The sequence below is a fragment of the Triturus cristatus genome, chromosome 6 (assembly GCF_964204655.1).
Source record: "Triturus cristatus chromosome 6, aTriCri1.1, whole genome shotgun sequence".
Taxonomy (NCBI): domain Eukaryota; kingdom Metazoa; phylum Chordata; class Amphibia; order Caudata; family Salamandridae; genus Triturus; species Triturus cristatus.
The window spans coordinates 1,160,034,195-1,160,178,373 of record NC_140589.1 but is presented as its reverse complement, the minus strand read 5'-3'; positions in this window follow the sequence as shown (position 1 = coordinate 1,160,178,373).

The window sequence follows — 144,179 nt, the reverse complement described above, 5'->3', positions numbered from 1 at the left end:
TGCAAAAGTGTGTGCTTCTTTGAAGTGGCCTGATGCTTTGCCGATTGTGTTGATGAACCTGAGATCATCATGGGCAGAGCAATCAGATTGCCATCAGTTCCTGCAAACGCACTTGTGAACATTACTTTTTTTTTTTTTTTTTTGTCCTCATTCACCTCAGTAAAAGAGAAAGATGTCCATTTTTTCTGCCCTTATCGTTTGTTTTGGTTACTGGCCTCTTAACGGGCATACTCCAATAAACACCGACCTTTCTGCGGCTGTATCTCATACCCGGTATTATACCGGTACTGCAAGAAAACAAACGTTACCGGCCCTAAAGCAGTGCAGGAGTGTTAGCCGGTGTAATCATTGGACGTGAAATCATACTAATATCGTAAAATATAGCCTCAACCAATACTTCATTCACCCTCCAACCAGACAGTTAATAGATTCCAGAAGGCCTTCTTTTTTGACATTTTCCCAGAGAGATCCATTCGAGACATATATGTTAGGGATTCCAACCAATCCGAATGCTGTGGGTTTATATTGCTTACCCATTTACGACAGATTTCCCTTCTGGCCAATAATACAGCATAAAACAGCAGATCTCTAGAAGTACCTGTTATCTCATCATCCACTCCAAAAATAACCAGAGAGAGGCTTACCTTTATTGGCCGACCCAAAATGCCTGTCATGGTTGTTTCTACTTTGTTCCAGAACTCTCTAATTTCTGGACATAAGAGGAACATATGGACATCGGCTGCCTTTTCCAACCCACATTTAGCACAACTGGATTGGGTTCCTTTCCCCATCTTGGAAAGTTTCTCTGGTGATATATAAGCCCTATGAAGTGAAAAGAGATGGTTTCTTCTTAAAAAGGCGGGTTTAACTGTGTTATAAAGAGTGCGCATAGATACTTGCCAAATATTCTGTAACTGGTTGCCAGGCAAGTATTTTCCCCACAGCTTCTCCGCCAAAGTGAATTCTCCATCCATGCTGTCTTGAAGGTGCCAGTACCAAAGAGATATTTCTTTACTTCCCGGTGGCTTACTTATCAGTTGATCTTCCAGGGTGTAATTAGTACCCAATGTCGATGTCTTGCTTTGCGCCCAACATTTTAATTGTAGATACTTAAATTTTGAGAGGGAGCCCATCATCAATCCATTTAAGTCATACCAAGATAATAATTGTCCATCTCTAAACAGGTCCCCCCAGATGTTTAATTTGGCTTCTCTGATTGATAGTGCCAATTTATCATTAAGACACTCAGGGGTCCCTGGGGAATCCCAGATCGGGGCAAAATAAGAATAATAGTCCATTTTCAACGAGCGTCGTATATGATACCACATTGATGCCATTGAGTGCAGTACCTTCAATTTAACTTTTTTGAAGAATTTAGGATCTCCAAATTTAAAAAGAAAGTCATCAGGTTTAATTTTTTGCTCTTTTAGCATAGCTGTAAACATTGAACCTATTACAGATCTATCGGAGGTCTTCAGCAGCACTCTGGAGTTTTTTAATTGGAAGGCCCACGCATATAGTTGAATGTCGGGTAAAGTTAAACCCCCCTTCTCCCTTCTTCTACGTAGCTTCTTCCAAGAAATCCTAATCCCTTTATTAGCCCAAATAAAGGAGTTAATTGCTTGCTGGATACTGTGTATAGTAGCATTGTTAAAATGTAACGGTAATGAGTTAAATATGAAAGTAATTTTTGGCAGGATACACATTTTTACCAGGTTGACTCTCCCTAAAATAGTTAATGGGAGATATATCCAGTTTTTCATTAATTGTGCAATCTCTTTGGACACTCTTCTTAAGTTTGTTTCAGCAATTTGATTAATATCCTGGACTATTCTAAGACCAAGATACCGTATCTCCTTTTTAACTAATGGATTAGAGCTAACCTGGTTCCATATCATAGCTTCGGTCTTAAGTTCGTTTACAGAGTACCCCGATATTGTTCCAAAGTCTGTCGCTATACGCATAATAATAGGCAGGGCGGCGTCGAAATTAGATGAGTATATCATGAGGTCATCAGCATAAAGGGCGACTTTTTTAACCCAATTACCCTGACAAAATGGTGGAATGTCGGCTGAATGTCTAATTCTAAAGGCCAAGGGTTCCATATATAAATTAAATAGCAGAGGAGAGAGGGGGCATCCCTGTCTTGTACCTCTGAAGATCTTGAAGGCAGAAGATAATCTGCCGTTAACTAATACTCTTGCCATCGGATCTTTATATATGTGTTTTATAGCCTGACAGAAATTATCACCCAGATTATAACTTTTTAATACAGAGAACAGGTAAGACCATCGAACCTTATCGAATGCCTTAGAGGCATCCAAAGTTGTTATAGCTAACGGTGTATTAAGGCAAGTTGCAAAATCGATAGCCCCAACAAGCTCATAAGAAAGCTCGTGTAGATATCTTCCTTTCACAAAACCTCTCTGGTCTTCATGGATGATATATCCTGCAATTTTGGCTAGTCTGTCAGCTAACATTTTAGTAAAAAGTTTATAATCTGAATTTAAGAGTGATATCGGCCTATAAGACTCACAAAATACAGGGTTTTTACCCGGTTTCAAAATAAGGGTAATCGTCGCCTCATTCCATGATTTTGGTAATTGTGTTCCTTGTTCTAGTATCTCATTTATCACTAATGTTAGGAGTGGGGATATCTCGTCGACTAAGATCTTATACAACTCTGTTGGAATGCCATCTGGCCCTGCCGCCTTGCCTCCTTTACTGGAATGAATTACTTTAATTACTTCTTCCTTATTAACTACTTGATTTAAAATATTCTGTTGACTAATATCTATAGGACTAATAGATTCCTTGAGCCAATCCTCTACCTCAGTTCCTACCAGATCCTCCTTTTCTTCTGTGTATAGATCACTAAAGAAGTCTTTAAAAGTCTCTCTTATCTCCGTTTCCCTGTTAAGTATGGCTCCAGACCGTTCTTCTTTGATCTCCTTAATCCTATTCCTGCTCCGATCTGACTTGACTTTCCAAGCTAAAAGTTTTCCCGCCCCCTCACCATACTCAAAGTGTGCCAACTTACTGGTCTCCCACCTTTTTTTAACTCTTAACTGGAGAATCTCTAATAGTTGATTTTTCTTAGATAGTAGCTGCTTCCCCAGCTCCTCTTGTTCTTCTAATTCAGATCCACTAATGTGTAGCTCTATGTTTTTCATCTCTTCCTCTAGTTGCGATATTTCACTTCTGTATTTTTTATTTGTATGGATCAGTATACTAGAGATTTTACCCCTTAAAAAGGCCTTTAGACTATCCCACACTATTCCATTTGAAGCCGAGCCTATATTAATCTCTATGAATTCTCTTACGTCAGCTTTGAGCTTTTCCATTACTTCGGTATCCATTAATATAGTTCTATCCAATGTCCATCTAATCTCTTCACGCTCACTGCTATTTTTTAGAGTTAAAAATACTGCCGAGTGGTCTGATAAATGAGCCGCCTTATAATTGATGTCTAAGATATCTTCTCTGAGACCCCAATCCACAAGAAAGTAGTCAATCCTTGACCTACTGCCATATTTTTTATTATGAAATGATATTCCCTGTTGAAACCCTGCTCTTTCTCTCCAAAGATCACATATTGTGTGTTGAGTCATCAAATTTTTTAATAATGTACGTGAATTTGGGGTTGGAATGGTTCTAGTTTTACTTGATTTATCCAGTTTTAAATCTAGCACCACATTGAAATCCCCTCCCATAATGATCGGACCACTAAAATCTAAGAGGTTAGAGAATAGGTTCGTCAAAGGTTCACAATCATCATAATTTGGTCCATAATAGCCTACTAGCGTCAATGATCTGTCGTCGATTTTAGCTTCTGCAATAATCCATCTACCCCCTTTATCTGTTTTTGTACGTGTTACCCAGACTTTTGCCTGTTTTTTTACTATTATGGCCACCCCCCTGGTATTCCCGCTTTGATCCGTGCAAAAAACTTGTTGTACCCATCTTAATTTTCCAAAGATGTCTAAACACTCTTTTTTCAATAGATGCGTTTCTTGTAGGATCAATATTTGTGCGGGGGAGTCTTTTAGATATTGGAGTAGCTTAGCCCTTCGATCCTTCACCCGTAACCCATTTATATTCCAGGATAATATCTGTATGGACATATCTTTGATAATTTAATGCTAAATATAAGCACTAATACTGAGGTGTCTGAGGATTTTATTTTTATATTTTTACCCATATGCTCCCCACCCTGTAACCCCATTCCCTCCCCCACCCTCCCCTGGAGAACCCACCCCTGCTTCTTCCTCTTGGACATGATGTTGGTCCAAGTTAGATTTTGCTCCATTGGCCTCCCAGTCTCGCCAAGTCTCATTAAATCTCATTAAGTGTATGAAAATGCCTAAATTTTAGCAAAGGGAGAGAAAGAAAGAAAGAAGAGGAAATCGCCTCCTATATGTGTACCTATAGTGTATAGTGTATATTCAATATAAATGCCTAAAGAACCCACCTCTTCTTTCTTCCTCCCTTCTCCTCACTTCTCAGTTTCCTCCCTTACTCCCTCCGTCTCCATTCCCCCCCTTAATACTTCCTAACAAGTCCTCAGCCTCTCTTATGCTCCTAACCATATACATTTTGTTATTAAACATAACTCGTAGAGAGGCTGGGAATTTGAGCTGTACAGTTGCCCCCACTTTTTTAAAGTCATCCATGCACCTCCCAAGTTCCCATTGTCTATCTAGTGTGGCTCGTGCTAAATCCGATCGGATTTCAAAAGAAAAATCGGGACCCCTTAGGGTTTTGAGTTTTAGCGCGGCTATCAATATGTTTTCCTTAAGAGCATACGTATGGAAGTTTATCAAGATCTTCCTTGCCTTTGTTCTCCCCGGGGCTCTTTTAAAGGGGTCCCTATGTATTCTTTGAATGTCTTTGGCAATCTCCATCTCGCTCTCCTCCACCTCAACCGCTGCTTTTATGAGAGCGACTACATAAGTTTTTAGGTCCTCCCTCTCCTTTCCTTCTGGAACGTTAAGTAACCTCAGATTGTTTTTTCTTGAGTTATTCTCCAACTGTTCAACCTTCTCCAAAAGCCCCTGTTCCTCTTTACGCAATGCTTGGAGTTCTATTTTATTGTTGACGAGGTCCTTTTTTAACTCTTCTTCTGTGCTCTCCAGGATCTCGGTCCTGTCTGCTAATGTATCTAGTTTTTTCTCCAGAGATTCACAAAACCCGCGAATCTCACGCTGGTTTGCCTCTGACTTTGCAAATCCGCTCCTTATTTCCACCGATAAGCTCCCCATCATTGTCTCTAGCGGGTTAACCAGAGGCATGCATGGCTGAGTAACCGAATCTCTACTGCTAGAAGCTGTGTTGATCGCTGAATCTATGTCTGAGCTTGTAATGTGCACAATGTTGGTATCTTGCCCGTTTTCAACATTAACAATAACATGACCCCCATCGCTTATATTCGGGCTGTCAATAGCGTTAATCACCTCATGAGGAAGTTCGGTTATATCCGCGTTTGTAAGATCCTTATTTACAACACCCTCCTTGGGGCTCCCCTGTCCTGAATTAATACCATTCTCCACACCACTCTTCATAACAACGGGAGTAGAATTAGTAGCCATGCTAACTCTAGTCACTACAGTTGTACTAGACCTTAATTTTAAATCTACTGATGTAGGTTGTGAAGGTCTTTTTAGGGCAAGTACTGAAGGCTGGACTTTGAAAAAAGAGCGTAAAGATGGTGTGATCTTAATTTTTGGCTCTATATAATCTCCTCTCTTCTGTAGTTTTTTGCCCTTCTTTTTAGTGTCTTGCTTTGTACTACCCTTGGGTAGCCCCTTCTGAGAGTATTCAGAAGTCGCAGTAGTAAGGTTCGAGGAGGCTAAATCACACTCTAAGATCTGCCTGCCTCTTTTCTCCGTACGCTCACTTTGACTACTTTGATCCTCCTCTCCTCCCTCTGCTAAGGGGCCCTTTCTGGCATTGTTGCAAAACACTCCCTCCTCATTAGGTCGCCTACCTTCCGCATTCTGTAATTTTTCCACCTTGGTGCAGGAGATGGCCGATAATTGCCTCGAGGAAGCTCCAACTCCCAAACAATTCAGATGTGTGACCACAGGGTATGTGCTGACGCTGCCACTGCTGGTCCCGGGATAGCCTCGCGCTGCTGCCCTGCGGCTCTTCCTGAGCTCCAGGGCGGCTGAAAAACAACGCGGACCGCTGTCCGTATTCCGGAGGATACCGGGCGATTCAGGGCTCAAGGAACTCAGGTAATACCCCCGTTCAAGGCGCATAGGAGCGGAAGGGTATACAAATATACGATAATAAATAAGTTTTTCAGGCACAATGCTTGGCTCGGCTCGACCGGGAGCTTCAGGAGCTACGACCTACGTGCTTACGTGGCCGCCATGTTCTCCCTCTTGTGAACATTACTGATGATCTGGCACTTTATTACTGCAAAGGACTGGCTGATGTGGTGGGCTCTGTGTCTCATCAGCTTGAAGCTGCTACAGTCCCATCTCACCAGAAGAAGTGCCATGACCTCAGCCTTGGTGACTGGGTCCTAGTGAAAAACACATCCAAAAGAGTTGTCTGAAGCCTTACTGGAATGGCTCTGTCACCACAACAGCTGAGAAGTGCGGATGTCTCCCCAACTGGGTGCATGATGAAGGACTGGGCCGTCTAGGGCCACATGGGTACTTATGACCCCCTGCTATGCCTTCCCAAATGAAGAGTCGATCACACAGTAGATAATGAAAACGTACATATTTATTGGTATTCTTTGCAGAGGAGCCCAGTCAGGCCATCACCATAAGATGTTTGATGAGGGGACTGACTCCCCAACATTCGCTAATAGAAGATAAACCCTTCAGGAGACTTGGCCACGCCTCTGGTGGAAAAGTACTGATCTGAGTCGGACACGAACAAAGGAGGTACAGAGAGGTGAGCTAACACCTGCTAGATGGGCATGCTATTAGTGGCCCAAGGCTACTGTGCCGAGTCTCAGCGTCTCCTAACGTGGGAGCAGAGCTACATGTGTACAATGGAATGCGAAGCAAAATAATTGTCTTGTTAGCAAGTCGAGCTGCAGCCTTGGACAGAGTAAAAAAATATAACTAAATACATTATTCTGCTGAGACAAGCTTTTCTGCATTCTAAGGCCTAGCACGGGTTCAGTGGAGACAGTCTAATAAGGATTATGAAATACAAAATGGAGTCACACTGGCTAACGAAAGCTTGCATGCTATCGGGGTAACTCAAAAGGTTGCATAATATGAGCATAATTACATGTACTTAAGTCACACATTGCTAACCTAATACAACGTGCTGTATGCGGTAGGAGAACAGGGAATTTCAAACATTAGATCTCCCCCCGCTGCCTCTGTCAGGATTCATGCCCGTTAGTGCCTTCCTAATACTCAACGTTATACTGTAGAACTACCTCTCCCAGAATGCTGTGGGTGAGAGGGGCAGAGTATGCTATAAAACGTCAAGATGCACGCTGGCCAGCGTGCATAATTCTTCTGTTTCCTGGAACTCGTCTCGGCTGAGCGGGTTCACCTGCACTTGGAAACCCTCCTGCTATCCTCGAAAAAAATCTTATTAAGTAATCCTTGATGTGTGGCCCTTGCCTTCAGCGTCTTGATATGACGCCCCTTGCTTTTTGGATCCTCTACCCCTTCCTATGAGGTGCTGGCGGCGAGTAACATTCCCCCCACTGCTTTTCTGCCGCAGTACCTCAGTCCCACACATTTCCCTTTGTTTTTGAGTTTTCAAGCAAATCCACTGTAAGAAGTCATTACCGTTTAGACTCTTTTTTGGCCAGTGAGGAATTGTCGCTTCCAGGTAGGAAGTTTGCTACTTGACTATTCCTACTTGTGGCTCCTGTTGTGACGGATTCCTCTCTTTCATTGCCTTTTTGGAAATACAGTTTGTTTGGTTACTCTTCGTGATTTCTTATCTATACTGATATGGAATAAAGGTTTTGGTTCAGCAGATACTCCAAACATTTAAGGGGCATTTTCACAAGGAGCTATCGCTGAATTAACGGCACTTTATCGCAGCCAAAGTCGTGATAAATGTACCTCCCCATTCACAAGCTGGTGCTAACAGCCCACAGCACCAGTTTACCTGCGATAGCAGCTGCAAAAAACATCGCCACAGAGGACCCGCGCAACTATCGCTAATGAGATGCAGAGTGTGCGTTCCCGTGCCAAAAGCCACAACCACACCACACCTCAACATTCTCAATGACCAGACAGATCAGCGAGAAAAACACAAAACAGGTGATAAGGCGCGTTAGCATCAGGAAATCTGCACCTGCTCTGACCTGGTCTTAAGTCGGACGGCAGCCAGCACCACAAAAGGGAGACCAGCCCAGGGCCACATCGGAAGTGCAACAGATGTCAAAGAGCCACTCATCATGCAGCCAGGATACCCAAGAGGACCACAACACCCACCGACACCACCCCAGGACACCACCCCACACCCAGAACACCACCCCGGAAAACCACAGAGGCAGAGCAGACAAAGACAGCAGACCCCCAGGATACGCACCAGACTCACAGACCCAACATCTGATAATGGCACCGTCCACTACAGACAGAAAGGGACAACCATCCTACGCATCCTGACCATCATTGCCTAACAAGCCTACAGCACCAACATAGCAGATAACCAACATCGCACCACACACCAAGCTGCTGGATTGGCTGCACCTGTTGGCCCCTGGCACACTCCAAACAACACCCGCCAGAGTCAGAGGAGTCTCACAGCCTGCCACATCCAAGTCCCCCACACCCGTCCTGGACATCATCATCACCCTGGTACCCCATTCCCCATACGTCCAACACAATGCGCATGATCCGCTGGAGACCAAGCAAAGAACATATGCCATAGCTGGATGCACGCACTTGTTTGGGGCAATCCACAGCACACATGTCCCACCTGTGCCCCTTGATGACACAGCACACAATCACCACAACAGGAAGCACATGTCTCACAACAATGTGCAGGCAACAACAGAACACAGTGGAACCTCCAACAATGCCACCTCCAAATACCCAGCCACTGTGAACAATTCTTTGACCCTCCGACAGTCCATCAGCAACCAGCCTACCCCGGATGGCAACAATGGAAATGCACAGCCCCATGGCAAGTTTCAAATGGACACCCTGCTTACCTCAACTCCACAACCATGCAACTCACAACTCTGGCAATGCACACATCACAAAATTTAAACCAACATGCACAACAACATGACCACCCACCCGACAGAACAACTCACAATGGTTACCTGGCCAAGCCGTGAACATGAGCCATCAATGGCATAGCACCTCAGCCACACAACATCCAAATGTGGGGGGAGGTGGCAACCAGGCATGTGTGAAGGATGCAGTAGAACCATGATTGGGAAAGTACACAATGCCAAGAGTGGCAGAGATGTGCTGGACAGACCGCAGTATGCAGAACACAACCGTATCCATGGCGACACACACCTCTGGTTTATGGAGTTTAGTGGACAGTGGATGCAACCATTTCACCCCAGCCAGTGGGGGAGCTTGCGGAAATGTTGCCTGTTACGCCCCCCCAAGCGTGACCGGAGTGGGATGGTCCGGTGTACGCCACACCAGCGTAGGGGTGTGAATAAAAAGCACGTAATCCTAGGTGTGGTCCTCTTCCGGAAAGCACAACGTCTCTGCCAGGGTGGCACCTCTAATCCCGCCACGAGGCCTACGGCGTCCTCGTGAGCGGAGTTGCCTGTGATGCCGTATGCCTGTTGGACCTAAGCACGCTGGACCACGAACCCGTCAGGCCCGCCCCTGCGCATCCAGGCCACACTGATCACCTGCCGACACCGGCGTGTGTCAAGGAGGGCCCACCATGTGCCGGCACAAGCTCCAAGCATGAGGGCCACGACTTTGGCAGCCTCCTCAGTCCATCACGGCCTCCACGATACAGGCCCGCTTTAGTCCTTTCTCGTTGACGTACTCTACTGCTGCCTTCGGACTACTCTTTGGGCTAGTTGGTGACATGTGTGAAAATGTGTCCAGATACATGAATGGCAGTGACCCCAAATCCGGGCAACCGGCCACAGCACCAGACCCTCCCCGATCAGTGAGGCATAGTTCCATATGGATTATTACCGAAACGTAGTGCCACTGACCCTTGTTCAACGCAAGCCTGTGACATGTTGTGCCACTAACCCTGTTCAACGCCAGCCTGCGACACGTGGTGTCACTAACCCTGTTCAACACCAGCCTGCGACACGTGGTGCCACTAACCCTGTTCAACGCCAGCCTGTGACATGTGGTGCCACAAACCCTGTTCAACACCTGTTCCCCGACAATCATATACACTCTCACCGGTCGAACTTTGGTGGCATCTGAGTCTATGGACCAGGGGGGCAGTTTTCATCCCCATGTAGCTGATGCCGAATTGGTGGTGGCAACGAGGCTGTCGCATTCCACTCCTCCATTTGCTGCTTCCGGATAAAATCAAACCTTTTGGCGTCACGCCCTGGAGGACACCTTCCACTGTCCCACAATACCCTCTGCAACATACACCTCGGACATTGATGGTGACCCGCTCAGGTCGCATGGCCCATCTGACTGCACCGCAAGTCACCGTCCAGTGGCTGAGTGCCTGTGCCGGCCGCTGTGCATCTGGGGCCACTAACTCTGTCCTGGTCAGGTCCGGGACCCCTTCTTCTGAGATATTGGATGGGGGAGAATGTCTGCATTGTCAGCATTCCGTCCATCATTTGTTTGTTGTAACGCTTTTCGCCCTAAGTGGGATGGGTATTCCCAGACGTGGGACCCGTGCTCACTACGCCACTGGAGTCAAGCTATCCTGGCTGATGACAGCTGATAGCCAGAAACCGGTCCTAGGATGCTTGATTCCGGTCCAGGGAAGACATGGCTTGGCAGTTCGGGCTGGACTGTTCCCATGAGGCACAGGGTCAAGACTGATTTGCATATGGCCATGTCTAAACTGGGGTGGTGTAGTGGGCAAAAGAACGATGGATTTAACCCAGATCTCTTGACTGGGGGAGAATGTCTGCATTGTCAGCATTCCGTCCATCATTTGTTTGTTGTAACGCTTTTCACCCTAAGTGGGATGGGTATTCCCAGACGTGGGACCCGTGCTCACTACGCCACTGGAGTCAAGCTATCCTGGCTGATGACAGCTGATAGCCAGAAACCGGTCCTAGGATGCTTGATTCCGGTCCAGGGAAGACATGGCTTGGCAGTTTGGGCTGGACTGTTCCCATGAGGCACAGGGTCAAGACTGATTTGCATATGGCCATGTCTAAACTGGGGTGGTGTAGTGGGCAAAAGAACGATGGATTTAACTCAGATCTCTTGACTGGGGGAGAATGTCTGCATTGTCAGCATTCCGTCCATCATTTGTTTGTTGTAACCCCTGAAGCCTTGGCCTTGGGGTCAACAACACCATTTCTCTGGGGCCCTGCGCTGTACGCAGCCTCCGGGCCCAAGAGCGTCCCAGCAGGGCTCACAAACCAAATTGAGTCTGGGCCGGCCCAGGCGTGGCATCACCGCAAATGGCACCCGCCACCACCGCAAGGACCACCTCCAACAGCCATCTGCCACAGTCGACACGGTGGTCCTGACAGACTTATGGAGTTGCTCAGACCTGTCGTGGATGCCGTCATCAGCCTAATACCCTGCTCTGCACTCCAGGTGCCAGTGACTCAGTGCACCACAAGCCATTGTCTGTTACTGATTGACATTTGTGCTGTGGAGATGTTGTGCTGCAATGTCACCTCATGCAGTGGGGAAGGGCTGGGACTATGATGAGGAAGATGTGTCAAGTGTGCGTACGGGAGATGGTACAGACAATGGGAGGGCAGGAGGCAACATCCCCAAGGCAGGAATGCACACTGGAGGTGGTAGTCGAGCCACACGCCCAGAACCATTACTGGGTATTGCGCTGTGGACTGCGGACTGCGGACACAACAGTCACCTCAGGCAGTGTGAGAGACCTGGGAAGTTGATGAGGAAGTTGATGCAGGTGTAACACACCCCACTGCATCTGCATCAGGACTAACACAAAGGGACACAAACCTAGCATTTCCTTCGCATGAGCGCGCTCATCTCTAGTGCCCCTACCTCAGTGCACTGCAAGTCACGGAACCTCCGAATGAATTTTGGGTGACCTCTGTCCTTACTCTGGCTTTCTCTATGTTTCTGTGCAATTGACTCTGTTATGCATGTGTTCGCTGTTTCTGTTGCACTAGTTTCCAATGTTCATGTTGTTGACAGCACCAAGCCTTCCGTGTGGGCTGGCTTACACTCACCCCACACATATCCAGCACAGGCGTCACTGTACATGTGGCCCTGCCAATAAAGGGGCCGTGTGCACGTGCCCGTAGCCAGTTCTACATTATGTCTACGTGTGTCCCTGTGGTCTTGTTGTATGCATGAGGGCCCTGGCCCTAGGACATTACATTGTGCTGTGTACATCGAATGTAGACATGTCCACCGCAGGCAGCGGTTTGGAGCTCGGACTTGTGGCTATGTCGTCACCCACTCATATAGTAAGGGGAGTGTCCAGGGCCGTCGTACGGAGAGCAAACATGGCTGTGTGACTGTTATTTGCACACCCCTGGGTGTGGTTCTGTACTGTGAATGTGCATCTGCATTAACCCTGGGCGTAGTTAGCGAAGTAGCACTTCGCGAAGCTACGCAAAGTGCAGTTTGCACTACGCGAGCTACGCGTAGCACTTCGCGAACTGCGTAGTACCTTGTCCGCACTGTGCCAGATGTCGTTTTCAATGATTGCACAGTGCGGACAAGCAACCGGCACTGTGCAATCATTGAAAATGGCATCTTGCACAGTGCGAGCTGTAGTTTTCTGCTGCTCGAGTAGATTTTTACTCGAGCGGCAGCTTTCTCAACGCGAACTGGTAGTTTCTCATCGCGAGCGGTCGCGAGCATACGCGACCACTCGCAATGAGAAACCTGACCTCCTCGCGTTGGGAATCTCGCCGGGAGGTTTATTTTCCATGCTCGCGATCGCCAACTTGATGTTGCTGATCGCGAACAAGGAAAAAGTCTCGCCGGGATGTCATTTTGCTTGCTCGCGGTCGCCAACTTGACGTTGAGGACCGCGAGCAAGCAAAAAATGACCGCAGCACTACGCAACACTACGCAACACTACGCTACGCGTGTTCGCACTGTGCTACGTGCAGTTTGCGTAGTGCGAAGTAGCGCAAACTTCGCAAACTACGCGAGCGTAGCGTAGCGCTTTGCCCAGGCTTAATCTGCATGTGTCTCTATGGCAGTGTGGGTCTCCTTTGTGGGGTGTGGGTGGTCCCTGAGGGTGATAGACACCTATGTATGTGTTCTGGTTAGCATTCAAAGTGTTTGACCCCCAACGACTCCTGTTGGGCCACCTCCTTTTGGCGTGCTGAGACATGGCATTGGGGTGCCATGTGTGGGTGGGTGAGGTGTCATGAGCCAGCTGTGCTTGCGGGTGCTTCCTGCTGTGTGTTCTGTTGCTCGCTCTGTGTTCTCCTCTGAGTAGCTTGGCTGCCCGGGTCCTGGTGGTGGGTTGCGTTGGATATCCATGGGCTGTTGTAGGGCGTCAGTGTCGAAGGTGTGGTGGTCCTCTCCGGCAGCGCAGAAATGTTGTCTTCTGTGCTCTGCTGGAGGTGTGGTGTGACCCTCTGCAATGTGTAGGGGAGATGCATGTGTGCCATTGCGCCTACTCCCCCATTCCACCGTCCCTGTTCGTTGCTATGTTGATGTTGTGTCAGGTCCTCTCGAGCTGTGTCCGTACTCCATGCTCCTTGCACAGTCTCCACACTGATGACTCTGGCCTGGGTTTCCTCCAGCTCATCCTGTGGCGCTGCACTGCCACCTCCTGTCACCGTTGCTGCCTTCCTGTTGGCAGCGGGTTTGTGCCTGGTTTAGGTAGTCACGTGATGCCGGCGCCTATTGGCCTCCTGGATTGGCCTCCTCAGCACTCCACCTGCAATCCAGGTGGTCTGCTAGTGGGTCAGTTGCTGGTAGTGTTCTGTCCCCTCCGTGATGCTGGTCATGTTTTCCTGCGGTCTGCACCCCATTTTCCTCTACCTCTTCTCCTTGGCCTTCCCCGGCCCCGTTGTTCCTTGCTGGTAGTCTGTGGGGGTTGTGGGGTTCGGGTTGGCCCCTGAGCTGTGTCAGGGTGAATCCATGTTGCTACACACTTTGGATAGTTTTTGGTGTATATTTTTTGTGGTTTTTATAGTGCATTGTTCCACCAGACGCATGGGATTTGCAGGCCTGTGGCTGGTTTTCGCTACTTTTTGTACCACGGTTGGCCTCATCGCATGTTTTTTTGCGTTCGCATATCACATTTATGCGGTTTGGCGTTGATTTTGACATTGACATTTTGTGCTTTATCTGGTGACTATCGCATGCTACCGCCTTGTTGTGAATCTCACGTTGTCACAGGGTTATTTTCCCGCGATAGGCTGCGATTTTGAAAGTTGTGTTACGCTACTCTTGCAGTAGTTATCACACGTTCTTGTTAATATACCCGTTAGTACGCTGTGCTTTCGAGCTAAAGAGGCACACATTAATCTCCTATTTTGTTTTTCATAATTTTTGGTTTTTGGACGTCTTTTCATTTATTATATTCTTCTTGAGCCTATGAATTTGGTCTGTATCTCGGTCATATGGTGTACTGAGATTTTCAGTTGTGAAAGGAAGAAGAGATCATGTGTAATCATGTGCTTGTATTTTGTAGGAGTATTTGACCCGAAGGACTCTTAGCATTCAATGTGAAAGGAAGACAAGTTGTGAGCTACATCAGTTAAAGAGGTATAGTTTGCTCTTAGTGAGACCATATGAGAGTAGCTATTGTGTTTGACATTCTTCATTGTGTTTTTCTTTGTTTTCCAGGTTTGCTATTCCCTTCCTATCCCTTCTCTCACTTGATTGCCCTAATACTCTGTGATATCATTATCAGAGTTGGGGATGTCGAGAGGTGTACATTTTTATGCATCACCCGAATTCTGAATAGTTATCATCTCATGGTTTATGAGATCCCAACAGCCTCACTATTGTCTGGGTTCTGGTAATGTTCGGGAACTGAGAGAGCCGAAGGGAAGCGACGGATCAGCTTATGGCTAAAGTACTCTATTGGTTGTCTACCCATGCAAGGAGTCATGTAATAAAGGCCGGTGGTTTGGACAGACATATCATTATGAGGATGGGATGGGTGGGCCACTCCGCAAAAGAGGTTGCAGGGGATTGTGTAGTTGTCAATTTTAATAACCAACATGTGGTAAGGAATTTCCTATGGGCATTTTCAAATGTTTTTTTATTCGGCGCCCAGATCATTGAGTCCCCACTGGATTACTTTTATAGCTCGATTTAGCCATCATCTTTTGAATCTGTGAGAGGCCTTACTGGTATGACCTGTCTTACCCCTTTTGCCGTCCAAGGTCCTGGTAGACCTGTTAGAAAAGGGATAAGGGCTACGCCCCTTTAACTGACCTAGATTCTTGCGACTGACTGCCCACTGGTGTTCTAAATCATAACTTATTCGATGATAATGAGGCAAAAAAGCAAAGAGCAGCAATGGCTCCCGAGAAGTCGATAGGGGAATGTAAACCAGGAATAAAAATAGCAACCTAGAATGTCACAGGCCTTGGCTTAAAGATGGGTAACATACAGTGGATGTCTATTTGGCAGAAAAAGGATATAATATGTTTACAGGAGACTTGGGCAATAGACCCTATATGTGTAGATGGGACCAATTGTACCAAACTGAAGCAATCCCATCCCCGTCAGCTAGAGCTAAAGGTGGCCTATTGACTTAAATATTGAATACATTGTCCATCTAGCATAAAAAGTTTGATTGCCCATCTCCTTATTTTTATTTTTTTGTATTTGAAGGAGAAAGCAATCAGGACTTGCTCCTGATAGGCTGTTATAATAACAACGTTGGTGGAAATCTGTCATCAGTGATCATTTCATTGGAAAAAGAGATGAATAAAATCAGTGGAGCAGTTCCAAATAAATGAATTAACACCATGTGGGTAGGTGATTTTAATGCCCAGCCATTTAAACTCTCAATGGATATTGTGCGGTTTAGTGGACCTGGAGGGTGATACAATTTACCATTTTACACATCATGAATATGGTAATAGCCTAAATCAGAGGTTACCCAGCCCTTTCTCCATTACTATTTAATCTTTACTTGCAACCTCTGATCAACTCCTTAGCTAACATGGGTTGTCATGTGTTTAATTACGCCGATGACACCCAGTTACTATTAAGTATTGATAATACGGCGACAGCTCAATCCAATGCTCAAAATATTCTCAGACACACGGTCAGTTGGATGCCGGCAAATCTGTTGAAAATAAACCCAGATAAGACAGAGATATTGGTGGTCTTGACCACAGCCTCACCTTGGTGTGATCTATATTGGCCCCAGGATTTGGGTCCTACGCCGACACCAAGCAACAAAGTAAAAAGCCTTGGGATCAAGATTGACAATGAGCTGTCAATGGCCAGTCAGATCTCCGCTGTTGTAGGGACCTGTACTGGCATGATTAGACAGCTGCGCAAACTTGTCCCTTTTTTTTCTTTTTCTATGCTTTGTACAGTTGTTTCTGCTACAATAATATCAAGGCTGGATTATGGGAACGCCCTCTATTTAGGCCTACCTAAGTCTTTGACCAACAGACTGCAGATTGTGTTGAACGATGCTGCACGACTGATCTTTAGACTCCCTAGAAGAACTCAAGCCTCATCCTTACTGCATAAATTACATTGGCTTCCCATCGTGCAGAGAGTGGAGTTTAAGAGCCTTTGCACGGCTCATAAGGCGATTTATGTAGTAGTAAAGCTTTATTTCGATATAGAAACATATTATAAAAGCAAAACATGACAGCATAAAAACAATGGTCGAAACAAAGCAATTTACAATTCATATTACCATTAAAAACATTTCATATTTACACGGGATAATCTTAAAATTTATGAAAAATGAAAAAGGGACACTTTACTGTATCGTCAGTTGTTTAGCAGATCTTATACGCCAAGCCCAGCCTAGAAATTTAGCCAAACAAATGGCAAAAAAGGGTCTTGTATCTGAGAGCAGTATTCTTATAGCTTCCAGATGTGAGCGAGTTCCCAGGCTCCTACAAAGAGGCTTCAACCACCTTCGTCTAGGAGCCATATAGACTCGACACTCAAATAGAAAGTGTGCGACAGATTCGATTTTTAGCTCGCAGAATGGGCAATAGGGTACAGTTTGCAGTGGTGGTTTCCAGGTAGAGGTAAACTGACATAAAGGTAAGACCCCAACCCTGAATTTAAAATATAATGCCCTATCATGTGAACTGTGAATCAAGTCCAAATATGGTTCTCTGGAGGGGATATCTTTAACCATCAAGAAGTTGGCAACAGATCTTGGGTGATTTGATTTACCAAGTCTCTCGTTATCCACCCAAGACCAGTAAGCCTTCTTCAGTTCTTGTTTAGGAGGTGCTGTTTTATTTTCCCACGCAGCTCCCAGACCGAGCTTGTATAATGCCCTCTTGACCTCTCTGAGCCAGGCGATCTTATGCCAGCCAGGTAAGGACAGTACATCTTTTAGGGCGTCTGCATAGCTGTGGAGTTCGGGGACGTTCCAAATTCTAGACCATAGTAGTAAGGGGCGTAATTTAGCTTGCTCGCAGATTGGACGGGTACCTGCGTCCAGCAAGAGGGGGATTGTGGGGGTGCTCTGGGGTAGCCTCATCAGATCTTTGTGAAATTTATTTTCTAGGTGGGCCAAAGTATCCACTCTCTGGGTACCCCAAAGTTCTGCGCCATACAGTGCTGCACTCACAACCCTACCCCTATAAATATCAAGAAGTGCCCCAATAGGTTTTATGGAGGAAGCACGCTGCTCTTTAAGTAAAGCACCAACAACCCTCTTATGGGTTAGGAACACTTTTTGGTGATGGGCCTTCCAGCTCATACTATCACAAAGACGTATGCCTAGATAGTCAAATTCTTTGACCCGTTCTAATGTGGCAGAGTCTAGAGTGGGGGGTTTAACAGATTTCTTAGGGGGGTTAAGGACAAGAAATTTGTTCTTGCCAATATTTATGGCCAGTCCCTTGGTGTCACAGAAGGCCTTGAAGCTGGAAAGTAGTGACTGTATGCCTGCAGGTGATTTCGAAATCAGGAGGGTGTCGTCCGCAAACAGGAGCGTCGGGATTTTCCTTCCAGCCAGGGATGGTGCATCTGCAGGATGTTGAAGAAGGTGCTCCACCACTCCATTGACGTAAAGCGAAAACAGAGTGGGGGCAAGCACACACCCCTGGCGGACGCCCCTGTCTACTGGAATACACGGGGTTTTTTCTCCCTGGGCACCCCATCTGATTTGGGCAAAGTTGTTTTCATGGAATTTTATCAGCAAGGCCAACAAATAGGGAGGTAGACCTAACTCGTCAAGGACCTTCCACAATAATGCTCTTGGAACCAGGTCGAAGGCTGTTTTTAAGTCTATGAAGACTAAGTATAAGCTGCCCCCTCCTAGCACCACTACCTTCCAATAGAGCATTAAAAGGCGGAATGTCTGCTCGACGGTGCCTGTCCCTGATCTAAAACCCGCTTGGAAATCAGACAATATCTGATTTTCATCCACCCACTCCAGAATCCTGCCCAATACCACTTTCCCCGCTACCTTTTGCGTCGAATCCAGCAAACTGATGGGGCGGTAATTGGCTGGGTCTTCCCTGCTACCCTTCTTGAAAATGGGGACTACTTCAGCGCCCCTCCAAGAGTCAGGGAAAGACCCCCCCAACATAACCTCATTAAGAAGAGCAGCAATTAATCTGCTCCAAAATGGGGGATTATTTTTTATCAAGTCGCCCGGGATCCCATCAGGTCCTGCCGCTTTATTAGAAACAATACACCTGATTGCCTTCTCTACTTCCAAGGTGGTAAATAGGACTTCATTTGGTGGGAGATCTGTGGAACTGAGCCTTGGGAGCGGGTCTGGTTGCGGAGGCCCTGTCTGAGCCGAATACAATTTCGAAAAGTGGGCAAACCAGGCAACACCAGGGATATTACAAGTCAGTTGTTGATCAATGGGCTTGTCTCTTGATCTTAGCAAGTCCCAGAACCCCTTAGCATCTTTCCTTGTGCTCGCCTCCGTTAGGTCACGCCAAAAGTTGAAATCATATGTCCGCTTGGCCTCAGTCACAGTTTTCCTATAAAGTTTCCTTGCAGACCTGATGGTAGCTTGGTCTTTTCCCTTTACTGCAGCAACAAGATCACCCTTAGCAAGTCGACACTTGGCTGTGAACCACTTTTCACTTGTTCTCAGGGCCCCCTTTGAAGCAGTTCTGGAGCTGGGTTTGGGAATGATGAACAGCCCACTTAGTGCCGTTACAGTCTCCGTAAATAACGATAAAAACATCTTGCTATCGCTATTCGTGCTATCAAGCCTAGATTCAGCCTCTAGTAAGATGGTTTCAGCTTGTGACATCCTAGCCTCATCCGCTGAGACTCTTGCCCATTTAAGACGTCTGCCACAGTTTGAGGGAAGAATCTCATGTGAAGCTTTCCATAACTGATTAGTAGCTTCTTGAGACCCAGTTTGCCAGGGGACAAAAATGGTTAAAGCGAGAGGGTTGTGGTCGCTATCACAGGTCTCTATAACCTCCATGTCTTGATGGTATGGCCAGAGGTTATAGTTGAGCATAACAAAGTCAATTCTGGATGAGTGGCCCGTCCTATTGTATGTATGGGCACCCATGGGATCTGATTTAGAACGCCCATTCGTTGCTCTCAAGTTATGCTCCATGCAAAGAGCATTTATATCGATCGCCTTTTGTGTCCATTTGGGGATCGGTTCGAGGTTCAAAATAGGGATGCCCCTCCTGTTATCCTCCTCGTTGGTATCCAGAATATCTTCTTTGGCTAAAGGCTCAAAACAGCAATTAAAATCGCCTGCCAGCAGGACGAGAGAGTCGGCGTCACAGGCAGACAGGTAGTTACTTAAGCCTAAAGAGTTTAGAGATCCTCCGTTCCTATTGCCCCTTAAGTAGAGATTAAATAGTTCTAGTTTCCTTCCCCCTTTGTAGTGCACTGTTAGCCATTGAAGGTCAGGTGTTTCGGTGGTCCTTTGAGAAACACTGAGGTCTAGTGCTATGTTGATCCAGATGAGAAGACCACCGGATGGGCGTCCTTTAGAACCTTGGTGACATACAGCCGGAACATAGAAGGTCGAAAACCCCACTCTATGTCTAGGTTCCTGGCACCATGTTTCCTGTAGCAAGCAAATGTCATAGGGTGCCAGGAAGGTGTTCCATTCCGGGTTATCAAAGTTACGTGCAAGGCCAGCCACATTCCAGCTTAAGACCCTCAGTGAAGAATCGCCTGGGGAGGCAACTCTATCAGGCAGGTCGATCTCCATTGGATTAGATTGTACTGGAGGAGGGGGGATCGAACAGGGGCTGTCTGGCCTCGTTTCCACTCTTTTGCAATCTAAAATGGCCATTTTGATCGGTTCCATGGCCCGGGGCAAGAGAGTCAGAAGCCCGGCTTGGCTAGTTGGAGGGCCGTTGGTTGGATTTCCAATTATGTCTACAACATGTGGAGACAATGCTTTTTCTACTTGTAGGCATGCTGGGAACATAGAAAGTCAATCGACCTCCTCCAGGCCTCCAAATCTATTGTAGGTTGAAAGGCCACTCCAGTGTAAAAGAGTATTCTTTTGCCTCATGGGATGGGTGTTCCATGGGTGGTGCTGCACCAAGGACCAGTTATCCGCTTGGGTATGCAATTGGCGTGGGGGGTAAAAATAGGATAGCGGCCTTGGTATGACTAAAGAATCTTCACTAGTTGGCCAGGAACAGATATGGTGCGCCGTATGTGGATCTTCAAAAGTTACAACTACACAGTCCCCTTGCTTAGATTTCTTGGTTGGGCCCACCCAGGGTATTCTACGGACCATCATTACTCGGCTTCTTTTGCCATTGGGAATCGGTCTGTTGACGTTAAGCCAGTGCATAGTTTTATTTTTCAATGACCAGTGGTTTTCGTGTTGGTCAGTGCCAATCACAGGGACGCCTGTCAACACGACCACATAGTCATTGGCCTCTGGTGGAAGGTCTATATAGCCTCCTCTAAAATTTTCTTTTGGACGAGGACCCTGGGTTTCGGCAGGCTGGGGTCTGGCGGATGCTACCAGGTTTGGATTTACTTTTCCAGGCTTAGAGTTCCGTGTGGGAATCTGCGGTTTGGTAGCCTGAGGTTTAGCGGTTATGGAAACTTGATCCACAGCCACAGTCCTCGACTTAGGAACAGGCCTTACAGCAACAGGTACTGGTGGGGGGTGCTGCTCAGCTTGCAAAACAGGGGCTGGCGAAAGTGGGTCAGATAAGGACACGCCCTGGTTTTCGAGACTTCTCAGGCCAAGAGTGGCCAGAGCAATAATGCTCTTCTCCATCTCGAGTAGATTGTTTTCTATCCTAGACAATCTTAAGTCGAGTGGTGAGAGAAGTTTTTTTTAATGTTTCTCAGACTTGATCTATAAATTCCTTATCATTCCTTCCCTGGTCTTGTACCTGCGCCCCCTCGTCTACTGGGGTGGTGTTGGCTGGACCGTCTCCCATACTTTGGCATACTGACTGTGTGCTCAAGGAACCCTCAGGTAAAGCATTACGTGCCTGAGTGTTGGTCATTGTAAGCTGGTGGGAGACTGCAACCTTTGCCTTTTTACGAGAGTAGGCTGAGCGTAATTGGCGTTTTCTTTTGGGTTGTGCACCACTAACACGGGAAGTAGTTGGGAATGCTTGGGAAAGGGGATTAAGGGTGGGGGTCTGGGCGTGAGAAGGTGCAGCGAAACTTAGCTCTTCTGTAATGCGTGATTGTTCTAAGGGCGGAGTGAGGGTGGAAGTAATCGGGGGCTGGTGTAAATCAACCTGGGTGGTAATACTATTTGGGCGGGCAGGGCGTGCTGGAGTGACAGCAGAGGCTATATGTCCCAGGGATGATTTTTTCGAGAGGGCAATTACCTCGGACAGCCTACGTGCAGCTACCAATTCTAGGGATACCCGGGTTTGAAGTTTAGATATTTCTTCATCGATGGCTATATTTGTGCGGGTGATGAAGTCGTCCATAGGGCCACAGATATGTGAACCACCTTTGGAGGCTTTGCTACGTGTCATCCTAGTACTCATGGTGCTTACGATGAGATCAGGGTCGTCATTCGACTTACTAACTAGGGAGCTTCAGTTTAAGCTAACCTGTCTCAGCACGATGATACAATAACAAGCAGGTTAGGAGCAATAAGGGGGGTGGGCCTGGGCCGTCCTCTGCCGTCCTCGAACGGCCTCAAACGGCCCGCTCTTAGCCCGGTCTTCGCCCCGGCCGTTGCCCCGCGCGCGTCCCGCGTGCGCGTTGTCCACACAAGCTATGAAGGAAAAACAAGAGGAAGGGGCGGGAAGAGGACCAGCTGCGGCCGATCCACGCCGCTAGGAATGCTGGTCCTTGCAGTCCCGCCTCTACCCCTGTTGACCAGATGACAGCTTGCAAGGGGCGCGTTGGTGCTCAAGCACGTGAAGGGAGGCAGAAAGGATGTTCCCCAGAGAGAGTCTAAGCCTACGAGCGGCACCCGCGAAGCGGGGGCCGCGAGGCGTGGCGAAGTGGCCAGACAGCAACAACACGGGAACAGCGCTTCTTTGCAGGAAGGGTCCCAAGGCTCACCCACTCCACACGGATTTTAAAGAGGAGGAGGAGGGGGCGGGAAGAGGACCAGCTGCGGCCGATCCACGCCGCTAGGAATGCTGGTCCTCGCAGTCCCGCCTCTACCCCTGTTGACCAGATGACAGCTTGCAAGGGGCGCGTTGGTGCTCAAGCACGTGAAGGGAGGCAGAAAGGATGTTCCCCAGAGAGAGTCTAAGCCTACGAGCGGCACCCGCGAAGCGGGGGCCGCGAGGCGTGGCGAAGTGGCCAGACAGCAACAACACGGGAACAGCGCTTCTTTGCAGGAAGGGTCCTTTATTTATTTATGGACAGGCTCCTGTATATATCAAGGAACGTTTGGAGCTCTACAGGCCCAAACGAGCTCTCAGATCTGGGAATGCTCAGTTGCTGGTTTGTCCTCGATAAAAGCTGTCAACTAAAGGAGGCAGATCCTTCTCGGTACTGGTCCCACAATTATGGAACAGACTACCGGAATCCCTCCGGAGAGAAGGAAAACTCTTATGTTTTAGGAAGCAGCTAAAAATGCTCCTTTTTAAAGAGGCTTTTGGCCTACTTAAATAGTTCTTGCATGGTATCTCCCTCGCTTTTCTGCTTGAATTATAGTTGTTGGCTAGAGGTCCTAAGCGCCTAGAGACCTGTAGGTGAGTTGGCGCTATATAAACCGAAGGTAACATAACATATATAAACCGAAGGTAACTATGTTCAAACATTTGAATAAGAATCTTTATTTTAAAGGGGCAGAGATTGCAGGCACATATTTTTTGCCTCTTCAGTCACTAGACAATGCCTATGCACATAGACATGATCTAACTTGTTTAATGTCGGATGTGGAGAGGAAATTCTTAAATTTATTGGAACACAGAAGTAGAGATCTAGAGTCTAAATCTGAAACTGATAAAGATCTTAAAAAACATCAATGGTGGAGGAAGTAGTGCAGAAATTGAACATCAGATAACAAGACATTTGCCTGGCTTGGCCTTAGATTGGCAACTTAGGGGAAAGTTATGTCTACATGTTAATCAGAGTAATATAGACACATTATTTTTTAGGGCTAAGCGAATGTGAACATATTTTTCAGGTGAGGGGGAAGAATCATCTTTTCCTGAAAGGACTAAGGGGCACATGCATCAAGCTAAGGAATTGTGATTCCTTAATAGCGAATTTTAAGGAATCGCTATTAAGGAATCGCCTAGAGGCCCTTAGGGATGAATGGGAAAGAATTTACAATTTAGGATTACCAAATAGATATTCGCAAATTGTGAATGCAATTTCATGGGTGCTAGGAGGCCATAAGGCCCCCCTGATGCACCCCCAAAAAAGATATGTGTGCACATGTGGGGCACACACATGCCCTAAGGACATTTGTATGCGCCACGTGGCACTTAGAAAAATGCAATTTTGTGTTGCAAATTACCATCAACTTGAAGTTGATGGTAATTTGTGATTCCTTAATGCAAAGTCGCATTCTGAAAATGCTTCTTGCATTGCATTTAGGAAATCACAAATTGCGATTCCCTAACTGCATTTACAAAATAGGTAATCACAAAAATTGCGATGACCAATTTTGTGAATGCATTTTGGGTTGATGCATCCCAAAAGGCTTTTTACCGGTCACAAATGATCGATTTATTTTGCAACTGGTAAAAACCTTGATGCATGTGCGGCAAGATTCTCTAATTCCTGGTGTATACTTTATTTGTGGGCAGTATGCATATTTTAAATTTCCCTATGGATGACATTGTAAAAGTTATCTTGGTATAGTTTTCCCAAAGATTTAACACGTGGACCATATTTATGATCCTGTATAAGAAACAAAGCATAGAGCTAGACGAGGTGTTAGTGCAACAGAAATAGTGGGAGAGATGTTTGGTGCCATAATCTTGTCTGTAGGGGTAATTCTGACTGATCTGAACATTACAAAGCTGTCTACAATAGTGTATAAATGGGCTACTAGTACTGCAAATTCTTTATTGCTTGTAAATCATGAGGTGGTTGATTTAAGGTCCATGGTTTTACAGAACCGACTTGCGTTACAACTTTTACTCGCAAAGGAGAGCGAAGTCTTAAGGATGTGAAAATTAATCTCAGACAAAAGTAAGGATTTGGAAAAATCTATTCAGAATATATCTGTATTGAGAAAAGATTTGAAAGAGTTAGAAGTGATGGGTGCTTGGTAATCTATTGTGAATAGATTTTCTGCTGTAGGCAAATGGTTTGGAAGCTTGAGAATTGGAATTTTGGGTGTAATTTTGAAACCTCTTTTGATATTGCCCTTTTGTGCAATATTGCTACTTACAACCTTTGTGGATACAAGCATGCACAAGTGAGACGAGGAGCGAAGAGGAAGACAGCAGATATGGAGTTAGAGGAGAGTCAGAGAAGATATTATGATGACATGAAACATCTGAAGAATTCTATGCATAAGATGCTCAAGACCACAAGATTTTAGAATGTCCATCTGATAATATCAAATTGTAATCTGTGATGGGTTAATTCGTCATCAGAGGAAGGACTGTAATTGTAAGCAGTGTAATTGTGTCTCCGCCTTTTCATGTTTGACTAGGCCAGAAATGTTTACAGATGGCCTTATGTACTCCTGTGATGTAACAGTATTCATGTAATGCAGTGCACTTGAACAGATACAGAAAGTGCACTTACTGTGTAATTTTGAAATATATATGAGTGTGCATATTAACATTTTCCCTTATAGTAACAATGAACAGCAGTTCTCACACATATCTATATTTGTGTGGTTTCAATAACATTGTCAAATATTATATAGCTGCATATTTATTTAAATAATACTCTCCATTTATTTCATAATTGGAAATGTATCCATTGGAAAAGAGCTTTACATCTATATTGTAGCTGTATATTTATCGCTAATCATGCATTTAAATATGTATTGAGATACTTGCTGCACTAAATTGATCAATGGCCTTAAGCACTGAGATTTCCTAATATCTTCATTTTAAAGTGAATGTTTGCTTTGAATGCAATGTTTTTTTCTTCTCAGCAGGCGCAGTTATATTAGCTCATGGTTAAAGAAATGCATATTGTGTGAAAGAGATAGTGAGGCTTAAAAGGTATATCTTTTGGCAAGGACAAGAAATTTTAACTAATGAAGGGACGCTCTAGTGTGTGAACCAAAGGAAAGAAATCTCAAGTGTACTTGCCAAGTTTTTTTGTTTGAAGATCGAGAATAATGAGATGTGACATGGGATTCTCGAAAGTTCTGTTGTATGTATAATCGAGGGTCATCCTTTAGTCTTATTCAGATTCCCTTTAGACCCTGAGATGTACAGATCTCTTTGCAGCATCTCTGTTGGGTGGCTTTATGCTATACAATTTTCTTTCCCTTAAGTTAACTTTTAAAGAGCTTCTTCTATACTTACACCTTTCTCTGCTTTCCTGTCTTAATAGGGTTTTCCTCATTCATCTTTTAGAATAAGGTTAAGTAGATCTTTCACATAACCTCATGTATAGGCAGGACGATTGAAACTTTCAATCTACTCACCAGACTTCGTTTCTCATTCTCTGGATAGCAGCTACAGAATTCCTCATTCGCTTCCTGTTATTGAGGATACATTTTGTACATCATTTCAGATATCCCATTGTGAGTCTATATTTTTATACTGAGTGAAAAGATTCAGTACTGCTTTCACGATCCCTGAGGAGACAAGGTTGTCATGTTCAGTGGTTGCCAGAAACCTTTCGCTCCCTGGTAGGGTAGGGGAGCTTACGGTGGCACTGTGAGCTAGCTGCTCTATAGGCCAACATATCGTGCGGGGGTGTCCAGAGTCAGTCTTAACACCAAGCCACTAGTTTATGTTTTCTGAACAATGCCCAGGTCCTATAGATGGGGTTGAACTACACGACATGGCACTGCCAACTTTGGTTAGGCACTTATTGAATGGACAAATCTGAATAGTTCAGTCGTGCTTTCTCAGAGACCCCTACTCACATTTTAACCAGGAACATCCGTAGTGGGAAGGGAAACAAATCTGCATCAGCTGAGTAGATATACCCAATATATTGTCTGTAGGTTAATCAAGCTTGGAGGATTAGAAGTTCCCACATAGTGCATACCATATCTCTATAAAAAAATACCAAAATACTACTGCTCTAACATGGCCTCTCGGCGACGGGTGGAGATGATACCTTCATGGTTCTGGCACACAAAGTATTCAGAAAAGAGGTGTTCTATTCTTGGATTAAATTCACGCCTACAGATGCACACACATAGTTATTTCATGAATACATTGAAGATGAACTAGCTGATGAGTATTTTCCATACCTGGACTTAGAAGTCCCATTAACATACCAAGAGCACAATAATTAGTTTAAAGGCGCCCTACCCCATACAACAGAACACGTGAGACTCGGTCCGCTCAGTAGAGAAGGAGCGACTTAGCCAGTATTAGCATCATACACTCTGCATCCAGATGTTGCTGCCTTAACATCAGCAGAAATGCGCAAATTTTACAGAGATCTAGTAAAAATTTACAGAAATCTTACACAATAAGTAATGAGAACATTGACAGTCTAACTTGCGGGGCTGCTCAGGCTACGCAACCACACATGGCTACCACATGTATTAGCCCACAAACACTGAATGCAATTATGGGAAAGGTTCCCACAAGCCGGGAGCAAATTCCGTTCTAGATAGCACAAAAAACAGCACAGCACAGCTTGAAGCAGTCTTACCCTACACAGGCACACAAGAAAAACACAGAATACTCACAATTTGCTTCCCGATGAGGATGGCTCCCCAATTAGAAGATTGTGCCACTTGGGGTACAGTCTTCACAGCCGTGTACACCTGAACGCATGGTACCCCTTCAATAGCGGTCATACCAGATGTACTGAAACAGATTCAGGATGAGCACAGGGCAGAGCCTGCCTTAGATATGAGAATTAAACTGATGGGCAATTTTTCCCAGGTATTTACCATTATGTTGAGTAACATAAAAGAGGAGGCAGCAACAATGGGTATATGCCTCTTTAGGGAGGAATAATTTGGGAGCCAAACCTGGGAAACCAATAGGTAAGAGTAATTCTGAAAAGGATAACTCTAAGCAATCCCCCGATACTTCAAAGATGAAATGGGATAATAAAAAAACACATAAATAAAGCAAAACACAGTAACAGGGTGGGTCTCCTCAACAGGAACAAACAAAAATAAAATCTGCAGAACCGCAACAATATTAGACGGCCTGATAGGTATCAGGATACTGATACACGTTCATCTCGTTCCTTTCAGGAGACATCCTAAAAGCATTCAGAGAGAGATGGACAGTCTTGAGTACAGACTGGAAGAGCGTGACAAGCAGAAATGGGAGACACATCATACTTTAGACTTCATCATTAAACAAGAAGACAACAAAAGACTTCAAAACCTCAATAAAAAAAAAAGAAAGTAGCCAGGATTAAAATTAGACATGTCCAGGCTACTGAGGACTCTGCTTCTGAACGTGGAATGGGCAGTGACAATGCTGGACAGCACGGCAGAGGTCACCATGCTTGCCAGAAACTGATGGACTTTCTGGGGGTAGTACAGCTAAGTGAGCATATCATGATGGAAACACCTGATACAAGGGTAAGTGTCCTACATTGTTTATACGAAATACCGCTCCAAATGAAGGGGGACAAACCCAGGAAAGTCAAGGGTCTCTTTTGGGAGAACCTGACCTATGGTTACGATATTCTTTTGGCTGAAAAGGCCACCTGCATTTGTAATGGATTGCCCAATGGGAGAAGAAGTTATTTTACCTTATTTTTCTGACCTCGTACTTGAATCAGTTAAAAATTCATACATGCAGGAGTGGGCATTAGTATTAGCACCTGCACTTCACCGCAATCATGTTGAGTGGGATAATGAGTCACCTCATCATGAAATCCCGTTAAAATCAAGTCCTCACCCCCAGAGACAATATCCAATTAAACATGAAGCAAAGAAACAAGTTGGGGAGATATTAGATCAACTTGAATACCAGGGAATGATAGAGCATTGCACCTCATTTATGAATATTCGCTTGTTTCCCGTAATGAAACCCGATAATTCATATCTTCCACTCTTAGATTACTGTAGGAGAGTAGGATCTGCACTTATGTTGCCCCCCACTTTTTTTCTGATGTATACACTGGTTTCTGGCTATAGTCTGGCTGGGTCCCTGCTAATCAGGGCCCCAGTCTCTCTTTTCTCTCTAAAAGACTTGGTGTGCATATTAGATGCACTAGTGATTGGATACTGTGGTACCTTATGAGCTCCTAGTATATGGTACCATAGGTACCTAGGGCATAGGTACTTCACAGGCCTACCAGGGGCTGCAGCATGTATTATGCCACCCCTGGGAAGCAGACTCAATCTGACACCACAGGCCTGCTACTGCAGCCTATGTGAGGTAGTGTTAGCACTCCTCACAGAGATATAGGTTCCTATATCTCACCATACACACACATATAAACCTATCAGCCACCCCTATGGCAGGCCCTATCAATCCTGAGGGCAGGGTGCGTGGGTTACAATGTGAGGGGGTGCCTCTGCCTGAGCAAGGTCCCTCTGCAGCTACCAGAGTCTATTCTCTATGGCTGTTTGTGGATGCGGTTAAACCATATACTCTTAAGTGCATTAAAATGCTAACTTTGGAATGACTGCATCAAAACATGTCGTGTTAGGTGTCAAACAACTTGGAATCATACCCCCACATCAGTCCATGATGTGGGAGCATGATCCCACCCTTCTAGAGGGGATGACATGTAAAACGATAGAAATCCTATAGAGTCCTGGCATCACAAAATGGATGCCACCAGGACAGACACTGGGCTACCCTCCTGCTGCTGACTGAAACTCGCAGTGGAGGAAGCCCAACAAAAGGCATCCTGTCACAGGGAGGTGTCACCACCTTCCAGACACGATTTTGTGTATTGGGGCTGGGTGGGTGCACTCCTAGAGTGCTTTGAAGTCGTGCACTGGGGAGCAGTAGGCTCCCCTGTGCATATGCCAGCTTAAACCGGTTCAGGGGCTACCTGCCCCTGCTCTGGCACGAAACGGGACAAAGGGAAGTGGGTGTAACCACCCCCTCCCCTGACCCTCCTAGAGGAGTGGTCATAGACCTAGTCCCTCCCCTATCTTCACTATAAGATAGCAAACTTTGCCAGTGCAAATTAGATAACCCTGGATGATGCTCTAAAAAGAAGAATCCTGGCCCTTCGACATTGCACTACCTTTGGAAGACAGAAAAATCTCCCTTGGAGTCAAGGAGTGACTTCCCTGCTTGGCAGGCACCAAAAACCTTAATCAACAGTTGCAAACTTTCCCACTCCTGCCAGAGTTCGAAGTCCCTGCTGCCCTGTAAGTAGATTCCCTGACTTCTCAACAACCTTTGTGAGTCTCCAGCAGAGCTGTGGCGAGTGGACCCCATGAGTGATGAGGAACAGCAATACCCAGGGTCCGTGCACTATTGTCGAGTGCAAACCCTAAACAACAATCTACGAACTTGGCATTTGGACCATTTGTGGCCCAAGCCTCCAGCAGGTCTTGTACCAAAAATCAGTGGCCTACCCTATCCCGAGTGACCGTGGGCTCCTTTGAAGCATTTCCTGAAGAGGCGTCTTTGTGATCACTTTCCTGTCGGCTAGTGGGTCCCCCGAACACTTTTCTATCAACTCAAAGGGCCCTTATGGTTGCTCCAGGCCTGCCATCACTTATCCTTGCTGGGTGAGTCCATCAGACCTTGCTGGTCTGCACCATTGACTTTCTTCAGTCTACATAAGACTTGCAGTTGCCAAGGCTTGTTGGCTCTAATCTGGTTGCCAACACCGCCATCAGCCGCAGACATCATGGGACACTCTGAATCCAGCCGTTGGTCATCATCGAACACTCCTGGACCTCATGAGCGAAGAGTCAAAACACAATCGATGACCTCAAATCACCCGACATCCGTGGTCATCCATCTTCCTGGCCACCGGTCACTGGCAAGTGACTTTGAACACTGTCCCTTCAATTTTCAGGTCTTCTCCATCTTGAATCCAGGCTTGGATTCCACCGGACACTTCTTCAGTCGACGCAAGCAGCAAGTCTTCTTTGGTCTCTATAGAAAACAGCGACGCGACCCGACACCAAAAGACACCTATGCACCAGGCTTCCCTGGGTGAGGTAACTCGTGCACTCCGGTGCCCTAGTGTGTGTTGGCCCTCGAAGTACTTACCTTGTAAGTGGCTTGCTTGTAATCTTCCTCGAAGTACCCTAGAACTTTAAAAATCAAACCGCGACTTGCGCCATTGTAATCAATAGGGAACCCGCGGCTGTGTTCACACACTGCACGCCTCTCCCGTGGGCCTGTTACTTACCTGCTAACACTGCAGTAGTGAAGCCCCAGTGATTCCCCAGGCCCTAGGCCTTGTCATTTTGCAAGTCAGCATCCTTATACCACTTTCTTAGTATATGGTCTGGTACGCCCCTAGTGCTCCAGCCATATTTGTGCTTAATTTATTGTGAAACGTTGACATTTTAATGTGTACCTGGTTTCTAATCTCATAAAGAGATTAGTAGAGTGTGTCTAGTAATAAATACATATATATTTGGTATATATACCTGTGTGGTGTCCTTTCATTTGGTAATTCAAGAGATTTTAAGGTAAAACAAACTGCTTTACATTCCTCTGAGACTTAGCCTGAAGGCTGCTCTCCACAGCTACCACTAGGATAGCTTTCTTTAAAAAGTTTTCTTTAACCTATCTACCATAAGAGTCGAATTGGACTGGTGCAAGGTGGCCACTATAACTAGTGACCAGCATATGCCAGGCCAACTTCTTGTCCAGCTTGCTAATGAGTAGGGCCTGTGTGATTGTTCTTCTACATTCCATAGGAATCCAAGGAAAAAGTATTTTTAGGAGCTGTAGGGTGGCAAAGCGTCTTCTGCATAAAGCCCGGACATGGTCCTGCATGCTGCCATGATAGCTTCCAAACATTTATACACACGTGTCAACACAACTAACTTGGTGATCTGTGTGGCCGCTGGACCTACCGGGTACACCTACATCACTTTAAACGAAAGTGATACAGTACCTATTGCATGTAAATCACATTTGTACACAAATGGTGAAATGCGTTTTACGAAAAGATACTCATAGCAGTACAGACTGCTGTAGTGAGAGAGAGAGAGAGTGAGAGAGCACTTGCAAATCACTTAGAGGCTGTTACAAAGTCGAACATCCCAAATGCTATAGAATTACATCCACGATTGATTCAATGGGCTAACTCCCTCACTGTAACAGAAGTAGATGATAGACTTGATTCTACATTACAAACACAAGGATTCCTGCAGTATGAACAACAATATCCTCTGCCGAATGAAATAATGCCTCTAGATCGATATGAATGTATTATTTATACTGATGGATCTGCCCAGCTGGCCGTAGGTATGAAACAGCAATATTCTGTGTCATGCACAAGTGTAAAAAGATGCATGCAGAATGGAAAGTTTCTTCCTGGAAAACACACACACAGTCTTTAGGAGACTGTACGGCACAGCTGGTGGAACTAAAAGCCCTGATTCTGGCACTACAAAATATGGATCCTGAATTCCTCACACTCATAGAGTGTGATTCCTTTTACTGTGCCCAATCCTACAATGAACATTTAAACTATTGGAGTCAGAATGGATTTAGGGATTCCAAAGGTTGCACAGTAAAGCACAAGATGCTTTGGTAACAAGTGGCAACACTGAAAGAAGACCTGCCACAGGCTCACGTTATTCATACAGTGCGTCATCAACGTGTTGGCGTACACAGTGAAGGGAATTCAGTGGCGGATGAGGCTGCCAAGCGAACAGTGCTCACTGTTGCCGTTGCTGCAATAACTCGCTCTAGCATGAGAATAGAAGGAGCAACTATGATAGCTGTCAATACCACGCACATCAGCTCAGCCCTGCTGAAAGGCTTTCTACTTACATACTCCTAAAAATTAGATGTGCATATGAGGGTCTGGGTTTAGGACATGTGGGGATCACTGCTGCAGTTTCACTACTAAAGCAGCGCTATTGTTGGTAAGGTCTTACTAAACAGACCAAGGACTTCATCCTCAAATGCGACATCTGCCAGCAGATGAAGGGCTCCACTGTAGCACGTCCACCACAAACACCTTTATTGATCTAAAAAAAAACTCCAGTGTGTGTCTAGTTGGATCACTGTGGCTCCTTACACTCAGACAGGGCTTACAAGTACACCTTGGTGGCAGTAGATTCATGCTCTAGATTCCTGTGGGTTTGGCCCTGTGTGTGGCTGACGCTTGAACTGGTAGAATGGATTTGCAAGTCTTTATCGGCACATATTCAAATGGCACACTACATTCCGACGAAGGTCCCGACGTTTAGCTCTCAAGCTTACAAAGAAGCCATGGGAAGTTTGGGTGTGGCCTTGCGGTACTCTTCCCCCTATCATCCTGAGGGAAATTCAGTAGTCGAAAGGAAAACCTATGACTTAAAGCAATCCTTAACAGCATGGGTATTAGGCTTGTGCGGCAGTTGAGTCAATCACCCTTATGGGTTCCAGAGGGCACTTAACAACATGCCAAGAAAATCCCGGGGGAGTCGTACATCTTATGAGCTCCTGTTTGGGGTAAGAATGTGGGTACCCAACCTCGATAGTGTCAGCACAGTGGCGGATGAAACCCCATTTAACTTCAATGATTGTTTGGATGTTTTACAGGAGCTATATGATTACATACCTTTACAAAGCAACATCCAAGTGAACTGCACTGCCACTTGGTAAGTGAAAACGGTAACGGTAAGACTTACCTGGGTTCCAGAGATTGGGGACCTTATCAGAGAGAAAATTGTGGGCAAGAAATAATTTGGGGCATCTTACAGAGTGCCTGTACCAGTACTAGCTGTTGAAGGAGTGAGAACTGTCCTTCTTCCGCCTCTTATCGGCCACCAAGACAAAAGGTTTGTCTCAACAGATCTGATCAAGCCACACTATGTGGCCGATTCTCAATAGTAGGCCATGTGGGCTCGTGTGTAGCCACCGCACTCCTCTCGCTACCATACAGGAAGTTCAGATGGAAGCTTTAATAACAACCTAAGACTCCACTTTTTAAAGAAAAGCTGTGAAAAATAATGAAATTATGCTTTTCCCAGTTGAAACAGCTACAACTGTACAGTCAACAAGTACAGAAATTTCAATTTGTAATATTGATGATGTCTATGGCAACATGCCACAGATCGAGTCATCTACCTGTTCTACAAAACCTGCTGAGCAGATGGTGTCTGGCTATTTCATGCATTATGGTGACTTCTCATCAGATCCAAGTGAACCTGAGCTGCCGACAACGCCGCTCCCTTTCAAGCCACAATTTTATACTTTCTGTCTTTGGCTGAAAAAGATTTACTTTGTTGTTCCCTGGATACATCTATGGATTGCAATTGGATTACTTTTCCTGATACTTTGTATTGGTATAGTAACTGTTTTTTCCTACTTCTGAATAGACGCTTTCTCCCAGAACACCCTACAGTACAACTCGTGAGCTAGGTCTTTAAACCACTTGCATAATCACACAGTGAACTGAGAGACTTGTCCCTGGTGAACACTACAGCGGTTCCCGTTCCTGAAACAATTTTATGGGACAGGGTATAGTATGATGTATATGGTCCTACCGAACTTTTGAAAACACCTTATTTGTTCAAAATGTCTTTATATGCTTTCATCACCTAGTACTTTCTCTGATGACTGGGACACTGAAACTGTGCATAATTTGCAAGGAAGGAGCCTTGGTTCAACCAGGACCTAAGAGAAAAAAAGAGAAGCGTTGCACGGGAGGTTCGAGCAGTCGCCTATGGAAAAAAAATGGGAACCAGTACAAACAACTGCAAACTAAAAGAAGCAAGAAGCATGTATAGGAAGTCGTTAAGGGTTGCAAAGAGAACGTACAAGGAAACCATTTGGAACAAACTATTGAGTGCAGGAAAACGGCCAAATAGCAGGGATTTTTGGGGAATCATCAACGACCTAAACAAAGGAGCAAGCCTTCATCAGGAAGCAGGGGTAGGAGAGGAATGCTGGTCCCATCATGTACAATCACTGTATGGTAACACAGTGTCAAGCAGTACCAAAATGCAACGGGGGAGTGAGTTGGAAAGCGGGAAAAACAGAAAAAAGAGACTCAGGCGAATAAAGACCACGAGGACCAGGAAGAAGTAAACGCGATCGCGGAAACTCCGTTAACCTCTAAAAAACAACTGAGTAGCATAATAAAAAGATTGAAGACTGAAGGAGCTGCAGGTCCAAATGGGCTGCCAAATATGCTCTTTAAAACGGATCCGGATTTCTGGTCAGAGTCCTTAACTCCTCTATTCAACTATATATATTCTCAAAACAAAGTCCCCGCATCTTCGCATGGGAACATCATTCACCCCATTTTCAAACAGGGAGACCGTCACAACCCCGCCAACTACAGGCTGATATCCCTAATAGACGTGGAAGCCAAGCTCTATGCCTCCTGCATCCTAACTCAGTTACAAGATTGGATAGAAGATACCAATATTATCCCCAAGTTTCAAACAGGGTTCAGGCAAGGAATGGGCACCATCACAAACCTGGCCTGTCTGTCACTTTTAATGGAAAAAGCACTAACTGAGGGTTCGAGACTATACGCCTGCTTCATTGATATAAGGTCAGCATTCAACCGGGTATGCAGAGAGCGCCTATGGGCAAAGTTGATAACCTTGGGATTCCCGAATTCCATGTTAACTGCAATAGTCACCTTGTATAACAATACATGGGTAAGGGTTAAGCTAGGCAACGGTGGCAGTATTTCCTCAAAGATTCCGACGTATCAAGGTTTAAAGCAAGGCTGCGTGTTGGCCCCAAGCCTCTTTAACCTTTTTCTTTCGGATGTTAGTAAAGTTTTGGTTACAGCAGAATGTCATCCGCCGAGACTGGCCAACAATCCAATCAACTTTTTACAATACGCGGATGACATAGTAGTACTGAGCAAATCACCAATCGGTCTACAAAGAGCAATCAACAAATTAGCGGAATATTTAAAACAGGAAAAGCTGGAACTAAACAAAGGAAAAACGAAGGTTGTCCGACTAGTGGAATCAAGTAAACTCAACTTTAAATGGATGGCAAATGGTGAAACGGTAGAAGAACAACCTTCATATAAATATCTGGGTACTTTAATAGAGCAAGGACTGAAACATAAAGAGCAAAAAGCAGTAATAAAAGCAAAAGCTCAGTCATTAATCTTTGCATATTGGCTACTGAAATCCAAACTGGACGGTCCCAACCACAATCATTTATTGAAAGTCATGGCAGCGCAAATTTTGCCCACCTTGTCCTACGGACTGGTCACTTGGCAAGGCAAGGAGGCTGATTTATTAAACGCAATGCAGACCAAGATTTATAAAGCCGTTTTTAATCTGCCAAAATCTTCCTCTCCATTACAGATACGGTTAGAATTTGGCCTGCAAAATCAAATCTTCCGGAGCATGAGCAGCTTTGTGAAGCTTTGTAATAAATTTCGTTTCGCAAATCAGCAATCCCTGGACCATCTATGCTGGGAAGAAATAAAGCATCAGGCGGATAACAAAATCCTGAGTGCCTGGGGAAAGCAATTGCAAAATTGTTTGATAGAACTCGACATAGAATCATCATGGGAATTAAGGATGGATAAAGCTGGGCTAAGTAGCTTAACCAACAAGGCAGCCAAAATGAAATCCTTATTGGAAGATCAAAATTCATTGGCCAAACGTAGGCATGGGTGGACAGTTATGGCATCTTACAAATCATGAAAACCACAAGCATACCTATCTTCTCATTTCAGAGGGTTCCTAAAGAAATTTTACATGGACTATCGGATGGGTGATCACCTGTCAAAAGACTTACTCCCCTCCTGAAAACAGAGCTACCAAACAGAAAAATGCAGTTTATGCGGCTACAAATCCGAATCCCTAGCTCATATCTTTTGTGTATGCCCAGCTGTATTAGATTTGAGACGACGGTATTTAAAACAAATTTTTAATGTCCTAAAAATTCGCACTTGTGGACAAGCAGTAACAAGTTGGCTGGGAGGATCCTCCATAATCCTGGCATGCAGGGGAATCAAATTTATGGGGGCAGTAAGGACTCGCTTGAAGCAGCAAGAGTAGGAAGATCGTAACATCGGAACCCTCAAGAAAAAGCAATAAAGAAAATAAACTGTGGAAATAGACAACTTAGATTTTATAGAGACAAATTGTCCCATGCTTGAATTAAATTTTATAATTGTATCTAATAAGTTTTATGGGCCTTGGAGACAATGACTAGATGTTTAATGGTAGTCAACTTTTATACATTTTATTTATACATGTGGGTTTTGTAATAATTTTACCAAATTATACAATAAACTTAAACTGAAACTGAAACTGAAACATAATTTGCTTTCAGATTTAGAGCAATCAGCTGCATTTTCGAACAATGAATTGTATGATGGTAGGAGTAATTTTGGAGACATGTTCGGTTACCATCATTATGGTCACCAATTTGTTACATAAAGCCTTTATCCCACATGCTGTTTATAATTACACACAATGGGAACACTGCCCAATACCGCCAATAGATAGTTCAATGACTTTTTCACAAACATTTGCTTCAGGTTTTGAAACATCAGACCCAGCCTCATATTACTATAGGCTTGCACCTACACCTGCAAAGAAAAATATGCTAACAAACATCAAGCTGATACACTCTGCTTCCTTTATTTCCCAACTGTCTACACAGGGTTTTGACATTTGGAAAGACCCAATAGACACTTGGGTGCCAATCACGATCCTGTAAAAACCGGGTACGAACCGTCGGACGGAGCAAATTCTCCGTCCGACGCGTACCCGGTCGTCAAAATGTACAAACATGGAATTACGATTCGCACGGAAACACCATTTCCGTACGAATCGTACAAAACCCCGACCGACTAAAAATAAACATACAAATGCGATCCGGGAAAGCGCCGACGTGACGTCGGGATGCACGCAGCCTGCCATTCACGAACCAGGAATTACGATTCGCACCGTCGTCATCCCGCACAGTGAATATTTTCCGGCTGCCAAAAACTGCCGGGAAATCAGGACGACGCGAACAAGGAGTACCGGTACGCGACGGACAGACAGGACGACGCGAACAAGGAGTACCCGTACGCGACGGACAGACATGGACCCGAACCTACGTGTCATCCCGGCCCTCATAGCAGTCGACCTCCTCTACAGGTTCTGACGCAGACGCCGCAGAAGGTCAGAACAACAAAGGGATGGGGGAAAGGGGGGGGTGGCAGGACCAGGGCAGGCCACAAAGCCCCCACCAAAGTCACACAGCACACATGCCCTGGACATACCTGACCCTCAGGCCCTGGTCACTACGAGGGGGTGGGGGCGTGTCCAGCTAAGCCAGCGACCGCCACAACGGAAGTGCTTGACGACGCGAACTGACAGCACAACCAGACAGGTACGTCCCGTACCCACGCCTTAAGAGCGTGGGTACGAGTCGTACTACGCCCACACCTACGTCACCCCAACAATGGCGGGACGGCTCGTACCCACGTAGCAAAGGCCTGGGTACGGCCCGCACAAGCATCACATAGCGTGGGGACAGATATGTACGGACCGTACCCCCACCCCGTATGCATGGAGCGTACCCCCAACCCCAACAGTGTAAGTACGACACGTACCCCCACCCGCGTATGCAAGGAGCGTACCCCCCACCCCAACAGTGTAAGTACGACCCGTACCCTCACACGCGTACGTATGGAGCGTACCCCCAACCCCAACAGTGTAAGTACGACCCGTACCCTCACCCGCGTACGTATGGAGCGTACCCCCACCCCAACAGTGTAAGTACGACACGTACCCCCACCCGCGTATGCAAGGAGCGTACCCCCATGCCAACATTGTACGTACGACACGTCCCCCCACCCACGTATGCATGGAGCGTACCCCCCACCCCAACAGTGTAAGTACGACCCGTATCCTCACCCGCGGACGTATGGAGCGTACCCCCACCCCAACAGTGTAAGTACGACCCGTACCCTCACCTGCGTACGCATGGAGCGTACGTCCCACCCCAACAGTGTAAGTACGACACGTACCCCCACCCGCATATGCAAGGAGCGTACCCCCATGCCAACATTGTACGTACGACACGTCCCCCCACCCGCGTACGCATGGAGCGTATGTCCCACCCCAACAGTGTAAGTACGACCCGTACCCTCACCCGCGTACGCATGGAGCATACGTCCCACCCCAACTGTGTAAGTACGACACGTACCCCCACCCGTGTATCCAAGGAGCGTACCCCCATGCCAACATTGTACGTATGACACGTCCCCCCACCCGCGTATGCATGGAGCGTACCCCCCACCCCAACAGTGTAAGTACGACCCGTATCCTCACCCGCGGATGTATGGAGCGTACCTCCACCCCAACAGTGTAAGTACGACCCGTACCCTCACCCGGGTACGCATGGAGTGTACGTCCCACCCCAACAGTGTAAGTACGACCCGTACCCTCACCCGCGTACGCATGGAGCGTACGTCCCACCCCAACAGTGTAAGTACGACACGTACCCCCACCCGCGTATGCAAGGAGCGTACCCCCATGCCAACATTGTACGTACGACACGTCCCCCCACCCGCGTATGCATGGAGCGTACCCCCCACCCCAACAGTGTAAGTATGACCCGTACCCTCACCCGCGGACGTATGGAGCGTACCCCCACCCCAACAGTGTAAGTACGACCCGTACCCTCACCCGCGTACGCATGGAGCGTACGTCCCACCCCAACAGTGTAAGTACGACCCGTACCTTCACCCGCGTACGCATGGAGCGTACGTCCCACCCCAACAGTGTAAGTACGACACGTACCCCCACCCGCGTATGCAAGGAGCGTACCCCCATGCCAACATTGTACGTACGACACGTCCCCCCACCCGCGTATGCATGGAGCGTACCCCCCACCCCAACAGTGTAAGTACGACCCGTACCCCCATGGAGCGAACCCACACACGTGTATGGACAAAGCGTACATATTGTTAAATAGGAGGGGTGTGTGCCAATCACTCCCAGCAGTGCCCAGAGTCAGGAGGGGTGTGTGCCTATCACTCACAGCAGTGCCCAGAGGCAGGAGGGGTGTGTGCAGAGGCCTCCCACCAGTGCCCAGAGACAGGAAGGGTGGGTGCAGAGTCCTCCCAGCAGTGCCCAGAGACAGGAGGGGTGTGTGCAGAGGCCTCCCAGCAGTGCCCAGAGACAGGAGGGGTGTGTGCAGAGGCCTCCCAGCGGTGCCCAGACACAGGAGGGGTGTGTGCAGAGTGCTCCCAGCTGTGCCCAGAGACAGGAGGGGTGGGTGCAGAGTCCTCCCAGCAGTGCCCAGAGACAGGAGGGGTGGGTGCAGAGTCCTCCCAGCAGTGCCCAGACGCAGGAGGGGTGTGTGCCTATCACTCACAGCAGTGCCCAGAGACAGGAGGGGTGGGTGCAGAGTCCTCCCAGCAGTGCCCAGAGTCAGGAGGGGTGTGTGCAGAGGCCTCCCAGCAGTGCCCAGAGACAGGAGGGGTGGGTGCAGAGTCCTCCCAGCAGTGCCCAGAGTCAGGAGGGGTGTGTGCAGAGTCCTCCCAGCAGTGCCCAGAGGCAGGAGGGGTGTGTGCAGAGTCCTCCCAGCAGTGCCCAGACACAGGAGGGGTGTGTGCCTAACACTTACAGCAGTTCTCATGTAACGCAAAGGGTGGAGTAGCCACAGATACCATTCCCACAAATGTCCGTCAGGTGCACAAAGACCCTGCAGTACATGTAACCACATGTGTGCGAGGCTGGGAGTATACGCATGCATAGCGCAGAAAAGAAAACATGTCCACATGAAGTCATGTCAATAGTCCACATACACAAGTACAATGACTATCAAGAATGCCACGAATGATGCAGGTGGAGACATCGCACAGCATGCATGTGCAAAGTAGAAGGAGTCCGTCACACACCCAGCTAATGTACACACAGCTCTGCGCTAAATATTGGGAACACCCTGCAGGGAAGATGTCAGGGTACACAGAGGAAGGAATACACCTTTGGACAATTTCACCATGCAGCAACTGCTTACATGAACACAGAAACCTAGCAAACACCGTGTGATGGCACACAGATCCCAGGTTCCCCCCTATGACCAGCACACTACTACATTTCCCACACAACCAACACATGATCACCACCCAAAATCATGTAGCAGCCCCACCAACAGCAATATCAGAAAAGCAGTAGTGTTCAAAGGAAACAAAAATGGCTTTAATCAGCATGATCAAAAATTGTATGTTCGTATAAGGTTCAATATTTACAAAGCCCATTGGGCAGTCCAGAAGTCACAGCTGGATGGGGGACACAGTGGGATGCGTGTCCCCTAGCTTGCCTGCACAGTTACATTCCGTCGTCTTCCACAGGGGTGAGGGCATCATGTGGGGGGGAAGAAACAGGCACCGCAGGGACAGGAGGGTGAAGGGTAGGCGTCGTGGGTGCAGGGATGGAGGACTCCACCACAGGGGGTGGGGCAGGGCCAAAGGCGGAGGCCAGGATCTCGCTGCACACCTTTGCAAGGTCCTCCAGGGAATCCCCTGCACCCGAAGGAACCACAGGCCCCAAGGAGGGGGGGGGGTCAGAGGGATGGGTCGCAGCGCCACTGGGGGAGGGTGTAGACAGGGGGGGGAATCAACCACCCTGACCGAGGACTTCCTTGACCGCTTGCGTGGTGGCGTCACTGTGGGGCTCAGGGACAGAGCGGCCATGAAGGAGTCTTTGGGGGAGATGTGGCCAGGAGAGCTGAGGGGAGGGGATTTGGAGGGAGTGGATTGGGTGGAATGCGGACTCCCACTCTGGCTGCGTGTCACACGTTTGCCCCCCGACCCAGTGGGTGTGCCTACTTCACCCTGTGTGTGCGTGTCTGGAGGTGTGCGGTGGACCTTCCCTGCTGGTGTGGTGCCTGTGTGTGTTGTGGTGGGTGCATGCTGACGTCTGGGTGTACGTGGGACAGGCATGGGAGTGGGAAGTGTGGATGGGGCAGGGGTAGGGGGTGGGACGTAGCGCTGCAGGAGACCCACTGCTGCAGTCAGTGTCGAGTCTATCGACCTCAGCAAGCTGCGTTGGTCAGCCTGCGATGAATGAATGCCCTCCAAGTATGCCTCCATGTTGTGCAGCATTTGGCTGTGGCCATGGAGGACATTAAGGATCGCAGCCTGACCAACCTGCAACTGCCGCTGGATGTCCACAGACTCGGCGTTGGCGGCAGCAGTGGAGACAGGGGCAGGGGGTGCGGTGCCTGGCAGGAAGGAGACATGTGGTGACCGGGCACGTTGGGAAGGGACACGAGCAAGTGGGAGGCGGCTGATGGCAATGGAGGGGGCGGGGCGAGATGTAGTGCCGCTGTCAGCTGCTGGTGCAGCCGCCGCCCACTCGGAGAGATCATCCTCGGACCCGTCAGCTTCATACTCTGTTGTGCCAGTTGACAGGTCCCCGGGTTCACTCTCCTCCACCTCAGTCCCACTTGATGTGCCAGCCCCGATGTCACCGCTGGCACTGGTGCTCGGTCCCTCTGCTCCGTCTGTGCCCATGTCTCCCTCCGTGTCCCCCGACGATGCTGTGGGCAGGGTGAAGAGACAGAAATTAATCATACACCTGTATACATATGTCACATGAGTCCAATCTACATAGGTCACAGTGCATAGCCTGAAACAAAAGAAGAGTTACATCTACAAAACAAGGTACATATGTAGGGCATGCAAGACACTGTTGTTTGTAGGCCTGGGCAAAAATTTCGTTCCGTTCGCGGAAATTGCGATAATTTGACATTTTTGCGTTCCGCGGAGAGCGCGAAAATGTCAAAAATTCCGGTTTCCGCAGCTTGGCGATAATTTGTTTCTTGCTCGCGCTGTAAAATGATACATTCTCGCGCGCGCGCGATCGCCTTACCTGAATCCCTGCGTTCGCCGACAAGTTTTCTTGATCCGGTCGCGTTCTCCATGAGATGTTGTATTGTTTTTAGCCATTTGCGCTGTCTCGCGACAGTTCGCGCCCGCAGTGACGTCATGCGTCGCGCGATCACGTCTTTCTTCTCGCGATCATGCACCGCGAGAACAACTCAAAACAAGATGGCCGCGCCCGCAAGCAACCACATGGGTAAGTTGGCGACCCGCAACCATGCAGAAAATCTCGCGAACATGCCGGAAAAAAACTTCCGCATCTTTGCGATATTTCTGCTTGTTTGCGATAATTTTAAACATTCTCGCGATAATTTGCGAAGGTTAATTCCGCAAATTCCGCCCACCCCTAGTTGTTTGACCCACCATGCCACCGAAAAACTATGGAAAGCATGACACAATAGCAAATGAGATGACATGGTATTCTGACTGAGGAGCAAGGCCCTGGGGACAATCCAGCACTGCATCTGCACCACACAGCGTGGCAGGAAATAGGGATGAGCAGGGACCATATCCAGGAACAAGAGGCACATGCAGCATAGGTCATACTGAAAACATGCCCACCATGACTGGCCCACTGCACCTTGAGTGCATGTCCAGACAAACATCACACACTGGCCAGTCCTAGCAAGGAGATATCAGGTTGTGACATGAAGGCCATGCCCGCACCACCCACCCCCTACATGAGACTATTATTTGGAGACACAGGAAGCACATACATCCCTTAGTCTGGGTGAAATACACATGGGATGCAACAAATCAAGGTTGCACACAAAATTCCCAAGGTGCGCCTGTCCAAATAATCATGTACAAATGGGCATCATCAGATGATTGTAACAAGACACACAGGCAATGTCCACCGTGAGTATGAACAAGGAAAATCAGGTCAGTCTGTACAGTGGACACTTGTACTACATTTCACGTCAATATACATTTGGCCAGGGGACAATGGCACAGAGCACAACCTATGCTGTAGACACAGAGATTGTCAACATATTCGGATTACACACATGATACCTAGGAAAATATGCCCCTGGGGACAGTAGTGGCCACACAACTCCATGCTCCTGAATGGGAATGACTGCAACACACGCTACCATCACTGCACTATGCGTACCGCGCACTCATGCACATCATGTCACAGGCCACCACATAGAACATGCGTGCTGTAAGGCCTCACACTTGAGAGACTAACTCCCATGTCTGGACTCAGCATTAGTGCCAACTGACATGGAACCCACAAGACCAGAACTGGACAGGGCACAGGCAAGGTCCCAAAACCTGTTACACACCACCCCCACACATGATGCTGCAGGCATTGTACACGTGGAGAAGGTGCCAGGCTACATAACCTTGTGACGGAGTGACTTCACACAGACCAGGGAACACATTGCAAGGAGGGAAAGGGAGGCAGGAGAGCACTGCAATACTGTGGGTAACAGGATCTGCACAGCACCATTAAACCCAGGCAGTGCATCCATGGAACAGTGCACTTACAAATGCTGGTGAAACACAACAAACACACATGTACCTACCCCCTTCCTGCTGCTGCATCTCCTGTAAGCGCCTGTCCATGTCTGGAAATACCACCGCCAGCACACGCTTGTGGATGTGGGAGAGACGGCGGCGCCCGCGGTTCTTATGGCTCTCAGGTGAGTCCCCCAGCAGGACCCGTGCGATCCTCCGCGTCCAGCACCGGATATCCTGCCAGCGTTTCCTCACCTGGGACAGGCTCCACCTCTGACCATCCGCACTCCTCACGGCACTGACGGCGGTCAGCCAGATCTGCTCCTTGGCAGAGGCGCCTACCTGTGAGGATGAACAAGTGACACTACATCAATACACCTGCAACATGTCACAGAGACACATATGGGAACAAATTAGCTGGTTACAACAAGTCATGTCATGCAGCCAACGCATTGCACCTTTGCCATGGGGACATACTCCTCTGGGGAAGGGCAAAAGCAGTACGTGCCAGTGAAAGTACACAGGTGGAATGAGGGCAAAGACACAATCAATTATCAAGGCTCACACTGTGCATCACACCCACCCCTCCTGACTCTGGGCACTGCTGGGAGGACTCTGCACACACCCCTCCTGCCTCTGGGCACTGCTGGGAGTGATAGGCACCCACCCCTCCTGTCTCTGGGCACTGCTGGGAGTGATAGGCACCCACCCCTCCTGTCTCTGGGCACTGCTGGGAGTGTTAGGCACACACCCATCCTGACTCTGGGCACTGCTGGGAGTGATAGGCACACACCCCTCCTGCGTCTGGGCACTGCTGGGAGGACTCTGCACCCACCCCTCCTGTCTCTGGGCCCAGCTGGGAGCACTCTGCACACACCCCTCCTGTGTCTGGGCACTGCTGGGAGGCCTCTGCACACACCCCTCCTGTCTCTGGGCACTGCTGGGAGGACTCTGCACACACCCCTCCTGCCTCTGGGCACTGCTGGGAGTGATAGGCACCCACCTCTCCTGTCTCTGGGCACTGCTGGGAGTGATAGGCACCCACCCCTCCTGTCTCTGGGCACTGCTGGGAGTGATAGGCACCCACCCCTCCTGTCTCTGGGCACTGCTGGGAGTGATAGGCACCCACCCCTCCTGTCTCTGGGCACTGCTGGGAGGACTCTGCACACACCCCTCCTGCCTCTGGGCACTGCTGGGAGTGATAGGCACCCACCCCTCCTGTCTCTGGGCACTGCTGGGAGTGATAGGCACCCACCCCTCCTGTCTCTGGGCACTGCTGGGAGTGATAGGCACACACCCCTCCTGACTCTGGGCACTGCTGTGAGTGATAGGCACCCACCCCTCCTGCCTCTGGGCACTGCTGGGAGACATCAGGCATTCCCCCCCCTGGGACCCCCCTCACAGTACATAGCATGTGTGTCACACCTGGACACAATGGCAGAAGTCACTGTCACAAAAAAAGAGACACAGTCTGTGCTAGTAGCTCTGCACTCACCTGATACCCTGGTCGCCCATACAGCATGGGGTACTGTGGGAGGATCACATTCAGCAGAGCCATGTTCTCCTCCAGGGTGAAGGGCTGTGACCTCTCCACAGACCTTGACATGGTTCCAGGGAATCAGTAGCAGCAGCTGGGTCGTGGAATACAGAGATGTGCAGGCAAGTGCTCCCTCATGGGACCTGGCTGCCTTATATCTGCCTTGCTGTCCTGTTTCATGCACAGGAGTACAGAGTGATTGGTCACTCACATTTGCATCCTATGTTTCCTCCAATCCCTTCAAACCTAGCACAGTCAGTGGGTTCTTATTGTGTTTTTTTCTTCAGCATGATGTCAACCCCACAAACACATTGCAACAAAGTAGATTCATTCCAACTGACTTCTGCTGTGCACCTTCCAGACCAAATTCAAACTTAAAACTTGGTCTCCATGACAACCAGCATGCATGTAGGCCTTAATACTTGTCCCTCATGTGTCCCCTATGTAAAATTGAGCTTCACACACAGGTACGGTGCGTTCCGGGCCACTAGGGCACCCCAAATGCATAGCAATGGCCCGTACACGCGTGCGTACGTTCACTATCACCATGGGTGTCCTCGCGTATGCGTACTCGTACTGGTACAGCCCGTGCACATGCCTGTACGTTTACTATCACTATGGGTGTCCTCGCGTATGCGTACTCGTAGTGATAGTGAGCGTACAGGCGTGTGTACGGGCCGTACCATACGAGTACGCATACGAGAGGACACCCATGGTGATAGTGCACGTACAGGCGTGTGTACGGGCAGTACCACTATGGGTGTCCTCGCGTATGCGTACTCGTACTGGTACGGCCCGTACACACGCCTGTACGCTCACTATCACCATGGGTGTCCTCGCGTATGCGTACTCATACTGGTACGGCCCGTACACCCGCCTGTACGCTCACTATCACCATGGGTGTCCTTGCGTATGCGTACTCGTACTGGTACGGCCCGTACACACGCCTGTACGCTCACTATCACTACGAGTACGCATACGCAAGGACACCCATAGTGATAGTGAACGTACAGGCGTGTGTACGGGCCGTACCAGTACGAGTACCCATACGCGAGGACACCCATAGTGGTACGGCCCGTACACACGCCTGTACGTGCACTATCACCATGGGTGTCCTCGCGTATGCATACTCGTAGTGATAGTGAGCGTACAGGCGTGTGTACGGGCCGTACCAGTACGAGTACGCATACGCGAGGACACCCATAGTGATAGTGAACGTACAGCCGTGTGTACGGGCCGTACCACTATGGGTGTTCTCGCGTATGCGTACTTACTGACCGTACGCATGCCTGTACGCTCACCATCACTATGGGTACACATACGGCAGCACTCCCATAGTGATATGGGAACGTACACAGGCCCTCTTAGCAGCAGTACGGCGGTTTACATACATCACAGTGGTGACAGGCAGCACACAGGAAGGAATAGGGTGGATATACTTGTCCATGGATGGACATCAAGGCATTGTCTGGGCAGTACTACATGTGTGGGGCACAGGTGTGACAGGCTGTGATGTGGCACATTACTCCTGAGTCGAGAAGGCACCAGATGTATGATGAGATGTGTACAGATGTAATGTGTGATGGTGCAATGTGTGCCAGCCATGCCCTTGACTCCTTTGACATGTGTGCATGTCGTACTGCACACTTGGGATGACCGACACTGGCATAGCACGGACACCAACACACGGAAGTGTCCCCTGATGCCCGGTACAGGGGTTACCACACCTGACTTGTCACTACCCACGGTGCACGATGTGACTATGTCATGTATGTGTGGGGGTTTCCCATTAGGTTGATGTTGGAGCACCCTCAAAAGCTGCAGCTGTTACAGCAAGCAACATGTGTCTGTGTGTAGATTGACATTGCACACTGTTCCGCACACCATGCCACATGTGGTATCGGATGTGAGGTGCATATGTATGCATGGGACACGGAGTAGCGTAACTAGGACATGTCTGCATCCTCTCTATGAATGTGTGGTGAGTCATGACATGTGCACCTTCATGGTAAGGTGTGTGGGCTGTCCTAGTGTAATGTCATGTGACCTGTGGCTCTAGTGTTCCGCTACCAGTCTCTGCAATGGACATCCTACTTCTGCTGATGTGTGGGTGTATGTCACTCCTGTCTTGCGTCTGGCTGTTCACTTGCACTGGGACACAGCTAATCCCATGCCATGGCATGTGGAGGTTCTCAATCTCCGTGTGTAGCTGGGTCTTGGTAGGAGTGTCACCTGCCAGCCATACGTGTCCAGGGCATGTGGCACATACCTGACTCCGTATGTAGCATATGTGTATAGACAGATTAACATGTGCTCAGTACAAATTATTTGTTGTTGTGGTGCACTCACTCTTCCTTGTCACCTCCAAATTACTGCAGAGCGCCGCCTCTTCCCCGAGCAATTCCGGACTTGGCTGCCATGCGGGAGAATGATCGTATCCGGTGCTACCGCTTCCCCCAACGGTTGATTCTGGAGTTGACGGCGAGACTGGCACCACACCTGCAACCGCTGCACAGGTATCCTATGGCACTGACACCCAAGCTGAAGGTAATGGCAGCCCTACATTTTCTAGCCACGGGTACCTTTCAAAATACCATAGCTCATGTTGGTGGCATGTCCCAGAGCATGTTGTGCCGTGTGCTGCATGATTTCTTAGAGGCCATGTTGATTCACCTGGATGACTTCATACATTTTCCTACCCCAGAAATGTTGACTGGGGTCAAGCGTGGATTCTATGCCCTGGGAGGGATGCCCCATGTCATTGGGTCCATAGATGGGACACATGTTGCTTTGGTACCACCACAGGCACAGGAGGTAGCGTACCGGAATCGCAAGCACTACCACTCCATCAATGCCCTTGTGGTGTGTCTGTCCAACATGGTGATTTCACATGTCTGTGCTCGTTTTCCAGGATCAGCACACGATGCCTACATCATGAGGCGTAGCAGGGTGCCTGAAATGATGACGCAGCTGCGCAACAAACGAGCATGTGTTGTTGGTGCGTACAGTCTGTCTGTCCTGTATTTTGCTTAGACTACCAGCACGACCGCTTCTCCAGTTCTAACGATGTCCATGTGCTTCCCATGTAGGGGACGCTGGCTATCCCAACATGCCATGGCTGATCACACCTCTCCGCAACCCCATCACGCCGGCCCAGCTCCGCTACAACACCGCCCATGGCCGGACAAGGCGAGTGATAGAGAGGACGTTTGGCCTGCTGAAGAGCCGATTCAGGTGCCTACACAAGACCGGCGGCGCGCTCCCATATGCCCCGGCGAAGGTCTGCAAAATCTTCATGGTCTGCTGCATGCTGCACAACATGGCAGTTGAGAAAGCTGTGCCACTCATCCTGGATCAAGATGACGAGGACCATCCACCCATGGAGGACGAAGGGCTTGGCAATGGGGCTAGTGATGTGGAGGATATGGAGCCGCAAGAGGACATCCGGACTCGGCTCATACGCGACTTCTTTGCTTAGTGGTGAGTACCAGTGTCTGAGTGTGCACGCATTGGTCCCCGTGTGGCATGTGTTGTGATGTGTGTCTCCACCTGCATGTATGGCACGTGAGTCAGAGGTGTGTGTGGGTGTGTCACTGGAGTGATGGTGCCAGTGATGGTTGTATTTCCCCAGTCATAATTGTGACCTAGCATGTTGTCATCCATACATGTGTCGAGTAGATGCACATGCAAGTGGCTGTGCTTTTTGTGGCTGACTTCTTGTGTGTCTCTCTTCTCCAGGTACTTGCGCATGCCGTCTGCTGCTTGCATTGTTGTGGCACTGCTATTCCTCATGGACACGTCATCGTGTGCTGACTCAGCGTTACAGGCACGGACACGTTTGGAAGTCTCCTTGGGGTAAGGGATGCATCAGGGGTGTATTGGGTGTGGCAGTTGTTCACGATGTATGCACACTGCCCCTGTCGATGTTTGGTTCCTCTGCAGCCATGTTGCATAACCATGGTACACATGACATGCAGCTGTGTACACCTGAATAGATGGTCTGACTTGTTGACAGTCATCAGTGATGGGATAGTGGATTGTGATGATGGCATCAATGTGTGTAACACTGCCCTCGGACACATACGGTTTGCATTAGCTTGACATGGTGTGGGACTTCTACATCAACGGATCAATGGTGTATGGCAGTCTCTCCGTGAGCAGCTGTGGGTGTTTAGCTGTTAGCCGACACTTGTGTGCCACTTCTATGGCTATCACGCATTTGTGCTGCAGAAGGGGGGTGCCAGTGTTGGACCCACATGTTACTCCACATGAAGTGTTCATGTGTACTTCAAGTTGCCTCTGCAATCCCGAAAACATGACTAATAAAGGTGTCCCTATGCCTCCAAGGTGCCTCTTCTCAGTCAATGCTGGTGTGTTGCCACGGTGCATCCAGCATGTCTGGCATGGTTTTCCCTGATAGTCGCTATGTGTCTATGTGTCGAGTAGCAAGATGCAAGCTGTGTGTGTGGGATGAGACTGTGTATTGTGCATGATGTCCATGACTGTGTGGGTATTGTGACATGTGCCATCCCCATGCATCCAATGTTGGCCAGGCCCCCATTCTCTGCATCCACCGGACTCAAGCTTGCAGGACATGGTTCTGCCACCTGTCTACACATACCTGGGTGCCCCCCAGGACACTGGACAGGATCCCTGACCTCTGCGCATGACTGTTGCTGTACTCAATGTGTCTGTCAGCACGGTTGTGCGGCCACCCCCTCAGCTGGTTGGGCCCATCACGGGTGTGTATGGTGCTCCATGTCTGTCTTGCCTAATACACTGTGACCCGTGTGTCCTGTGCCAGACTCAGGCCCCAGGGTGTGGATGGTTGAAGTCAAAAGAGAACTCAGGCATGTTTAGACTTTACAAGACACATGTAAGTTAATAATGCAACCAGCAGGCATCTTCTCTTCATGGTGTGACTTTTTATTTTAGTGGGGGGGGGGGAGGGGGGGTATGACATGAGGGGCTTTCCGGATGTTTGGAATCCAAAGTTCAGTAGGGATGTTGGTGTCCTTGCCATTGGAAATCCTCAGAGTCCATGCCACAGTCTTTGTCAACATTGGTCAGACAGTGACCAGCAAGGCCATGTGGCAGAGAATGTCTTTTGATGCTGTGCTGCTGTTGCTCCAGTGGGCCAGGTGCCAGGCCAGGTGTCCTGGGAGATGGTGCTGTAGCGCCGACCCTCACGGTCCTTTCCGTGGACGACCCGGCCTCCTGCGGGGACCCTCAGAACCAGGCCGTGACGATGTTTGGGATGCTCCATCGGATGTTTCCTCCTCCTCCTGATCCCTCCCTGTGGGTGGTGATGTTCTACGCCTTCTGGCACAGGGAGGGTTGCCCACGTTGTCAGCCATCCGACGGAGTGTATTGTGAATTCCCGTGAACACCGTCACGAGCTCAGCCTGTCTGTCCTCCATCCTCAGTTGGTGTTGCAGTAGACAGGCATGTTGCTGGGCCTGCTGGGTCTTGATCTCATCGAGGGTCCCCTTCATCTCATTGAGGGTGGACACAACCTGGGCCATGCCCGTGGTGTCCTGCCGGTATGTGTCCAGGATGTTACGGACATGGGAATATACCGGTTCCCCAGCCAACTGGTCAGGCTGGCGCCTCCGCCGTCCTCCACTCCCACCACCCCTGCCCACTTGCACCTGGCCTGCCCTTGTGGGCACATCGGGTCTCCGGGACCCCTGAGGGGTGGCATTGGCATTGTCGCCTGCCTCCTCCTGGGTGCCCGGGACACCGTGTCCCTCCTGGCCAGCCTGGCTGCTTTGTGGTGGTGGGGCAGGGATCCTGGGTGTCTCTTGGGATGTGGCAGAAGTGGGGGTGGTGGTTGGCCCCGTTGTACCTGACGCAGGTGCTGCAGGTCGTTGGACACCAGAGGGGCCAGGTTGGTCGGGGTCGTCCACAGAGTGGTGAGAGTCGTCGCTGCCTCCCGCAGAGCCGGGTCCTGTGAGTCTTCCCCCCCAGTGTTGGGGGGTGAACCACGAGGTTGACCTGTGTGTGAGAGAGATCTGTCTTGCATTCCACTCACAGTGCACTTGTGCATGGGTGTGTCCCTTGGGCACCACTTTGGTGCCTTTAACTATGTGTGGCACAGTCTTACTTGCTGCGTCAAGTGTGACTGCAGTCAGCAGTGGAGTGGGCAGGTGTGGCGAGCCATGCATTGGCGCCTTCCGTGTTGCACTGTACGTGGGCATATGGAGTGGTTCCACACACATCGATAATGCAGGTAGCTGTCGTTGTGCTCGTGCACAGGTTGTGACATGGCCCTGTGTTTTGCCATGGAGGAGAGGGGGGGTGCTGGCACTGGCCACCCTTGTTTACATGCACGCAGTCCACCTGCTGACGACCAGACATTCCCACACACCACAAGGCTGATTTGCTCTCCCTGTGTCTCCCTCCCTCTGTGTCCCCCTCTCCCTCCCTCTGTGTCCCCCTCTCCCTCCCTCTGTGTGTCAGCCTCCTCCCTCTGTCCGTCTTCCTGTGTCTCCCTCCCTCTGTGTCCCCCTCTCCCTCCCTCTGTGTCCCCTCTCCCTCCCTCTGTGTGTCAGCCTCCTCCCTTTGTCCGTCTCCCTGTGTCTCCCTCCCTCTGTGTCCCCCTCTCCCTCCCTCTGTGTCCCCCTCTCCCTCCCTCTGTGTGTCAGCCTCCTCCCTCTGTCCGTCTCCCTGTGTCTCCCTCCCTCTGTGTCCCCCTCTCCCTCCCTCTGTGTCCCCCTCTCCCTCCCTCTGTGTCCCCCTCTCCCTCCCTCTGTGTGTCAGCCTCCTCCCTCTGTCCGTCTTCCTGTGTCTCCCTCCCTCTGTGTCCCCCTCTCCCTCCCTCTGTGTCCCCCTCTCCCTCCCTCTGTGTGTCAGCCTCCTCCCTCTGTCCGTCTTCCTGTGTCTCCCTCCCTCTGTGTCCCCCTCTCCCTCCCTCTGTGTCCCCCTCTCCCTCCCTCTGTGTGTCAGCCTCCTCCCTCTGTCCGTCTCCATGTGTCTCCCTCCCTCTGTGTCCCCCTCTCCCTCCCTCTGTGTCCCCCTCTCCCTCCCTCTGTGTGTCAGCCTCCTCCCTCTGTCCGTCTCCCTGTGTCTCCCTCCCTCTGTGTCCCCCTCTCCCTCCCTCTGTGTCCCCCTCTCCCTCCCTCTGTGTCCCCCTCTCCCTCCCTCTGTGTGTCAGCCTCCTCCCTCTGTCCGTCTTCCTGTGTCTCCCTCCCTCTGTGTCCCCCTCTCCCTCCCTCTGTGTCCCCCTCTCCCTCCCTCTGTGTGTCAGCCTCCTCCCTCTGTCCGTCTTCCTGTGTCTCCCTCCCTCTCTGTCCCCCTCTCCCTCCCTCTGTCTGTCGGCCTCCTCCCTCTGTCCGTCTTCCTGTGTCTCCCTCCCTCTCTGTCCCCCTCTCCCTCCCTCTGTGTGTCGGCCTCCTCCCTCTGTCCATCTCCCTGTGTCTCCCTCCCTCTCTGTCCCCCTCTCCCTCCCTCTGTGTGTCACCCTCTGTCACCTCAGCCCAGCTTCCTGGGCACACACTGTTAGCAGTTCTTTGAATGGCCCTTGGATTGTTGCTGTGAGTTTGTTTCTGATCTCCAGGCACCCATTGGGTGTAGTGTCTCTGTCTACGCTGCTGCTGTGGTGGTGTGTGCTGCCACTCTTTCACAGTGTTGGCTGTTCATTAGCTGCTGTCATGTGCAAAAACGTGCCTTCACCCCCATGTGTTAATGCAAGGCGTCCGCCATTTGCTGGCAAGTCTTTCCTGTGTGGGGACACACTTTTTGTCTGGCTGTGACCTAGGCCATATGGGCAGAGGGCATTGTTGTCTGCTTCTGAGTTGCACTATGTGATTTTTGGGGCCCACCCTCCCGCCATCCGGGTTACCGTGTCATGTGTTGGTGTCTTCTGTGACCTGTGACTTGACATTGTCCAGCTGGGTGCATGGGGCATGGTGGCGCCAGTGGCATGTGCGTGTTCATGGAGTGTGGTTGAGTCATGCGATAGCTTGGGGTGGTTGCGTGCCTGTTTGTGAGTTTGGTTGTGGATGACGTTCCCCCCATGTGAGGTGCGTTGTTTGTGTACTCACCCGGGTCTCGGAGTCCTCCTAATCCTTCGACTGCCTCCACCGGCAGTATGGCCATCACCCTCTCCTCCCAGGGATGGTAGTGTACGGGTCTGCGGGACGGCCCTCCTCCAGTGACGTTGGCCTGGTTGTGTTCATCCGTCATCTTGGCTCGGACCCTCCTCCGCAGATCGTACCACCTGGCATGGCATTCCTGCTTGTTCCTTCTGGTGTCCGCAACAGCATTCACAGCATCGACGATGTTCTGCCACATGGCTGTTTTTTCTGACATGCTGGTCTGTCTGACCAATGTTCCAAAGAGGTGTGGCTCGACTCTGAGGATTTCATCGACAAGGACCTCCAACTCTCGGTTACTGAACTTTGGATTCTTGTTAGTGGGCATGGTGAGGGGTGTGGGGGTGAATGGGGGGGGGGGGTGTGGATGGTTGTGGGTGTGTGGGTGTGGTTGTGCAGGTGTGTGTGTGAATGTGATGAGGGGGTGTTTGTGAAGGTGTGTGTGTGAAGGTGTGCAAGTGTAGGGTGTGGTAAAGCTTGTAGTATGGTGCTGTAGGTTGTCTGTGGGGTCTGGCAGCAGTGAGTCTGTTGCAAAGGCTCATGGTTTGTGTGTGTGGACCCTTTTTATTGGTCCATTGGTGGGTGTGGCTGTGTTTGAAGTTTGGGTGGGTGTGTTATAAGGAGTGGTGGTGTTTTGGGCCTCTGTTTGTTTTTGGCAGTTGCAGGTCAGTGAATGTGTTGTTTTAGTGGTTGTTGGACATGTTTAGTGGCTTTGTGCCATTCGAATGGTGTATTCTTGTGTTGTTTTGTTTTGTCCTGGTTGTGTACGTGCGTTTTTAGCGTGTGTACGGGGTGTACATGGGCCATTTGGTTGTACAGTGCTGTCCTTGTGTGTGGCTTGGTACGACTCGTACATGCGGTTGTGATGTTGGGGCCTGGGGTGCGCTCCGTACTTAGGAGGTTGTGGTGGGGGTGCGACTCTGACGTACACGGGTGTACATACACCGGTGGGGGTACGACTCTAATGTACAGGGGTGCACATACACGGGTGGGGGTACGACACGTACACGGGTGTACATACAGGGGGGGGTACGACACGTACAGGGGTGTACATACACGGGGGTACGACACGTACAGGGGTGTACATACACGGGGGGTACGACACGTACAGGGGTGTACATACACGGGGGGTATGACACGTACAGGGGTGTACATACACGGGGGTACGACACGTACAGGGGTGTACATACACGGGGGGGGTACGACACGTACACCCCTGTACGGGGGGTACGACACGTACAGGGGTGTACATACACGGGGGGTACGACACGTACAGGGGTGTACATACAGGGGGGGTAGGACACGTACAGGGGTGTACATACACGGGGGTACGACACGTACAGGGGTGTACATACACGGGGGGTACGACACGTACAGGGGTTTACATACACGGGGGTACGACACGTACAGGGGTGTACATACACGGGGGTACGACACGTACAGGGGTGTACATACAGGGGGGGTACGACACGTACAGGGGTGTACATACATGGGGGTACGACACGTACAGGGGTGTACATACATGGGGGGTACGACACGTACAGGGGTGTACATACACGGGGGGTACGACACGTACAGGGGTGTACATACACGGGGGGTATGACACGTACAGGGGTGTACATACACGGGAGTATGACACGTAGAGGGGTGTACATACACGGGGGGTACGACACGTACAGGGGTGTACATACAGGGGGGGGTAGGACACGTACAGGGGTGTACATACACGAGGGGGTAGGACACGTACACAGGTGTACATACACGGGGGTACGACGCGTACAGGGGTGTACATACACAGGGGGTACAACACGTACAGGGGTGTACATACACGGGGGTACGACACGTACAGGGGTGTACATACACGGGGGGTACGACACGTACAGGGGTGTACATACGGGGGGGTAGGACACGTACAGGGGTATACATACACGAGGGGGTAGGACACGTACACGGGTGTACATACAGGGGGGGTACGACACGTACAGGGGTGTACATACACGGGGGGTACGACACGTACAGGGGTGCACATACACGGGTGGGGGTACGACACGTACAGGGGTGTACATACAGGGGGGTAGGACACGTACAGGGGTGTACATACACAAGGGGGTACGACACGTACACGGGTGTACATACAGGGGGGTACGACACGTACAGGGGTGTACATACATGGGGGGTACGACACGTACAGGGGTGCACATACACGGGTGGGGGTACGACACGTACAGGGGTGTACATACACGGGGGTACGACACGTACACGGGTGTACATACAGGGGGGGTACGACACGTACACGGGTGTACATACACGGGTGGGGGTGTACATACACAGGGGGTACGTCTCGGACGTTAGGGGGCTGGGGGGAGTGTTGGGCGCGTATGCGGGCACATGTCTCCATGGTTGCTATGGGTGTTCGGTGCGGACGGTGTTTTTTCCATACGGTTGTAACATCGGACGCACGGGATGGATCGTGATTCCTCGGTCGGACTTCACTTTTCACATTTGTACGGTAAATCGTCCGAGGACGTGTCGGACACATTTTCCGACCCGAGGATGTGTGGGGAATAATCCCCAATGCGATTCGTATGGTCTTTTTCCCATGCGAATCGTAATTGGCAGTTTGTACGGCACTTGTACGATTCGTACGGTAAAAAGACCGGATACGAGTCGTACGGGGAATTTTTTTACCGGATCGTGATCGGCACCAAAGTCTATATGGGGGGGCAAAAGATTGGCTGGTTCAGGGAATGGAGGCCATGTTTAGAGCATGCCTCATACCACACAAAATAATTTTCCTTAACAAGACAGTGCAACATACTTCATGTCTCGGTATAGCGAAAACAAAGTATTTGAACGCACCTCGTATTTCAGCATTCTCACGTTTCGAGAACTGGCTGCACTTTACACACTTTAGTGAGGATACAGTAGACACCATGATATGTAATGGTTCTTTCAATTCATCAGAACCCAATTGGAAGGGTTGGTTGGTTTGGCCTGTGGACTCAAACGGGTGTCAGTCTAGATTCCTTGGTAAAACTGAAGGGTTTAGGATCAATAGGCCTGATCAACGATATGTACAAACAGAACACTCGGGGTGGTGACATCGTATAGTGTTGGGAAGTTATGCTTAATTTGGCTGAAAACCTCAACACGGTCCCAGGTGAAGCAACACTTGTCCTTTCTTTCTGATGACATGTATCTCAGACATTTTTTATTAGTTCCCCAGAACCCACGTCAAAAGAGCTATTTGTAGAAATATACAATGAGCTGTGGAAGATTTATTCAACAGGATTTCAGATTTCAGCTGCTGAAAGATTGCACAAGATTGATAGGGTTAACCTTGAAAAGGCTTTGACTGTGGTTGACAAAGGTATGACCAATCTATCATCCAGAATGTATTCACTGGGTAACATAGTGTCTTCCGCAATTGACATAATACAGCAAGGCATGTCTATATTAAAACATGGACAGTCGGTCGATAGTAATATTGCGCTGGACGTTACAAACGTTACGTTCTGGCCACATGCCATTGCAATTCCATCAACAGTACAAATATGTTTTCAGCATATGACCTAACAGAATGACAGATGACGATGGCTCATAGAGATGTGAAATATACCATGCGGCACATTAAAAAATTAGACCCATTACCTTTCACCGTGGCTGCGACACCATCCGCTGACTGGATAATCCATGGTTACATTACAAGCAGCTTATTTATTACATTGTCTTTACAAATAACATTTCCACTGTGACCTTTTGCACATGTTTGCATGCACAACAATGTTGGATTTGTTTATTTTAAACTAAACCTGTTTTACATCTAGCTGTGTACAACATTATGACAATGCCCTGAACATCATGTATGCCTTGTTTCATACTACGTACAAATGTTATCACTATCTTCATTCATGGGGAGACAGGGCTATCTCGATATCCATACCATCACTAATCTATGCAAACATCACGAGGCTGTTTTCTATTCTAAAAAGGAGAGCATCCTGGTAGATTAGTAGAGGAGGTACTTCTGCTGACACAGAGGGTCCTTGCATGCTGAGAAATCACCATGCAGTAACCTGCCATCTCGTGAGGGGTATCCAGTTCATGACCAAAGTGGGGTCTCTTACTCTATCCCATCAGGTAATGGGTTTGGATCGTCCCTTGGGTGGATACTTGGCTCTACTCCCATACCTACTCGAGGTACACTTAGAGTAGCATTTGCATAGTAGGAGTATGCTACATTAATGCCTTGTTTATATGGCTGCATATATACAATTGTTCAGCATCTTGGTAGAACTGTACCTACTATTTATCCTTTTGGTGCTTGTAATCATGTTTCTCTGCTTCTGTCTCCTAATCATTGCAGCACACTTATTTTTATGCAAGAATAATGTTGTTTCAAAAAATAATATTGAAAACGTCCCACTGTGCATTCTCTTTATATTTCTCTTAGAATAAGTGAGCACGACTGATTGAGCGAAAAAATTCAGTACTGTTTCCACGTTCATTGAGGGGACAGGGTTGTCATGTTCAGTGGTTGCCAGAAACCATTTACTCCATGGTAGGTTAGAGGGGCTTACAGTGGCACTGTGAGCTAGCTGGTCTATAGACCAACATATCCTGCGGGGATGTCCGAAATCAGTCTTAACACCAAGCCCCTAGTTTATGTTGTCCAAACAATGTGCAGGTCCTATGGATTTGTAGGAACGAGACAACAGCTTAACAACCTAAATATATTTCGGATGATCCCAAGACATCTGGAAATCTTCTGACTAATTTTTCCTCTCCTCATATGAAAACAATTGTGAAATGAGACGTTAGTGTTGATTGAGTGCTCTGAAACTAAAAGCCATTCAACCTGCACAGCCACAGCATACTGCAACTCTACTCTGTAATGCTGAAAAACAACAAAACATGAAACACAATGTACAGAAAATGTTGCAGTTCATTACACAGGCAAGCAAAGTAGGTACATTTATCTCATGAAAACGGGAGGAGTGAAATTCACATCAGAGCTTACTTCTTTGCAGGAAGGACTCTAAATCATAAAACATTCCTGCCAAAAAGTCCCCTAAAGCAATGCCACAGCTGGTAAACTAAAGGGTAAGCTGGTGGTGCACATGAAAGACAAAGATAATTCAAAGCAAATGAGGTCCCACAAAAGAGGAAACAAAGGCCACAAAACCAAACTCCACAAATGAATTCCATTTATTATGTGACTCCGTTAGATGTTTTCATTCACATGTTTTATTTATAAACAATATATTTGTACTTTAATATCAAGAACGGGTTCCATACTTTTCCATGGACAGAAACCTAACTGGAAGTTGCCCAGATAATATTTTTTCTCAATGAAAAGCTCTAGTTTTATGGTCACCACCTAATCAATATTATCTTAGCTTTAAAAGCAGCCTTGGCTACAGGAAAATAAGTCTCATGGGGCCCCTGTGTTGTGTACAATTAGTTTAAGTGCTTAGTGCTGACTCCTTGTAACCAAATAAAACCCTCTAAATTTTATTGCAAATAATGTCAACCCTAGTCACTAGAACTCTTTCAATTCATTGTACAGACATAAAAGTTAGCCGATCTAGCCAAGTTGGAAGCCTAAGACCCTCAGCTCTTTTGGAAGTGGCTGATAAATTAATCCCTTTCATTTGTCAGTAATTTTAATACAGAATACCGCAGGGATTACAGATGATGATGTTTGTGCAACCCTTAAAATGAGAGATACTATGTAATTAATGGCAATTGATTGATGTGTGCTAAAACAGGAGAGCCAGGGTAAATACTGTGAAGTGGTCAGGCTCCTGCTTTGGAGTCAGCACATTGGCCTCATGCCAGAAGATTTGTGAAATGAAGGCAGGTAGTAGTAGAAACAGAAAGCAGCAAAGCATACGCAACAAGTCCTGAAGATGTTCTTGTGTATATTTGGAGACAAAAACATCGTCATGCATACTACAAAACATCAATATACACTCTAAAACCTTTGGACCAAATACTATAGGAAAAGTCTCTGATTAACAGTGATATTTTCTGCAATGTGCCTTGCATTGAGTGGATTCAATGCATGTTTGCCTTCACTACTGGTTTTCTGTCTAACAATGTATAGTGATTAAACAAGACATTATGAAGGTTTGTTGGTTTGATTGAACACCTCATAAGGGATTTATGATTTCATATTCAATACATACATTATTTCAATTGCTCCTGTTGTTCACTTGCTTATTTGCTCATTTACATTGTATTAAGTAATATTGTTTGAAATCAATGCATTAATAATGTTTACATAATTAATAATTATTGCTTTCAGTACTGAGTCACTCCCTACAGGTGAAACAATTGTTACTTTCTAACTATAAATCTATCCATACATGACCCCCTTGTAGGCAATTTGCTACAGTTGAAACTTTATAAAAGTGGCATTTTCAGAACTGTGACTTAAAATCCAACTTTGCCATTAAAGACGAGTTTACAATACAATTCTTTAGAGAAAAAACATGACATTTCTACCTCTTCCCACACAAATGTTATCACTTATTAAATGTAATAAAGTAGCCCAACGTTATCCCATGGGAGAGGTAGGTATCACTGTAGTGAATTTGAGAGTTCTGACTACCAGGACATTTGAAACATAATAGTAGTTGTCCAACTTTTTTAAATGCACTGCACCCTGCCCTATGGGCTATTTAAGGTATACCTTCGGAGCGACTTACATGTATTAAAAAGAGAACTTTAAACATGGCAGAAGGCTTATTTTGCCTAGTTGAATTGGCAGTTCAAAATCGTACACAGGCTGCATTGACAGTCTTGAGACATTTTTTAAAAGGCTACTTAAGTGGGTGGAACCAGAAGAGCTGCAGAATACTACTAGCATTCAATTTACAGGCCCTGGGTACATGTTTTACCACTTTACTAAGGACTTATAAGTTTATTAGATGGGGAAGCCAGATCTGGGACAAGGGGGCCGAGACCAACTAGGGGCCAAAAAGTGCTTTGCAGCAGGAGCCGCTTGCCTGCACCTGCAGCGTGCCTCTAGGCACTTAAATTCTGTTGTTACTTCCCTCAGCGTGAGGTGCCAGATCTTGGACCAGGGGGCCAATACCAACTACAGGCCCCAGATTGTTTTGTGGCAGGAGCCCCTCACCCGCACCAGCAGCGCACCGCTAGGTGCTTAAATTCTGATGTTATTTCCCACAGCATGGGACGCCAGATCTGAGATCAGGAGTCTGAGACCAACTACAGGCCCCAAAGTTCTTCACAGCAGGAGCTGCTTACCCACAGCTGCAGCGAGCCACTAGGAGCTTAAAGCTTAAATTCTTTTGTTACTTCCCGCTGGGCAGGACAGGCCAAGGGCGGGTCTGTCCACACCCATCGAAGCCTGGAGGAGGCTGTGCTGGGCCACCTCTTTTGGCTTCATGCTGGAGTGCGAACTTGTGGGAAGCGGTGAGCGATATTTCCAAGGCGTAGTGTGTTGTTGTGCCTCAAAAATCACCAATCGCAAACTTCCAGGCAGAAAGGAGGCTCTTATCAAGCCTGCCCGGAAATCGGCCATTACTACCACCACCATGTACTCCTTTTTAGTATGTGCTGTGGAGGTTACGGACAAAGAAATAGTTCTGGCAGAGCAAAGTCTATCTCTGGAAATGGGGGGGGGGCGAATATTTGTTGTCTAAACAGGCCTCCGACAAAGAATCCCAAGGGAATTAAATCCAAGTGCCAAAATAGGGAACAGAGATCATCTGGGGTCAATGATAAACATTTAGGTATACAAAGTGCTCCTCCAAAGGAGTCAGCTGAAATGATATTGCCCACTTTTAACAAAACTTGTGAGTTTGGCAACATCAAGTCCATTTCTGAAGTACATTTGGATTTTTTGAGGGTAAATTACAAGTCATTCTGTCTGCTAGACTATCTCCTCTTCTGGACAGACTCACCAAGCTTGAAGCTACAGTTTCTGACTTTATCCCAAAGACAGAAAGAGCAAGGAGGCAATCACACCGGCACCCTAGAAACCCTTATTTCTCAACAACCATTTAGCGTAGTATCCCATGCAGCCCCGGGAAATGTCCATGGTATATCTCAGGGTGTTCAACCCTTCCATCTGCCCTCTCCCTCCTGCACTAACAATGCTTTAACTTCCAGACTCATTAATAACAACAATGGGTTTGTTTATGGAAGTGGGAGCAGGTATTATAGGGTCCACCAACCGGTCCTAGTCTTGTATCAGCTGATCTTGGGAAATCCTAGCGAGGGATGTACCCCACCCAAACCTAGACCATCTTAATTTACCACCGAAGTGCTGCCCATATGTGGCCGTCCTCACTAATGTTCCACATTTAAAACAAGATCAGGAAGAGAAGGCAATCTAGCTTAGGAATGAAGTTTGTCACTGGCTGCCTAAACAAACAAAATTCAAGATAAATTAATTTAATGTAATTTTTTTCATCAGAAGGGTTGGTTGGCTGGGAACAACAAACAAAAAAATAAGTGGGGACTGTGTGGTGGTGAATTGCAAAAATCTATTATTGACCAACCATTTCATAAATTTTGGCTTTAATCTTTGTTTGGCGGAAACAGCCACATCCATAGCTATTGCCACTTTGTGGTCTTTTTATGTACAAAACCCTTCCTTTCATTCAAATATCTCCTCAGTTGAAAAACCTGCTTATAGTAAGGTTGTTGATTCGAATAAACTCCCCTACTAGTAAGAAACAGGTTTCCGCCACTCTCTGGCCTTGAATGCATTAATTGATGGTATGGGCCTGAAAGTCCTCCAGTAGCTTCAGTTCTATTGGAGCCTCTTTAAAGTAGGGATCAGGGCAACAATGAGGCACTGCCCAATGCTAATATTCTCCTCAGACTTAAAGTGTGCTTGTACATTTCCACAGGGATATAGTCATAGTAGAATTGACTATGTTCTCCTGGATGTAGAAATATGGCATCTAGCAGTAGATTTCAAAATTCTACACAAATGGACAGTGATCATAATGATCTGCGGTTCAAACTGGGAGGACCTTCCTTATTGAAGTAAGATTTATTGGGATCGAGGTCAGAAACTAAAGTTAGTTTGAACAACAATATGAAAACAATTAAATGGTCCAAACTATCCCTAGATCTGGCCACGTTAACAGGTATCTATAACACTTTCAATAAGATTCTGAGCCCCTTTCTTGATTATTCATGGCCTAGATTTTCGATCGCTTGACCTTCATCCCACCTTGCTCTGCGCCTTAAAAATATATTGCACCAAGGCTCAAAATGGTAAAAATACCTGTCAGTTTGATTAGGTCTCCACCTTGGTACAATAAGGAGTATTGCCAAGCAAAAAGCATGCTTCTACAAGCAATTGAAAGGGGTGTTCCTGAGGGTATCCGAGTTGCTCGCTCAAACTGTAAAAGTCTGATCATCAATTTTAAGCAACGCTGGGTTGACTCTCACTGGCTGGCCCTATTTGAAGCTTCTGCAAAAAACAATTCACAGAAGTTCTGGCAGAGGATTTCTCATGGATGTCCCCAATCCACTAGTCCCATCGAATTTCTAATACATACAGCCCAGTGGGTTGATCATGTCTCCAATATATATGCTATTCTTTGTACAGGCCTGGCAGCTCGTGCTCCTTTTAATTTGGAATTACATTTTGCCTCCAAGTCCTCCCCAATGCATTTTTGCTTGAAGAAACTCTATATGCTATTGCGGACAAGACACATGGTAAGGTCCCAGGCCCGGATGGCATTCCAGGGGACTTGTTTAGTTCGGAACCTCAGGTGTGGGGTCCATACATCAACAAACTTTCAAACAATATTTTGGCAGGTGGCGATGTCCCTGAATTATAGAAAAACACTGAGATAATTCCCATTCATAGAAAGGGAGATAGAGGGTCTTTAACTAATTATCCACCTGTTAGTCTTATGGACAGTCTACAAAAGATCTTTGGCGCTAGATCCTGCCCAGACTACAAGACTGGATGGATGAGGCCGATATCCTGACACCCCTTCCAGTGGGCTTTCGTACTAAGGCCAGGACTGTCAACCAGATTTTTTGGCTTAGCCTTATACTAGCAAAATATCATAGGCTTTCTAAGGACCACCTCTTTTTGGCTTTTGTGGACCTTAGGGCAGCCTTTGATTTGGTTCCTCAGAGACTCCTTTGGTCCACTCTGGCTAACATGGGAATTGAACCCTCCTTGCTGGATATTCTTATTAGACTCCAAAGTAATACAACTGCGCAGGTCAGATGGGGCTTGGAGAGTAATCTAACTGACCCTTTCCCAGTGCAGCACAGAGTCAGGCAAGAGTGTGTATTGTCCCCCTCCCTACTTTCACTATATTTTAATGAAGTGGTTTCCTTCTTGGGTGATTGCACCCATGATTCCCCTAAACTAGCTGGTTGCACTATGACAGCAATCGTGTTTGCTGATGTCCCCCTTTTGCTTTCTCGAACTCTGTCTGGGCTCCAAACCTTATTGAATGATTCCATGGGTTCTGTGTCATCCGTGGGTTGGGGGTGAATACCTCCCAGACCAGGATTATGGCATTTAATCCTCACAAAACCTACAGAGGCAACATGTTTTTGAATGGAGAGCTCCTTCTGGCAGCATGTAAATTTGATTCCTTGGAGATCAGCATTGATAATAGTTACTAGGACATGCAAATCCCAGACAGAGAAGAGAGATATGGTCATTTTATACTCCACCTCTGCCATTACAAAGACGCATAAAGCAACCTCCCCTAAGTCAGCTTTACCAGCTGTAGATATATATAGGGGAAAGGCTCAGGTGGCTGCTCTCTATGGGCCAGAGATTTGGGGAACAGCTAATAGCAATGGTCTGACTGTTAAGGAATTGAGACCAATTTTTAGCCTTCCCCAGAGCACACAGTCTCTTCCACTCTTTTATGATACTGGACTAAAAATGGTGGGCTAATAGCACCATTGAAGCCACTCCTCTATTGGTTGAGGTTATGGTCAACTCCTGAGCTTTCTCACTATAGGCTAGTGCTCGAGGAGATTATTTTTCATCATAACGCCCACCTTTACCCTTGGTTGAGTAGAGTTAATGCCATTTACTGGGATTGGAAAGTAAATGATCATTACCAAAAAGCAACTTCTTGGGGATTGGTGGATGCCTTCCTGTCACACAAAATCCATCCTGCCAGGGAGGCGTACATTGCCCAGATTCAACCACCTCCGGCGCACACAGTTTACATGAAATGTAAACTGGGCACACTCCTAGTTAATCATTTTACATATAGGTGGAGATCTTCCCAATCTAATTCTCCTGCCTGTAAACTCTGTAAATATCCCATGGAGGATGTTGAACATGTCCTCTTTTTTGTTCCGACTATGTCAGACTCACGTGGAATTGGATTAAACCGGAGTGTAGCATATGGGTAGTGAGACAATATTGGGTGGGAATTGCTTACTGAGATGGGACATTAGCCAGGTTGTGGAATTTGGCTCTGTTAGTTTTCTCTACTCAGTGTGGCTACACAGGAAAAAACAGGGTGTGTTGTTCAAGTCAAGTCTTTATTTCGATTTTTAGAAAAAAAAATCATAAAAGACAACAAAGTTTAAAATACAATTCATATCATCATTTACAGAGTAAAAACACAAATCAAATATGAAAACAATTTAACATAAAAAGAAGGAACAGGAGGAGTTAAATCTACTAGCATAGTTTCATCTTCCTAGCCCTTATCGCCCAAGCCCACCCCAAGAATTTTGCCACAGCTATTACAATGGCGGGTTCCGTATCGGTCCTGAGCACCCTAAGAGCTGCAGAAGCTACCCTAAAGCCCAAGTTTTTACATTTTGGCACTAACCATTTCAGGCGTGGTTGCCTATAGGATGTGCATACGAAGAAAAAATGGGCAGTTGTTTCCCTCGTGCCTAGACAAAAGGGGCATAGACCATCCCAACCCTGTTTCCAACTAAGCATAAAAAACCCTAATGGTAGGGACCCCACCCTGAATTGGTGATATAGCTTCCTTTCCAGGGTACTCCTAATAATATCCCAGTAAGGCTCGATAAACAAAGACAACTTAAACTCCAAGAAACCACTTGTTACAATATTAGTGCTCTGGGATAATCGCATCTGGTCAATATAAGACCAGTATGCTTCTTTTAGTTGCTTCTTGGAGGGGAACACAGCTGAGGACAGAGAGTCCCACAGGTTCCTCATCCCCATAGCTATTAATGTAGACTTGAGTTCCCTTAACCACTGGATTCTATCAGAAGCATTTATTTTCTTGACTTCGCTCAGAGCCCAAGCATACTGAGCCAGCTCAGGCATTGTCCACAGCCGGCGCCAGTAGGCTATTGGACGGAACCGGGCCTGATCTCGGATGTTCCTACTTCCAGTATCCATATACAGGGGGAGTAATGGGGTGATTTTAGCTCTAAGAAAGTTGTTATGTGCTACGGCAAGGGGTGCTAAGTCACTGAAGCCCCACAACTCCGCACCATTCAGAATCGAGGCCCCCACCTTGTTGTTGTCAATTTGCAGCGCTGGAGCAATGGGCTTGGATTTAGATTGCTTATGTTCTCTAAGTAGAACTCCCACCAACTGGGAGTGCTTCAAATTCATTATATCCATTTTTGGTTTCCAGGAAAAGTTTTTGACTATAGTTAACCCTAGGTACATAAATGCATCAATTTGATCCAGGGGGGCCTGGTCTAAGCTAACCCTCCCCCTCACTATTTTGGTCTTATGAAAAACCATACATTTTGTTTTTGACACATTTATAACTAAATCCTGGTTACGACAAAAGGCCTCAAAGCAATTGAGTGCATCCTGCAATCCCCTTTGTGTTCGCGATAACAACAAAGTGTCATCAGCGAACATCAATAGGGGAATATGGAGACCCGCAATTCTTGGTGCATCTGTCGGTTGCTCATCAAAGTAGTGTGTAACCACATTGATGAACAACGAGAAAAGAGTGGGGGCCAGGACGCACCCCTGTCTGACTCCCAATCCAACCTTAAATTTACTTGTCACATTCCCCTGCTTCCCCAACGTACTTGTGCGTAGTTATCATGGTGAAGTTTGACGATAATGTTTAAAAGTGCTGGCGATAGCCCCATCAAGCGCAGCGCCTGCCATAATTTGTCACGTGGAACCATGTCGAAAGCTGTCTTTAAATCAATAAAAGCAGCGTACAGCGACCCCCCCCGCCCAAAGTTACTACCTTCCAGTGAATAGCCACAAATCGAGAAGCCTGGTCGATGGTACCAGTGTGGGAGTGAAAATCGGCCTGTAAAGGTGTTAATATTTCATTTTCCTCTATCCAATTTTGGAGTCTACCCAGGACCAGTCTAGCTACCACTTTCTGGATACTATCTATCAGACTAATGGGCCTATAATTATTCGGGAGAGAACGATCCCCCTTCTTAAATATGGGAACAATCTCCCCTCCTGTCCATGTTTTTAGTAGTGACGCTCCACTCGCCAAAGCATTATCCAGGAATAGAATATACGTAGCCCAGGTTTCAGGGTCTGATAAGAACAAATCCGCCAGGACACAATCTGGGCCCGGGGCTTTTACACGTGGAATAAGTATCAAGATTCTAAAGACCTCTATTTTTGTGAAGCAGACAGCAGGTTCTTGAGTTAGGTCCATTGGGACCGAGAAATCACTAGGGGCCCCCTGAAATGTGCTTCAAAATATGAAACCTGGGGAGACATTATTTTCGGGAGTGTTAGAAATGTCGCCCCTCCCCCATTTTAAAATATTCCAAAATCTCATCATGTCCCTATCTCTGGTGAGAGCTTTTATTGAATCCTCATCATTTTCAGCAACATATTGCCACCAAACTCTTCTCATATTGTTAGCAAGGACTAAATTGTCTGGAATTATGTTATTGGACCATTGGGGTGGTAGTGTAGCCAAGGATAGAGATTTGAAACTCATAACTAATGGATCATGGTCACTCTCACATCTCGGGAGGATCACCATGTCCAACAGCAGTGGCCAGAGAGGCATACTCAAAATAAAATAATCAATGCGACTGCTTCTAGGGCCCACACTGAAAGTATTTCCAGCCATCCTGTCCGAGGTGGTTCTCCCATTTGCGGCCCTGAAGCCTTTAGCAAGGTAAAGACCCTTGAGTTGCATGGCTGCATCTCTTTATGGGTGGGATTGAGAGCTGGGGAATATCCCACTTGGCATCCTCCTCACTTCCCAAATCCATATCTTCCCCATCTAAAGGCTCAAAAGTACAATTAAAATCTCCTGCTAGAATGACATTAGGCAGATTGCTTAAAGTGTCTAAAAAACATTCTAATTCTAGCAATGTTTGCGAAGTTTTGCCTACCGGAAGTCCTCTAACATATACATTAAACAAAAGGAGGTCAGGCATTTCTTTTTTTTTCAACTTCAAGATCAAAATATCTGGGTTTTCAAGGGTAACTTCCTGGGCTGTCCATCCCCCCTCTTGCTTAATCCAAACAGTCAGGCCTCCTATTGGCCTTCCCCTTCTCCCTGGTATTGCTTGTTTCGAAAAATTTAAGTATCCCGGGAAAAAAATGGGCTTGGTAGCCCAGGTCTCTTGCAGGAGGAGAATATCATGCATCACTACAAAATCAGCCCAGTCAGTCGAGCCAATTCTTGATGAGAGTCCCGCAATATTCCACGAGATCATGGAGCAATGTCGCTGGGTCTCTCTCTGCTTAAAGGGCAAAGATGTCCATTTGGACCCCAATATATCTTCTCTCCCTTCTGACCTAACCTGAGACCCATTATATTTTGCTGAAACTGGGGATACTATCACAATGTCAGAGCGAATCATACCAACATTTTCCATTGTGAGATCAACCTCCTTTATAGTTAAAAGGTTCGAGGAATCGTGCTGGTGCCTCGTCTGGGAACCCCATTTTATGCTGGCCTCATGACCCATGGTCGCATTCGATATATGGTGGAGAGGTGGGGATATGGCCTGAGAAGTGTTAAGGAGGCATCCCTTTTCCCGTAAGGGTTTCTTATGGGGTGCACAAATATTCTCCAGTCAATCGAGCTCCTCTAGTGATGTCAGGGGATCAAATCTATTTCTTAGGGGTAGTGTACCTTGATGTCCAGGAAGGACGTCTAGCATTGGGTAGCTTGGGTCCAACCCACTATTAGGGCTGAAAATTCTCCCTTGACGTTCATGGCCTCTGCCATGGCTCGGTTTTCCCATCTGATAAAAATAATCCAAGGGCAGTGACCTGATATTACTCGTCTGGTTTGAGGACCCCCATCTTAAGATGTAATCAGCTACTCTATAGTCCCTAAAGTTTACTACCACACAGTCACCAATAATGTCCTTGTGTCTATTCCCCACCCAACTCACCCTTCGAACCAACAGGATTTCCCCCTGTTCGTTTCCTGGAAGCGGTCTGTTCCTATTTAACCAGAACGTTATTTTGTTCTTTAGTTCGATAAATGATTCTGTGCGGTCAGGCTTCAGCTCAGGTACCCCAGCTAGTATGACAACATAAGGGAATGCCTCAAGTGGCAAATTTATACAAGGTAACTGCTTATTATTCTCCTTGGATGGCAGCCCCCTAGGTTGACCCTGCAGGTGGGGCTCCAGTGCATTCCGCTTGTAAGTTGTACCTTGCGGGATAGTTGCTAATGGAGCAGTAATTGCCTACGCAAGACTTGGGGGATTTCCTGTGGGGATACCACTTGTTTTTTCACGTTGGGGAATTAATGGCAGTGTTGGCCCTGTCATAAAACTTGCAAGAGCAGCTGAATGTTTGCCAAATTGTGGTTGGGGCGAGTTCACAGGAGAAGCCCCAGAGCTGCTAGAGGCAGTTACTACAGTTACTACAGGAGTGGGCAATATACCACCCATATCCCCATCCTTGTTTTTAATAGTGTAACCACTTTGTCCAAACGACTCACAATCAATTTCATCTGTGAATTAATAAGATGCTCGAAATGAGATTGCAGGTCAGTAATTAATTGGGACGCCCAACTAGGGGAAGCTTGTAATCTCGGCACATGCTCCTTGCTTCCCCCCTCTCCCATGCAAATTGCTTCAGTCAAAACAGAATTGTTTTTACCCTTCTTGTGCTTATGCTTATGTTTCCTCAGGCTAGCCCCCTTTATCTTTGTAGGAGGTGCCTTTCCCCCAACTTTGCTTTTTCCACAATCCTCTTTATTCATCTGAGTACCGAAAGGCTCCACGGCTAGTGGCACTAATACATCAAATGGACTGTTAGGGGTAACATAATCCTCAAATTCTTGGGGCATTGGAGTAAAATCAATTTGCGGGGTTAGCGATAATCGTCTACGGTGCGCTCGATTTCACTGGATACCGCACCTATAGCTTTTTGAAGTATTCTATCAATCTCAGTAGGCTGTATAGATGTAGATGTAGAGGGGAGAGTGCCCTTTTGCTTGGTCGCAGGTCGAGAGTTTGGGGAGATGTTGTGACCCAATTTGGATGACCTTGTTTGCACAGTACTGGCCATTTTGCAGTTAGATGGAGGGCTGGACTTGTAATCCCAACCACTTAACCACCATTTTCGCTCTCTAATTAGAGAATCAACAGAACCACTCCAAGATTGTTCCTTTTACCAAAACACCCTTTCACTGCCCCTCGATTCAAACCAGAGTACAATTTTAGGGGTTATAGCCTAATTCAGTCACTCACAGTCACGGTCTTCGCTCCTTGTCTCGCCAACCGCGAGTCGATGACCTAGGAGCCACTTCGTCGCTGGGATTACCAGAGGAAATTTCTCAGGGGGGGGGGGGGGGCCAGCCCAGCCTCTTCCGGCTTTTGACGGCGTCAGACAGCCCGCCCTTTGTCCGGCCTTCGTCCGCGCGCGCGTCCCGCGTTGCGGGGAACTGCACTCCCTCTTGTAGCGCCTCCAGGCGCTCTTCTGATTACCGGCAGCTGGCGACGGGCGCAAAGCACACTGGATGTCGTGGTCCTCCGGGACCGGACCAGAGCAGGAGAAACTTCATCAAGGGACCCACGCTGCGGGGAACTGCACTCCCTCTTGTAGCTCCTCCAGGCGCTCTTCTGATTACCGGCAGCTGGCGACGGGCGCAAAGCACACTGGATGTCGTGGTCCTCCGGGACCAGAGCAGGAGAAACTTCATCAAGGGACCCCACTTCATCAAGGGTGTGTTGTTTTTACTCTATGAAGAATTGTTTCAATGGGAGTCCTGTGCTGCCCGTAGGGCTGTTGACTTTTGAAATTTTGTTTATGTGTTTTTAACTTGTCATTAGGATTGTGGTTATATTTATTTTTTAGTGTTTCATACGTACTTTGTGGCAAAAGTTATTATATGTTTTTTTAATTCTTAACATTGATAAATGTATTTAATTTGTTTAAACGTATAGTGGTTTGACATGTTAAACTGTCAATCATGCATATATAAAGGGACAAGTTTACTTTATAGTAACCTATTCAAGGCCCCCCACAATTTTCTTGTTAGTTTGGACCACTTGACAGCATGGCAGACCCTTTTATTGTCCATCTTAGGTCATTTCCGAGGTGTTTGCTGCTAATATTTCAATTTGCACATTTAGAAGGAGCATTCTATCAAGTGGGTTGCACTTGCTTTTCTATTTTACAATTTATTGTATCTTCTTATCTTGCATATATTTATTGTAATATTGTACTTTTAGGGTTATCAACTGAAGTAAAGTTTACTTTGATTGATTTTAATTAAATGTGCCAATCAAGTCTAGGCCAATTTTACCATGTTTTAAGGAGGGAGTGCAAGCACTTTAGCACTGGTAAGCAGTGGTTAACTGTACAGCGTGTTATGTAGCTAATGAAAATGAATTTCAGCAAACAGGAGGGGAACAGGAAAAAGGTTTTCGCAAAGACCACCCTAAGGCTGACAGGGATAACTCACACCAATCAAGATAATCTATTAATTCCAGCAATCTGCACTTCCCATACAAAAACACAACACACAAACTCAACTAGTATTTTGTTTGACCAAATCTAAGTGAGAGCAAATATGGGCAATTACCGATATTCTCAGCGAAAAAATAAAAACACAGTTCACAATGTCTAGCTAAACAATTATTCCCTGGACTCTTCCCTCCCTTGACGAAGATGTTAAAAAGGAATTTCAATGGACACCACAAACTAGTTTGCACCCATTAATCAGCACATGACAGCAAAAGAAACTCTGTGAGCCTTATGCAAAATAGTCACTCTTTGGAGAGGCTTGGCCTCTAGGATGTCACATTAGGTTCAAAGGCCCTTCCTGGTAAACAAAAAATGAAGAAAACGAACTATGTGTTGGATGTTACCTCAAGAAAATCGCAGACAATTCTTTCAGCAAAAAAATAACAAAAAGAAAAACATTATAAGACATTCTGTATTCAGGATATGGGCATAAAACTCCGCCCACTTTCCACCCATCTTTTTAATTGGCTCCTGTCCCTGTCCTTTTAAATGGTGGCTTTTCATTGGTCAATAGGCTTGGTAGTACTGCCTTGTTCTTTTTGTGAACTTCCATATGACTCCCCTGTTACATGTGTTGTTTCTCCCAAGGGTTCAATTATAGCCTCAGAGCACTATTTTCTTAAAGGGCTTCAGGCAGGACACACGCTTGGTCTTAGCAAGGCTGGTTACTTTACTCTTAGCAAGGCTGGTTACATTACTCGCTAGTACATCTCACATTTATATGATACCTTTATAAAGTTCTCTTCGTCAGCTACACACAGAGTACAAACTAATCTGGAATAAATACAATAATTATTTTGTCACATTTCAAAGCAACAAAGTGTATATATGGACATAGTTATTTGAATGTACTTGTGGTACTGTCCTGTATGCAATGCATTTTGGGTAGGGTGGATTTACCACATCTTCTGCCGGGTGCAGTACCATATGTGTCGAAACAAAGTCCCATGGGTCCTCTCTTGCCCACATATGGTAATATACCCTGCAACATGGCTTGGTAAGAAACATTGGCATTTATAATGCCAATAACTCTAACTCTAACTCCAACAAATGTGAGACCGATTGCATTTCCAATGCAATAGGCCTTGCATTTGTGAAAGTTAGAGCTGCCCCGTCGAAAATGACAATGTTTTTTACTTTTGCTTTTTTTATGCCATTGGCAGTAGTGCTATGCAAATATAATAACTCCACTGCAGATAAAAAAACAAAAGTAAAAAAAAAAATGTTATTTTCAATGCTAACAGCTCTAATTTTAACAAACGCGAGACCTATTGCACTGCAAATGCTTGTTTATTTTGGGCTCAGTGCAGTTCCTCAGGAATTTCACCGTAGGTGCCAGGGTGTCATGGTACCCTCCTTCTTACTACTCTAATTTTTGTTAAGCTTCAGAACACAAGGACCAAGTCCCCTGGTACATACTGTCAGGCGCAACATTTTCTTTCATGGAGGGACAGGTTGGTGGAGTGGTGCACTGCTTGTTGTTACGACAATGGTGGTCAATAAATCAATGAGTCTTGGTATGTGATAAGTCTTGTGTATTTTTCAAGACATAGATTGCCAGCCAACGCGTTTTGTTCATTAAATGAACTTCTTCAGGGCATGTATGGGCGCTCTTGTAAAATCACGGTCAAACAATTAAGTAGCCAAAGTACAGTGCAGGGGCCACCTTGATAAGGGCCTGTGTGCGCAACGTTCTGTAAAACGGGATGCGAAGGAGTCTCGTTCACTCACGGAAATTTCCGTGAGAGAACGGCGAGTGCTGGAGTTTGTCTTGTGCATGCTTACTCTACATCTAATTACTAATTGATAATAAGGGAACAACATAGGGTAGTGCGGTCACTGTGTCCGTCGTTGTCTGGAATTACAAACTAACATTTTCTTTCATGTTGTAGTCAGTCAATTAAATCCTTAGACCTGCCGGACAATTGAAGCAGCCGACAAAAATACACATCATATTGTAGCTAAAGAATGCAGATGTCTAACTCCATTTAAAGTACACCAACGTTAATAACTAATAACTTTTTTATCTGCATGATCAATGACTGATTTACCTTTGAATTTTATATCAAAGAGGCCTATTACGATCTCAGTCGTAAAGCCCCCGACATAGGTCGAAGGCTTTACGACCAAAATCGTGGGTTGCAATTCTGACCAGCTGATTACACTTCAGCCGGTCGGATTTGAAACAGGCCAGTCATTCTGGCTGGCTTCCATTGGGCTCCAGGAGCCCATCGGCCAGTCGGAGACCGGCCCGTAATCACATAGGAAGGTATTTCCGTCTTCGACATTATGATGCTCGGTTTCCGACAGGCTTTCCATGTCAGGCTTTCTGACATCGAAAGCCTGCTGAAAAGCGAGTTTGGGGGCTCCTAGCATGGCCCCCTTTGCCTTGCAGCATCCAGTTGGCGGCCCTTGTGGCAGGTACCTTGAGGTGCCTGCCACAAGGTGCAGCGATTAATACAACCTCCCATTTCCCTATGAGAGCTTGTGCTATGGCCGGTTTACGACCATAACACATGCTCCCATAGGGAAATGAGGGAATGCAACCGCATCATGTGCGGTTGCAATGTAATTAGGCGGTCGGGCCACGTTGTCTGTCGGAGGATACTCCTACCAACATTGTAATGAGCCCCATAGAGTTTAGCATTATTTGCTGAACAAAGCTATGCACCAGTGGCTTTCTTTGCAACTGATAAATGTTCTAGTATACCCCAATCATCTGTCTGTAATTCACTTTTTCTTTAAAGGGGACTCAATTGATGTGCCAGATTGAGCATACTCCCCACAATGATTTGCTCACGCGTTCTGTGGTTGATGTTGTTGCTCTATGAACAACAACAAAAAATAAAAGCTTTCTTGTGAGCACAACATAGAAGATATCCTATGGAAACTCAGTTTTCTTTAATTTAAAGATATTCAAAGAAATTCCCACATTGTGACTCATGAAACACATGTACAAAATTGCCTTGGGAGACTATCTTTTGTGAAACAAATTTGAGGACATTCACAAGAAGATCATACCTTGATTTTAAAAATTCATAATTTTGCATCATTATCACCTATAATAATCAATGTCAGTATTGTTATTAATGGGAAGCTATATATTTTGTAAGATGAACACCCATGTTCAGATCATTTCAAATAGGAAATTTCTGTTTGTTATATTAATATATTTATTTTCAGGTGGTAGTCTGCCACTAAAAAAGGGTGAAAATGTGTTACCATGTTGCACATCGTGTGCCCGATCCCAAAAATATGAAGAGCTTGGTGGTGATACATTTTCTCTCTGGATAGGAATTTACTTTGCTGGAGTGGAAGTCTGACCATTTACATGGTGGAAAATGGTTGAAACCGAGTTTGTGAAAGTCAACAAACTTGCACATTTGTGGTCGTTCAGAAACTCTCATAGCAAACCATAACTTGAACCTCCCATTTCCTACCTCTCACGTTTTGTTTACTACTGTATAATTGTTTACACATTTGGCACACAATTGTGCAGGAGTAAGCAATTTTACATAGAGTAAAAAATTGGGTATTTAGGCGCATATTATCAAGACAGGCGATACATCTAATCACATCTAACATGGGCTTCAATTGGAATTCCATAGAGTATATTATCAAGGTCATTATCTCCATTTTAGCGGCAATTTTCTACCGCTAAAGCGGCGATAATTTTATCGCTTGTCTTGATAATACGCCCCTTAGGGGCATATTATCAAGGACGGCGTTAAAATTATCGCCGCTTTAGCGGCAGAAATCTGCCGCTAAAGCGGTGATAATGGGCTTGATAATATGCCCTTGAGAATTCCAATAGAAGCCCGTGTTCACACCAGAACATGGACTTCTATTGGAATTATCAAGGGCATATTATCAAGCTCATTATCGCCGCTTTAGCTGCAGTTTTCTGCCGCTAAACCGGCGATAATTTTTAACGCCGTGCTTGATAATATGCCCCTTATTTTTTTAAATATGCTAAACTGTCTACAATTTTACACAATCACTTGAGAATAGAAACAAGGCACGAAATGAGGTTTGCTGGTACTCTACATGACTTTGTTACTCGATGAATTACCTTAAGTATGAGAAATAAGCAGAACACTGGTATGGGGCGAAAATGTATCTGTTCAATAAACTTTCTGCTCAAACCAGTCTCCCAAAGTGAAAACTATCTCAAATTGTGTAATGGAAATATTGAGAAACTGCAAATTTTACGCGAGGTGAAAGTAACATGTTGCCCATGCTTAATTTAAATTTTCTAACTATGTTTTTGTGGGAAACTGTCAGGCATAAACAGTGCTTTGTTCACCCATAATATATGTCCACATATATAAATGAATGTGAACCGAAGCTTTTTTGCAAGTGTACGGTCAAGATTTATTTGGTTGTGGAGCAAAGCTATTTTATTTATACTTATCACCATCTCATGGTCTGGGATAGAATGTGTAATCCCATTTCAGGGTCATGAAGAGATCAATTGGTTTCTGATGTGATTTATAATTAGTTTCTGCCTGACCACAGTTTGGACAGGCGTATTCAGCCTTTGGAGAAGGGGAGGTGGAAATAAGTCTTGTCACGGCCGGAGAGGTTTTTTCAACCTTGTAATCATCGTGATCCATGGTAAATGTTTGTTGCACTGCTATTTCTCTGTTGGGGTGATGCAATCAATATTAAAATTGATGAAACTGCAGGAAGTGTTAAGAGGTTCAGATTGTGAACAAAGAATAATACAGAGAAGTGAAATATTTTTGCACAGTATCAAAATATTGTGATTACCAGACCATCAGAGTCAAATTTAAACCACATTTCACTTGTATGTCAAATTTACAACAAATAGTTGAATTTAATATATGCACTGATTAACATACACTTTTGAAATCAACTCATATGATACAATCAAGGGGACGCCCTACCTGACCGGAACTTCTGCTTCCTTTCCAGCCGTGAGGGGAACGGCTTGTTGGTGCTCGCAGCGGAGGAGAAAACCATCGGGGCCATTGTAGTCCAAACGCTGCTGTGAGGGGAACGGCCTACAAATCCCATCATCCTTGGCTGCCGCGCACGCTAGTGACGCTACGCGGCTGCCGTAGAACCGGCATAAAGCCTGACAGGTGCCCCCGCAGCGCGGGACGCGCGCGGGCAGCGCCCGGGCGAAGCCTGGGCAAAGGGCGGGCCCTCTGTGGCCCTCAGAGGCCCGAGGAGACCGGACTGGACCCGTCCCCCTGGGCAAACAGTGATTGAAACACAGCGAGTGCACAGTAAGTCACAATTTTACCCTATTGCTACGTCATCTGTTTGCCAAGTCCACAACATGCCCCTGGATGTGCTGAGTCCGATAACTACGGTGGCTAACAGAGTGGGGACCCCATCGAATGGTACCCTGGATAATTACATTGTTAGAACTCCATCTGGAGGCTTGACAGATCGCTCACTGGTAGAGCGCCGAACAGAACGCCGACGCTCTATCGAAAACATTAAGAAGAGGGCACTGTCTGAGCCTAACCCTGCTGCCATTAATAATGATGAGTTTGCCCTAGACTCTGCAAATAATACCCTATCCACAGATGGTGTCCCGTATTTGCTGAGAAACTGCGAAGTGCCTAGCAATAGCTCTGCTGGAATAGATACTCCTACCTCACCACATAATTCTCTCTGTACTTCTAGTACCTCTGGAGTTCCGATTGTTATGCTATCTACTCCCCCCAAGACAGCACGACAAAGGTTGAAGAAACCAGTACAAACTATAAAGCATGGTCCACCTCCTACCAAGAGGAGACGTAAAAGGATGGAACCCAATAAGCTGAAGCAGAGTTGTACTGACTTTGGGAAAAAGGCCATTCCCTCCAGTACTAATGCAACGACTGACGCTGTTTCTATGAATGTGACTGGAATGGTTAATGCTTCTATATCCCTGTTAACTTCTGCATCTAAAGAGGGGGAATCTAGAATTAAACACGGCTTGGAGGAAAATAGGTCTAACTCAATACATACAAGTAACCTCTTGGATAGTATTGAGATTATTATGCGAACCTATACTCTAGCCATAGTAGAAAGATTGAAAAATATGGAGAATAGACTAGGGAATATAGAAGCAGAGTTGGGTAGGAAGAGAAGTTCATCAAGTCAAAAAGTTAATCCAGAGTTTAAATTGGCGTCAGTCCCTTCCCTAGTAGGTAACCCTGCCAATAATTCCCGTCCGTCGTCTATAGAAATTGTGTCAGAATTAAACACAATTCCAAATAATCCCACACTAGATGTCCCGGCTTCCAGCAGTCATCCTCTGAATGGGATAGCTCCTGCCCCTAATTTAGCTCATACTAATGGTACGACCTATCGGGTAAATGCCCCTGTGTGTACTGCAATAGTTAAATCTAACTACCATTCAATAATCCATGATAACACATCTTCTAAAGATCTGGCTAGTTGCCCGATCGGATTAACGAGACATGAGGAGGGGGGCCCCATGCAGACACGGGGGGAACAGCTTAGGAGACCACTACCGGATCTTCCCCCAGAGGCCGTACCGTATGTAGTGATTCTTACAGGGGTCCCAGAGCTTCCAGTGAATAAGAGAGAGAGTTTCTCCCAACTAAAGAATAAATTAACTCACTGGCTGACATTACACAGGCCAATTGCCAGCAATATAGATGGCAAAATAATACATGTACGCCGTCTTCAGTGGTTGGGTGGAAGACCTAAAGATATTGGGGGGGATGTGGTTGTGGTCAATTTTAGAGACCCCAATGCTGTACGATATATCCTGAATTGGCCTCAGGCAAATTTTAATAGTAGTATCTTCCCACGCGCTCTGACTTACTTTTATCCAAGATCTGTGGTATTTCCCTTCCAACCTGTCCATTATTACTCTCTTCCTATTACCAACCTACCCCCCATGCCGATTGCTAGGAACCCGGCCTTTGTGCAGCATGTAGCTTCAGCTGTAGAAACTCCTGGGTGGAATAAAGTACCTACCAGGCCAAACGCTGCCGTTCATAGGAGTATGGACTATGCAGTGCCATTCACCCCGCTGGAGCTGTCAAACAGGTTTGACATCTTCAGCGGTCTGGATGCCTGCGATTGAAGTCTACAGTTAGGCGGGGAGGAGACTGTGGGTGTACACTTCTTGGTTACAGGTGCTTTGGACGAGGTTTTGGAGGGGTTTGTACCCATTGTTCCAAGTTTGTCTGATGGAGATTCTGATGTGATCAGTGTCATTATTAATGCACCTTATAACCATGATAATTGTACACAAATAGATAACCAAGGTAGTTGTCTAGGTGGTGTAACAACTCACAGTTTAATTAACCACGAGGCTCTCCCTGGAGCTACAGGATATTCTACACCTGGTGACTGTTTAGGAATGGCCAATGAAACAGGTTGTCCGGTGGAGATTAGTGGATCGGAGTCAGTGGGAATTCAGGCCACCAGAGGCATGGGAGAAACTACAAATGTTTACAATCCACAAAATAGAATTGTGGAGAGCCAGTTTTTGGTTTCGTGGAATGTGGCAGGTCTAAAAAATAAGATGGCATCTAGGGATTGGGCCTCCTTTATTGATAACTATATGGTTGTCAATATGCAAGAAACATGGGCATTAGAACCCCAACATAGATCTGGGTATCTTCACTTTGCAGTAGCTGCAACTAAAACAAATAAAGGTAGACCTAAGGGGGGACTGACCACCTGGATAAAACAGGATGATAGATTCTCAACTACACAATTAGCAATTAATTCAAGGGATATTCTGGGGGTTAAGTTAAAATCTCCCTCATTTGGCGAACTCATTATTTTTAATGTTTACGCCAGGGGCAAGCCCGGAGGGAAACCGTCAGAAGTTGTTGTGGCATTGGGACATTATCTAAGTATCTGGAGGGGAGGTGCCAATATATTAATCTGTGGTGATTTTAATTGCTCCTATGAGCCTCTGGACCATATGGATCTAGAGCTCACGGAGGCTGAGGACATCTGTTGGCAAATTCCCCCCCTTAGTATACCACCTATCAAACGGTGGACCCAGGCAGCCCTCCAACTTAAGACCTTTAGTTTAGAAAATGGGCTGAGAGCAGCGAATGGTAGGACACGAGGGGATGAGTTGGGTAATCCAACTTTTAATAATGGACTGAGTACTAGCAGAATTGACTATATTTTGGTCAATCTTGAATTTTGGACTTCAATACGAGATATGACTGTCATTCATCGTATTGAAAGTGACCATAATCCTCTCAGTCTTGAGTTACAGCTTGATACAGGGCCGGGGCTAGCATCAGATGATGTAATAGATGATATCGTCATGGCAAATGACACTCGACGGGTTAGATGGGCCGAGTGTCTGGGTAAACCTGAAACCATTAGTGAAATGAATGACTTGGTAAAAGAAGCAATCACCGAAATACAGGGGGAGTCAGATCATGAGGATTACTGCAGTAGGGTAGTCCATATTCACTCGACTCTTTTTCTTAAATTAAGTAAATATTTTAGTATTCAGAGGAAGAGGAATCCCGGTAAGGGGAAAAGAAAAACGGTTTCATGGTATGATAAAAACTGCAGGACCGCATATAAACTATTAGCTGACGCAGTGCGATCTACTGATAGGGAGGCTATTCGGGTGGCAAGGAACCATTATAAAAGGACACAAAATACCGCGAAAAAAGCGTGGGACACTAAATACTGGGAAGAGTTATTGGCAGCCAGTAATTCCAGAGATTCGACGGACTTCTGGCATCTTGTGAGGTGGGGCTCGGGAAATCAAAAACCAATCCCGGTTAATTATGTCCCACCAGAACACTGGGTCAAGCACTTCAAGTCCCAGTTTGCTAATATAAACATTGTCCCAACACCTGCCCCAGCCATTTTATGCCGTCCCTTATCAGTAACCACGCTAGTGTTTACCAAGAAAGATGTTGAAGATGCCCTCAACTTAATACCCAAGGGCAGGGCCCCGGGCTTAGACAAAATCCCTGCAGATTTGTTTCTGCATAGCAAATCAGTCTGGGTCCCTTACATCAAACTATTGGCAAACACTATTGCCAAAGGTAACACTGTGCCGGATATCTGGCGGGGAGCAGAAATCATACCAATTTTTAAGAAGGGCGACCGAGCGGACCCGGGAAACTACAGGCCAATTAGTTTAATAGCCTGTATTCAGAAGGTTGTGGCAAGAATGGTACTTCTCAGGGTCCAGAATTGGATCGAGGACTCGGGAGTCATGTCTACCTTCCAGGCTGGCTTTTGACCCATGACCAGCACGGTAGACCAAGTTTTTAGATTCTCAACTATATACTGGAAATGGGTGGTTCTGGGGGGTGGTACACTATTTGCAGCCTTTGTTGATTTAAAGGCTGCATTTGACCTAGTCCCAAGAGATAGGCTGTAGAAAGCGCTCCACGAGCAAGGTATCCCACCGGAACTGCTTGTGGTCTTGATAAAATTACATGAAAATAACTACGCGCAGGTTAGATGGGGTAACCAGAGCCAGGTGACCGCCAGTTTTCCAACGGAAAGGGGTGTGCGGCAAGGGTGTGTGCCGGCTCCAACATTATTTACATTATATATAAATAGAGTCATGGATTATTACAGGGACTCTACTACCGATCCACCTAAACAGAATGGTATCCCTGTCCCCCTGTTAATGTTTGCCGATGACACCCTCCTATTGTCAAAGACCCAGGAAGGGCTTCAGAAGGCAATAGATTGTTTTGAAAAATTTTGTAATGACTATGGCCTCTCTGTTAATGTTTCTAAAACCAAATTTATGACCATGCATAGGTATAGGAACATCAGGGGTAGAGTCTTTATGAACGGGGAATCATTAGAGCAGACAGATAGCCTCAGCTACCTGGGTATCACACTGGGCTCTAGGTTACAGTGGAAGTCGCATGTGGCCCATCTAATCTCTAAGCACGCACAACTATCCGGTGCCCTATTAAGAGAATTTAAGATGTCAGCCACTAAACCTGTAGCCCCAGTATTAAGAATCCATGATTCTAAAGTAAGATCCTCAATGTTATATGGAGTGGAACTGTGGGGGTCGTCCAACATTGCAGGTTTACAAAAAGCACATAACAAATTCCTCCGCTCTATAACTGGGCTTCCACCTTCCACACCACTCGTACCCCTGCGTATGGATCTGGGCTGCCAGAGTCTAGAAAATATATGCAGATTCAGACCAGTTGCATACTGGAGAAGACTGTGGGTGACCCAAGAATTGCATCACTATGCCTTAGCACTTCTGGAAACGCGTGATATGGATACTGGGGGAAAAATTCTCTGGTTTAGAAAGGTTAAAACCCTCCTTAAGTCTTTAGGTTTGGGAGATCTTTGGGATAACCCTCAGGAGACATCATTTCCAACAAAACGACAGTTAAAAGAGGTTTATTGGTCATTTATATCCCAGGAGGAGTTTCAGTCACATACTGCTCCATCGTTTACAAAAGTTTTTATGGAACTGAAACATACTCCCAGGTATGAGTTGTACTGGGATTTGATCACAATGCCCTATGACAGGAAACTATTCCACCAGTTTAGGGTAGGTACCCTTCCGCTGAATACGGTTACCTGTAAATGGGCATCTAGTAAAAATGACCAAATGTGTCCTTTCTGTATAACGCTCCGGGAAACCATAGCTCACGTTTTGTTTATCTGCCCAGAATACAAGGTCCCCCGTTATAAATGGATAAGAGCAGTCTGCATTCAAAAGGGTATAATGACAGGGATTACTGCATTGAGAATATTTCAAACTGACTGTTCTGAAATAATGGTGATAGCGATAGCTAAATTCTTGAAATGGATGTGGTTAATAAGAGCTGGGAAACTGAAAGCTCTCCAGCCGCCCTAAAATTAATTCCAGTATAATTGTGGCATTCTTATTTTTAACTACTAAAGTTTTAGTATGTTTTTATGGAAGACAGATATTTATTTTTTATATGGCCGAGTAAGAATATTAATCATGTAGTGAACTCTCGCGGTTCCTGGTTTAAGTGATATGCTTCTGTGTCCAACTTAAATGTGTAGCTCTAATGGTTGTATCTGATGTTGTATCGTGTTTTTCTTTCTTCTTTTATGTATTAGATGATGAATTGTGTGTTTTTAATTTGTCTTTTATGACAATATGTCGAAATAAAGACTGAAAATGATACAATCAAATTTGTAGCATGGGTTACCAAAATTTAATTTGGGGGTTTTTGTTGTTTATATTATATATGAGAAAGACACCTTATTGTAAACCATGTATAATTTAGAAATACTCCACTCGCAAATGCTATTCGGCAACTAACTTACAAAAAGTGTTTAATAAAGTTTATGGCACACCTCTGTGTGGTGGATTGGGTTGCCATTGACCTTACCAAACTTTCACTAAAAATCGAATGATTTAAATAAGTATGGGCTAAATCTACTGAAGATATCTCCCCAGCCATCTCCAACTGCATTGGGGCAGCCCACTTTCAGCACCATATATTGGCATGATGTTTCAACTAGATGGAATGGAGTTGGGATTGTGGATTCTGATGTAGGGACTGCTTATCTTTATACCGGGGTCAACAGGGCCTGTGGGAAATATTACCATGCCAGGGATACTAAGATCCTGATCCTGGAGAGCTGACTCAGGAAACGGGTGCATTAAAAATAAAATAGCCCAATACAGCACAGCAACCAAAGTTAATATGCTGCATCACACCAGGGCCCGAAAGCAGTACAGAGCTATATTTACCAAATATCGTCTTCTGCTGCTCTCAGCCCCTGCACTGTTGTTCTTTAAGGCTGCCTAGCAACACACAAGCTATTGAACCTTAATTAATGCAAAGGTGTGTGAGTATTGTCTAGCATATGTTTTGTGCTGGACGGGTACACTTCTAGTAAAAGATCCAATGTTTGGACAAGTTTTTAAACATTTGTTGTAAACATTTCATTAATGTTGTGTGCTGTAAAGTGAGGCACACATGTAATATTTGAAATGTTAGGAGAAATTTTAAAAAAAATTCTGCCAATCTGCCTATGTGCATGTCTCAAGGATGTGCTATTGTTTGACTCAAAGGGAGGTCTGACAATCTTTGCAGATCTGGCTTTTTATCATAAATCATGGTTGGTAGCATTTGAATGCCCACGTACAACCCATGGATCACAGGTATTCAGAATAAATCTATGTAAAAATATTCCCACAAAAAGATATTGTATCCAAAATATTGTGATATGCAAATATCATCTGCAAGAATATCGTTGTCAAGAATATCGATTTAAAGGTGAGTAATATCGATTTTTTAAATATTGAAGTCATTAATATATTTTGCAAAAATATAGTTGTTCTAAATATCGTTTTTTAATTATTGTTATATATTTAAGTATATATTTAAATGTACATGATGTACTTTTTTGTACAATTATTGTTTATGTTTTATAATATATTTGTTACATTTTTAGTAGTTATTAAATTAAATTTAATTCATTTTTGTGACTTTTAGTGCTGTTGAGGGCTGTGGGTTTATGTGGTATTAGGATGGAAAGTAATTTAATTACAACACATTAATGATTATTTTATAGTTAGTATAATTTATTTAATTGATATTTAATTATGTTAGTCGTGCTTTAAATGTTTATTGTAATGCAACTTTTATGTGCTGGTTGTGGGAATGATAGGGGTAAAGGGTGGGAATAAAGGTATTTTCAATTAATTATTAATTATTTGTTAATTAATATTAATGAATTAATTGATGCTTAAATATGATAATTGTGTGCATTGTTTTAGGTGCGGGTTGCGTGGTTTATAGGGGTAAAGGGTGGGAAGTAATGTATTTTTAATTAATAATTAGTTGTTAAATAATATTCATTAATTAATTGATAATTATGTTAAGTGGGTATTATTTTTTAGGTGGGGTTGTGGGGTTGTGGGGTTTATGGGGCAAAGGGTGGAAAGTATTGTATTTTTAATTTATTATTAATTTGTTTTTAATAATAATTAAAGGATAATTAATTATGTTAATTGTTAAAAAAAATCAGTGAGTGTTGCGAGATTTATAGGGGTATTATTCATTTAAATTAATGAATAATTAGAGTTAAATACTAATTATTTAACTGACGATAAATTATATTAATTGAGTAATTCATTTTTTTGTTGTTTTATTTTAGGTGCGGGTTGTGGGATTTAATGAATTAATATTTAGTTTCTAATTAATAATAGTTGTTTAATTGAGAATTATGTTAATTGTGCCATAAATGTTTTTTTTTAAATTTTAGATGTGGGCTTTTTAGGGGAATGGAGTGGGAAGTAAATTCATTTTAAGTAATTCTTTTTTTAATTAATATTAATGTTCAAGTTCATAATTAATTATGTAAATTGTGTAAATAAGCAGGGTACACCCACTAGGCACCAGGGAGGGGGGGGGCGGCCCCTTGGGCAAGGACCTTTGCTCCCACCATTGTTTTGGGCCAAATTCAGTCTTTCTGCCCCCCTGGGGGGTAGATGGGGGCAGAAAGCGCACTAGATACCTGTTAATTTTTTTTACTGTTAAATAGGGGTGGGGGCTGCTCAATATGGGCATGTCAATGCCCCCACCCCTCAGCAAAGTGACAGTTTTTCTGCCCCTATGGGGTGTAGAAAGCCCACTAGATACCAGGGATTTTGTTTTGAGGATTATAGTTAGGAGTGGGGGCTGCCCAATATGGGCATGCCAATGCCCCCACACCCACACTGCAAAAGTACAGTCTGCCTGCTCCCCGGGGGCAGATGGAGGCAGTAGCCCCAATCTGCTCCCCGGGGGGGAAGAAAGCCCACTGAAACCAGGGATTTTGTTTTAAATGCAAATTAGGGGTGGGGGCTGACCAATGCTAATGCCCCCAACCCTGCAAAATTACAGTCTTTCTGTCCCCAGGGGGCAGGTTGGGGCAGCAGCCCCCAATCTGCCCCTCGGGGGCAGAAAGCCCATTAGACACCAGATTTTTCCCCTGATGAATTTGTGGGTGGGGGTTATAGGCCCGGGGTGGGGCTGCCCAGAATGGGCATGCAAGAGCCCCCACCCTACCCCCCAAAGAAAACAAAAGACTTTCTGACCCCCCCAGGAGGCAGATGGGGCAATAGCCCCTGATCTGCACCCCCCTGGGGTAAGAAAGCCCACTTGACACCAGGTATTTTTTCCCCAAAGGTCAGGGTGGGGGCTGCCAAGAATGGGCATGCCAATGCCCCCAACCACCCCAAAATAGATGCCACAGTCTTTCTGCCCCTCCCTGAAGGCAGATGGGTCAGCAGCCCCTGATCTGCCTCCTGGGGGGCAGAAAGCCCACTATCTGCCAGCGATTATGCTGACTTTTTTATACGCAGGGGTGGGGCTGACAAAAATGGGCATCCCAATGCCCCCGACCCCCCAAAAGAATAGCCACAGTCTTTCTGCCCCTCTCGGGGGCATGTTGGGGCAATAGCCCCTGATTTCCCCCCTCCCCGGGGAGACAGAAAGCCCTGCTAGGCACTGACTTTTTTGGGAATGTGCCTACCTGTGGATTTTTAGGTCCTAGCGCAGCAAGAACCTAGGGAAACATAGCAAACCTATATATTTCTGGAAACTAGACACTGAGGGGAATCTACGATGAGGAGACTTCTGCGGCTCTCACAAGGTTCTGTTATCCAGAATCCCTTGCAAACCTGAAACTTAGTTAAAAAAGAACACATTTTCCTCACATTTCTGTGTTTGGAAAGTTCTGGAATCTGCATGGATCCACAAAACTCCACCCACCACGCATTTCCCAAAGTCTTCCAAGAACAATGGTACCTCACTTGTGTGGGTAGGCCTAGTGCCCGTGACAGGAAATGGCTCAAAATGCAACGTGGACATACCACATTTTTATGGTGAAAACGGACCCTTTTTTTTGCAAAGTACCTAGCTGTAGATTTTGTACCCTAGCTCTGCCAACACCTAGGGAAACCTAGCAACCCTACACATTTTTAAAAACTAGACACCCACGGGAATCCAGGATGGGGTGACTTGACTGGCTCTCACCAGGTTCTGTTACCCAGAAACCCTTGCAAACCTACAAAATTGTCAAAAAAATATTTTCCACACATTTCTGTGGTGGAAAGTTCTGGAATCTGTGTGGATCCACAAAATTCCACCCACCCCGCATTCCCCAAAGTTTGCCAAGAAAAATTATACCTCACTTGTGTGGGTGGGTCAAGTACCCACGACAGGCAAGAGCCCAAAACCTATTGAGGTGACATCAAAATTACCTATCACAAAATAACCTGGCTTTGCAAAGGGGTCCCATGAGATTTTGGCCCCGGGCTCGGTGGCCATCTTGGGAAACACACCAAACCCACACATTTCTGAAAACTAGACACCAGGGGTAGTCCATAAAAGTATGGCTTGAATGGATCCCCCAAAATGTCCCTGCCCAGAATAACCTGCAAACCTCAAATTTAGCTGAATAATTTCACTTTTTTTCTCAAATTTCTGAGTGGGAAAGTTCTGGAATCTGTGTGGATCCACAAATTTTCTACTACCCAGCGTTCCCCCAGGTCTCCTGATAAAAATGGTACCTCACTCGTGTGGGTGGGTCAAGTACCCGCGATAGGCAAGGGCCCAAAACCTATTGAGGCAACATCAAAATGACCTATCACAAAACAACCTGGTTTTGCAAGGGCGGGTCCCACGAGTTTTTTGCCCCGGGCTCGGGGGCCATCTTGGGGAACCTGCAAAACCCACACATTGCTGACAACTAGACACCGTGGGGAGTCCAGCGAGTTATGGCTTGTGTGGGTCCCCCAACGTTTTTCCTACCCAGATTCCCCTGCAAACCTCAAATTTAGTTAAAAAAATCACTTTATCTCAAATTTCTGTGTGGGAAAGTTCAGGAAACTGCGTGGATCCACACATTTCATTTTCACAGGATTCCCCCAGGTCTCCCGATAAAATGGTACCTCACTCATATGGGTGGGTCAAGTACCCGCGACAGGCAAGGGCCCAAAACCTATTGAGGTGACATCAAAATTACCTATCACAAAACAAACTTGTTTTGCAAGGTGGTCCCATGAATGTTTGGCCCCGGGCTCAGTGGCCATCTAGGCAAACCTACCAAACCCACACGTTTCTGAAAACTAGACTCCCGGGGGAGTGCAGCATGGTATGGCTTGCATGGGTCACCCAACATTTCCCTACCCAGAATCCCCTGCAAACCTCAAATTTTGTTGAAAATATCTAAATTGCAGGATGACTGAGCTGAAACAAATTTCCTACCATGCTGTGTTCCCCATAAAAATGGTACCTCACTTGTGTGGGTAGGCATAGTGGCTGCAACAGGAAATGGCTCTAATCGTTCTGTGGAGACTTCAAAATTACCTATAACAAAACTACCTGGTTTTGGTGGGGCACCTGGTTTTTTGGCCCGGGCTCGCCACCATCTAGGGAAACCTACCAAACCCTGAAAGTTAGACACCCTAGGGAGTCCAATGAGGTATGGCTTACCCACAACGTTTCCCTACCCAGAATCCCAAGCAAACCTCAAATTTAGCTGAAAAAACAAACTTTCCATATATTTCTGTGCGGAATCACCGTGCCGGCAAAAATGTCCTACCCCACAGCATTCTCCTTAGTGTCCCGAGTAAAATGATACCTCACTTGTGTGTGTGTCGGATGCAGAATTGGCTAAAAACGTATTTAAAAAACAAATTAGTGCTTAGAATTCTCAATGCTATACCCTTAATCCCTAAGTTTTGGGCTCTTCCCAGTCACAAGCCTTTGGCCCACCCACACAAGTGAGGTATCAATTTACTTGGGAGAACAAGGGGAACACTGGGTGGTAGGTCATTCGTGCCGGTATGGTAATTCCGCCTAAAAATATGTGGGAAATATTTTTTTTTTCAGCTAGATTTGAGGTTTACAGGGCATTCTGGGTATGAAAATGCTGGGGGATCCATGCAAGCCATAACTCGCTGGACTCCCCGGGTGTCTAGTTTTCAGAAATGTGTTGCTTTGGTAGTTTCCCAAGATGGCCGCTGAGCCTGGGGCCAAAAACCCAGGTGACCCACCTAGCAAAATCAGGTTGTTTTGTGATAGGTAATTTTGATATCTTCCAATATGTTTTGGGCCCATGCCTGTCGCGGGTACTTGACCCACCCACACGAGTCAGGTATCATTTTTATCGAGAGACCTGGAGGAATGCTGGGAGGTAGGAAATTCATAGATCCACATAGATTCCAGAAGTTTCCCACACAGAAATTTGAGCAAAAGTGATTTTTCCAGCTAAATTTGAGGTTTGCAGGGCATTCTGGGTAGGAAAACTTTGGGGGATCCACGCAAGCCATTCCTCACTGCACTCCCCCAGGTTTTTAGTTTTCAGAAATGTGAGGGTTTGGAGGTTCACCTAGATGGCCTCTGAGCCCGGGTCCAAAAACTCAGGTGACCCCCCTTGCAAAACCAGTTTGTTTGTGCTTGGTAATTTTGATGTCTCCACAGTACGTTTTGGGACCTTGCCTGTCGTGGGTACTTGGGGCACCCAATTAAGTGAGGTACCATTTTTATTGGGAGACCCTGGCGGGATGCTGGGTGGTAGAAAATTTGTGTCAGCCGGTAAACCTCCTTCACTACGAATCCGTTATAACGAAGACTTTAACCCCGCATAATTTCAGATCGCAAATACATTCACTCCGCATACTTTCATCCCGCAAATACATTCACTCCGCATACTTTCACCACGCAAATACTATGACAACGAAAATGTGACAAAGCAACAAAATAAAGGCACAGTGATTAAAACATTGCATTTTTTGAGACAAATTAAAAGATTTAAAGATATATTATGGAGAGATATATTTTTTATTAAAAAAGTGTGCAGAAAAAAAGTTGGAAAATTAAAGCATTTGAAAAATAAACTGGAGACTTACTGTCAATTGCTGACCTGCACTGCATACTCAACACTCGAGGGTGAAGTTGTACACGAGACAATGAAAACATTGATGTCCATCTCCATGCGGAATTAAATTGAAGAACCTTACTTTTCATTTAAAAATGGACAGTGCGATGTTCAAAGGATGTTGAAAGGCTGCAGAATATTACCCATGATGAAGCAGTTTTGAAGTTAAGCGTAGGCTATTGATGCTAGAATTAGTCTCTTTTTTATCTTTAGTATTATTTTTAACGAAAGCGGTAATCATCATTACAGAGTGAGTTAAACAGGAACGGATGCAGGAGGGATCTGCGGGAAGGTAAGTTTGATTTTCTTTTCAATAATTGATATAGAGAGATAGAGAGTAATAGAGTAAGGTTGGAAATAATGCAAATAATGTTTTATTTAACAAAAATAACTTTATTGAAAATTTAAATGTAGAGTGCATTATAGTTGTACTCGTTCAGTAGGTAAATTGAAAAAAATACATTTATTTGACTCATTTTCGTGGAAAAAGCAAACGAAGTTTAAAACTGCGTTGTAAAAGTACTTTCTCATGTTTAGATGCATTTTTTGTTATCCTTGCATCGTTATAAATACATGCGGAGTCATGGCATATGCGGAGATAAAATTGCGTTGTGATGGTATGCGGAGTGATTTGCTGCGGAGTAACGTCATACATTCGTGTCAGCCCGGTGATCCTACAACTTTCCCACACAGAAATTTGAGAAAAAGGTGATTTTTTCTTCAGAATTTGAGGCTTGCAGGGGATTCTGGGTAGAGAACGTTGGGGGATCCAGGCAAGCCATACCTTCCTGGACTCCCCCGGGTCTCTATTTTTCAGAAATGTGTGGGTTTGGTATATTTCCATAGATGGCCGCCAAGCCCGGGACCAAAAACTCATGTGACGCCCCCTTGCAAAACCAGGTCATTTTTGGATACATAGGGGTCATCTGCATTTTTGGTCCCAGGTCAGCAGCCATCTGGAGGAACCTACCAAACACACACATTTCTGAAAACTAGAGACCCAGGGGAGTCCAGGGAGGTATGACTTGCGTGGGCCTCCCAACGTTTTCCTACCCAGAATCCCCTGCAAACCTCAAATTTGTCAGAAAAAAATCACTTTTTTATCAAATTTCTGCGTGGGAAAGTTCTGGAATCTGCGTGGATCCACAAATGTCCTACCACCCAGTATTCCCCCAGATCTCCCGATAAAAATGGTACCTCACTCGCATGGGTGGGTCAAGTACCCGCGACAAGCAAGGGCTCAAAACGTGTTGAGGAGACATCAAAATTACCTATCACAAAACAAACTGGATTTGCACAGGGGGTCCAATGAGCTTTTGGCCTCGGACTCGCTGGCCATCTAGGGAATCCTACCAAACCCACACATTTCTGAAAACTAGATACACAGGGGAGTCCAGGAAGGTATGGCTTGCATAGATACCCCAACGTTTCCCTGCCCAGAATCCCCTGCAAACCTGAAATTTAGCTGAAAAAATAACTTTTTTCTCAAATTTCTGCGTAAAGGTAGTTCTGGAATCTAAGTGGATCCACAAATATCCTACCACCCAGCATTTCCCCTGTTCTCCCAATAAAAATGATACCTCACTCGCATGGGTGGGTCAAGTACTCGCGACAGGCAAGGGCTCAAAACGTATTCAGGAGACATCAAAATTACCTATCACAAAACAACCTGGATTTGCACAGGGGGTCCCATGGGTTTTTGGCCCCGGGCTCAGCGGCCATCTTGGGTAACTACCAAACCCACACAGTTCTAAAAACTAGACACCCGGGGAATACAGGGAGGTATGGCTTGTGCGGGTTCCCTAATGTTTTCCTAGCCAGAATGCCCTGCAAACCTCAAATTTAGCTCAAAAAATGATCTTTTTCTCAAATTTCTGTGTGGGAAAGTTCTGGAATCTACATGGATCCACAAATTTCCTACCACCCAGCATTTTCCCTCGTCTCCCAATAAAAATGCTAACTCACTCACGTGGGTGGGTCAAGTACCCTCGACAGGCAAGGGCCCAAAACTTATGGAGGAGACATCAAGATTACCTATCCCAAATTAACTTGGTTTTGCAAAGGGGTCCCATGAGTTTTTGGCCCCAGGTGATTTTGAAGTCTCCACAGTACGATTTGGGCCATTTTGTGTTGCAGCCACTATGCCTACCCACACACCCACAAGTGAGGAACCTGTTTTTTTGGCCCCGGGCTTACCACCATCTAGGAAAACCTACCAAATCCTGAAAAATAGACACCTGGGGAGTCCATTGAGGTATGGCTTGCGTGGCTCCCCTAACATTTCCCTACCCAGAATCCCCTGCAAACCTCAAATTTAGCTGAAAAAACCAACATTTTCCACATATTTTTGCGTGGAATCACCGTGACGGCCCAAATATCCTACCCTACAGCGTTCTCCTTCGTGTCCCGAGTAAAATGATACCTCACTTGTCCCGGTGTCCAATGCAGAATTGGCTAAAAACCTATTTTAAAAAATATTTTGCGCTGAGAATTCTAGGTGCTATACCATTAATCTCTATGTTTGGGGCTCTTTCCAGTCACAGGCCTTTGGCCCACCCACACAAGTGAGGTATCATTTTACTTGAGAGAACAAGGGAAATGCTGGGTGGTAGGATATTTGTGCCAGCACAGTGATTCCACCTAAAAATATGTAGGAAATATGTTTTATTTAGCTAGATTTGAGCTTTGCAGGACATTCTGGGTAGGAAAATGTTGGAGATCCATGCAAGCCATACCTCGCTGGACTCCCCCGGGTGTCTAGTTTTTAGAAATGTGTGGCTTTGGTAGTTTCCTAAAATGGCCGCCGAGCCCGTGGCCAAAAACCCAGGTGACGCCCCTTGCAAAATCAGGTTGTTTTGTGATAGGTAATTTTGATGTCTCCTCAATAAGTTTTGGGCTCTTGCCTGTCGCGGGTACTTAACCCACCCATGCAAGTGAGATATAATTTTTATGGGGAGACCTGAGGGAACGCTGGATGGTAGGAAATATGTGAATCCACATAGATTCCAGAACATTTCCACACAGAAATGTAAGAAAAAACATGATTTTTTCAGCTAAATTTGAGGTTTGCAGGGGATTCTGGGCAGGAAAACTTTGGGGGACCCACGCAAGCCATACCTTCCTGGACTCCCCCGGGTGTCTAGTTTTCAGAAATGTGTAGGTTTGGTTTGGCATAGCTTTATTAAAGTTCTGTGGACATATGCAAACATGCACACACTTAAATACAAAAAGAAATGACTTAGTAGATGCAACTGATTGTCACTTTCATTAAAGAAATATACTAATAAAGTCCATATCTACATATAACCCAGAGGCAGTACAACATCTGTCCAACTGAAGAAAACAGCAAATAAGAAAAGAATCTAAGAACGAGCTAACAGCCTAATCAGATCATTCATAGCATTGAGGTAAAAGTATCATAGGCTGACAGTGTCATAATCCTTACACTATGCCGTATAAGGGTTATGGCCACTTTTAATCTGAGACCAAGGTGCCAATTAAGATAAGGGCCACATTGTAATCTGCCGCACGGTTTACTTTCCAATGGCCGATCATTCCAGCTGGCTTACGACCGGCTAAAGGAGCCCGTCAGCTAGCTCTGAGCCGGCTCGTAATCCCAAAGGGCAGGTGTTTCCACCCTTGCGATTACTATGCACGGTTTCCGACTTGGTTTCTATGCTGGCCTGTCTGACATGGAAACCATGTTAAAAAGCATGTTTGGGGGCCCCCTGCAGGGCTCCCTGTTCTTGCTACCTCTGGTTGGGGGCCGAGGTTGTTGGTCCCTGCGCCTTGTGACAGGCACCTAGATGTGCCTGCCACGGGGTACAGGGATGACCAACACCTCCCATATCTCAATGAGAGTGTGTGTCATGGCCGGTTTATGGCCATAACATGAGCTCCCATTAGAAATGGCAGTATGCGACCAAACAGTGTTCGGTCGCATTGTAATTGGCCGGTCGTGACCGCTGATCAGAGGTCGGTTGGTCACAGGACCGAGACAGTGAGGGCAGACGCAAATCTGCCCAACATCTTAATCAGGCCCTACATTTGTAATAAAATAGCACGCAGGCTAACTTTTTTTTGTGCTTCCATGTAACATGTTGTAGTTGCAAGTCATACTCCATGCTTTCATTCATGTTTTATTGATTGCTATCTTTGAGAATACCCCTTCTTCATCAGTATTGCTGTGGGGCAACGTAAAGAGAAGTTTGGTTACTTTTGAAAGAAGGAAGAATTTGCTTCTCTGAGTGCCAACAACAGTGAACTCTGCATCAAAGGAATGCCAAATTATATCCATCCTGTAAGACGCAACCTCACCAGTAGCACAGTTTATTTTGGTAGCAGCCCTTTTTTTTATTGAATTCTCAATATGTCTTCAAAATTGGTGACTTGGTGTTGGAAATTGGGTTACTGTTTGAGGGGGTGAAACCCTCCCGAAGAAGCAGCCACAAATTCTGTTAGTGTGAAGTCTTCTCAAATCCTAAATTAACCTGTGCTTAACTATCTGCTGCTTGGCAAAAAGACACTCAGGCCTAACTTTGAGGCAAGGTGTAAAGAATTTATGCAGCACAAAAACAGTAATAAAGTGAAAACAAAACACAAGAAAAATCTTTTGACACCAAAATCAAGAAAAATCCAATCAGTAGGACAGGAGTTATTAATTGTTTTAGTTTAAGGTAAAAAGTAGTGCGTAAAGGATTGGAGTGTCAACCGCGGACATCTAGTCATGTGAGACCAGGTCAGTGCTTACCTTTTGACTTAGAAGAATTTAGACAAAATGTTTCAGAGAAGGATTAAATTCAGCAGGGCAAGGCTGCAAGTGGTGGCCGAGGAGAAGGTGCTGTCATCCAGTAGCCGCTGGACCAAGTTGCGGTGAAGAGTCCTTCTGTCATACTAAGGGGCTTATTATGATGTCGGGCCTATACACCGCCAGGAATACTGGACGACCGACCTCCGGTCGTTGACCCAGACTGCCTAATAAAGATGCAACCACACATGATGCGGTTGCATACTCACATTTCCCTATGGGAGCATGGGCTATGGCTATAAACCGGCCATGGCACAAGCTCCCTTAGGGAAATGGGAGGTTGTGTTCATCATGCACCGCGTGGCAGACACCTCAGGGTTCCTGCTACACAGTGCAGGGTTCAACAAGGGGTCACCCTAAGTGCCCCCTCGGCCCCCAACCAGAGACAACAAACAGAAGATGGCCCTGCTAGGTGCACCCAAACTCGCTTTCCAACAGGTTTTCCATGCCAGAAAGCCCAGCAAAGAAAGCCTGGCGGAACCCGAGCATCGTAATACGGATGGCGTAAAACGTCATTTATATGGATTACAGGCTGGCCTCTGACTGGCCGATGGGCTTCTTGAGCCTGTCAGAATCCAACCAGAATGACCGTCCGGTGTCACTTACGACCACCAAAATTGTAATTAGGTGGCTGAAGTAAAACCGTCGATCTCGGTCAGAAAGCCTCCGACCAACGGTCGGAAGCTTTCCGACCAAGATCATAATCAGCCCCTCAGTCTTTTTTGGAAGTTGAAAATCTCTAGCAGAACAAGGCTGGAGGTTGTAGCCAACGAGAGCTCCATGAGGCCGCATAGCCATTTGGTGAAGGAGAGTTGAACAGGATTTGCTGCTGCGGAGAAGAATGCAACAGGAACTGCTGCAAAGTTAGGTCGACCAGCAATGCACCTTGGACAGATAGACAAGCAGGTCAGTTTTGGTCTCCACTCATTTTTCAGAGCAATTTTCAAACAAACATTTTCTAATCCTAGGTTTTGGATTTTGGCTATCTGAGCACCTTTAAACCACAACCAAGAGTTCAGGAATGGAGGGCCATCACTCGGGGTTAGGACTCACTCAGACTGGGTCCAGGTGCAGGTTCACGATGCTTGGAACCTTCTCTGTCTCTGAGGCTCTGATCAGGAGGCCAGCCAACTAGCCTTTGGAATCACTCTTGTAGTCTTGTGTTCAAGCAGTAGTACAGGGCTCAAGCAGCATGGCAGGCCTTTGAGGTTTTAAGGCAGGCTCATGCTAGAAAACAGTTCTACCACCTGCAGCAAAGCAATCTTGTGGAGTACACAGCAGTCCGCAGCAGCAGACAGTTCTCTGGCCATCCTTCTGCAGGTCCAGAGAATGAAATGAAGAGTGGGTCTGAGGGTCCTTCTTTTATATCTGGTGCCTTCTTTGAAGTAGGAGATGTTTCTAGGGAATCCCCTTTGAAGTCCTTGAAGTTTCTTACCTCCCCTCCCCTGGAATCAAGATGACTGCATGAACGATGCAGTGGTGACAAGTCCTTTATGTGAAGGCAGGACAAAGCCTATTCAGTTATAAGTTAGGCTGTACTCAGCTCCATCTCCCCATCTTGTCAGTTGATGACCCATCCAGGCACATCTAATCTTTCATTTGGAGGCTTTCTGGGAGGAGTAAACAAAGACCAACTGTCAACTACACCAAGTCATTGGCCCCAGGAACAGGCTGCAGGCACCAAATAGGGTCGGAGAATGACAGCTTTCTAAAAGTGCAAAAACCTATAGGGGTTAAGCCCAACGGACCGGGGCCAGGTACGGCTATTCAAAATTCAGAACACAAAACAATGAACCCGGCTCCGTACTACCGTACACTCCTACTACTCATGGAGTAACGAACAGTCAACTCTTTTATCTGCCCGAATGGAATTTTTATTAGACCATTCCTGTTTCTTATTAATTTAAAAATTGATCAAAAAATGTTTGGGACTGAAAAAGAAACACATGAACTTACACGTATATAAAATTCACAATAACATACACTTAAAGACAAAAATGAACTTAGACACTGTGAAAAAATGATTGGTAACAGCTTGCAACATAACAAAAGCAGCAAATGAATTCATACATTAATCTGATGCAAAGCAAATTTTTAGGAAAATTTACATCATATACAAAATTTAGTAATAAACATGAAAATATCCAATGTTATGAACCACATGTGTTATTCCAACTCCAGCGTCAAAAGAGTGTCTGAATGGGAGGCATTTAGTTAATTCTGAATGCGGGAAGAGTTGAAGGAAATTAACGGATAAAGGATTGATATACTATTCAGACACTCTTTTGACGCTGGAGTTGGATTAACCCTTTCTGTGCCCATGACGAGCTGGACTCGTCATGGGCCGCGGTTGCGCTGTGCCCATGACGAGTCCAGCTCGTCATGAACCCCGCCCGCTAATGCAACGCCCGGCACAGGGCGGGGAAAGGGCGTGGCACACAAGGGGTTAACACATGTGGATCATAACATTGGATATTTTCATGTTTATTACTAATTTTTGTATATGATGTAAATTTTCCTAAAAATGAGTTTTGCATCAGATTAATGTATGAATTAATTTGCTGCTTTTGTCATGTTGCAAGCTGTTGCCAATAATTTTTTCACAGTGTCTAAGTCCATTTTTGTCTTTAAGTGTATGTTAATGTGAATTGTATATAAGTGTAAGTTCATGTGTGAATTTGATAAGTCTGTGTTTCTTTTTCAGTCCAAAAAATTGTTTTGATCAATTTTTAAATTAATAAGAAACAGGAATGGTCTAATAAAAATTCCATTCGGACAGATAAAAGAGTTGACTGTTCGTTACTCCATGAGTAGTAGGAGTGTACGGTAGTACGGAGCCGGGTTCATTGTTTTGTGTTCTGAACTTTCTAAAAGTGGCATTTTCAAAATTGTAATTTAAAATCCGACTTCAACATTGAAGTGGATTTTTAATTACAGTTTCTCAGACACCACATATGAAGTGTTTATCTGTTCTCAATTATAAGTTACCACTTATTGACTGTAAGAAGGCAAACCACTGTTATCCTAGAGGAGTGGTTCTAGGACTTCCTCACTACCAGGGCATGTAAAACTTAAAAGTGCATGTCCAATCTTTTAATTACAATGCATATGGGCTACCTAGGGCCCTTAGTATGACGTATAGGCAAAAAAGGGGAGTTTATGGCTTAGCAAGGGGTTTATAATGTCAAGTTGAACAGGCAGTTTAGAACTACATTCAGGCTGCAAGATAGACCTGGGACATATTTTAAGGGTCTTCTTAAGAGAATAGTGCAATAAGTGTTGCAGGCCCAGTAGCAGCATTTAATTTACAGGACCTGGGTATATGGTATACCATGTTACTAGGTACTTATAATTAAATTAAATATGCCAATCAGGTGCAAGTCAATTTTACCATGATTTAGGGAGTGACCACAAGCATTTTAGAACTCGTTAGCAGTGGTAAAGTGCAGACGGTCCTAGAGCCAACAAACATTAATTCAGTCAAATTTGAGGGGAAAGGCAAAAGGTTTGTGGGTGCCCCTGCAGAGAGGGTCTGGTCCGACACTTCTTCTCTGGCAAGAAAATATTTACTGGAATGTTTCTTTGTCAGGTAGCCAGAGATGGGCTTCATTTCGATCTTTGAGCTCTGAAGGGATGTATAAACTTTAAAGTAATATGGTGTTTCAGATCAAACTCTCCTTGAGGCATACAAGAATGCAAAGCAAGTAACGGAAAGCATATGGATCAATCTTACAAGAACAATAATCCATAGAGTTAAAAGAGTTTGCAAAATGATGATTGTTTCATATGAGTTTTAGGAAGATTTTAATTTAGAGCACTAAAAACATACAGTGGCTATTCACAAAAGTCCCTCCTGAGCACTCCTAATGCAGGATCCTATAGTACCAGACAGAAATGTTGTTCTATGGATGATGACATTTGTTGAGGGCTGGACCAGACACAAAGGTAGACTTACACTTTTGTGTTAGTTTGCTACTTTTCGATAGTCACAAAGGTATACTTAGACCAAAAGTCTAACTTTATTACTTTTCGGTATTCTGAAAATTAGTAAAGTTATGCTTTTGGTCTACATTTACCTTTGTAAATACCGAAAAGTAATACATTTAGACTTTTGGTCTAGGTTTACTTTTGTGAATACAGAAAAGTAGTAAACTTACAAAAAAGTGTAAGTTTACCTTTGTGAATCGGGCCCCTAGTGCATGTATCAATGGAAATAGTACAGTAGCCATAAATCAAGTGCATCAATGGTCCGGGTTATTGGTGTCAGAGGCCGCATAGAGGGTAAGCATACATGGGACTAGCAACATGCATCAGTAGCCCCACAAACTACTTTGATCAATGGGACTAGTAACAAGCATCTGTGGCCTCACATAATGCATGTATCAATGAACTCAATAGGGAGAGTCAACAAGAACTTTCTTTCTTGATAAATATTGTACTTAAGTAGTGTATAGTATCTACTCTCGAAATGGTGTTAGCTGCCAGCAGAGCTGTAATGTAAACATATAAACAATAATAGGGGAGGTTAAGATATGAGAGGGAATGAGATCTTTGTTATTATCTCACCCTATCATATTCTGAGGAATCCATGCCAAAACGATGTTTACATTTCTATCTGAAAACGGTCAAAATTAAATTGTTTAATACAAAGACTCATCTTTGTAGTTTTTGAACTTTCATGAGAATTCCAGGACTGGATTATTTCCATTCTAAATTCAGTCCTGGAATGTTTGGGGCATTTGTATTGCACAGGGCATGTGCCCCTCATCAATACTTTTGTAGTAATCTAGAAATTATATAGGTGAAATTATTACCTAGAAAAATGATGACTGGGAAGCAGAGTTGTGCAGAAATGATCACTGAAAAGTAATGACAATAGTATTTGTGATATTGTAGATCAGGAATTCCATAAACGTTTTAACTGACAGAATGCGGCCATTACCTGTAGCATGAAGAATCCATGAAGTAGCTTCCTGCGGTGAACTACCTGCCCATACAATGAATGTGGACTGAAATAATGCCCATTTTTATAAAGGAAGTTCATTTTCAGCACTGACGCCTACAGGATTAGCAACTCTCCATCCCTTTCTGATACGCATCCTTTGTTAGGTTGTCACACAAAGGTTTGCATCATGACATCATGCTAAAATGTAATTTTGTGAACATCTATGCCCAGATTTAGCAAACGGTCATAGAACACAACGTTGCATGACAGGGAGAGAGCAGGAAAGAACAATAACTACATATGGGACAGTCCTGCTCTGTCACTAGCGCAGGCTAACAACTGGCTACTGAGCGTCATGCACACACCTTTCCTCAGAATGCAATGCTGTCTGTGGGAGTTTAGCATAACTTTTGTACTGGAAGGATACCTTTCTAGCACTAAAGACTATGCTTAGACTAACTTTAAAACTTTTCCCACTTTGAATGTGAGCTGTACAGTGCAACACACATGCAAAGTAAGAAAGGTTTGGAGAAATAAAAGTATTTTTCCCATTTTAAAGCCTGCTTTCAATCGGCATTATTTTTAGGGGCAAAATGATCTCGACCTTTGTTAATAGTTAGAGTTTGGCATCAAAAACCATGTCCGTTTGCATGGGAATGCCCATGTACCACCCATGGAATTCCCCTTTGACACAAAGTAACGCAAAGCACCACTTTACACTGCTTTGCATTACCTTCAGGCAACATTCCAAGCATCACAATTTTGCACTTTAAACTAAGTACAACAAAAAACTTTTTGGGCGGGTTTGATCTAGTAGACGCCATGCATCACATCTGGGTCCAGATGTGATCTTCTGTTGGAAAAAAACTATGCAGGTGTTGCACCAAGATGCCATCTTCGGAAAAGACAGAAATCAAATTGGCTAATCATTAAATCCTCTAGGTGTCTCTTGCAATTGGGGCCTATGCTGTTTAAGAGTGAATAGGTCTGGGCTACTTGGTAAAACAAAATGGCTTGTGAAATAGGCTGTGTTCTTTGTTACACTTGGATGGAAGAAAGGTGCTGTATTATGCAACGAAGAAAGGTGGAGCCACAGAACTCGCACTGCTGAATTTGCTAAACAACAAAGATGCAGAATTCTTACTAAACAAAGACCAGTGTGAGATGGGAGACAGACAGCTCAAAACCAAAGACCAAGTAAGGCCAATAGCGTTACTTTGTTTTGGTGTTCTCATTTCCTTGTATTATTATTCTTAAGCTTTACTTGATGATCTTAGAACATCTCCGAAAATACCTTGTTGCTTCCGCTATAGAGTTCCAAAAGGATCATCCCTCTCACTTAGGCTATTTATTATGTATATCCATCCTTTGTTGGGCCTCATCAGTCATTGTAGTTGCAGAGTGCTAAACTATGCTAATTACCTACAGCTGATTGTTAGACTGCATAAGAATACTGCCTCTTTTGTATTTGCTGGAGGTCGTACCCTCTCGAACATTCATCTCCAGATCGATAATCATCATAGTTGCTTGAGAGGTAAAGGGAGAAATCTTTTGGCCCCGGGGACCCCATACCCCAGGACCTGGCTTCACGGGGACCGCGAGGGATCCCCAATGCCACCGGGGTCCTTGCCAGCTCCCCACCTCCTGCAGGAGCCGCCATTGCTTTTGGACAAGGGGAGCTGCAAACGTGCTTTGTTTTATGGAAGCAAGAACAGTTTTCTGCTCTTGCTGCTATGAAGCGAAGCAGACGTTTGCTATGGCAGGGAGGAAGCAGTGCCATAGCAAACTGCAATGTCCCAGGAGTTGGCACCCCAGGACATTGCTGGAGCTGCCCTGGAGGGTGGCGGTCACCAGGTCCAATGAGGGCTCCTGGAGGGGGATTGTGCAGCCCCCCTCCCAACAGGCTTAAAGCCCCGAGGAGGTGGTGGTCTACGGGGCCGGGGTTCTGCAACGGACCCCCATATTTGACTAAAGTTTGCACCGGGGAGGGAATGGTCCATGGGGCTGCTGGGTCCCATGTGGACCCCTGCATTTAAAGCATGTAGCTCCAGGAAGATGGTAGTCCCTGGGGCAGTGTGGGGGGCAGGAGCCCCCCACACTAAATTTGTTGTTAAAAGCTCTGGGGAGGTGGTGGTCCCCGGGGCTTGGGGACCTGCGAGGCACCTCCTCCCAAAATTATTTAATGCCCCGGGGAGGTGGTGGTCCCCGGGGCAGCATGGGGCTGGCAGGAGCCCCCCATGCATTTTTAAGAAAAAGCCCTGGGGACGTAGCAGTCCCCGGGACTGTAGGGGGGCGCGGGCACATTATTAACAAAGCCCCGAGGATGTGGCGGTCCCTGGGGCTGCTAGGGCCCCTGCTACATAATTAAGTATTGCCCCTGGACCTGGCCCACCCAGGGCCTTAAAACAAACAAAGCGCGGAAGCCCGCACTTAGTTTTTTAGTATTTTCTGCCAGATTTGCAGACCCTACGCAAATCCCGCCAATTTTTTTTGTAATGCTTTTGTTGTCCCTGGGGGTCCATGTGGGACCCCTTGAACAGGCCTAGGGGTCAGGGTGTTTCTATCCTGCTCCCTTTTCTTATTTGTTTATCATTTTTTTTCACCTTCACAAGATGGATGCCACTGCTTCTTGGTTTGAAGTGCTAGCAGCCAATCAGAATCAAGCTTGTGCTGCAGTCACCAGATATCAATTTGTTTTATTTTTTAATTTCTCAGGAACTACTGAACGGATTTAAATCAAAAAGTGCACTCTGGACCCAGAACCACCTTTCTGCCAAATTTGGTGTAATTCCGTTCAGCAGTTCAGGGTGCAGTTGCGATAAAATTTTCCTATGGAAATTAACATGGAGAAAACGTGTTTTGGGATCCCCCTTTTTTCTCGGTCCCCGGTTGATGAATCATTCCGAAACTTTCAAGACAGAAGCTGACCTGAGCAGGGTATTAGTTTAGAAAATTTCACAAAGATTTGTCGAACAACGCCAAAGGTATTAACTATAACTACCTACTGGTGACCGCCATGGAAAATGCCAAAGGTTAGAGGGACATTATAGTTAGTCTAACATTTCACTCATACAATACCAGAGAAATTCAGCCGTTATAGTTAGGTGATCTAACTATAACGTGTGCCCCTGCACTGCACTGCTTATGACCTCACATATTACATCACTCATGACATGGTCAGTGGACAATCCAGCTGTGTGGGGCTTACTGGTGGTAAAAGTTTGGCTAGTTGGCCCCTAAGAACACTCAGCAATGAAGGTTACTTTATCCTCCAACAAAGATCGCGCCAGGAGGCACGTTTGCCGAGTAGAGAACAAAGGAAGCCTCTGTGAGTACTTTTATAATTTCAGGACGGGGGATGGGTGCCTCCTTCCTTCCCTTGATGCTTTTGGGCCCCGGGGTCCCCATTCCCTGGGGCCTGACCAATTTTTTAGTAATATAAAAGAAGGGGGGCTGTGCGGCCCCATCCCAAGGGCGATTTCTGCCCCAGGGACCCCATCCCCTGGGGCTGGCCGTTTGCTATGGTTTTTTTTTAATGGGGGGCCGTGCTGCCCCCCTTCCTAGGCTGATTTCAGCCCCCGGGGCCCTGAAGTCACAGCCTTTATTTTTGTGTTTTTTACTTGTAAACCAATTGGTCCCCCTTCCCTAGGCTAGTTCTGACCCCATCCCCTCTATGACCTCTATTTATTTTTTTAATTTGGAGGGGGGGCCAAGCGGTCCCCCTAATGAGGCTGATATAGCCTCAGGGACCCCATCCCCCAGAGCATGGCTACATCCTTTATTTTAATTTGTTTAAAGAAAGGGTAAGGGGGCCTGCGCAGCCCCTCTAACTGGGCCATGTTTGTTCCTGGGGACCCCATCCTCAGGGAATGGCCACAACGCTGGGGGCATGGTGGGAGCCTCAAGGCCCATGCGGTCCCTGCCGGCTACCTGCCTCCTGCAGGAGACGGCATTGCTTTTGGACAGATGGAGCTGCTGAAATGCTGCTCCCTCTGCTCAAAAGCAATTCTGTTTTGCTTCATGGAAGCAAGAGCATTTTTCATGCTCTTGCTTCCATGAAGCGAAGTAGAGTTTACTATGGCATGGCGGGAGCACTCCCGCCATGCCATAGCAAACTTCAATGTTCCAGGGGTGGGCACCCTGGGACATTGCTGTGGCCGGGGGATGGCGGTCCCCAGAGCCATTTATGGCTTCAGGGGGGTGCGGCCCACCTCCCATCTTGGAAATCGCCCCAGGAAGATGGTGGCTCCTGGGGCTCGGTGGGGGGCTCCAGCCCACCACACTTTATTAAGAGAGCCCTGGGAGGTGGCGGTCCCTGAGGCTGCTTGGGGCCACGTGGCCCCCGCATTTAACAGACATAGCCCCAAGGAGGTGGTGGCCCCTGGGGCTGCATGGTGTGGGCAGGAGACCCCCATGCATTTATTTTAAAAATAAAGCCCCGGGGAGATGTCAGTGCTCAGGACTGGGGAGCCCGCATGGCCCTCCACATTTAATGAACATAGCCACGGGGAGGTGGTGGTCCCTGCAGCTGCGTGGTGTGGCAGGAGCCCCCCAAGCATTAATTTTTTTTAAAGCCAAAAGGAAGTGGCGGTCCCCGGGGCTGTTGTGTGACCAGCGTGGCAACCCTGCATTTAATGAATATAGCCCCAGGAAGGTTGCGGTCCCTGGGGCTGCAGGGGCCCGTGCAGGCCCCCGCATGCATTTTGATGATTGCCCCGGGGCTTGGCCTACCCGGAGGCTTAAAGAAAAAGAAACGCGGTGAGTCGGGAGATTTGTTAAATTCTTCCATGAGTTGTTCACTGTGCCGATAGAGGTGAGTGATAGACAGCAGTGTATAGAGCTCATTAGACAGGTCTGCACCTGGGCTCTTCACCTTAGAAAGTTTACAAACAAGCATCTGCAATGCAATAGGTCTCGCATTTGCAAGAGTTAGAGCTATTGGCGTTGTAAATGATAATGTCTTTTACCCATGTGTTTTTGTTTGGAGTGATGTGGATGTATGTGGTGTGGAGTAGAATTTTGTGGTTTGGATTAGAATCGTTAGGCATTATGATAAACACTGGAATGGCTCGTGTGACGTCAGATGCATTCCTCAGGTAATCTGAAACCTATATAAAAGCTTGGTATAAAATTGTCTGAAGCCCATTTCACATTAAGGATGTTAATAGATCTATACAACTAGAGTGACCTGCCCATGCTGTTACAGTTAACCAGGCTTAAGCAATGTGCCGGAACTATAGAAGAGTCTGCACTGTAGAAAAGATTTGCGGATAGTTTGTTATCAGAGTCTGCACTGTAGAAAAGATTGGCGGATAGTTTGTTATCATCAGTGTACTTTGACTGCAGTCAACCTATGGATCAGGAAACAGATGTGATGTGAGCCTCCGACGCATGTAATAGAAACTTTATCATAGTTAGAGCTATAAAAAGCTTTAAAAGTTACTTGCATTTGTTCTAATACAACCGCCTTTCACCGCTCCATTTAGCCCCAAACGACTAACCCTGACATGCGACCGGTGGGTAAATTAATTTTATTGTAATGTTGCTAAGAAAGATTTGTTTAGATATAAATTCATACTTCTAAGGTAAAGCTATCCCCAACCACGGAGGTAGGTGAGTTTGTGCTTCTCCAGACCAGACACTCTTAAATTATACTGACAACTGGGTGAAATGATTCCTACAGCTTGTAATCCTCATTGTTTTTATGGAAAATTTCTATAGACTGATTTACATACGTATAATTCAATGTTCCTTGTGACGTAAAGCGTTCTGACACCCTATACTTGTATAAGTAACACTATAAAACAAATAAAATATATTTACTAATATTAATGTGGTAATACTGATTACACTTAATATTGACTTGATGCCTATTCTCTGCTAAGCGCCTCACATGGATGTCGATATTATTGATATTTGTTCTGTAACTTTTACTTTTGATATTTGTTATGTAACTTCTACTATACCCTTTTGTTTTCAAACGCCAGGGCACCTTGAGAGAGGGGATTTCTGAGAGGGAGTTAGAATTATGGGAAAGGGGAGGGTGAAGAATGCCAACTTTGGGGCATATTATCAAGAAACGGCGTTAAAATTATCACCGCTTTAGCGGCAGAAAACTGCTGCTAAAGCGGTGATAATGGGCTTGACAATATGCCCATGAGAATTCCCATAGAAGCCCATGTTCTGGTGTCAACATGGGCTTCTTTTAGAATTCTCTGCGGCATATTATCAAGCCAATTATTGACGCTTTAGCGGCAGTTTTCTGCCGCTAAAGCGGCGATAACTTTAACGCCGTGCTTGATAATATGCCCCTTTAGTTTTTTAGAGGTTATTTAGAACTCACCAGGCGCAGTGGCCCCCTCCCCTTAGAAGGGGCACCCCTGACGGCTAATGCTAGGCAGGTAATGCAGGGGATATAGAGTAAACCAGGCGCTTAATTTGTTTCTGGTAGCTGGACCGCAACTACCCCTACCTGCTGGATGATATATGAAACCTTGTCATTCGATCATCATGTGGCAGCTGTGTCGATTCGATGCATTTGTTTATATTTGTTCTAGAATGTGAATGTTTGTGTTGATTTGAGTGCATATTAGTATGACTGATGTGTAAGATTGAGGCGTGTGGGACACTGTATATGTAATGTATTACCTTTGAATGCAACCTTGTCATTTATTTATTTATTTATTGTCTGACTAACCGATTTTGATTATTCGAAAATAAAAATGAAAGATATTTTTGATAAAAGTAGCTGATTATTAGACTATTTTTGCAATTGTCTGTGCAGGTGTTGTTGTGCTATCTAAGGGATCCTTTTGAGGGCCCAAAAAAATTAAGCAAGGCAGGTAACATTTCTTTTGACGGGCAGTGGCCCCCTCCCTCATGTTTAGATGGAAATGCCTACGATTGATGCTAATCTTCTTAAAACACACTGGAACTGTGGATAATATTAATAATAGGAAGAAATTAAATAGTATAACATTTTTTCATAGCGGCCAACACAAACTGAAAAACCCCTTGGCGCTTTTATAGGAGCTAAGGTCACACAATTTAAGGAATAACAAATTACTGGCGAACTTCGAGAGTGCTTAGAAAAATATAACTGCACAACTTCCTTCCTCCACCACCACAACACGCATGATATGAAGTTTTTTTTAACATCAGTAAACATGCTGGGCTAGTGGGCTGTAGTTTCACTTTCCATTGGTGTTGTCATCTGACAATACAGAGCGAACTGAGAGTAACTGCCTCAACACAGGACCAGCTGACGACTGTGCACAAGCAATAATACCTGCACACACATGTATGTTAATATTTTGGTATGTCTCGCTGGGTCTCATTCTTGTAAGGTTCATATGAGTAAACTGGGTAAATTCAGAGCACCCGTTTCTTACTCTTCGCCAAAGCCGCAGCAGAAAGCACTGTGAATAAATACACCTACATAGTCTGGGAAACTTAGACAATGCTCTTTCAAACTATCACAACGATATCATGTATAAAACGACCACAGTCCGTATATTACATTTAAAAATCTGCAAAATCTCAAAGAAGTTAAAAAGCAACCAAGACCAACCATCATATCTAGCAACATAGATCTACTAAAAATGTTAGCACTCAATAATGGGGCATGCCATTATAATTAACAAATAGAAAAAAGTCTAATCCTGACGCCCAGGCATGAACAGATCGAGTGATCCTGGGCCCAATTTTTTATGTCTTGCGGTTTTGGAGCACTTAGAAACCAATTGAATGGCATTATGAAACGATTGCTTCCCAGTTAAACGACTGCGAGACCCCCATCCTCTTCTGACGAGCCTGAGATCCAATTCAAACCGCCTTGTCCGAGATGTGCTAATCCGATTGCCCTTTTAGGCACTGGACGCCTGAACTGTTGAAGGAGGGTACTGCTAAGGGGGGGGGGAAGGAGGGACCGATAAATATTTGAGGAAAGACGCCCTCTGCCCCCAACGGGTCTAACCCAACTCCACCCCAAGAGATCCAAATTGCCATTTAGCCTGATACTTTCTAGGGCAGAGGCATCAAGTCACGGCGGTTGTGAGACTTGTCTCCGCAGAACCACTCTAGACGCCTTGCTGGTGGGGGTGTGCATGCTGACCTTGTGCTGCCGGAGTTCTGGTGCGGCCTGACCGGGGCCGCAGAGTGATGGGCATAAAGAGACCGCCGCTGGAGCCTGCCTGCGGAATTGCCTTGAGGCGGCCTGGGGTGACGGCCGCGCTGGTCACGAGTGGGGGTCCAGCAGGCCCGGGGTGACCAGCTGCAGATTTCGTGGCCTGCGGGGCTCCCGGTACCTGTGCCTTGCCTCCCACAGGGCCTTGAAGACTGCATACAGGCTGAGACCGCCTGAAGGAGCGGCGGAGTGGCGGTGAGCCGTGGCATCACCTGGGGTGTTCTTGTGGCCTGCCGGGCTTACGGCCAGCAATTTCCTGCAATTTGCATCACCCGGGGTGTTTTGTGGCCTGCCGGGGGTACGGCCAGCAATTTGCTGCAATTTAGCGGCTGAGTGCGGCAGCGTCCGCAGTGGGGATGAATATGTAAGAGGCTGTAGAACCAGCATGGCTTAGGGCGGCGTATTTAATGGAAGCAGAAGGGGCCTGATAGAGACAAGGAGGGAGGGAGGGAGGGAGCGAGTAGGAGTTGTGCTAACACCGCGAGCCGTACGCGTGCACATCTCCTTCCTCCTTACACGCACATATGTTTTCCCTTTGCTAACGCTGCCAGCCGTGCGCGCCTGCCCATGTCCTGTTCCCCTTCGGCAATGAAAGCGGCAACAAGCAGTGTTGCCAGATTTTTAGACCCGTCCCAAGCCCAATGCAGCTCAAATATAAGCCCAAAATAAGCCCAATCAGACCAGTTCCAGCCCAAAAACCAGCCCAAATTAGCAAGTGTCCAATTAAGCGCAAATCGACATCAGAACCAATTTTAACGACAAATATACATTCTATTCAATATACAGATGGTGGGAGGGTGTTATCAGCAAGGCACATACTTTGCATATGCTTCATTTAAATTGTTTTTATCATTAACATGGCCATGGATGCAAGGCAACAATAAAAAATGCCCAGCGAACTGGTGATTAATGATCCTGCTGGAGAGCAGTCCTTTGCCTGTTTGTAGTTTTGAAATGCAGATATGCTGTATTTTATTTGGATAGCTCAGTGGGTTTCTGCCTTTGTCACAGAGATTCTTGTGTTACTTGCAGTTCAGAAATTACAATCCTAACATAGGACAGTGCCCTATGAACTGTCATCAAAGAGCTGCATACAAACATGGATGGTATAGTTAGAACTTCACTTTTTTTTGTGTTACTATATAGTTAGAAATTCCCCAGTCTTTCATTATTTTAATGTTGCTCAAATGAGTTTGGGCCGATATACATTTTTATTAGTAAAGCCAACCCCCAACCACTGGGTATGCTTTAAATCCTGAGTTTGTGCTTTCCCAGTCCAAACCCTCTTAAAATATACTGCCCAACAGTATGGATGACATTTAATTCCTACACCTTGTAATCTTCATTGACTTATGTGACATTCCCTATAGACTGAATGACATACTTGTATGATTCATTGTCTCTGTATATTGTGAAAATAAAACAAAACAGTACCTTTATGCCACAGCTTCTCAATATGATGTAGCGAAACGTACACCGGGACGTAGCAGTAATTGAAGGAACTATATGTGTATGTGTTGGTTCATTTGAAGTCTTCAAACGTAGATACATGATTAGTTTCCACCTCACTCACTCACTGTGATGAGGCACAAGCAATCGTTGCCAAATTGATGTGGATAAAATCATGAACACCTCAGATTTGCACAGTTGAGGAGCGTGTGATCCCTCTCTCGCACACTACGTCAGTCTCCTCTCCTGAGCTGTATAAGTACTGTGACACGACCCTACACTGTCATATGAATAGCGCTATACAACAAATGAAATGCATATGATAGGGGGCTACAGAGACATGAAGGGCATTGTTGGAGGTTGGTAGCAATGGTATCTGTGGAGAAAGAAGTCATTGGTGCGGCGCCAAAAAAGACTTTCGCACTAGCGCTAAACACGGCCCTGTAATTGCCTTTCTGTTTTCATTTAACTAGCAGTCAGGTCATTAGGGCAACTGTGCAACATATTTTAAAGTGTGTGCTAATTATATTTATTGCTATATTCAATGTTTTAGACATTCCTTTTACTTTCAAATAACTCTCGACATACACACAGAATTGATCCTTTGGATCATGGTGACTGCAAGAAAATATAATGTAACCTAGGGCTTGTAGGCTACCACAAGAAGTGAGAAATTGGGCCCGCAGTGGCCCACCCAAATGCACTCTGGAGCCGGGCCTGATTGTGTCATGATGTCTCACTTACCTGGTCCTGGTCGGTGGTCGGTGGTGAGTCACGCGGTCACCGGTGGTGGGTGGCTGGCAGTGGACTGGAAAACTAAAACTGCCTGGCAGCAGGCACGGTGGCACTGGCAGTGGCTGGGCCTAGGCGCTGGCGGGCCTGGGCGCTGGCGGGCCTGGGCGCTGGCGGGCCTGGGCGCTGGCGGGCCTGGGCGGCGGCGCTGGAGTGACTGGGCCTGGGGCTGGAGCGCGGTGGGCCTGGGCGTGGGCCTGGGTCTGGGCGGCTGGGGCTGGGGCTGGGCCTGGGCCTGGGCGGCTGGGGCTGGGCCTGGGCCTGGGCCTGGGTGATGATGAGTGCACACACTAGTAGTCGTCGGAGTCGGAGGACTCGTCGTCGTCGTCTCCTCCCTCCATCACAGCACAGACATCTTCTCTTCAGTAACAGTTCAACACTGCCTGCTGCACTGGCACTGCACTGACTGCACTCGTCATCAGCAGACAGTCAGCAGACAGCAGCACTGGCAGCACCATCAGTGATCACTGATCAGATCACAAATCGCCGCCGCGCCGCCCGAAAAGACCGTGCCGCTCACGTCAGCCCCCGCATTATATGGGAACCGCGGGGGCTGACCTAAAAATAATTCCCAGGGCCGTCATTGGTAGCATTTTCCCGTGCTACAACATGACGGCCCTGGGAGACCCCCCACATTGGCTAATTATTTGCCTTCAGTAAACGAGGTAAACGGTAAAGTTAGGTGGTGTCTGGCTCTTCTTGTCGGTGTGACGTCATGTGACTCACAGTGGAGTTTGTGTGCACTGTGCTGCTGTGCAGACTTGGTGGCAGGCAGGTGCTGCAGCCGGGCCTGGTGCAGGCAGCAACAATGTAACAAGTCATCTTAGATAACTTTTACTTAAGCCAATGGCAACTGCAACTGCAAGTCAAGAATAAGATCATTGACCAATGACTTGCGTTGCCGTTGCCTGGTGGCTTGGTTCGTTGCTACCTTCTACTGGCTGCTGGCCTGAAGACGTGCTGCTGGCTGCTCTCTCTGGGTAGGGGGTGGGTGGGGGGCTGGGCGGGATGATTGCTGGGGCTGGGCCGCTGGGGCCGGGAGGCGGGGGGAGGATTTAACAACTTTGATTGACCGCCAGTCCGCCACCGCGGCACGCAGTTTAGGCAGAGGCAGGCCCCCAGCTTAGTTAGGACGCGTCACGCGTGCTGCTGACTGAGCCAGGCTGAGCCTGCCTGCGCCTGCGCTCTGAATGATTTGTGCAATTGCCAATTTAATGGTGGGCGCCCGCCCCAGGCCAGTAATCCCGCACAACTACATAAATCCAGCCCAAAAAGTATCCCCCCGCCAGGCATGGGTTTTTCCCGCACAACTGGGGAAAAAGTCGCCCAATTGTGCGGGAAATAGCCCAATCTGGCAACCTTGGCAAAAAGAGATCTCGCCAAAAGCATGCAGCGCATGCGCTGCGTCGCTAGGGAGAGACCTAAAAATAGGGCTCGTTTGACACAGAGCCGGAGGCTTGAGCCCAATAATTATGTCTAGACCCTCACCGCCCCAATTCACCCTGCTGCGCGTGCCTAAAAGAGCGGGAGTCGGGAGCATCTGAGCGACACTGACCCTATGCAGCAGTGACTGATCATACCGCAATGACTGTAAGATAAATATATGGAATAATGAACAGGCAAACCTGTATTGAATGCCATTCCTATTTGACTGTTTTCTAATATTATGCTAAGTTCTGTGATGCGTTGTATATTGAAATGCTTAATTCCACCAATGTTGCTTACAAATAAAGTTCGGAATCCAACATATATTTGAGATCTTCTCTATAGCATCACTACAGCTTTAAGACAGGCTAACAGAAAGCAGAAAGTAAGTATATTTTTTTCCACAACAAAACATTTATGAACATTTCATTGCCTTAAACTGTGTAATTATGCACGCGATTAGCATCCTGGAGAATAATCAACACTAGAATGTATCATTGTAGTTTACTTTTCTGTGATTTCAAAGGAATATATGCCTGTCAACTCTGCATATAAGAAAACTATTGAAGTGAATCACATGTGTTTTTTGCACAGCATCTATCTAGCCTAATGTGAGAGCGCATTTTGTTTTAATATTTGTGGCTGTAGCATTTCTCACACTCACATTCAACATCATTTCTTTAATATCAGAATGTCAAAAGGCAATGAAACCTATATTGTGGCTCATTAAATTCATTTTAAAATGCAAAGTGAAGCTCCACTTACTATGCATTCCAGAATCGTACTTTTTCCATTTCATGCAAACTGTTATGAGCATTAATATCCGTAATTTCATTTTTCAACGGTTGAAATGCAGCTTCGTTTTTTAACAATCAGCAGTACAACATCAACTACACATCCATTTACCATTACAGCACTGGTGCCTAACATGCTTTTAAGAAAGATGTCACGGAACCAACAAGCTAGAATGTAACATCAGACTGAAAGAATCCTATTCACAAAGCCAGTCACAAGCACTGCACTACAACCACATGTACTCATAAATGGAAATTCACTAAGGCAAAGGAAGTGTACGCCCGAGCTCTCCTATCTTTTGTATGATTAGTAATATGGCAAATTTGAACTAACCAGCACTTGTACACCAGCTGCAGATATGAAAATGTGTGGGTTTGGCAAGAGGAAGTGACTCAAAAATGGGAATATCTCCTCTAAAATGCTATGGGTAAGGAATAAAGCAGAGAGAGAGAAATGCCAAAAAAATAACAGACCTACAAAAATTGAAGCCGGGCTAATTTCAAAAGTTATCCTGATACCTACTCAAGTAGTACTGCAGGCAAACTATGCTGAAGCCTCCTCCATCACAGCATTACATCAGTTCAGACACCACACCTGGCTTTTAGGAACAACATTTTTTGGCTGCCATAGATGATATAGAGGCAGAGTGTCACTCTCTTTGTTGTGTCAGAGGTTGGGGTAGAGGCACAAAAAAAGCTTATTTGCCTGATTTGATCCTGGATATTGTTTCATAATAGGAGAATGTGCTCCCACTACCAATAAATTGCTCCATTGCAAACTACCACTTTACAGTACTGGCTGCACTACAATTCCTAGACATTGGATCAATCCAGGAACGAGTGTGAATAGGACTGGTATCTCCGAGGATGCCTGCACCAAGTGATGACATCCATCACCATTCGACCATCGCAGTACTTCGCAATACCATAGACATTGCAGAACAGGTAACTGGTGTCAGGGACCTTCTGTGCCATTGTCCATTGTCTCTGGGTGCAAGGTGGCATCGATTGCACACATGTGGCACTTCAGCCACCATTCACTGAGCACATCAGCATTGCAAACTATATTGCTGCCACTTCATCAGTGTAAAAAGCAGTATGCAATTACAGGTGCTGCTTGCTTATCCTGACTGTATCATCTTCTGCCAAGCGGTAATTGCACAGCTATTGGCTGCTGGGGATGATAGCGATATTGCGTTTCCGTCTTCTCAGACAACTTGCCAATAGACCCATGATGGACACTATGATTGAACGGCTGAAGAAAATGTCCTGTTTATTGAGTGGCTATCAACCGTAAAGAAATTTCACACATTTGTATTGCAAGTGATGCTGCATAGGGCACCATCCCATCCCTTAAACCTCTTCAGGTATCCAGCCACTGTCCTCACTAGCGGTATAATAGAGCACACACAGAGACATAAGGTATCATCGAGGCAGATTTGATATTCTCAAGTTGTAATTCAGGAGCACTGATTGATCCTGTGGTGCTCATGTACTCCTCTGCAGTAATGTGGATCATTATTCTCGCCTTTTGTTTGTTGCAAGATATCATCTTGCACCAGGACTCACACATAGATCTACTCCCTGCACGATGGGCTCATTCAAATCCCAGAGCAGGTCAGTGTCCACAGGTTATGGTCTGCATGCTCCCTGCACGATGGCCTCATTAAAATCCCAGAGCAGGTCAGTGTCCACAGGTTATGGTCTGCATGTTCCCTGCACGATGGCCTCATTCAAATCCCAGAGCAGGTCAGTGTCCACAGGTTATGGTCTGCATGTTCCCTGCACGATGGCCTCATTCAAAATCCCAGAGCAGGTCAGTGTCCACAGGTTATGGTCTGCATGTTCCCTGCACGATGGCCTCATTAAAATCCCAGAGCAGGTCAGTGTCCACAGGTTATGGTCTGCATGTTCCCTGCACGATGGCCTCATTCAAATCCCAGAGCAGGTCAGTGTCCACAGGTTATGGTCTGCATGTTCCCTGCACGATGGCCTCATTCAAATCCCAGAGCAGGTCAGTGTCCACAGGTTATGGTCTGCATGTTCCCTGCATGATGGCCTCATTCAAATCCCAGAGCAGGTCAGTGTCCACAGGTTATGGTCTGCATGTTCCCTGCACGATGGCCTCATTCAAATCCCAGAGCAGGTCAGTGTCCACAGGTTATGGTCTGCATGTTCCCTGCATGATGGCCTTATTCAAATCCCAGAGCAGGTCAGTGTCCACAGGTTATGGTCTGCATGCTCCCTGCACGATGGCCTCATTCAAATCCCAGAGCAGGTCAGTGTCCACAGGTTATGGTCTGCATGCAGGTGACCAACTTGTGGCCTTACACTTCACCTAAGTTGAAAACTTGGAAGTTGTATCACAGTGGTAAAACAGTGTTGAGTCAATGATTAATGTTGGAAAATATTATTGTCCACACTTAACTTCCTGAGGCACCATTGTTGGCCACACCATGATGTAACACCTAAACATGTGAATAGACAACACTAATGAGCAATTTTCATTTACATAGTTATATGCAAATGACACAGTTCTTATACCTTACAATTTTTCTTCTGTTAAAGGTGTTGCAAATTTCACTTCACTAATGTGCATATATTACTCTTACTTCTATGCATTTCCACTAACATTCCTTAAAAATCCAATCCCGGGAAAAGTGTATTGCACGTGGGTGTTTGTGAAGTTAGTAATGTCTTGCACCACTATGGATCACAACATGATTCAAGTCTTATTGTCTCACATTACAATTGGCCATCCTGTGCCACCCTCTTACTCATTGTGCAGTTTGATATCAATTACTGTTACATCATCATCTTCAAAGAAGTGGAGAGTATCCGAAAGGGAGTCCTCAAAAAGTTCCTTCAGCTTATTGTGGGAGGGGGGGAGTTGACACCTAGGCAGGCAAAAAATGCATAACTGGTGAACTGGCAAAAGATCAAAAAGAGGTTTTCTTTTGTGTGGTTTTGTTTTTTTACCAAAAAAGACAAATATATCAGAAAGCACTTAGAGGACCTCCGATGCTAAGCTATGATTAAGGCCATTGACATCCTGGACAAGTCTGTGTGGTTCCACACAAAACATAATTCCCAGCTCGTTTGATTGTAGCTCATGGTCCTGATAAAAGCCTGGCAGGGCCTCCTTGATCATCTGGAAGCACATTAAATGGCAGTATGTTGATGAGTACTTCTCCTGTGGTTGAACCCGGCACTTTTATAAGTTTTTTGTATTAGCAGTGCTTAACTTGAGCCATAGTTGCCTGTTGAGCACACAGGCAATCATTTTTTGAGACCATAGCTTTATTTTTCCTATTTAGACATAGAGTTAGAAAAAAACATAAGACAGAAAGAGGAAGGGAGAGAAAGGTGGAAAAAATATGACAAAGGGAGAAAACAGGAACATGCAAAAGTTAGACAAAGAAGTAAGGTGTGTCAGGCTTGGATTAATGAGGTATGAGGTAGAATCAATACTACACAGCCTTGGTATTCAGCACTCTGACATTCTATAGCACTGGCCGCAGGCGCCTGAGCAATACTTTGGGCACTTATTATTTTAAAATTTAGCACTGTGTATTGGCGTGTTCTATTATTTTGTAGAGCAATGAAAGTTAATTAAAAACAGCAAAAAATGCAAACCCACCAGTAGAATCAATGTTGAATCAGACAAAAACCCTTCCCTTCTGTCATCTTTCCATTAGATTGGTGAAGAGTGGCTCCTGGAACCAATGACAAAGGATAAGGCTGGATCATCAATAGATTCTTGACATCTGGCAATTTTAAAACATATGTCTTCTGTAATCAAGATTTTTTTTTAAGCTTTCTAAATAGGTCCTTACCACAAGGCACAGTACTTCACTCATTTGACAGCTCAGTGGTAATTCTCTAGTTAAAAAAGAAGGGAGAAGATCTGTCTGTGCTAAAAACATTGCAGGCCCATATCTCTGCTCCCTTATTGGGCCAAAATTCTAGAAACATATGTAGCCCAAGAAATTTATAAGAATCTACCGAATTCATATTTTGCCCATAGTCTATGGATACGATCACTAGAACATTGTAAATATTGTTTGTGTATCGGTCTCACTGAATCTTTAACAGTTTCTTCTGTCAAGAAGAAAAACCGTCACCCACCCTTGGGTGGCATACTTCGTCATAGCGTTTCTCCTAACATCATAAACCATGGCTGGTGCTGTGAACTACAACTTTCCATGAGTGGGGATAGAGCTCTTAATTTGTGTGGTCTAAAGGAGTCGCTATGTGAATTGATGGCTTGGGTCCCAGGTGAGGAGTGCAGAAATGAATGATAAAAATGAATGAAAAAACTGAGCGGCGGGGTTGACTAAAAATGCATTTTATTCTGTGTCCCTATAGGGTATGATTACAAATCAGAGGGGAGAAAGAACTTCAACCTAATCATAATGCAGGGGTCAACATATTTCTGCCTCTCTTAAATACAATGAAGAAAGGGGACAGGCATTCTTTAGGACTATATTATTTAAGCAATCTGCTATAGACTGGTCAAAGCAAAAACTGTTTTGGCACAAAACTAGTGGTCTGCAGGGCTGTAAGGACCTCCACCCTTGTCTCCACCTGTAAATATAGATAGTTGTAATAAGATTTATATTGCATAAGTAAACCATATACCTTCCAAGTCCTAGATCAATAATGGTGTAGAAACAATATCAAATGTGTGTATGTACAAGTGCGGTCGTCATGTACCTTTGTGATCACTCCAGGAAACACACCAGGCTGTTATACTGTTATATGGCTCCTAGGAACATTGTCGACATTGCTAAGTTAGCATGAGCTTTGCTGCCATGATGCTGCTTTTGCACACGTTACTACATGACTTTGTTTTTGCAAGTATCTTTTTGTGCTTTTCACATGAGAACGGGCTGCTTTTCACGTTCCCTGCCTTTCCTGGAGTTTAGTCTGAACACGATGTGCAAGGTCAATAAAAAATGTCCCTTGTTATTCTGTTCTGGTCAGTCCCTAGCACCTCTACATAACATGCTACACACAGCTGCAGTACTGAAGACTCGTGCTTTGATATTACGTTGTTGCATGTTATTTTAACACACTTGGAGAAAGAAGTTCCATGGAGAAAAGCTCCACTGTTCCTATGATGTAAACCTTACATCCAGGCTTCAAGGTATGGGGGCTGCTGTCAAGGCCCAGAGATCTTCATTTTTATAAAATAAACTTCTAGTCAAGGGGAGGGTGGTTAGGCCTAATTGTCCTTGTTAGATTTGGGGTTCTCTAATTGGCAGAGGTAGGTACCTTTGACTAAATAGGGGCCCTAGCGTCGAGTCAGGGTAAGGGGGTACACTCCTAAAATAACCCCTGGTCACCCCCTTGGTAGCTTGGCACGAGCAGACAGGCTTATATCAGAGGCAGTGTGTAAAGCATTTGTGAACACATACAGTAACTCAGTGACAACACTACAGATGGACACCACACAAGTTGTAAATTAAAAATAAGTATTCTTTATATAGAATTAACATAAGACCATAAACAACAAAAATCCACAAAACTGTACTTAAAATGGTAGAATTAGCTTAGTTCTCTTTAGATGTTAAATGCGACACATCGAGTTCAATGTACCTGAGGATGCGTAATGCTATACAACGAAAGTGTTGCAGGAAAGGTGATGCGTTGGTTCCTTACATGCAAGAATTGTGATGCGAGTCCCTAAACCTTCCCTTTTCTGCATATCAGACACCCCTATGGTAGGCCCAAGGGCAGGGTGCATGGTAAGTATAAGGTAAGACATGCCCTGATGTCTGTGGGGCATGTCCTAATAGTGAATTACAGCCATTTTCTCTTCCAGTTCAGCCAACACCTGGTTGACCAACCTCTGAAAGGTGGCTGGGGCATTCTTCATCCCAAAGGGCATAACCCGGAACTGGTAGTGCCCATCTGGTGTGGAGAATGCTGACCTCTCTCTTGCCCCATCAGTCAAGGCGATCTGCCAATACCCAGACGTTAGGTCAAACGTGCTGAGGTACCGGGCAGCCCCTAACCGATCAATGAGCTCATCAGCTCTGGGGATGGGGTGCGCGTCAGTCCTTGTGACTGAATTAAGCCCTCGGTAGTCCACACAGAACCGGAGTTCTCGCGTGGCACTCGGTGCGACAGCCTTTGGGACCAAGACCACTGGGCTGGCCCAAGGATTGTTAGAGGACTCAATCACCCCAACGCAAGCATTTTGGAGACCTCCTCCTTGATGAAAGCCCTCACCCTGTCAGTCACCCTGTAAGTGTTGTGCTTCACAGGAAGGCTGTCTCCTGTGTCCACATCATGGATGCACCAATCAGTGACACTGGGGATCAAGGAGAACAGATCAGAAAACTGTTCCAGCAACTGGCGGCAGTCATTCTGTTGCTAAGGGGTCAGGGTGGAAGAGAGGTTTACACCATCCACTGACCCATCTTGCTCTGTCACCGACAGAAGGTCAGGAAGAGGCTCAGTCTCCTCCTCCGTACCAGCATATGTCGCTAAGAGCATGCCCACTTCAGACCTCTCCAAGTGGGGCTTCAGGCATCTGACATGCTGGACCCGCAAGGGGTTCCTGGGAGACTGCAAGTCCACCAAGTAAGTAACAGGACATTTGAGCTCCACCATCTCAAATGGTCCGGTCCACTTATCTTGGAGCACGCAGGGCTCCACTGGGGCCATGTTCCACACTTTCTGACCAGGCTGAAGCTCTACCAGAGTGGCATTCTGGTCGTACCACTGCTTCATCTCCCCCAGGCTGGCTTCCAGATTCATCTCAGCGAGTTGCCTGAAACGCCTAGTCTGGTTCCTGAAGGCCAGCATGTAGCTATATACATCCTGGGGAGGTTTCCTGGGAGATTGCTCCCAGCCTTCCTTGACCAGACTCAGAGGTCCTCTAACGGGGTGACCATAGAGAAGCTCAAAGGGACTGAACCCTAGAGACTTTTGTGGCACCTCACGGTATGCAAACAGCAGGCATGGTAAGAGGATGTCCCACTTACATCTCATAAGTTCCTCAAGACCCATAATCATGCCTTTTAGGGTTCAGTTGAATCTTTCAACAAACCCATTTCCTTGGGGGTGGTAAGGAGTGGTAAACTTGTAGGTTACCCCACACTCCTGCCACAGGGACATCATATACTTGGAAATGAAGTTTGTATCTCGGTCAGACACTACCTTTCGAGGGAATCCCACTCATGAGAAAATTCCCATCAGTGCCCGTCCCACCACGGGGGCCATCACTGTCCTCAGAGGTATGGCTTCCTGGTACCGGGTGGCATGGTCCACCAAGACCAGGATGAACCTGTTGCCCATGGCTGTCTTGGGGTCCAGTGGCCCCACAATGTCAATACCCACCCGTTCAAAGGGGGTGCTGACCACAGTGAATGGCTGGAGAGGATCCTTTTGCTTCCTCCCACTCTTTCCACTTGCCTGGCAAGTCTGACATGTCCTGCAATGAGTGTCTGAACTCTTGCACATTTGGGGCCAATAAAAGTGGGTTACAAGCCTCTCAAAGGTCTTGTCCTACCCCAAATGTCCTGCCAATGGCACATCATGAGCCAGCCCCAGTAGGAAGGCTCTGAAGCGCTGCGGTACCACCAGTACACGGGCTGACCCAGGCTCAGCAACCTTAGGCTCACTATACAGGAGACGATTCTCCCAGTAGTTCCAATGTGATCCAGACTGATCACCTGCTGCCTGATTTGCAGCCTGCTACCGCAAACCCACAAGAGAAAGGCACTTGTTCTGCTCCTCACAGAACTCTTCCCTGGAGGATCCTCCTTCCTGCTGCCAATGGGTCAGCTCAGGCAGGTCCCCCAGTTCAGCTACCTGTTCCCCGGTAGGCTCCTGAGCATCCCCCTCAGGGTCTGCCTCCTCCTGGGCCATGGGAGCTTCGGGCCGGTTTCCCGTGCCCCCTGCCTCTTCTCTTTAAGGCAGGTACTTGGGCCTCCCTCTCAGGCTCCAGGTCCTCTTGAGCACCCTTACTGGCTGCCATGGACTGTGTGGTTACACACGCCCAGTCAGGCAGACCCAACATCTCCAAAAGAGCCCTTCGCTCCACCTTCGCCCAAGGTGAGCTCTCCAAATCGTTCCCTAACAAACAGTCAACAGGCATGGCAGGCCTCACAGCCACCTGAAGAGTACCAGAGACCCCCCCACTCAAAGGGAACCTGAGCCACCTTACAGTGGCTCTCTGTGTTGTCAGTGGCAACAAGTGGATAGAATGCATTGGGGACAACCTGCTCTTGAGATATCAGGTGACACTTGACAGCTGTCACACTGGCTCCTGTGTCTCTAAGAGCCTGACTTGATGGTCACCCACTGCCTGTACTTCTTAGTGTTATCAGGCAGTTGGGTCCTGGGGACCACTTCACAGTCTCCTAATGAGACAAAGGACATCTCTGCGGGACCCCACCCACCTTGGGCACCCATCTCCTCACCCAGGGCTACACTAGCCAACTGCCGGGAGGGCTGCACCAGTGGATGCTGTCTTCCCACTCTGGGGACATTTGGGATTCCATGCGCCGTGACTCACTAGGCCACACTTAAAACAGGTTATGGGCCCTCTTTGAACAGGTTTACCTTTTGGGCCCCTTGCCTCTTCTCAGGGGGAGGCTGGGAACCTTGCCCTCGGTTCCCTTGGGAATTACTTTGGGGCCCTTTCTGGAACCCCCTCTGTTTACCCTTGTCCCCCCCACTCTTCTGCTGGGGACCCTGCCCACTCTTGGCTGAGTCTCCCACGTGACCCTTGTGGACCCGGGTGCTCACCCAGCGGTCTGCCTATTCAGCAAGCTTCCTAGGGTTAGTTAGCCTACTATCAATCATGTGCTGGCGTAGCTCTGGAAAACAATTACTTGACAAGTGCTCCCATGCAATTAAATCAAAGAGCGCCTCAAAATCATTCACTTTGCTACCCTTCACCCAACCATCCAATGATCTGCAGAAAAAAGTGACATATTCTACCCAGGTACTGCCCTCTATCTTCTTGCAATTCCTGAACCTCTGCCTATACATTCAGGAGTCAAACTATACCTGGACATCAATGCATCTTTTATGTGGCTATAAGAATTATGGACTTCAGAAGGCAAGTCTAAGAGTGTATCCCGCCCCTCACTAAGGAACCGCCCCCACAACCCTGCTCCCCAATCCTTCTCAGGGACCCGGTGGGAAGACATGGCTACCTCATAGGCCTTGAACAACTGCCCAATATCATCATTCTTAAAAAACTCTTTTACCACATATTTAGGAATATACACCCTAGCTTCCACAGGCATTGATGGTGTGCTGCCACCAGAGGGAGTAATCTTTAAGCTCTTTGCTTTCAATTCCATCTCCCTCAAATTTTTCTCATGCTCCAACTGCATCCTCTTGTCTTCCAGGGCCAATTTCCTAGTTTGCAACTCCAATTCTAACTGCCCACTTAACTTGAGCTTGGTCAGCTCCATCTCATGCATCCTACACCTCTCCCTGTCCTCCAACTCCTCTGGGGACAGGCTGCTGGAGCAGGGTTTTCTATTGAAAATGTATTGAGATTTTAACTCCAGTTTCTGTTATATGTCATGATTAAAATTACTGATAATTAATTGATAATTATTAATTTTGTTAATGTCTCTGACTAATCAACATTACTAATGAGAGAATTACACGCGGGAATGCATATATAATACGTGAACTAAATTGGTGAGCAAATTAATTGAATAAGTGTCGCAAAAATGCTATTTGTTTAAGCATTTGCGCTTTTAAATAACGTGTTTAATGCTTCTTTGTGTTGCAGACGGCTAGATAATTACATACACATAAGGGTATTAGTGGGGATTAACACTGTATAATCATTACGATGTGGTAACGTTGTTTTGTATTTCTTTTAATTAAGATGGTCCGTTTTGGCCTAATCCAAGATGGCCGCTATTTACAGCCTGCACTCGAGTGATTGAAATTTGACAAGAAGCCTCGCTGAACATGGTTGGAAGTCACCTGACCACAGCCTCTGACTGAAATAAAAGTTTCCGTGAGGACAGCAGCTCCAGGCTCGCTGCCAATTGCCCTTGGAGGAGAATAAAGCCACAATGAACTCTGATAAACTTGCGGTGGCTTCACTATGGTTCCGAGGAAAAGCATTCATGAATGTATCATTTTTCTAGCTTGAGTTTCCTTCTTCCGTGTTTTTATTTTTGTGATTTTTCTGAGCGGAGGTTTTCTAAATGTTGCCAGTCAACATCCTTTCCTGCTCGCTCTGCTCAACAGCTCAACGGACGTTTAGAGTTTGTTTGTTACTTTTATTTTGTAAGTTTCACTATAAATAATGTTAGACTAGAGAGGGTCTAAGGCCACTTCTTCCCGAACCTATGCTCGAGAGGATCGACGCTGATTGAGAGGACGGCGACTTGGGAGACTTTACTGAGAGACCTGTCCTGACCAAAATGACACTTAGCTAGAATAGGTAACTATGAGAATAATGATTTTGCTATTGATTGACTTCCTTGAACTAATTTAGATAAAAGATGACCTTTGTTTGAATTCCAGTGTCGGGTGGTTATTTCTTTGTCGTTTATTGAGTTCCTAATGTATTTCCTTATGTTTTAAATCATGACTCAGGACAATTTCTTTAAGGTCGCATTGACCTCACTTTAGATGCAGATTGGTTTAGGTTTCTCTCATATATTCAGTGTGGATAGAGTAATAGAATGAATGTTAGTGTGATGGGCCCTAGCGTATGATGAGTGTATGTGCGTGCGACTGTGGATTTACTCTGTCCGTGGAAGTAGGGAGAATTTATATGCTCCGATCTGCAGCAGTTTCCTGGTAGCAGTATGATGGTTTTAGATTATTGTCTTTATCTGATAGATTGCTTGTACATAGGCTTTTGGATTTATTGATTTATTGATTAATGTTGGTATATGTACTAATACTATATGTTGAAGTCGTCGTATTGAGTTCTATGTAGTGTGTACGGCTTCTGGAACATGGGGAGCTGGTGACGGTTCCGTAGTAGGGCAGAGGGAAGTTAGTGCTGCTCTCGGGAAAGACGGGATTGTTGGCCCTGTACGTATGCGGGGAAAAACGTGTGACAATTGAAGTTGCGCATCAAATTGTCTGGGTTCGGAATCAGTGACATCATCGTGTGTTACTATTAGGGAAATATTTTCAGTATAAAAGGAGTGCGTATGGTAGCGAAGGTTATCTGCGAAACTCTGGTCTTAAGTCCCAGGGATCCGTAAGGTTCGCCGTTAAAGCTTACTGCTGGAGAAGTAATAGGTATTCTCTGAGCTTGTCTGAAGGACTGGGCAGAGGTAAGCGCTGCTTGGTTAACGTGTGTTATAATTCTGTAGTGGGACAGACTGTTCGCTGTTCTCGGGAAAAGCAGGATTCTGTGTGGATGTGCTACATTTTCTGGTATGAAAGTGCGTGAATGTATGAGCATTTAGTTGATTGTGAGACTCTTTGGAGCATTCCTGGAGAAAACAGTTAATGGATGCATGTTAGAAGGGCAGAGTAGAGGGATGTGCTACTGTGTCAACGAAAGTAATAATTCCGTAGTGGAGCAGAGGTAGGCGCTGTTCTAAAGGGAAGCGGGATTCTTGTGAAAAAGAATTTTCTTTACTATTCTGTGGTTAGCGAAGCAGACAATGGAGATGTTTATATGTTGTAACTAATAGATTTTGTAGAAATTGAAACAAAGTCTACTAAGAAGGTTTTGTAAAGGAGGGGTAGACGAGTGACAGGAGACAGAGTAGAAGCGACTGCAGCGACTACTGACATCATACAGACCGCGCTGTGATCGGGTAGTGAATTAGGACAGTGCTCGCGCTGGGATTGGTGCGTTGGTGTGAGCCGCACAGGGATTGGAAGGAGTACAGGGTGACGTAGACGCTCCAGGATTGGTGCGTTGGTGTGAGTCGCGCTGTTATTGGACAAAAGATCGTACAGTTGCGGAAAGGACTAGAGAATAGTGGTAAACGTGAAAATGTATTATCAACCGGAGGAAAAGAAAAAGAAATCCTTGTTCGGTAAAATTAAAAGATGGTTCGACAAGGATAAGAACATAATAACTAGAGAAGGTGAATTGCTACCTCCGACGAGAACTCCTGCATCCTTCATGGTTGCGAAATATGGGTATCATACCTGTATTTGGTTAGACAACTGGGCTAAGTACACTAAGGATGACGGTGTTTTAGCGTTCCCGGAACATGGTTCATTTAATCTGGCCGTGTTGAGAAATTTACAGGAAAAAATGATGTGTCTAGAGCCTAGACCAAGGCCGACACAGTTCGAAGCGTTGGTGGAATGGGAAGATGAGGTGCATGAGCGAGAAAAGCAGAGGAGTGGAGGCAATTATAGGTATATGTTCGGGAGAAAATATGATCGTGAAACTCATCATGATCGAATGAGGAGATGGCGAGATGCTAGTATGTCAGAGGGATTGTATCCTATGAGAACTGTTGAAGAACCGGAAGGGAGGAAAGGTGCAGAAAAGGTGCCTGATGCAGAAGTGAGAAGGTATGGGGCTAATGATTATGAGGATGAGGTCTTGGATGACATGATTTATAAGAGACCACCTTCCATATAGACCAGAACCAGAAGAGAGAACGCCAGTTGCTACTCCCATAAGAGATACTTTACGAATTTTTAAAACTGAGGTTGTGACACCTGATCTGAAAAGTGGTAGCTCTTTCACGGAAAGGGAGAGAGAGAGAGAGCGAGAGAGAGAGAATCAAATCGGTGATGAGAAAACAAGAGAATTAGCCAGAACGACATCTGAGCTGACTGAGAAAATTAGAGAGCTGACGAAAAATCTAGAAGCTGTTACAGTACCTGTAACGATTGGTCCGGTTGTGCCTATTTTTGATAAAAAAAGAATGGGTGAAAATGGTTTGACAGTTCCCTATGTAGGAAATGGTTTGGTTGGTTCTTGCACTTTGGAGGAATCAAGAATGAGGACGGGAGAAAATAATTTGAGTCAGCTGAGACATGACACATGTAGTGGAGGATCAGACGTACAGCCTAGTTCAAGATTGAATACTGGTTGTTTGGGAGGAATGATTTTGGAACCACAGAGGATGGCAGAACAAGTGGGTACAGTGAAAAAGTCTACTGAAATAACAGCTGAAGATTTGAATGATTGGTTAAAAGTTCTTCAAAAGAAGGATAAAGATTCACAGGCAATTGATGTAGCCAAGTTGCGCATAGAATTGGAGGAACTCATAGCGGGAACGATTCCTACAGAAATATTGAAAAATCATCATGATGGAGAGTTGTTATTTATGTGCAAGAGTATCACCTGGAGGGCTAAGTGTACACATGACAGGTTAAGAGCAATAGCGAGTGAACAAGGAGTTGACATGGATAAGGTAAAAGCTTTGCAGAAGCCTTACAGGGTGGATTTCACCGACAAAGACATTGAGAATCTAAATGGTGTTGGCAGAACAGGGCAGATTAAGGAAATGATTGCCTTATTTCGAAAATGGGGTGATGTGGAAAAATGGAAGGATAGGTGGTACAAGAAAAGGGAAGATTCAGTGGACAGGACTTACTCAGCTTTTCCAATGAGAGAAAAAGAAAAAACAGTGGATGCTTATCCTATGAGAGAGATTCCTGGAGGAGGATATGTACATGTCCCATGGACTAGACAGGATATTTTATCATTTACAAATGATTTTCCTCGACTGAGAAAAAAGCCCGTCGAGTGGTATAGGCAGGTAGACAGATTTGTGAAATTGTCAAAAGTGCTGTGGATTGACTTGAATAGTCTGTTTGATATAATTGTTCCAGCAGACTTGTGGGCAGAGTGTAAAATAGTTGTAGATTGGCCTGCTAAGGAGTATCCAAGAGACCCGAAAACAGGAGCTCCAGATCCGGAGGTCATGAAGAAACATGAGTAGGTTATAGTGTTTCTAAAAAATAAGGTACCTCCGAAAGAGACAGACTGGGTTAAGATAGATCGAACACATCAGGAAGCAAAAGAATCAGTTCATGCTTTTTATGAAAGGCTGATACTGGCTTTTAAACAGTTCAGTGGAGATGAACACCTGGGTGATAAAGATTTGAGTCATTTTGTGTACAGATTTGTATATGGCTTGAGACCTGAAATCAGTGAAAGGATTCGTGAGCATACAGTTGATTGGCAGAGTAAGAAGATTGATGAAATCTTGAGACATGCAAAGTACTTCAGTGATGAGATTGAGGCAAAACAGAGAAAGCTGAAAGAGAAAGCAATGTGGGCACAGGTGAAAGTTGCTGAAAGAGAAGAAGCACAGTTGGTGGAACAAGCAAATAATCCAGGATATAGACCCAGATATGCAGGAAAAGGGAAGGGGAATCTAGAAGAAGCAAAGAAAAAGTTCCCATGTCACAACTGTGGACAATTGGGGCATTGGAGATCCGAGTGTACCAATCCACCATTAGTGAGTAATGAGAATAAATCCTTGAATCAACAGGTGCAGAACGAGGGGTGTAATCATCAGCAACAACAGCAGAAGGTTGTCAGACAGCAGAGCCAAGAGCCAAAACCGCCCTTGCCGCAGAATAGAGGGTCCCAAAAGTATAACCAGGACTCGGGATTCTACAATGATGAGCAGGTAAACAAACCGAGACGTTCTAACCTGGTACAGCAGTACTGGTTAAAGAATGAGGGGAGTGAGTCTGAAGGGGACTATTGACGGTGCCGAAGAGAGGAGGAAGAGTGCATACTCGGTGCAACTCTAGAAATAGACCAGGCAGGACCATTTGTAGATGGGAAAATAAATGGGGAGAGTGTTACTTTTTTGGTAGACACAGGAGCGACGAGATCAACTGTCAGGTCAGCAGATATAAAAAATCTTCCTCTCTCGGACGAAGCAATCCAAGTGGTTGGTGTAGCCAATACACAGATTAAGACTCGTCTTACTGAACCAGTAAGGGTAAGGATAGGGAAATTTTCAGACATGCACAGGTTTGTTGTCTGTGACACTAGTCCAGTGAACTTGTTAGGTAGGGACTTATTGTGTAAGATGAATTGCACAATTTTCTGTACTCCGGATGGAATAGCTTTTGAGACACCAGATGAGGATGTCTTGTACAGGATGACTCTAGATAATAGAGAGAGTGAGATTGTTGGTACATATGCTGTGTTTAATCCAGATGATTTGCCTTAGGAGTTGAGACACACAGTAAAAACAGCGGTTTGGGATTTCACTGGAGAAGATGTGGGATTGATGAATAATGTAGATCCAGTGAAGATTTCAGTGAAAGAAGGGATTGTTTATCCTAATATCCCACAGTACAGATTGACACCAGAGATAATTGAGGGAATAACCCCTATAATTGACAAGATGATTCAACAGGGTGTTTTGAGAGAGTTACTGAGTAGCCCGTGTAATTCACCGATAATGGGGCTGAAGAAACCTAATGGAAAGTTCAGGATTGTACAAGATTTGAGAAAGGTTAACAAAATTGTGGTGGCATGTTGTCCCATTGTGCCAAATCCTTCAGTGATTTTGTATCAGATTCCTCATGATGCTGAATGGTACACGGTGATTGATTTGTGTCATGCTTTCTTTTCAATTCCATTGCATCATGACAGCCAGCCGATTTTTGCATTTCGGTTTGGACAGCGTATTTTGGCATGGTGTCGTATCCCACAGGGGTATACAGAGAGTCCTTCGATATTCAATCAGTTATTGAAGAAATCATTGGAGAGTTTGATCATGCCTGAAAGCTTAGTACTAGTGCAGTACATCGATGACCTACTTGTGGCATCGAAGACACGTGAAGCTTGTGAAGTAGATACCATAGCTTTACTGAATCATCTGGCAGATGGAGGGTTAAAGGTATCTCCAGCCAAATTGCAATTTTGCAAAAAAGAGGTACATTATCTTGGACACAATATTAAAAAGGGTCTGAGAAAGGTGACCGATGACAGGATCAAAATTATCAGAGGAATGAGAGCCCCAATGACCCAGAGAGAAGTGAGGATGTTTCTGGGGATGGTGGGTTATTGTCGTCAGTGGATAAGTAATTTCTCCCTGATAGCAAAGCCACTGATTAAATTGACTAAAAGTGAGGTGAGAGACCCATTGGAACTGAATGCAGAACAAATGGCAGCATTTGAAGAATTAAAGAGCAGAATGTGTGAAGCTCCTGCTTTAGGAATGCCAGACTATGAGAAGGAGTTTGAGTTGTACTGCAGTGAGAGAAATGGTTGTGCACTTTCAGTGTTAATTCAGAAGCATGGACAACTGAGAAGGCCAATTGCGTACTTCTCATCAACACTTGATCCCGTAGCTGTGGGTTTGCCAGGTTGCCTGAAAGCAGTAGCTGCTACATGCAGAAGCTTGGAACAGAGTGAGGGTATAATAATGGGATATCCTGTACGGGTATTCGTACCTCATGATGTGGCTATTCTTTTGACAAGAAGCAGGACTCAATATATGTCACACAGTCGGCTGACTAAATATGAGAAAATCATTCTGGGAGCATCAAATGTGACTCTTGAGAGATGTGTGAATGTGAATCCAGCAACTTTGTTGCCAGATGCTGAAAATGTGAATGTGGGAGATGATGTTGATCATGATTGTTTGGATGTGCTTGATTACTGCACAAAACCAAGACCAGACATAAGAGATTTGCCATTACCTGAGAGTGATCATGTGCTGTTTGTGGATGGATCATGTCTGAGAACTGATGATGGTGTGCTGAGTGCAGCATATGCAGTGTGCAAAGTTTCAGAGGTTATGGAAGCTTCGTCTTTGAAAGGAGTGAGATCTGCTCAAGTGGCTGAATTGGTGGCATTGACGAAAGCTTGCAAGATTGGGAAAAATCTGAGAGTGACTGTGATGACTGATAGTCAGTATGGATTTGGAGTGGTTCATGATTTTGGCCAGCTTTGGCTACAGAGAGGTTTCTTGACGTCGAGTGGGACTCCTATAAAGAATGCTGAGGTGATTGGAAAGTTGCTTGAGGCGATACAGCTGCCTAAAGAATTAGCAGTTGTGAAGTGTGCAGCTCATGGACAAGGAGATGACTTTGTTACTCTTGGTAATCGTTTTGCAAATGACATAGCACAGTATTGTGCAAAGAACAATCATTCGATTAATCGGGGACGAGAAAGGGAGATGTCTTTTTGTTCTGTGATGTTTACTAATGTCCTAGAAACGTGGGATGAAGTGAAACAGTTGCAGGATGAAGCAGGAGATGAGGAAATGAGAGACTGGATCAAGGCAGGTTGTGCCCCAAGAGAGACAGATCATGTTTGGATCTATAGAGATGGAAGACCAGTCATGCCAAATAGCATGTTGTCAACAATGGCAAGAATGTATCATGGTCAGGGACATTTGGGGAGGGACGCAATGATTAGGTCCTTCAAACAAACATGGTACAATGCAAAGTTCAGGCTAATTGCAGAGAGCATCTGTCAAAGAGGTTTGATTTGTCAGCAGTTCAATACTGGAAAGAAGACAGTGGTGAGCCTAGGAACAATAGGCAGAGAAGGTGGTCCTTTTACCAGAATGCAAATAGATTTAATTGAAATGCCCCAAGTGAACAGATTGAGGTATGTTCTAGTGGTAGTCTGTTTGTTCTCAAGATGGGTGGAGGCCTATCCGACTAGGAGAAATGATGGAATAACAGTGGCAAAGTTACTGTTAAGAGAGTTGATTCCTAGGTACGGGTTCCCAGTGACAATTGAGTCAGACAGAGGTGGACACTTCTACAATGAGCTCATGGGTTTAATATGTGAAGCATTGAGCATACAGCAGAAGCTACATTGTGCATACAGACCAGAGGCTTCTGGTGTTGTTGAACAGATGAACGGCACAATTAAAAACCGAATTGGAAAGATGTGTTTAGCCACTGGAATGAAATGGCCTGATGTCTTGCCTCTAGTGCTAATGACTATTAGGTCTACTCCAGATAGAACAACAGGGTTGAGTCCACATGAAATATTGATGGGACGTGCGATGAGACATGCATTTGTGCCTGTCAACAAGTTGATGACAATAACTGATGACATGATTTTGGATTACTGTAAAGGGCTGGCTGACGCAGTTCATTCTGTGTTTCACCAGGTTGGAGAAGACGCCACTACACTTGAGAAGAAGCAAGCCCATGATCTGAGTCCAGGGGACTGGGTGAGGATTAAGGTGCACAGGAGAAGAAATTGCTTGGTTCCAAGGTGGGGAAGGCCAAGACAAGTTATTCTGACTACAACAACTGCAGTGAAGTGTGCTGGTGTGAAGAACTGGGTTCATGCAAGTCATACTCTGAGAGTTCCAAATCCAAAGGATGGGACTGGTAAAGAATATTTTGAAGAATCAGATTCCAGTGATGATGCAGAAACTGAACCAGTGAGAAGAAAAAAGAATCCTGAAAGGGGGGAAGGAGAAAGAGAGTCAGGTGATTCTTTTTTCTTTCCAAAAGAGACTTCAGGGGAGACATTGAGAGCCTCAGAGGAGAAATCGGATTCTGTAAGAGTGCCTGAAGTTCCAACAAGCAGTGGAGAAGAAAGAAGAGAAAAGAGCAATTCCACAGGGACTACACCTGAATCAGATGAGGAGGTTGAAAATCCACCTGAGATTACTTCTGAAGAAGCAGGGTCAGTAGAAGTTAGAGAGGGACAGATTGCGGAAGACCCCCGAGGAGGTATAGGGAACATTCCTGATAAGCTAGGTGAAGGGACAAGTAGACAGCAAGAAGATTGCGTGTCGGAGACCCGAGGAGGGACAGTAGCAGGGAAATCTCAATCGGTGGGGAAGAAGTCTGTGGAGCAAAAGAAAATTGTTGAAGAACAAGAGGCAAATGAAACAGAATCAGATGAAAGTGAGAATGAGAAATCAGAGGGTCGAGTTCTGAGAAAGAGAACTTGGATCGGAGAGAGAAATAATAAAGAAGTGAGACCGAAGAGGAGTGTAAGAGGAGATCTTTGGCCTAACAGAATAAAGAGGCTAAGGTACAGACTGACACGAGCAAGTGTAAGTTCTAATTCATCGAAAGCTGAACAGGTGAACGAGGTGTCCAGTCAGAATCGAGCAAAGGGTGATAAACAGAAGGTCTCAAAAGAACCAGAGGAGATCAAGAGAATCAGAAAACCTAACCAGAAGTATAGGTCACCGGAATGGACGTACGTGGCACTGTCTGAAGGTGAAGAGGCAGAAAGTCAAGGAAATCCAGAGGGGACCGTACGAGAAGTGGTTGAGGAGGAGAAAACTGTTGGAATCCTGAAAGTTATCCTGACTGACATTGGAGAAGAGTCGGATGCTCAGGATGTTGTTGAAGATCTGATACAATTTGATGTTGCTGAAGAAGAAGTGAAAAGTGATGAAAATCCAAATTGAGTAAACTGAAGGAGTCACTTGGAGAAGAGTGAAAAAAAAAAAGAAAAACCTGAAATTAACTGTCTGAAATAATCTAGAGTTCTAGAAATTTAGTAGTGGAGTAGTAGAGGCTAAGTCAAAAGACACTGCCAAAGTAGTAAAATGGCTAACACAGAGAATAATCAAAGTAGATGTGCCTTCTTGAAAAGATGGTGTAGAATGTGCTGCTGCTGTACTGGATTATTAATGCTGTTATGGGGTGTGCTAGCTTTACTAGTTACTTTTAGGGTTACAATAGACACTTTTGGAATACATGCTGAAAATGTGACTAACATAGGGAAGGATTCACAGAAAGTAGTTCCAACTAGAAGTAGTAACATTTACATACAAAAAAGATAGGTCAATTAATGATTTTTCTAGCAATGTTTTTTCAAAGTTGTTGTATGAATACGTGAGGACAATGGAAGTTAGGGATTGCTACGTCTGTATGCAATTGCCTGCATCCGTTTCAGAAGGTGTTACTTATCACCATTTACCAGCTACGTATGGGATTTCATGTAGTGTGCTAAGTAGTGTTTTTTATTTGTTAGGGAAAATAGATTATGAGATGTCTAACAAAGATAACATTTTTGGGCAATTACCTATGAATGCGAAGCTGAATCCAGCTAAAGAAGCTAACATTTTTGGTGAGATTTTTATTGAGGCAGAAGAATTAACATTAGATTACATTTTTAGAAACAATTTAACTTGTAGTTTGAACGAAGAAGAAAAGGCTTTCCTAGACTTGGTAGAGAAAAGGAGAGTGAGCATGCATGAAAAGGCAGGGAAATATGAAGTGAGTGAGACAATATGGGATATAGAGATGGGAAAAGAGTTGAGGAATGGGGCCAGTCCAACTTTGGCTTTAGATGCACCACAGAAGGGTAAACTTTGCATTACCAGGAGGAAATCCCAATATGATAAGTATTTTGTTGGGGCTAGTGAGTGTCATGATACATATTTCATTGCAACAGGATGGGGTTTTAAAGGTGGCGAAGATCCAGTTTTCCCGGGAGTGTATTATATTTGTGGGAATAGGGCTTATTACAGGTTGCCTGACCATTGGTATGGCACGTGTTATGTAGGCCTGGTCTTTCCAAAGATTTTCCATATAGATAAGATAGAAGATGTAGAACACATTAATCTACTAACACGTTTTAAGAGAGAAACTTGGTCAGAAATTGTAGGTGATATTTTTGGAGCTTTAATTCCAGCAGTGGGAATTTCTTTAAATGCATATGGAATTCGGAAACTGTCAACAGTGGTGGATCGCTTATCGACAAGTACCGCTGGAGGGTTTCTTTTGGTAAATACGGAGATGATTGCCGTACGTGCCATGTCTATGCAAAATCGACTTGCCCTTGATATTTTATTGGCCAAGGAGGGTGGAGTCTGTGGAATGCTGAAAGTTCAACATTGTTGCACTTACATTCCTGATGAAAGCAGAGATCTAAAGGTCTATATCAAAAATATTACTGATTTGCATGAAGAATTAGTACCACTGGAAGCTGAAAGTATCTGGACTAAAATGGCTAATAAGCTACTTTCTGTTAAGAGTTTTATTGCTAAGATAGGTAGTACCATTATTGGTAAGATATTATTTCCTTTGACATGTGTGATTGTTGCTTTATTGATGCTTAGATTAGGGTGTTTGTGTTGTAAAAACAGGGGAGGGAAAAAGAGAATAATTAGAGGAAATACTGCAAAGAAACAAAAGAGGTCAAAAAGAGATCCACAAGAAATAGAATTAGAGGAGTTGAGGGAGAGTGTTTACTTGGAGTCGAAGAGGGATGATGTGAGAGAATCTGGTGTGTAGTGTCGTAAAAAAAAAAAAAAAGACATTTCAATTTCTCCTAAAAATGGGGACTACATTTTTTTTTTTTGGGTTGGTTTTTGTGGTGATATATATCACCAAAGGGGGGATTGCTGGAGCAGGGTTTTCTATTGAAAATTGATTGAGATTTTAACTCCAATTTATGTTATATGTCATGATTAAAATTACTGATAATTAATTGATAATTATTAATTTTGTTAATGTCTCTGACTAATCAACATTACTAATGAGAGAAGTACACGCGGGAATGCATATATGTTGCTTTATTAATACATGAACTAAATTGGTGAGCAAATTAATTGAATAAGTGTCGCAAAAATGCTATTTGTTTAAGCGTTTGCGCTTTTAAATAACGTGCTTTAATGCTTCTTAGTGTTGCAGACGGCTAGATAATTACATACACATAAGGGTATTAGTGGGGATTAACACTGTATAATCATTACGATGTGGTAACGTTGTTTTGTATTTCTTTTAATTAAGATGGTCCGTTTTGGCCTACTCCAAGATGGCCGCTATTTACAGCCTGCACTCGAGTGATGGAAATTTGACAAGAGGCCTCGCTGAACATGGTTGGAAGTCACCTGACCACAGCCTCTGTCTGAAATAAAAGTTTCCGTGAGGACAGCAGCTCCAGGCTCGCTGCCAATTGCCCTTGGAGGAGAATAAAGCCACAATGAACTCTGATAAACTTGCGGTGGCTTCACTATGGTTCCGAGGAAAAGCATTCATGAATGTATCGTTTTTCTAGCTTGAGTTTCCTTCTTCCGTGTTTTTATTTTTGTGATTTTTCTGAGCAGAGGTTTTCTAAATGTTGCCAGTCAACATCCTTTACTGCTCGCTCTGCTCAGCGGCTCAACGGACGTTTAGAGTTTGTTTGTTACTTTTATTTTGTAAGTTTCACTATAAATAATGTTAGACTAGAGAGGGTCTAAGGCCACTTCTTCCCGAACCTATGCTCGAGAGGATCGACGCTGATTGAGAGGACGGCGACTTGGGAGACTTTACTGAGAGACCTGTCCTGACCAAAATTACACTTAGCTAGAATAGGTAACTATGAGAATAATGATTTTGCTATTGATTGACTTTCTTTGAACTAATTTAGATAAAAGATGACCTTTGTTTGAATTCCAGTGTCGGGTGGTTATTTCTTTGTCGTTTATTGAGTTCCTAATGTATTTCCTTATGTTTTAAATCATGACTCAGGACAATTTCTTTAAGGTCGCATTGACCACACTTTAGATGCAGATTGGTTTAGGTTTCTCTCATATATTCAGTGTGGATAGAGTAATAGAATGAATGTTAGTGTGATGGGCCCTAGCGTATGATGAGTGTATGTGCGTGCGACTGTGGATTTACTCTGTCCGTGGAAGTAGGGAGAATTTATATGCTCCGATCTTTGGCAGAAACACTGCTACCTACTGGGGAAGTTGCTCTCCTCCCCCTGGACCCAATGGCCCACCCAGCTGTTCCTCTGCATTCTCAACCCCTTCCTCATCCTCAGGTGTACTCCTTGCTGCGACCCAGGCCCTTAGCGCCTTCTGGAACTCATCCTTCTTGGAGAGACCGGTCATTGCAACTTTAAATTTTCTGCAGAAGTGCTTTAGCTGTCTCACATTTAACATTCCAGTTTCTCCCCGTCCCAATCATAATCAACAGATGCTATGGATTCTGCTTTCTACATGGTGGTTAAACTTAGCAGTTCTCTGCAAAAATAGAAAATCCCAGGAAAAACAATCTACCAAAAGTATGTGGTCGCGTTTTGATCTGCACTCACTAGTAGTGTTCACTAATCACTGTATATGAGTCACAAATGCAAGTCCAGAATCTTCACCGCTGACCACCAATGTTAGATTTGGGGGTCTCTAGTTGGCAGAGGTAGGTACCTTTGACCAAATAGGGGCCCTTGCGTCTAGTCAGGGTAAGGGGGTACACGCTGCCTGACTGGGTCCAAGCTGTGTTCAACGCTCACCAGTTTGTACGCTGCTTACTAAGGAATCCTACTGATTTTTAGCTCATTTAATTCTGTTTTAGTACTGTATTTTAAAACTTTGTGAGTATTTGAAATTATTGTGCCCACTTAGCGCGATCTACACCGCAAGGTGCAACGGCCACAGGGCTCCTGGTACTTCGAAATTGGCCGAAATTTTGGAGGTCAGCACACTAGCTTTCAGCACGCTGGTGGGTTAAAAGGCACAATGTTGCGTAAGATGTATTTTATCATTCTGAGTTCAGGCATACTAAACGCGAATTTCTACCTAGTTCCCTGAGTCAGTTAGGATTTTAAGATGTAATAATCAAACTGCCCATTCTGGCCTATGGGGAACAGTTGCCCTTGCAATAGTGAAAAACGAATGGCTGTAATTCACTATAAGGACATGCCACACACATCAGGGCATGTCCTATCATATACTTACAATAAACCCTGCCCTTGGGCCTACCATAGGGGTGGATGATATGAAGAAAAGGGAAGGTTTAGGGACTGGCAAGTGGGTGCACTTGCCCAGTCAGCATGGCAGTACCGGACTGCACACAGGCTCTGCAATGGCAGACCTGAGACACACTTTTACAGGCTGCTTCTGTGGGTGGCACAACCGGTGCTGCAAGCCTACCAGCAGCATTTGGATTACAAGTCCTGGGCACTCCTGGTGCACTGTACTAGGGTCTGACAGGTAAACCAAACCAGCCAATCATGGAATCACTAATCCATACATCAATTTACCATAGAGAGCACTTGCATTGTGGCACTGAATAGCAGTGGCACAGTGCCCAAAGCATCTAACCCCGGAAAAAACACATGAGGCAACAGCAAAAATGAAAGGGAGACCCACGCCAAGGTGCCAGGTCTAACAGTCCTTTTTTCAACAGTCTTTATATAATGACTTCTCCCTTTATAGTCTATGGAATCGTAACAATGCTAACTGTGCTGAGTTTATACATGTTGCTGCTGGTAGTTGCTCGCACACTGTATTGTAGAGCACTATAGTTAAAATACACATTTTAAACTATTTTCAGTGACTCTGCCACTTCTTGTTGGGGACAAGAGTGAGTGAGTAAGCAAAAGAGTATGTCTTGCTCCCGCGATTCCTGAGAGAGTCGGGAGTGTTGTGTCCCAGGTTGTCTAATCATTTGTAGCTCTGTGATATTTGGAGGAGAACATAGAGACACTATAGCTAGTCTTTTTGGGATTTTGGGTACTAATGTGGTAGGTTGGTACACCCCTATACACTGAGGTCCTGTCTTCCTGCACATAGTTTTGTGTATGTGCAAAATCCCTGCAACAAGGAAGGGTGTATAATCAGAAGAAACTACAGCTTGGTTTAGTTGCTTACTATCAATAGTTCGGTTAGATGCCTCAACATGAGTCAATCAAGCATAGAGGTGGAGGGCTACAACTGGGAAACACATTCATGGTCTGTGTACATACATTTCCAAAAAGGATTTAACAATGTTAAACTTCTAGGCTTGTCACAGTTAACACATCTCAATAGCGAAAGCATGGTTCTTAGCGTTGAAAAACCCTTCATCATTAGTAAGAATAGTCATGAAGGATTTGCTGTAATGTATAGTGTGTATGATCAGAGGAGCTAAATAGCTTCTCTTTTCACAGGGACAGACACATAAAAAGGGACTGACAAGCAGACCCATTCTGGCAAGTCATTAACACCAACCAGAAGGAGAAAAACTCCTAAACTTTGAAGTGTGCTCTGTGCTCAGGTACCTGTCCAGTCAAAGAGATATTTCATTGTAATCTTCTGACCTACTATAAAAAGGTGCTGGAGTGTGATGATAGGGAATGTAGTCCCTCATCATCAAACTTAGGAGGCGCATTTAGTTCTTGTCTTATAAAAAAGGATCATGTGCTACATAGGATGATGGGAAATATAGTCCCTCATCACCGGGTGTGCATGAGCGGTGTACTGTTTTGTTGCGTCAATAGTGAGTTAGATATCCCACCCTGAAGGTGTAGTCATGGATTGTATGGGAACATTTGAGTCTGATGTGATGAATTTAAACAGTTATTATGTTGAGGCACAAGGGGTTGAGGAGTCAGTGTATTAAGTTAACAAAAAACAAGGGAGACGTGAAAGTCCGTATAATATATACCCCATTCATCAAAAAAATGTATGAGTGTGATTTGAGAATATTGGTGTCAGTTATAAAGAAAACATACTATCTATACTCAATGTCTAGGCTGTCCTGTTCTCAGTGTTTATTTTTGATGGATTTCAGTCAGACACTCACTCTGTCAAGACTCTGTCTGGTTTAGGGACTATTAATGTTTTAGAAAGCAAAAGTGATATTTCAAATTGTTTGATAAACAAATTCTCTGGACACAGTTAGCGGTCATTCACCTACTCCTTACTGCATAATATGACAATGTAGGTGTGGTTAACCCTGCCGACAGCATAGTACTTTGGGAAACCTTTCAAAATTTGAAATACACATGATTAATTTGAAGCCTTGCATTCCAAGGCTTCTGACACTTGATGCTTTAAACATGCTCGCCACTGCTTTTGTTCACTCCTGATTACAATAAGGTTGTGTATCAGTTGTATAGACATTCATAGCTGCCAAGTTCACCTACGGCAAATGTCTCATTTTAAATCAAGCCTGACCTGTTAGCAGAAATCACATTATATTCTGGGACTTGATGTTTTACATCTTAACTTTGGGCTCAAAAACTCCAGCAGTAAAGTGTAATCGATAAAATGGCAGGAGTAGCTGAAGGTGTCAAACAATACAATGAGACATCTCGCAGCCATGAATATTGTTGGTGTGTGAAAAGTCTTGTTTCATGTTTTCACCACTATGCCATGTACATGATGACAGCACTCTTTTCCCAGCTACCTGATATTACATTTTTACAGCCTGGGTTGTTTGGCAGTTGGCCTGCTATCAATACTGACTTGTTAAAAAGGGGGCTGATGTATCAAGGGGTTCACCCATTCTATCCCTGTGGGTAATATGATAGATCATAAAGGCCATAATTCTCATGAGCCAGGCATTAAACCAATCAGTGACAGAATTAAACACTGCTGGAAGATCAAATATGATTTCAAGATTCCCAGATTCTCTACAGTGTATAAAATAATTAGATCAGACCTAAACATTTCTTCTAAACCCTACACCTTTAATCAAAGCACTCAAAACTGTAGGAAAGAAAAGAAGGAAGAAACAATATTTTAGTGACATTCCTAAACAATAAATCTCAATCAGAATGATTTCCCAGAAGAGTCTTTCTTGTTGCTTCCTTGTATAACAAAGTTGCATTGTGTTGGCCCCTTTAGAAAGATAGAAAATGTAACTCATTCTCTCTCACATTCCTTTTTAAGAATTGTATTTTAGTTTGTAGTTTTGCAGGTGTTTAGCATGGTTAATATGCTTACACTGAAGAGGGTTGATTCTTTTTTGAAGTGTTATCAGTCATTATAGGTTTAAAACTAAAACAGGATTCTATTCCATTCTATTGGGATTTATAGAGTGCATGGATACCAAAAGGCTTCCCAGCGCTAGCATCCACAACACTACTGACACTGAAGCTCATCATGGCACCCTTTTCAGATACAGACTCAGCTACATAAAGCCAGGCTTTTAGGTGCTTCCTAAACGTAAGTTCATTCTCCATTAGATGCAGGCTAATGGGCATAGAGTTCCAGAGCTTTTAAACGAGATTGAAGAAAGAGCACCTACCCCACCACATCCTGCGTATGAGAGGAACTTTCACGAGTTGTGTATTTGTCGACCTCAGGGCTCTGCTTGGGAGGTAAGGCAACATAAGGGCCCATAACAGAGGAAAGCCTTGCTCATGAAGTCCTCTATGTGCCATGCATAGAGCCTTAAACCTCACCGCTGATCAATGGGAAACTAATGGAGAGTAACCAGGGCATTCTAAGCTGAAAGATGTCTTGGAATGTTAAGCAGAGCTGTAGCATTTTGGATGACTTGAAAACTTCTGGTCACATATCATGGACCCCCAAGTATAGGGTGTTCCCAGAGTCCAGGCATAAAAGTATTAAAGCCTGTACAACAGTCCTTCTAGAAAGGGGAAGGAGCAGATCTAAAAGTTTTCTGAGTGTTCTAAGAAGACCATAGCATCTGGTGGCAAGTTGAGTTGTTTGTGCCTCCATTGAGAGTGATTTGTCGAGCCACATCCCCAAGCTTTTTATGGGGTTATTGGGGGCTGGTGCTGTACCTAGACACTCAAGTTATCGTAATATAGGGGGTCATCTAGGTGGTGATTAGGGCAGCCTGCCTGCATGGCGGTGGTCCCGCATGTGAAATTATGATGCGACCGCCACCTTAGAGGTCGCATCTTACATGTTTACCATTGCGGCGGGTACTGCTGACTGCAGCACTCGCAGCAATAGTAAAAATGCCTGTAGTGCCTTTCCCTGCACTACGTGTCAGGCACCATGCAGTGCCTGCCACTCAGTGCAGGGAAATGCAGGGGGTACCATGGGTACCTCCCCCCCAGTGCACCACTGCCTCCCCCCAAAACAGGGGGGCCAGCGACAGGCCCCCAAATCCAATTCCACCTGTCGTTTTGTGGCAGGATGACTGCCGTGAAATGACTGGCGGAAAGCGATATCATAATCCCTATTGCGGTGCCTTGCCGCAAGTAATCCCTATGTTTTGGTTCCGCAAGGCAGGCGGAAAAGGACCGCCTTGCGGAACAGTGGGGGGCAGACTTTGCGACCGCCACGCTGCACTGACGATTTCCGCTGCCGTCTTAATTTGATGAGTGGGGACTCCCTGTACGATGGTGGTGGGCCCGCTAATGCACGGCTGGCGGTAGCGGGCCTTCCGCCATCGTAGTAACCCCCATAGCCTAGAAAATTGGATTGTTACCCAGCATCATGATTTCCATCTTGTTCCTATTGAGCTCAAGGCAGTAGTTGGCCATCCAACTAGCTACCTTTTTCAAATAAGGGCAAAGTTGTTGAAATTTTGGACCCTGCTTGGTGAAATGGACAAAACCAATTGGGTGTCATCTGCGAAGGATCAATTGACAACCCAAGTTCAAAAATAATCTCCAACGGAGGCAGCCCTACCAATGTTTATTTATTAAATTATGGGTGTCTTGCTTTCTCAGGGTACAAAACATTCTCAAGTCTATCATTATCTGGATATAAGGTTTATATTCACTCACCTATTTGCCGGAATGCCTGTTTATTGCTGCCTCTTGCCATTGCTTGCCCTTTTACTAATAACAGAAACACCTCCTGAAATTTCTGCGTAGGGCCTTGCCCTCCAGGCCCACCTAGAACTGCCAGCATAGTTTATCCCAAGGCTTCTACCCCCAGTCTGGTTTTACTGACAGCCTTGTTGTTGGCTACACAATTTATCATCTCGCTCAAAGCCATGCAAGGAACATTGACTATATGTGTCGGCTGATCAATCACTCAGATGCTAAATAACCAACTACAAATAACTAAGGGAAACTGAAGATAAAGCTTAAAGTACCCAGGCGTGGTGGCTCCCTCCTCCTCTTCCTCCTTTTTCCTCGGCCCGACCTTGTGTTGCCATCCTCAGTGATGCCAACTCAAGGCACGCTAGGTCACGTATAGTTTTCAAACTCCCCTCTGCACTAAAGTACCAAGAAACAGACAATGAGGATCACTAGAAAACGAGTAGTAATTAGAGCTCAGTCCCCCCACCCTATTCAGATTTAGGCTCAGCCAAAGGATAAGGTTCTGGGGTGTTCTCAACTTACTCCATCTACTCTATTATCCTACAGTCGACACAATGCTGCCCCACACACCTGAGGTTTAACCTCAGCTAGCAAGGAGAATTCCGAAGAAAGCAGCCATGCCAGAATTACCCTTTGATAGCCGCTGTACAATCCTCAAGTTGCACACATCTAGGATTTCACAGTCTTGTTTGCAAACAACTACTTCTCCTCTGCAACCAACGATTGTACATGAAGACTCCTCCCTTCCTCAGCTGCTTGGTCAGGCATCAGAGGTCTCAGCAAGTTGCCCCAGATCAAGATCCACCCCAGTCCCAGCCTCTGCTCCATCACCACATAGAATTACATACAATTTTAATCAAAAAGACTTGCCCATTTCACCATATAGGGCAAAGCCTGGAAAGATAGGCAATAGGAGCAGTACTGGGGCAATAAGGACCCTTTGCATAAATACTTCTAATTCAGGCACTACATGTAACCCCTGCAACCCCTTTCTACAGAATCTGAAAAGTATTCTAAAGAGCTTAGCACTCTTCTGAACCTCTTGTTAAAGTCAGGGGTTACCCCAGAAATGAAACATGGTGTCCAACTTGAAAACTCAATGAACAGTAACAACCAAGGTCTTAATCAACAGCCTCATAATATCTCTGCCTCTTTACCAGAAATATTGCCCCTGTTCGGGCTCACGATATTACTGCAATAGCTGTGATTCATAGGAATCCAGAACCTGAGGACTCCTTTTATCCCTTTCAGCCCTACATTCTACTCTTCTGTTTCTATTGATCTGAAACAAAACCACCTGTCTAACTTAGCTGGCATATCTGCAACTATTATGCCTCATGGCCCACTCCAAGGGATGCAACTAACTCTTTCTCTGAATTGGATGAAGAAGTTTTGGGACTGGTATATAGAGTCCGAAGGGGACATTTTCTCAATTGCATACAACTTACAAGAGTTCAGACAACATCTTGGTCCCGAAGCCTGCATCTGGTGAATATTAACCATCACTGCAGGGGCAGAATAACTCCTGTTTGAACACCTCAGAAACACCACCTGCGCAACCCATTCTCGCTAATATGAGAACTATGTGCTGCACTTTGGACATCGTGGTAGGGGCCCTGACCACCCAGTCTTCCAAGCTGGATATTCAAATCGAAATTATGTGGCGCAGCAACCAATGACTCATCGGTTGATGAGAGAATGTGGTCTATGGAACTCGGCATGTCAGATTCTCTTGGGAAAAGAAGTTCACCGCCAGAACCCAGTAATTGCTCTGCAATCCTAGCTAAATTAGGAGAAGTCCCAGTAGTAATTGAATCAATTATCATGGATTGCTAGAAGTCACTTCACATGGAGGTCGGGCCCTCTCTAGACCAATATTATAGCCGGCTCTCATCTAGCTCCTTTTCTGCCCAGGGCTTCGGGTGCCCATCTACGGAAGCAGACTTGTTTATAAGCAACGAAGGAGCTGTGGCTATTACAAGGATTGAGGAGCCTGCGTCAAAACTGCTCCAAATCCATGAAAGAAAATTCATGCTAAAGCTCATCCATATTTTATTGTCAACCACCCCCATTTAAAGTACTCTAAACAGCCATTGGGTACAAAAAATATTAAGCAGCTTGAGGAACTCTGCTAATTTCTGGCACCTTGTGAGGTCAACAGGGAAAAACCTGTTACGGAAACTGAAATCGAAACTAAACCTAATTTAGTCAAACAAAACTATCAATCTAGGCAGGTACCCGACTCCATTAACAGATACAGCGGGAACCCCGCCAGCAGCTCAAAGGCAATTCTGATTGATAAAAGCACACCCACATTCAGGGCTTCCCAACAGGCCCAAAGCCACATCCAGAGACTGTTCTTCCATGTGATTTATCAAACTCTGCAGGATCAACGACTCATGACAATACTTCAGCTACACCTAGGGGCCCTAAAGCAATCACTGCGGCTCAAGCCAACCCACTAGCAGCTATTCCAAAGGCCACCTTGAACACAACCATATACCTGACCCTTCAACCACCTGAAATGTCCTGATGATAAGAAGCCTCACGCCCAAGCAAGTGGCCTTGATTACATAATTAGCCATGCAGAGATCGTAAATATTTTAAATGTGTTGCAGCAGTGATATTTTTTTGCCTGGAATCAGAGCCGCCCAGTACCTCACAGGTCTTACAATAACAATCTATCCATGTTGTTCATTTTAGAAGGCAGAATCTGCCTACAAAGGGGGCAATCCCTCCACCAACATATGTGCCACACTATTATGGGTGGCCTGTACTTCCAACTGAGCCATCCAGTCAGAAGGACACGATGGGCAGGCAAAATCCCAACGTGGTGTCCACAATTTCTGGCACTCACTTTTATGCTTGCAGATACAATACAATTCAGTTTACTTCAATCTATCATTCAAGAGGCCCTCATGATGTCCTGAACAGAGGCTACCTTTTAAGAGTAATCTGGGTGTTGCCTGGTTTAGCTAAAGTCTCATCTAACAACATACTTTGGGTAGGCTTCATTACCGTAACAACTTAGGAGGGCCCCAGAGAAGTGACTATATGCTGGTGGGCAAATAAGGCCACTGCAGATGCAATTCTAGCAAAAGAATTTGCACTGTCGCAATGGGGAATCCTTGTTGCCAAATGTATGGTGGAGCGGTATCTGGACTTCTTAGAATCCAGGTCAGATAATATTGCCACCTTGGAAAGAAGCCAACGACAACTAGGGATAGTCTTTAGGTCCACTTGTGGGCTTGTGGCTCAACTGCCTGAATCCAAATAAAGAATGATGCAATCCTGGAGTGAGGCATGAAGTTTGTTAAAACAGTTCAGCTTAATATTGCTTCAGTCTAAATTGACCCCCCTCCCCCAGGTAATCATACAACCTGGGACCATCAGCAGCCAGTAGAAGCACAAGGAATTCCACGGGTTAACAAAAAGCTTCTCTTATAGGATAAGTGAACAGCCCCCTGCTCTGAAAGTGTGCAGAGGAGCCTGATCATATGGAACATTGTAGGACTGCAATCCAAATTGGATGACAAAAAATATATTACTTTTATCAAACCCCACGTATCTGCTGTTTCCAGAAGACCAAGGTGCTCAATGAAATCCCCCTTGAGGGTTTTTCTGCACATTCAACACACAGAACCAAAGGCAAGATTGGCAGGCCGAAAGGCGGCCTAACAGTCTGGGTCTCATTGAGCCTCTAAACTTGAGGACAAACAGAAAGCATGTGGAGGAATGGAATTCATCAGCAACATCTGAAAATCAGCTACGATGCTTGGGTCTTGGACCTATTTAATGTTTACATCCCTCCAGAGATTAAGAGTGATTATTCAGCAATGCAAAGCTCTTAAGCTTCTATCTCA